At 39.1% G+C, this 110,092-nt stretch overlaps 5 protein-coding genes across 13 annotated transcripts; 2 read left to right on the forward strand and 3 right to left on the reverse strand.

The window, feature by feature from the left end:
* The first annotated feature begins 2,857 nt into the window (after positions 1-2,857).
* Positions 2,858-22,544, forward strand: adgrg1 (adhesion G protein-coupled receptor G1). Of its 4 annotated transcripts, none has more exons than XM_041975523.1 (16): positions 2,858-3,242; positions 4,814-4,953; positions 10,744-10,816; positions 13,322-13,587; positions 14,146-14,332; positions 14,495-14,534; positions 14,753-14,840; positions 15,781-15,903; positions 16,125-16,241; positions 17,597-17,639; positions 17,733-17,839; positions 18,010-18,125; positions 18,213-18,475; positions 18,564-18,663; positions 18,843-19,117; positions 20,682-22,544. In XM_041975523.1, the coding sequence occupies exons 2-16, from the start codon at positions 4,882-4,884 to the stop codon at positions 20,807-20,809; spliced, it is 1,998 nt and encodes a 665-aa protein (XP_041831457.1). In that variant the 5' UTR covers positions 2,858-3,242; positions 4,814-4,881; the 3' UTR covers positions 20,810-22,544. The 4 variants fall into 4 exon arrangements, with proteins under 4 accessions (XP_041831457.1, XP_041831597.1, XP_041831677.1 ...); XM_041975663.1 differs by lacking the exon at positions 4,814-4,953 and adding an exon at positions 7,467-7,545; XM_041975743.1 differs by lacking the exon at positions 4,814-4,953.
* Positions 22,545-27,562: 5,018 nt separating this feature from the next.
* slc7a6 (solute carrier family 7 member 6) lies at positions 27,563-36,339 on the forward strand. 2 transcript variants are annotated; one of them, XM_041976688.1, is made up of 10 exons: positions 27,563-27,772; positions 30,085-30,667; positions 30,750-30,875; positions 31,726-31,870; positions 31,961-32,084; positions 32,182-32,285; positions 32,415-32,511; positions 33,560-33,709; positions 35,252-35,435; positions 35,525-36,339. In XM_041976688.1, the coding sequence occupies exons 2-10, from the start codon at positions 30,151-30,153 to the stop codon at positions 35,590-35,592; spliced, it is 1,515 nt and encodes a 504-aa protein (XP_041832622.1). In that variant the 5' UTR covers positions 27,563-27,772; positions 30,085-30,150; the 3' UTR covers positions 35,593-36,339. The 2 variants fall into 2 exon arrangements, with proteins under 2 accessions (XP_041832622.1, XP_041832689.1); XM_041976755.1 differs by lacking the exon at positions 27,563-27,772 and adding an exon at positions 27,824-27,911.
* Positions 36,340-38,005: 1,666 nt separating this feature from the next.
* Positions 38,006-45,362, reverse strand: slc7a6os (solute carrier family 7 member 6 opposite strand). Its single transcript, XM_041977516.1, has 5 exons — positions 45,063-45,362; positions 44,319-44,648; positions 41,443-41,649; positions 40,920-41,052; positions 38,006-38,828 (listed from the first exon to the last, which is right to left on the reverse strand). Exons 1-5 carry the CDS (start codon positions 45,249-45,251, stop codon positions 38,692-38,694), a joined length of 996 nt encoding a protein of 331 aa, XP_041833450.1. The 5' UTR covers positions 45,252-45,362; the 3' UTR covers positions 38,006-38,691.
* Positions 45,363-49,830: 4,468 nt separating this feature from the next.
* On the reverse strand, positions 49,831-71,673 carry LOC121633730 (adhesion G-protein coupled receptor G1-like). 5 transcript variants are annotated; one of them, XM_041976050.1, is made up of 13 exons: positions 71,389-71,663; positions 70,780-70,834; positions 70,289-70,373; positions 69,806-69,934; positions 68,860-69,012; positions 68,715-68,769; positions 68,544-68,635; positions 68,158-68,276; positions 66,342-66,622; positions 65,864-65,966; positions 65,437-65,765; positions 52,018-52,163; positions 49,831-50,704 (listed from the first exon to the last, which is right to left on the reverse strand). In XM_041976050.1, exons 1-12 carry the CDS (start codon positions 71,447-71,449, stop codon positions 52,048-52,050), a joined length of 1,578 nt encoding a protein of 525 aa, XP_041831984.1. In that variant the 5' UTR covers positions 71,450-71,663; the 3' UTR covers positions 49,831-50,704; positions 52,018-52,047. The 5 variants fall into 5 exon arrangements, with proteins under 5 accessions (XP_041831984.1, XP_041832144.1, XP_041832065.1 ...); XM_041976210.1 differs by lacking the exons at positions 49,831-50,704; positions 65,437-65,765; positions 65,864-65,966; ... (6 more) ...; positions 70,289-70,373; positions 70,780-70,834 and adding exons at positions 52,257-52,582; positions 52,681-52,783; positions 53,159-53,439; ... (5 more) ...; positions 59,360-59,444; positions 60,943-60,997 and having other exon boundaries at positions 51,895-52,163; positions 71,389-71,673; XM_041976131.1 differs by lacking the exons at positions 49,831-50,704; positions 65,437-65,765; positions 65,864-65,966; ... (7 more) ...; positions 70,780-70,834; positions 71,389-71,663 and adding exons at positions 52,257-52,582; positions 52,681-52,783; positions 53,159-53,439; ... (6 more) ...; positions 60,943-60,997; positions 61,252-61,362 and having other exon boundaries at positions 51,896-52,163.
* Positions 71,674-79,701: 8,028 nt separating this feature from the next.
* On the reverse strand, positions 79,702-92,324 carry LOC121634524 (adhesion G-protein coupled receptor G6). Its single transcript, XM_041977256.1, has 9 exons — positions 92,225-92,324; positions 91,963-92,082; positions 91,753-91,792; positions 89,392-89,486; positions 89,009-89,124; positions 87,965-88,233; positions 80,825-80,930; positions 80,028-80,356; positions 79,702-79,922 (listed from the first exon to the last, which is right to left on the reverse strand). The coding sequence occupies exons 1-9, from the start codon at positions 92,306-92,308 to the stop codon at positions 79,810-79,812; spliced, it is 1,272 nt and encodes a 423-aa protein (XP_041833190.1). The 5' UTR covers positions 92,309-92,324; the 3' UTR covers positions 79,702-79,809.
* Positions 92,325-110,092: the final 17,768 nt, after the last annotated feature.

Raw genomic sequence — 110,092 nt, forward strand, 5'->3', positions numbered from 1 at the left:
TTCAAATGATTTTCTACAAGCTAACTGGTGCCTTGGGAATGTTTCATTTTCAGGAGGGGTGTGTTTCCCACAACACTGTGTCTTATTTGCACAGTTCCAAATGAGTTTGTTCCAAAATAGCAAAGAGCTCAAGGATATTTGCTTTGGGAAATCGTATTTTGTGGGAGCTCATATCACAAAGTGTTGTGTTTTATATCCTGTAACACCAACATTCAGGAGTCATGTGGTAGACTTAAAGTCTTCCAGTACAGATTAGCACAGATTCTCTTGACCATATTTGGAGTTTTTTAACCTACTTGATCAGGGACCAGTATGAGTGAAGCTAAAAGATGACAAGCATGACCAAACACCTTTGCTTGTTCATGCCCATTACCTAATAGTTAATCTATTAAAGGAAGGCGCTCAGACACCCACAGAGGCTGTTATGGTCTTGCATGGAGATGTATGATAAGATAAACTTGTGTGAGCTTCAGTCTTTTTGCCGACTTCTACTTGCTTATCTGTGTTTCTTCTCTCACTATTCTTTGTCTTTTGCCAACATCCGTTTCTTACTATTTATCCTCCCAGTTCTCACAAAAAATGTTTAATGAAAAGTTAATTGTCACTCTTTTTATTGTTTGTAATCGACAAACTTGTTTCAGTGTGTGTGTTTCCAAGCACACCTGCCACCGCAGAGATAATGGGCCCTTTATTAGCTTTCACAACTCAACATACACGTCCTCCACCACACAAACACACACTAACCCGTCAGAAAGACGGTTAAACAAGAGAGGGGGAGGCCAGGTGCAGGAAAACCCTCTTCCTCTTTTCTTGTTGTTCTCTTTCATATTTCACATTTTTATGGAGTAAAAATGTGCTTTAAATTGTTAAAAATGGTTAAAAAAGTAATAACAGAAATTGTATTTACTGGGCATGATACATGCATCAAACATCACCCACTTTACATTCTGTACATCAAGCAGCCCACAGAGTATAATCATAAAAAACACAGTAAAGTGCACATAATTTTGCACAAGTAAATTATTTTTTGTTTGTTTGTTTATTTCTTTTTATTTTATTTTGTTTTGTTTTGTTTTTATTCAAGAGGTCAGAAATACAGTTTGATGCCTTGGGGCATCCTGTAACCAGTCAGCTGTAAAATTTGCTAAAAGACTGTAAAGCCAGAACCAGTTCAGCTTTTTTTTCTTTTCTTTTTCAGCTAAATCTGCTCAATAAAAAGATTTTGCAATTAAAGGTCATTACAAGTTCATGCACTAAAAATATGCTAAATGTTGGAAAGGAAGAGTTTGCTGATTATTTTCTTCAAGCAAGGAAGGAAGCGATAATCTAATGTCAAGTTAATTTAAAGTCTCTTTTATAGATGATCAGTCTAAATATCAAACTGAAGACTGGATTTACTCCCTTGCCTCATGTGGCAGCTACATCTATGTTGTGTGGAATCAAACTTGTGTATTTCGTTTGTAATTTATGTTGTGAAGGATCAAAGTCTCTGTAAGATCAAGCTGTGATCTGTGGTGACAACTGAAACTTGCAAACGTGAGACTTGTGAGTTGCACTGGAGGAGTTGTTTTAACGCTGTCTGGCAGCACTGCTGTAACTGCATAAGTGCATTATTAGTGTCAAGTCACTAATAAGGGTTTTGGCTGAGTTGGTTGATATCTATTAATATACCCAGACAGAGTGAAAGGTCTCTCAAAGTGCTAAGCACCTAGGGGCTGTTCAAAGGATTTCTCAATTTGATCTGACAATGGAACTCTATCATATGGATCGACACACACACACACACACACACACACACACACACACACACACAAACCCTAACCACAAGCATTTTCAATCCAGTTACAGGGATTAGAAGATGTGGTAGCAAACCAAATTTAATACAGGACTATTGCTCAATAACAATGATATAAAGTGGTTAAATCATCATTATCATTATCATGCGTGAAGCTTTAAAAAGTAAAATGACTCTCACTTCCCCCCTCCTCAGCTCCCCTTTCTGCTCCTAGATCCAACCACGCTCCCATCCAGCTTCCTTTTTTACACCTGGCTGCACTGACAGCATGAAGAGACAAAGATCAATGAAACCGGAAAGGATTCTGCTTCAAAATAAGAGCGCACATTTGCTGCCCACAAACTGAAATGGAAACGTAACTTTTTAGTAAGCAAAAATGACAGTTTTTGCTCAGGTCTGCTCAGAAATTATACAGAAAGAAGAAGAAATCCATGTGACCAATTACATGCAAGGATAGACTAGGATAATACCATTAAATAAAAGACGGAAAGGGGGAGTGAAGACATTAGCAAAAACTGAAAAAGAAGCATATAAATGATATTAGAGACTGTTTTCATTTGTTTATTTAATGTTTAAATAGCTTAAATAGCACTGTGCATTTTTATAACAAAAACAATAACAAAAAATAAGAATAAGGCTTTTATACAAACACCGAAAAAATAGCTTACGCACACACAAAATATTCATAACTGCTAAATTAGGATAAAATAGAAGTTTTGATGAAAAATGAGAAAATGTTGTGAGTCTTAAAAAGTCAGCTATTTTTACGTGGGCCAAGCCAGAAATGCTGAATCTTTGAATCGAGCCAAACCTTCCCTCACCTTAGTGAACAGCTTCCCTTCAATCGCCATGCAACATAAAGTGTATTACTGGGATAAAGAGGCTAAATAAGACCATTTTCATAGCTTGTGAATAGATTAGTAGTAAAGTTCTGAACAAACACCATAAATTGAGTTTATTTCCTAACATCTCAGCAGCGGATAGTGTTGTATTGTGAAATGTTGGAGGAAACAGGTCTGTTTTAAAGTGTCTTGACGTTTTTGGCACCGCTGCGTACTGTTTCTCCAGCTCGTGACCGCAGTGGTCCGCGCGACGTGGTGGGTGCTTGCTAACAGCGGTTTAAGACTTTGGACTCTCTAGTCCAAAATATTTTAAATTTCCTCATCGTTTGGACATGGGATAGCCAATTAAAAATAATAGAAATATATTTTTCTTTCCTCTGGTCAACCCGAGTTGCTTTTACGTGACTAATTTAATTTAAGTTTCTGTTCCAAGGTGTCGCCGCGGTTTCTCAAGCAGGGGCGTGTTTCCAGTATTCCTTTCTGGGAACATTTGGTGTGAAACTGTAAGTGGAAGTTTAAACCGCAGACTTTGAGCATCCGAAAATTGCGCAGACATCAGGTGAAGCGCAAAGACCCGGAGCGCAAAGACAGAAGAACTACTCAAGGTGAGTCAACGAACCGTAGAAATGAGCACCAATTCTATATTATTATCAAGCTAGACTGTTCAAAAAGGCTTTATTTATATGTGTTTTGAGAGTGTGATGCTTTTAATCTGCTCAGTTGCTGAAATTGTGATATGTGTGGAATAAATATTAGACAACTTTTTAATTCAGTTTCCTTAACGATCTCGAGGGACTGGTCACTGCAACACTGAGGCGCAAATGAAAGGCAGGAACTTGACTTTTTTAAATATGTTCTCTGTACAGCTGTAATATGTGGTTTCTTTGCTCTGCCTGGGTGCAGAATCAAAAGACTTCACTCACAGAAAAAAAAACAAAACAAAAAAAAGTGTGAAAAAGTGAGCCTGCACTGGCATCGCCCCAGTTTAAACGAGTGGCACATGAGAAAAAGACACTTGAAACTGAAACTCAATAAATGGGAAACCCGTTAATGTACTTCTAAAAGCCCCATCTTTTGAAATGCAAATATTGCAGCGCAGGACTGACTTATCGCAGAAAACCCTTCTCTTTTGTGCTGTCTTCATTTCGTTTAATAACGAGGAACAGAAAGCCCTTGATGGCAAACTAAACCTTGTGACCTACAACCTAAGGACACACTTGGGGGGGTTAAACCTGATAATGTGTTTTGTGCACGTGTCAGTGTGTCTGTGCTGTTTTATTGATTCATTTGTAACCTCGAAGGACAAATCTGCAGCATTCCACCTGCTCCTCCAATTTCCTCAGCAGAGACATCAAGATACACATAGAGGAGTGCATGATCGTGCGCGCTGCATCACTATGGTGCTGCTGCAAAGAATGCAACACAAATGTAACCCACAGGGAGCATTCCACGCCAGCCATTTTACCTCAAGCTTTCCACTGTTTCCATTTATGTGCAGAAGACTTTCATTCCCATTCCTGCTGCGTGTTATCATCGCTGCGTGTTGGGACATGAAAACAATAATTGTGAGAACTTTCAGTTTGTTGGGGGAAGTCTCATTTTTAGAAACTTTCTCAGCAGCTTCTCATCCAGGTCAGGTGTGTCAGGTTCACACACTCAAGTCCTGATATTGTGATTTAATCAATTACTTTAATCAACAAGAGGACAGCAGTCGCATCGTGTTGTCTGCTTTATGTATTCTGACAAAGGAAAACCCCTAAACCTCTCCTCAGTACTGTAGCTCTGTACAGTCTTCTAGCTCTGGCTCAGCCAGAATCCATAACCCAGACAGACTGAAGGCAGCCAGTGTGAGAAAGTGTGAGAAGGGAGTATTTCTTGTCAGTTTCCACCTATGTGACTTTGTTGTATTTTATTGCTCATCATTCTGCGGGTTTGATTAAATCCACTGACTGAAAATGCTGATATTTTCAACCAAAACAAAGAGGTTAAAATTGACAATAAGAATTTACAAATCGAGCTTGAACCTGCAAATCACCTTCAGTTTTGGCCACATCGTGCAGAGGAGTGACGGCTGTTAATGTGTGCGTATATTTTAGTTCGTGTTTGTGTGCTTTTCAAACAGCCCCTGAATCAGCCGGTGATCTCTGACCCTTATTCATGCTCGCTGTCACTGCAGCTCCAAAGCTCGACAACAAAGAGCGTCTTTTGTTCCTCGGATTACTCTTCCCGGCACATTCTTGCTGCATGCGGAGGAGTGGTTGGAAACGTGGCCTGAAAACTGCTGCAAGGCAAAGATCTAATCACAATCCGCCCACTGTAAGTCTTGTTAATGTCAAGTTAATCAATACATCTTTGGAGTTAAGTCGGAGAGTCAGTAAAGTGTGATGTGTGAGGTACGGTTACTTGCCAGAGAAACTTTAAACCTTAAAAAGAGACTGACATGAAAAGTGGTGACAGGTTGCTGAGAGGAGCAGGAAGTGGTAATTTAAAGGTACTGTATTTAAAATGAACTTACTATATTTTACCCTCAGTGTCTTTAAACAAACTGAGTGAGCTTTCTGATCATTGTTAACAACTAAGATAATTTAGAAAATGTTTTTGAAAAAGGACATACGTTAAGTAAGTTTTTAGACACTGCTTTGTGTCGAAGAGCGTCTCCATGACACCTGTCTTCTATCCGACTCCCTGCAGGGCCAAAGCTGCAGGTTCAACTGACTGCACAGCTGTAACCCATGCAGGTGAATTTGTAACCACAGCAAGATTTACAGAAAGTTGTTTTTCTGTGGGATGATGCCGCTGTAACTACTAAACTTGCACAACCATCCCACGACTAACTAGTCATGCACTGTTTGTCGTTGAAAAGTGGCTCAAATGCCAAAACATCCGGTTAATTTGCATGACAACTGATGTGACTTTTCTTAGACGTATATGTTGTATTGTTTTCTAAATGATCATTTTGATTTAAATGAGTTCCAGTTGTTTGGTGCATGCTTGTTCCCTCAGCTGAGCAAAATGAAGCAGTTTGCTAATGTCCAGCTGTTGCCTCAAAACTAAAATCAAAGAAAATATGGTTCGTATTATGTGGTCTTCCATGTTGAAGATGAAACAAAAAGAAGCAGAAACCGGAGTTTGATTTTATTTCTGGTAGATGTAAATATGTCACATTTGCCTTCCTGCCCAATTAGAACGAGAATACTTTAATTCTGAGTAAATAATTAAGAATTAGAAAACATCATGTAACCGTGACTGACGTGTTTGGGAAAGTTGTGACAGTTATTCTTTAAAACTCCAAACAAATTTATATTTATTATATAAATATATATATTTTTATTCCCCCATGTTTTTTTCTTTCTTCTTCATGTAAAACTACATGTTGGAGCTCAACAATTATAATCCCAGTCAACATCCAGACATTATTTCTCAGTCTAAAATGATGTAAAATGAATGTATCAATAGATATAGCACAATAAAAGCCGATAACAGAAAGAGAAAAAGCTGTGGAGGGATTTTATTAAAGTAACGTTGCCACCCTTAGAGATAAAGATAGAAGTGATTGACTTCTGCAAACTTTTCAATATCTCCAGCGTTGCTAAGAGGACTTATCTGTCACCCACTCTGTCTGTCACCAGGACTCACTTTCTGTCTTTTGCATTATTTTACCTTCCATCGCACCATGCTTAGATGACTGACGATAACAGTGAGTCAGACATTCCTGTGATGACTCAAGAGGGGAAAATTTACAAAAAAAAAACACAAAGCATCAGCCCATGATAAGAGGGGTTTGGGGTGTCCGTCCCATTTGCCTGTGGGTAGAGGACAGATACGCATGAATTCACACAAACACATAGAAGGCCTCTAATGCCTTGATGTGTGACGGTGAGCGAGCAATGAGCTAAAGATGAAGTTTCTGGATGAACATATTTGGACCCGAGAAATCTTTGAGTTTACAGTGAGTGAACATTGTTAGGGCTGAGTGCCTCACACACACATCCACTTCATGCCAGTCTTTATTCAATGCCGTTTGTTCTCACAAGAGCAGGGAAGTGAAAGAAAAGGGGAAATTCTTTTGCTGAATTGATGCCGGGTTGCAGGGAGGGGACAACAAAGTGTGCAGGAGTAGAAAAAGGGTTCGTTTACATGTCTTGCTAATTCAGTAAGTCAAAACGCTGTGGTGTGGAAAATACACACATCGTACTGTTATCAAAGCTTTTACACACAGGCCAGCCATTATTGTAAATGCATGCATGCATGTACAGAAAGGGGTTTTGTGTCATCCTTTTGGCCTATCCTGTGAATGTTTCTGTGAACCTAAATGTTCCACTGTGTTCACACTTGTCTGTGGGTGTATAGTGTCTGCAGGTGGAAGTCAGCCTTGCAGATACTGTGTCAGTCTAAGAAGTGTTGTGAGCATTGAACAACAGCTGGCGTACAGCAACAGTGATGCATCGTGAGAATTCATCTCCACTGAGTTTCATGTCATCTCATCACTAAAAACACACTGGTCTGGTCCAAACTCTGACAACTTTCACAATGTTTTAATTTTGTCATGAAACTTAATTTTATTAGTGACTTTTTTGGTTAAAGGATCATATTATACATCAGTTTTTTATCATTGCAAATTTTCTTTGGAGGAGATGAAGTTGAGACAGTTGAAATAAATTTATTATTCTTTTATGGTAGCTCAGATCACTATGTAGCTAGATTATTTCTGCTTCCGTTTCTAGTCATAACTTGCGATTCATTCTATCAATTAAATGTCATTTATGTTTCCAGAGAAGAAAATATTTTTAAAAAAGGTCTACTTATATACCTGTATTGTCTTTGCACAGATTCCTCTGAGCCTGGTTTGTTTGTGGGGAAATTTTGGCCGAAGTAGAACCACAGATGGTTTCTGCACAACCAATTGTTGTAGGTAGTTTTATTTTATTACTACTACCACCACAGGGCTGCTCGACTGCACGCTGATGATTTATATGAATTATACCGGGCTTGAGACAGTTCGGGGCTGTTGCATGTTTGTAATGACTCAAAGGAAAACACTGTCCTGCCTGATAAGTTGTAAGATATATTTTCATGATGATCATGAGGTCGCGATCATGGGCCTTTCTTGCTAGGTAGTATACATAGATGTCGCTGTGGCATCATATAGAAAACAGAAGCATATAACATGGAAAGTAAAGCAGCTTATTACTCTGAACAACTACTGTGCTTCACCTGAAAGACGTGTTTTTGTATTTTTGTGACTGGTTTCTCGGTAATGAACCAGATAAAGTCTCGCTGTAGCTCCTTTTACCCATAAACATTGGATGTCTCTTGAATGATGAAAAGGGGAAATGACAAAACCACAAAGTATATATTGCACAGTCTAGAGGTTGCTGTTTCACTAATTTGGTGCATTTAACCGAAGTGAGAAGTAGCCTGGGAAGTTATGTTCAGTCCCATTCAGTGTAAGACCGAATGATGTGGTGTAGTTTACTGGAGTTCATCCTCCAAAGTAATACAATCAGCCATGCACCTGCGAGTTTGTCCACTTCTTTGGTTCACATGTACACAGACTTTTGTCAAAGTGAAACAAAATATGAATGTTGAGCAACAGTTTAAGTTATTCTGCTTCATACTTACTAGGGATGCACCAAATATCGGCATTAATATGCACTTATGACCAAGTTGATATTGTGTGATGAAATCGTGATCCTGTATTTAAATAAAATGACTAAAAAAAAAAAAAAAAAAAAATTATATGCACTGCACTAGCACTACATGACAGCACCTGGGTCCAACTGGACTCAAAAGCGGTCTGACTATCACTTAATTATGACGTCCCATCTTGTTTGAATTCATGCTTGTGTTGTTCTTCCTCTCAAATGTAAGTCGCTTTGGATAAAAGCGTCTGCTAAATGACTGTAGAATAGAATAGAATAGAATAGAATAATATCGGTATCGACTGATGTTAGTCATTTTTTGACATATCTGTATCGGTCCGATAAGCCAAACTGGGCCGATATTTATTTTTGCATAATTGCTGATTGTGTGTGTGTGTCGGAAGGTTTGGCCATGCAGCCATGTTTGGTCAGGTGACAGCGATGCAGCACTACATTGTGGGATGTAACTGAAGCAAGAAGCAATTTCAGCTGTGTGGTAATTTTTCACAGTGTAAAAAGAAGGTACTCGAAAAGCGGTATGCAATGTCTGCAAAGTCGAAGTAATGCGAGGAGGATGCCATGTCAACTCATTCAGTACCACGAATTTGATATGTCATCCAAAAAATTGCCATCCAGAACCTCACAAACAATGGTGGGAAGCTAACACCCCTAATGTTTGCCTTATTTTCTCTTTGTACAGAATTTGGTAATCTTAAACCTTTTAAAACAAAATATAGATATATCGACATCGGTAAATATCGGCTATCGGCCATAACAACAATATTAATATCGGATATGGGTATTGGCCAAAATTTTCATATCGGTCCATCCCTAATACTTACTACAGAAAGTAAAGACTGAAAACGGGTTAAGACTTCAAACCAGCTCTTATAAGACCTGGAGACTCCTTTACATAGTTAAATTTCCAAATGTTCAGGTTCCCATTGCACATAAATACAAATAAATAGTATTTGTAGTCATGTATTAGGGTTAGTTAGTTCAGCACTGGGTTCAATGTAAAAGGCTTGAATAAGAACAATAAATCAAATAGATCTGCTTTGTTTGACAGGTGCTAGAGCACCGTTTGGGATAACGAACGCCATAAAGCAGGAGTGTCCAGTCAGTTCTCCAGGGCCACGGTCCTGCAGGTTTTAGATGAACACATGTTTCCTGCTGCAGTGTCTCAGATTAATGGGTCAATGTGCTTGGGCAGCACCTAATAACAAGCTGTTTAGGAGAGACATTTAATTTGAATTAGGTATGCTGGAACAGAGATACATCTAAAACCTGCAGGACTGTGGCTCTCGAGGACTAGAACTGGACACCCCTCCCTTAAAGGTACATAAAAAGACATGTACACAGTGTTTAAGTAGTTACCTGTAATGCAGGCCTGAGGCATTTATCTCAGGAAGAATTCATAGTTGTATCATTCACAGAAATTTGTTTAATATATACAAACATACAGTTTGGGTAGTTTTCCTTGTCTACATCTTGCTTTTTTTTCTCTCTTTTCTGTCTCTGTCTTTTTACATTGTCTGTGGTTCAGCCAGTTCCTGCCTGTCTTCTGATGCTGAGGATAACTCTAACCGTTCTGCTTCCTCTGAGACACACACCAGCTCTTACAGTCACATATATTTTACAGTAACACCACACACACTTTTATTTTCAAAGCCTAAAGGTGTAAAGGTGGGTGAGTTACTGAGCTGGTACTGTCACATGGGCAGCATGGGAAACCTTTCACGTCTATGTTGGGAAATCTGTCTGGGTTGACGTCACGACTTAAAACTGAAGGTTGCAAATAAATGTCTGTGCATATGTGTGGTTAATGTAGCCGTCTGTTTTATAAGACACGTGATTATAAAATGACTCAAACTGGTACTTTTTTAAAAAGTGAAGTTGTGGTTTTTCTTTTGTTTTTTTTTTTTGTTTTTTTGAGTTTTGCTTTTAATTCTGCTAATTCCACATTTGACTGAAATCATCTGCATGGGCTGTGTTGGTGTGAGAAAAATCAGCTTGTTGGGCAGAGTGAGCTGTTGCTGGATGTGTGTGCTTGGCAGTTTAAGGGGAAGGCTGTTTCCATTGATAAGAACACATAAGGGTCCTTGTGTGTATTTTGAGTCTGAACTCATTTGTATTCAGTGATAAGAGTACACAGATAACAAACCAGGCGACTGGATAAGAATAGTATCATTAAAAAAATGTTGTATTATGTCAGACCTGTGCTGACTTTTTGTTTTATTCAGGATATGTGTCTGCACATAGAGACAGGCTGATAGATAGACTGGGCTTTTGTTTAAATTGAACCTTTTAGAGTTGTTAGCTGGATGCAAATGAACACTGGACTGTTTCATTTAGTCCTTTTTTTCTTTGAGGAGTGGCTTATCTCCTTGCAAATGCAGAGATAAATGATAGACCTGTTCCTCTTTTGCAGCTACATTTCATTTTCTGTGTGTCTCTGTTGCAGTTGTTACTAATGGAGGCTAAAGCGACAGACCCTCTGAAGACTGCGCTCTTCATCATCATCCTCCTCTCCACAGGTAGGATTTTCTGTCCACATTTCTAATACCCAGTGTTTTGATTTAATTAGTAATATTTTCTTTAGGAATGTTTACTTTTTCATTTGTTGCCGTTCTCATGTTGTCAGGTTAGGTCAGGTTTTTAAAGTCACTGCAGGCAGAGCCACAGAGAACAGATCAGTCTGTTTGGGACTGGACTGAACTGTACAAACAAAACAAGGTTAGGAAAAATCAAAAGAACACATATCCACCCACCCCCATCAGGTGTGTGGTGTAGGCTAACAACATGTTGCTAACATTAGCTACATTTACATGTACAAATATTTCATCTATCCAACTGAAATCAATCTCACTGGAGAATCCAGCAGACATGTTTATATGGACACTAGTTAGTGATTCGATCAGATGTATTTACATGATTTACAGATTTAATATGATCCTAACGCTTTTGACATGCGCAGTACCTACTGGTTTGGAAGAAGTGTTTTCTTTTTTATTTTTAACCTTTAGATTGTTGAAATGGTCAATAATCCCAAAGTCTTTCAGTTTCTAATAAAACGTGTCCACCACAGTCCCGTTCTGGTTTGCTGCCGTCATCAAGTCTTCCCTGAAACCTGTTACGCCACGTTACCCTCATGTGCTTACCTCACAATCAGTCTGTACATGCTTATTTTTTCCTGCTGATCCGATCGTAAAAAGGTTTAAACATCCCTCTTGATCAGATTTAAAATTCTTTCCAATCTAGGCCGATCTGATCAGCTGGCACGTTCACATGATGCATTTTTATTCTGACTGGACGTTTGATCGAATTACAAGGGCTCCATGTAAACCTTGCAAAAGCTGTCACTTTTCCATTGAGTCCCCAGTTTTTTAGTTGCACATTTGTGAACTTCTCAGCAGTATGCCACGCTGTCATGACTTTGGTCTGGAGGACAGTCCTGTGGATTGTCCAGCTGAGTGCGTAATGACATGTGACTGTTGCAACACTGTTGTAAGCTCTGTTTGTGGCTTTTTAATATTCTGACTCAGTGTTTAGCTCATCTGCATCATCATCAGACAGTTTCTGTAATCTTGTGTTATTTTTTTTCTTGATGGGACTGTAAACTCAGGCTTAGCTAATCCCATCAAACTTCACAAACCTTCACTTAACAGAACTAATGAGAAGCATGGCTGGAGTTAGCTTCTTTAAAATGAGTTCCACTCTTTGCTCTTCACAGCTAACGTTAAACTTTGTCTCAGACGAAGCCGCCATGGCTGCTGATTTGTAGATGGGCCTTCTGTTGGATGCTTCGCTCTCAAATGACAAATGCGATAAATGTTCATAATAACTGTAGACTTATGGTATTCTAGATTTACTAGAGCTCATGTTTGTTTATTGAAAGGGTTTCACAGAGTTTTTTTGCCAGTTGTCTTCGTCTTTGGATGTTTCCTATACTTCACTGAATCTCATAGTACTGCACACCTGGACCTCACCCAACAACAGTGAAGTGGCTTTCAGTTGTTTTTTCTTAACTGTTGATAAACAGCTTGGTAAAATGACACAAGTGCTTCATGGTGGTGTAGTGGTTAGTACCATTACCTCACAGCGAGGAGGTTCCTTGGTCCAACCTTTGCTGGTGTGTTTATATCTGTGTATTGGCATGTTTTTTTCTACTCCAGCGTCTTCTCACAACAGTCCAAAAAGGTCAAGATAATCAGTGTGAGTGGTTGTGTGTCTCTGTGTTGACCTGTGATGGATCGGCAACTGGACCCTGTAGTGGAAGAAGTGGCTATAAACAACAGATGGACAGAAATTGATGCCACCTTGTGGTGGAAGTAATGCATTACTACCAGGTTCTGGTTAGAACAAGACGGTCGCATATCGAGACTGTAGTTGCATAAACTATTAGATTCATTAAATGACAATTTGAAAGTCATTACCCATCTATAACTCAAAGATTAATCTGCATACCTTATTTTATTACTGACTTGTACTTGTCATTTAAACGTTTAAATCAGAACAAAGTATTGCATAAAGCCACATTCTGAAATAAGATGCAGGCATCCTTGTTGCACATGCTAATCATTATGACAACTAAATGTTTAGACATGAATCCAACTTTATAAGAAACATTTACTTTTTTAACTTCTGTGTTAATAGCTATTCACTTATCCCAACTGTGTCCTCATGGAAACAAACAAACAAAAAACAACTTCATAAAAAAAAAAAAAAAAACATCACAGTTAGATGTAGCAGAGCAGCCACGACTGCCTCTTATACAGCCACCAATAAAATATAAGAGGATTTCTCTCTGCTCCCACTGGGAATGAATTTTTACCACCGATGTGTCGGGTGTCATCGACCATTAAACTATCAATGAGGCTTGAGCACGCCCACGTTCAGATTTAATGTGCACCTCTGTTGATCTGTGGAAGAATTAACTCACTTTATGGGAGATTTTTTCATATCCATCACAGATATAAAGTTAATTTTAAACACTGTTTAATAAATCTGATTGATCTTTTTTTTTTGTTTGTTTGTTTTAGTTTCAGGTGAAAACGACTTGTACTTGAACTTCTGTGGCACCTGGCGTCACGGTCAGAACCCCCTGAGCCTGAACATCAGCCTCTCCACCGGCTGTAGCGGGATCATCGTTTCAGCCAATCGGAGCTCGCTATCCATCAGCGGGAAGATCACAGCCCGGTGCTCGAGGTCTGACGTGATTCCTCTCAACAGCTTTGGACTTAATGCAGAGCTGGACAGCGACTTCTGTCTGTACTGGGAGCCGCTGCTGGACCAGTTAAAGCTGGAGGTAAATCCAGATGTCAGGTCATTTATCTAAATGTTAAAATAATCCAAGTTTTTGCCATTTGTCACATGAGGTCGCGCTCAGTATAATTAAAGTTAAAGGGAACACTAGTGTGTTCATCTTTCTTTTCAAATTTGGCTGAATGTGAGAAGGTGTGAAAACTAAACCACTAGTAGTTTTTCAAGGTAACTGATAAGCATCAGATCTAACAATGAAGCAGCAATGTGTTATGGGGCGGCATGGCTCAGCAAGGTAGCACAGTCGCCTTGTAACCTGAGGGTTGCCGGTTCGATCCTTGGCCAAGTCGAGTTCATGTCGAGGTGTCCTTGGGCAAGACACCGAACCCCTAATTGCTCCTGATGGGTCGTGTTTGAGCGTCTTGCATGGCAGCTTCCGCCATCAGTGCGTGAATGTGTGTGTGAATGTGATGCATGATGTAAAGCGCTTTGTGTATCATTCTATGTAAAGCGCTATATAAATACATTTACCCTTCTAAAATGCATGTGTGTGCTTTATTGTTGGAGAACAAACAAGCAGTGTTTTTTAAATGCTTTTGTTCAGGTAGGGGGTAAGAACCTCACTCTGTGCTGGCCAGCGAGCCCGAAGGATTCCTGCTGCACTGATCTGAGTAACGGCCCCAACGCAGATGAAGCAAAGTACGGCATCGTCAACGGAAAGATAAAAAACGACACGGTCACAGATAAAACTCTGACAGCCTACAACTTCACAGGCCAGTCTACCGACTACGGTAAGGAAGTTTCCTGTACAACACCTGTAGATAAAATATAGTGGATTTTCTCTGTTGGTTATAGTTTCCTCTCATTCAGTCTAAGCCAACCTTAACATTTAAATAAGATACACATGGGGCTTCGATTTAATTTTAACAGTCTTCACTCTTTTTTTTCTGCAGATAAATTGTGTAAACAGGCAAACAAGAAGTACTTCATCAGGTAATTCTTACTCCCTTGCTCTCAAACGCCTCGAGCCACTTACTGCTGTAAAAACATCTGGATGTGTTTTCAACATCCTTCCTCATCGTGATTGTTAAGGAGAGCAATGTGAAATCTAGTTCTCACCCTCTGATCACAAACAGGAAGCTAAGCTTTTTTGTTGTTGTTTGTTGTTGTTTCTTCTACTGATTATCATGGTTGTTTATGTCTGTGTGCAGCAATGAAGCGAGTGTGATGAGCCCTCCCTGCTCTCACAGATTGGAGTTTGGATTGAAGGACGTAACAAGCAAAAACATCACATCATCAGTAAGAAAACAACACAAACCACTTTTAAATTTGATTTCATTTTATTTATTTTGCTTTATCCTTTTTATTTATATAATTGATTTATTTTATATTTCATTTATTTAGCATTTAAAAGAGCCATATTTCCCATCGTTACAGTTTTAACTCTTAATAAACCACATAGTCTGTGATCATTGCAACTGATCAGTATGAAAACATTGTGTAAAGTATTTAAAAAGCTAATGAACAGAAAGGATGATATATAAGACACACAAACTAGACAGGAAGAACAGGATGGGTCTCACAAGTTTGAGTTACAGTGAGTGATCTCATCAGCCACATCTCTGAACAAGCCAAAATTGAACTCATTGTGTTCTTATCTTTTTTTTTTGGTTTGAGCTGCATTTCTCATGAAAATCCTCCTTGCACTCATTCTGAAACAAATAATAGTTTCTCCTTACGGCCTTCATTACGGTTTAGCTTCTTCATTTGTTAAAATGCGCATCCCTTTTTATGCGGGCACTTCCTTAGTAGCAGGTTTCAAACGAGCCTCTAAGTATTCATTCACGCAGAGGTCTGGTGATTTAGCTGGGAAAATAAATGAGAGGTAACCACATGAAAAAGAAAAAGAAGCTGCATTTTACTCACAAGTAGAGGATAGATATAGTAAGTTTATCCTTCTTTTTTTAAATACTAAATTACCTTAAAATAAAACCGCCCTGCAATCTGCAAACTTATGTATTCATTACAGCTGCGTACAAGGTGGAGCTGGGATGCAGCCTGACAAACACAGCTGCAGGGCGGTACCAGTTTGGTCTCAAAGTCTATAAAAGCACGTTTTATATTGTGATAATTAAAACCTCATTTGGCAGATTTAAGCCTCGTTGTTGATGTATTAACTTTAAACCATGGTGTGCCACCTCTAACTGGGCCTTTCTGTGGGATATGCTCCACATTCCAGGCCACTCCAGGTTCATCCTCAGAGCCTGCGGCCACCGTCCGCCTTCCTACTGCTTTGAAAGAAGCTCTGCCAAATACAAGCAAAGTGGTCATCACCTTCTTCAAGGAGAACTCGCTGTTCCAGGTGAGCCATGTTTGCTCCTTGTCAGCACAAGCAAAGGATATGAGATGTTTGGTGACCTCATGACTCCTACCTTGTTTTCTAAGTGCTGAGTTGAGAACATTAAACTTTTTGTACACACAGGAACGCCTCACGTCTGAGGTACTTTTGTTCCTTAGTGTGTAAACACACAGACTGTATTTCACGAGGCAAAGATAAAACATGAGTGTGTGTGTGTGTTTCAGGATGGTTACAAGAAGGCCAAACCTATTAATGATGTGGTGGAAATTACGGTAGAGAATGAAGTCATCGCAAATCTATCAGAGCCAATAAGGATCATCTTTAATCACGATGACATGCCTGTGAGTTTGTTTACTTTTTCTTGTCTTTAATCAAATCAATAAAACGTGAAAATGGGCTTGTTGAATATGGTGAAATTTAAACAAGCATTCACTGTGAATTTAGTTCATTTGGTTCATTAGTTTATGCAAAAAAAAAAACTTCTTTTATTGTAATGTGCACTTAATAAAATGAGCTTAATATTAGGGGAAAACAATAAGATTCAGATCATTAAGAAAATTGCACCTGGTCTGTTTTGGACAATGAGAGAAATATCTTAAAAGAAGTAGTGAAACACGCATTTCAAATCTTAAGTTTAAAAAAAAACTAGCCTGTCGATGCTGCTTTCTGTTTCGTTTCTTTCTAAACGAAGAAGAACTAAAGAAGATTCTTCTGAGTTCAACAAGCGTTTTTTTCCCCTTAAAATTAAGATAATTATTTATTCCTTTCACATATTGGAGGTAAGGTACATGTGAACAGCTCCTGAGGCAGACTGATGGAAGTGTTTCCTGCAGAATGGAGGCAAAGTGGGAAAAGTGTCTTTCTAGGACAGATTGACCAGAATGAAGCGGGAGTCAAACCAGTAACCTTCCAGTAACTGGACAACCCGCTGTATCGCCTGAGCCACTGCCCCCTCTTACTTTACCGTGTCCAATGCTGCACCAATAATTCTGGAATTCAGACAAATCATTACTTGTTTCTCACTTGTCTAAGGTCTAAAAAGTGTAATTATCTTTCTGAACTAACAGATTTTTTTCCTTTGATTATAATCTGAACCCTCTCATGTGGTTTTACTTTATATTAAGAAAGCTCATTTTTGCACAGAATGTGAACTGGTACTGGGAGTTTTTTTTATCAAGGTTTTACAGCTAAAAACAGCTGCAATATGATTTTAATATTTTAGGATTTAGTAACAAGGTAAAAAAATAGTAGACATATACTCCTAACAAATCATAATAATAATAATTTCCTGGGATAACACAAAAGGACTTCTTGGCTGGATATACGATTGTAAGACTTTTTCACTGCAGCTGGTTTGGAAAAACAAGATGGTCGTGTTCAGTTCTGCGATGTCTGCTTGTGTACCTCAGTGAGTCTGAGAACACACAGAAACCACCTAAAGGTTTCCTTTCCAACCTCTTGTCTTAGTAAACCTGCTCTGGTTCAGACAGCCTGCTGCCTGTTCTCTGCAGTGCAAACAGCAGCACATAAAACCACCTTTTACGCTGATTCGGTGGCGTCTCTTGCATTGTGGTCACAGACAGCAACCTAGATCTTCCATTTAGGTTCCAGTTTGCAGATACAGCAATTTTGGTCACAACTAAATCAGAATATGTAAAGTTTTGCTAAAGTGAATAAATTCTTCTCTCCATTTCAGATAAAACGGTCAAGGAAATGTGTTTCGTGGGACACTGCGAAAGGTCGGACATCTTCTGAAGAAATATCAACTCTTTTCTGTATGACTGATTTTATTTACAGTACAGCGTGTTAATAAACTTTTTTTCTCTGTGCAGATTCGTTGCTTGTGAATTGGTTAGTGGACGGATGTGAGACACATAAGAGAGGAGCGAAACAGACCGAGTGTCAATGCAACCATCTGACATACTTCACTGTGCTGGTGGTGAGGCTCACAGCAGACACACAGCTGCATTTCAACGCAAGAAGAAAAACAACAGAGAGAACGCAGAAATTTACATATAGTCAAACCAAGAAAACACATGAAATGCGTAGTAATGGGGAAACAGACAGACAGACGCTGTTGCTCTGCTCATTGCACCTCGTCTTCTGTAGGAACTGAAGGCTCAACCAGTGCGCCACCTGCTGGCTCTCACTGCCATTACATCTTTAGGCTGCGCTGTATCCTTCATCAGCTGCATCGCTCTCATTGTGCTACTCTGCAGGAAGAGGTGAGTCATCTATTTAAAGGTTTTATTTACTCCTAAAAAAACAAAAAAAATAGAAGTAAGCTAATTTTTACTCTATTTGACTCTCAGGAGACGATCGAAGGACCAGTCCAGCCACATCCACATGGGCTTAGCCGTGTCCCTGGCCTTCCTCAGTCTGCTCTTTTTCTTTACCGGGGTTCTGGCCAACGTGGGAGGGGAGAGTGTTTGCACCTGGATCGGACCGATCCTCCACTACACCCTCCTCAGCACCTTCACCTGGATGGGCATAGAGGTGTTTCACACCTTCTGGTTGGTCTACATGGTCTTCAACCTCTCACCAAAGCCCTACGTATGGAACCTCATTGGCTTCAGTGAGTGTGTGGAGCGATATTTCTGAAAGTGTTCCTTGTAGTACATGAAAATGATCAACACGTATGACCCTTGAATATTTTCCTCCAGTTCTCCCTGTTATCCCTGTCATCATCCTGGTGGCAGTGGGGGACATTTATGGACTAAGGATGGTGGTACCGAGTGATGACGTCAACAATCCTTATATGATGTAAGCTTTACTTTCTCAGATGCTTCTATGGAGAAACATGGACTAATATTTGGGAGACTTACTAAGTAGAAGCAACTACTACTAATAAATACTCTGATAGTAGTTCAGAAACATTTTCAGACAACGCTGACGTCATTTAAACATTATTTTGGACCTTTGATTGTTTTTGTTTTCTACAGGTGCTGGATGAAAGAAAATGACAAAGCCTTGCTAGCTCACTATTTCACTAACATGACAGCCCTGGCAGTCCTGGTGTTGTCAGGGACTGTGATGCTCTTCCTCGTCTACCTGAAGATCCGCATTAAGGATGATTGGAAGAAGCATCATGTGGCTTTTCTCAGCATCTGGGGCCTCAGCTGCCTCTTTGGGACAACCTGGGGTCTGGCCTTACTGAACGTGGAAATGCTGTCGGACCTCATTCAGTTCCTCTTCTGCATCTTTAACTCCTTCCAAGGTTTGTTGGTGGTGTACAGTTATTCTGGACTCACAAGCAGCAGCACACTTGTTTTTTAACTCACCCTTTCATATGATTATTGATAGTTTAGAAAGATAGCTCCCTATTTCAATTGGATGACTTGTGTCAGTTTAATGGTTCAGCATAAATCTGATGTATTCCCAGTGTTTAAAACAATTTTCAAAGGCTTCATAAAACTGGATTATAATAATGTAAAAGATAACTTAATATAAAAAACAAATAGTGAGTAGGACTTTCTTGTTTATAGCCTTCCTTTTAATAAATCATTGTCCTGTCACATCCTGACAGCTCAAACAAACAGAATTAGGTCAGATATTGTTTATTTGTAAGGGACATTGAAGGTTAATGGACATAAAGTGCAGATAAACCACCATATATGTGTGCCCCCGCTGCCCCCCAGCTGCTCCTCGGATGCCAAAAAAGCCATCTGCTCTCAAATCATCAAATCAGACTTTATTTATGTAGCACCTTTCATACATAAAAATAGCAACTCAAGGTGCTTTACAGAGTAAAATCCCCCAGAACCCCAACCCAAGAGCAGCAAGCCCACCCTCCACCCCTTCCCACCAAACACACACACAACACAGAGGGTAAAAGCAAGTTAAAAGGACCCAGGAAAGTAAAAGTATTGTAGAGATGGGTAAAATGCAGAGCCTAATTTAGAATGAATAAAATATATATTTATAAATTAATATCCTAATATACACATAAATCACACACATCCAAATCTGCTTCATGTGTACATCATACAGGTGTTTCCATTTTCCACGGCGGATGCTGCTAACGAAATATTAGTGTATGACCTTTAAAAGCACTTTAACCTGGACAGGTGAACTTAATTTGACTTTCTCTAAACCTTTGAATGTGCATGTACAACTTTTCAAAGTTTCAATGCTAATCTCAGACCATGCAGTTCTCTGACAAGATGATGAACCACAACAAAAAACAAAAGAGGTGCCTGGACCATGACTCCTCCACTAAACATCCTGGCTCAGTGACAACTTGTACTGAAGCAGGCTTCTTCATTGTGCTGTTCACATTTTTACCACAAGACCAAACCCTGAATTCTTCGAGATAAAGGAATTACCATGACATACGTTTTTATACTTTATTCAGCCACAACAATAAAACCACTGACAGACATGAATAAACCGGTTCACCTTGTTATTGCGCAATGTTCTACTGAGAAAACCTGCATTCTCACTGTCATGTAGATGTTACTTTGACGCTTGTCACCTATCTAAACATTTTGCCAACCAGTCAGATCCCCTCTATGGCAAACCCAGACCTACGAGACCCTGATAATGAGTCTGAGGTGTTTGTTTTTTCAAACTCTGCAAATCTGGTGGCATCTCTTGGAAGCAAGCACTCCACCCCCATAGCTGCCAAGCCTGATGTCTCCAGAACCCCAACTCAGTCTTAGTTGACTGGTCATCATGTTGTGGCTGAGCAGTGTATTTGAGAACTGTTTTTATGTGTCACTGAATTGGTGAAAAGAGATGAGATGCAGAATAATTTATCTCGGTTCTTGTTTGCTCCTCAGGCTTCTTCCTGATGCTGAGGTTCTGCATGCTGGACTGGATGCGGAAGCAGGCCGATGGCTCTGTTCTGGGCAGCACCAGCTCTGGATCTACAAGGCAACACATGCTGCAGTGCCAGGAGAAGAGTTAACTGGACTAAATAAATACAGCAGCAAATCAAAGCTGCAGCCGTCAGCCTTTTATATGTAAAGACACAGAATACCATCAGACCACATTGTTGTAAAAGAGAACACAGACCAACACTGAGTGACTGTTGGTTCAGACTGAATCCAGCAGTCAGGTGTGATGGATGTGTGCCCCAGCTAAAGGCAGGGAGGAATCTGGCCCTGGAGCCTGCACATCTTAATCACCTCTAACATGAAACACCACAGTGGTTTGGTCAGCACAAGCACACAGAGCGAGTTTCCCAAAAAACCCAGTCTAAGGCCACTTCCTGCTCCACGGGCTTCGAGTGGCTTCAGTGTTAGTGCTGAGAAATGACGGTGGAATGAGGGTCTATGGGTTGTAGCTGTTATGTAAAAAATGACGATATGTTATTTAAACTACTGCATGGTTCATTCCTTCACATGCATTTTGTTTTAGATCAGATGAGTTGAGGAAATGCAGGTAATTTAGTTATGCTGGAAGTCTGTTAGTGAATCAGAGGCCAGGTGCATAAACTGTGACTACGCAACAAAAAATGAAGAATACGTACATGTGTTCTTGGATTTAAGCCTGATGTGAATAGGTGATAGAGATTGAACAGAAGTCAAAACAGACAACTTTACAGAGCTTATGTCTCAGTGTGATGAGGCGTAATTTGAAAAAATCCTGGTTTTTCTTAACTGTTACTTTTTGTCAAATTATTTTATATGTAAATTAATAATTAGAATGTGACGATTCGTGGCCATCTTTAGTTAGAATCTGGTTTGTCCATGTTTGTTGATATTTGTAAAAGAAAACCAGACAGCTTTAGAAAATCGATTTAAACGTGTAGACTCTGGTACACATTCCTACCTTCATGCAAACATCGTGATGAAACAACAGTTTTATGCATCTGCCCCTTTATGTGGTAGAAGTGAAAAGAATCCGTTTATTCTTCTTGTCTAGGCCAGTAGTATTGAAACACCACAATCACTCAGGAAGTCATGATGCAGTCCTGGAGCCTGCATTTGCACAATACCTAGACTGGTTCTAGTTTAAAAGGGACAGAGTTTATCTGGGATTTGAATCCCAGTTTGGGGATAAAGTTGAGCTTTTAATCCCAGACAGTTGAACGTAGAAATCTCTATACCTGCAGGTCAATGTGCTGTGATTTTTATTATATTCTGTATAAAGAAAAGCATTTATTATTATTATTATTATTATTATTGAAAAGCTCTTTGTACCGTAGATAAGCTTTTTTATTTGAAATGTTTGACTTTTTGTTGTTTTCTATGGCGCTTTCCTTTTTTTGTAGCTGATTTTTAAATGATTTGAAGTAGCACTTTAGCTGTCCAGTGAGTTCAGAGTTGTTCTTATTGTCTGAATATGCTTAGATTTTTTTATACTCTGTGCATTGTGAACTGAAAACTGAATGTTTTGTGACGCCATGTATTTCCTTAGCATGTACTCAGGTTTTAATCTTTAATAAACCTAAATGCATTTGGGTAAGTTGTAGTTTAAAATACATTTGTTTGACAGAATGAGGTCCCATATCAAAGACATTGCAAATCCTTCATTTTTGTAAGTAAATTTAACTCAAGATGGACCCAGAATTGAGTTTTTAGATACTTAAATGTTTGCACTTTTTTAAAGAAAAGAAAACTGAACAAAAGTATGTCACACAAATGATGTATATTTGACTTTTTGTGTTAAAAGGAAAATAAAAAGTGATTAAAAAGCCAGTAGTGTTGATCTAAGTGTGTGTGCAGCACTGCACAGTAAGCACATTTATAGCTTACTGTTTTCCTGCTCAGTTATCCCTCCCTTGTGTCTTTGGGCTTCCTCTCCAGAGGTTTTATGATTGTTCTCTTTGGTGCTTGTTGGCCTCTGAAAACATGCTGCAACGTGACATGTAATATGATCCTCAATCTGTACATCACTTCTGTTTTGGAAGAAGTGGACTGATTAGTCAGAAGTGATTTTTATCTACAGTGCCAGCCAGGTCAAAGCTTCAAAACAACCAGAGAAATACAGAAAAAAAACTCATGGAGATTACGTATCTCTGCCAAAAGCAGCTGCATATACATTAAAATGAAGCTGCTGCAACATATTAAACAGGTTGGTAGTAGTGATTAAACATTTCCTTCCGAACGTAAAGTAAGATGAAAACAATTGTTTAAAATGAGCATTTCATATAAACAAAGATAATAATAAAACATACTTAACATGTGGTGCTTTAGATGAGTTTGAATGTCTAAGAAGGTACCATTGTTTAACTTCCAGTAGATGACATGACCACTTTATAGACTGAGTTGGATTAAGAGAAGCCACAATCCTCAGATTTGCTTTGGTTCATATGATTTGGTTTCTTATATTATTGGAAGTTTTGTTTACATCTTTTTGCACTGCTAGAACAGAGTATTAACTCTGACATGATAGCCTTGATGGTCCTTGTGTGAAAATGAACTTGAGATCTGCTCTTTGAGATATAGTGACATCTAGTGGTAGAAATTTCAAACCGCGACCAGTTGAATTATCTTTATTGATAATAACGTGTAATCACTGTTTCTAGATGTTTGGTCAGATAAATAAAAATTCATATAGCAAAAAATTATTTTATCTAATAGCTGAACATTCTGACTGTATAAAACAAAATAAAGTTAAATGGAATGATAACCAAAGCACTTTACATCATACATCACATTCAGCCATTCACACACACACACACTGACGGCAGAAGCTGCCATACAAGGCGTTCAACCACGACCCATCAGGAGCAATTCGGGGTTCGGTGTTTTGGTCAGGAACACTTCGATATGAACTCAAAAGGCTGAGGATCGAACCGGCAACCCTCAGGTTACAGGACGTCCACTCTACCCGCTGAGCCACGCTGCCCCACGTCCCACCACTAACCATTTACTATTTACCATACCATAAATAAAATAAATAAAGCTGTAAAACCAGTTGTACTTTGCAACTTCAGCTCTTCGAGGTAAAGATTTCACTGTTCTTCGTCAGTCTGGTTCCAACTTTATCATAAAGCCGTGGATAGATCAGCTTTGTAGGATGAAGCCTTGTCATGGACCATTTTCAGTTTCCATCATAAATCTTTAATCAGGCTGCTGAATGTTTGAGTTGATGTGAATTTCCTGAAGAAACGTTTCATCCTGATAAGATGATCTCATTATCACTAAACCTTTTTCTACTGATGGTACTCTCATGCATTTACTGTAGAGATGACGACTATCTCATCATCTGGTCCTTAACATCAACACCATATTATCAGTGATTGTGGATTTTTTAAAGTCTTCTTTGTTTGTTTTATTAGGCCGTCTACTTACGTTGCTCAACTTTTCTCTTATCTGTGACTGCTCCTCTTTAGCCCACCGTATCTTTGTTTAGGTGTGAATGATGGTTTACATTCAGCTTTTCTGTATTTATACCTCATTTCTTTTAGCTGGATGTTCATAGTTCAGTCACAACTTTATCTCCTGCTTCTGTCCATTTGTTTTTTATCACTAGATTAACTTGCCTTTTTCTCTTTTTAGGCATATTACTTTAATTTTTCTGTCCTGACACCATAAAGTATTCCTTTTGTTTGCCTGTATGTTTCCTTTTACACCCCTCCCATTTAGTGCTCCATATTTTAGACTTAGTCGATGAGTAATAGTCTTGTTTAGCCAGTCTGAGCTGAATTATCTTCTTTAAAAAGTTTCACAATCCTTCCACTGTTTCCACTGACAGCCCTGTAGTTTGGGGTCATGTTATCAGCCAAGTGCAGCAGCTTAAGCTCTGCAAACACTCTCTTTTTACTATGGAGTCAGTTACGTATCTAAACCTTTCAAGGGATTTAATTGAGAACAAATTAAAAAGAGATTCTGCATATTTTTCCATGTCATTGAATAATTCCAAATTTTTCCTTTTCCTGATTAAAAAAGGCCTTAAATTAGTGAGCCGGTAACTAGAGCTGCAACTAACAGCTCTGCTTGGAGTTGTTCATACCAGTCATCTCTGTCTTCCTCCACAGCCTCATTTGTTGCTGTGTAGTCTTATAAGATGCAGAACTTAGAGCTGAGGTGCACTCAGATCACTTCTTTACTTTTCATTCCAGTAAGGTTTTGGCTTTCTTCTTAGAGATAATAATGGTTACTCCATGAGTGTTCTCATAGCCTGTGTAGAGGATGACAGACCCATATTGTGGAACTTGGTGTCAAATGAATGTCACTAGGATGTCCAGGTGGTATCGTTTCATTTCACTGAGGACTTGCACTGTCGTGGAGGTCTTATATGTGGTTGGGACATTCCATGCTCCAAGTTGGATCTTGGTCTTTGGCCCAAGCTTTCCCTCCATCGCACCCTTGACTTCCGTACAGCTTTTGAGGTATCTAAGCATAGCATGACACAAGAACATGCATTCCATGCAAATGCTATGCTTAGATACCTCACTTTCATCAGGGGTGATCATACTGCCACTAAAAGAGTGGCTGGGTTTTACAAAGCCAAACATTTAAGCTGCTAAATCAAATAGTTTGGTGTCTTTTCTTAACCTACTCTGAAGCCATATGGTGACGTGCCAGAGGGGCCGGGAGGGTTAACTGTAGCAAAACTAATAGATTCTTATTTTCCCATGATTCCATACCACTGAAAACATAGTTATGAATGTAACATTGCATTTCCCTCAACAATGTGCTCTAAATGTTACACACTGGACTGAACTCTCAAATCATTATTTAAGTTTATAACATATGTGTTGGTCATGTTGTTTATTTCACTAAAGAAATGTTTGAATTTTGCTTTTAGACTGTCCTGAAGTGGGAGGACCACCTTCCACCACATGACTCTCTTTATGTATTGCATTCTTTGCAGCTCATTGCTGTGTTTGTGTTGCAGAACTTCACAATCCTCGACTCTAACATGGTAATGTCACATACTGCTCAGGGTCATCCTCCATCCCATGCTTCTAACAGGACTGCTCTAATTATATTTCTGCTCTTCACACACTCACAGTTTCAAGTGTATTATGTTAGAGAGAAAATGATAATAGACAAGCAAATCAGCCATGATATGTTAATAAAAATCATTCCTTTAAATGAAGTTTTAGGGAAATCTTAGCAGGGAGCATCTTTTGTATAGTCATTAAAACATGTAAAACATTCCTGAAATAATTTCTATAAACTGCTGTTAATTGTCTCCTTGTTTTACAAACTCATCCATCCATCCTGCTCATTTCATGCAGGGTCATGAGGTGCTGGGGTCTATCCCAACGTCATACATCCCAGATAGGTTGTCAGTCCATCACAGGGCCAATAGAGAGACAAACAATCCCTCATACTGTTATACAAACTATATTAAATCTTAAATTCTGTGTAAAGTATGAATTAGAAAAGAGTACAATGATATCTAAATAAACCCATTTTTTAACTTCATGGACAGAACAATGTTCCCATTCCTGCTTGCTGTATGTCTGTCACTGAGCTGACCCATTTTTTTTTGTTGTTTTTTATATAATAATGTGCTAAATGTTTCCAGAAGGTGAAAGGTTTGGACTCCTGACAGGCCAGCCAGACTCTTACCACAGACCCTTACTATTGATTCATGCAGAATGTGCTGTGACGTTGTCTTGCTGCAATAAACAATGAGGTTGTCAGGATGGAAGCATATGTTGCTTCAAACACAGTTTATGTCATCCAGATAATTCTTTTCGGCCTGGAAGATTTTGGGTCCAAAATTTACAAAAATAATTTCAATTCTTAATTAATCTGGCCTACCAGCTTAATCTCACTAGAGGCAGCAGGGTTTTTAAATCGTGTTTATTTTATTCTATTTAATGACATTTCTCTCTTTAAAATACCCAACATATTTTGTATTGGTGACAGGCAACAGTACCAGTACCAGTGTCTTTATCTGCAGCCAAGTCTTTGCAATTTATGCAGATTGTCACCTTGAAGGCATTATATGATACTTTAAAGTTTCAGTCTGCTTTTTTGCGAAGGGAAAATAAATTTTACCTCAACATACAATCTCTCACCATCACAGAGCTGGGTTTTTGGATTTAGTGCTCATAACAGTCTGCATTCTCCTTTTGTCTTAGTCTGAAGCACACAGAGTCCATTTCATTAAAAAAACAAAACAAACAAACAAACAAAAAAAAAAACAGTCTTTAATACATGCATTTCCTCTGATGGTCCATCCCAGATATCAGTGCCTGGAGGAATCAGCACGAGGTAACATAAGCCTTCGTTATTATTATTATTATGTTTTTATAGTAAAGCTTTCTAAATGCCACACCATATTTTGGTTCATGTGTTTATATCAGCAATGATGATTGATGGTTTGTAGACATTGTGCCCTCTGAGTGATCACTGATTTTGTCCCTCCCACTCTGAAGTTCCTCCAGTTTTATTTCTGAAACTAGAGCTCTTTTTTAGAAACTTTTTTTTATAGTAATCTGCTGCCAATCCAACTTAATCGGTTGTGAGATGTTGCACTAGGTGTAAGATTGTGTTTTTCATGCCATACTTAAAGATAATTCTTTTAACAATATTGTTTCTTTTTTTTACTGCCTTTTTTCATATTATTCTTATTATTATCTCGTATGTGTTGGCTTTCCACTATTAAAATCTACCGTTTGGTTTTTGTTATTTGCTTAGGTACACCCTGTTCTTATTCAGCAGCATATACACAACCCCGTTTTTGTGATGAGGCTGCAGTCCAGTTTCACATTACTTACGATGTGGCTGTAAAATCTTCATGATTTGACTGCAGTGGTGCTTTTCTCCTCACATACTGAGTTAACGTATAGTATGCATTCATAGTCATAGGATGCGCCTGCGGTATATAAGCGTCACATCGCCTCTGAGCAGCAGCTGCAGCAGCAGCCTGTTGTTTACGGTCTGCTGCTGCGGATGTAATTGTCAGCGGACGCGGTGCTGGCTGCCTGTCAAAGCGCAACGGGAGGTAACCAACGCAGGTAAGTCTGCAAAACACACGACCTGACACTGTCCTCTCAGCTGACACCGTCTTTGTTAAATGTTTGCTTGGTCGTAAACAGGACTACCAGAATTTGGAAAGATAAGGGGGAAAAAATAAGGAAACCGGACAAAAGAAAGGCAAGTTAACGACACTACAGCCGAAACAGGAAGAAAGGAGTTCCAAAATCTTAACGAGAACCAAATTTATCGACACCGTTTCAAATTCGTTTTTAGCTTTGTTGTTTTATCGAGTTGGTGTGAGTGTGTTTTTGTGAGTCTGCTCTGTAAGGTTAAACACACTTATGCGCTAGGCAAAGTTAAAGATAGGCTAACCTAGCCAAACAAACCGTTAGCCTGGAGCGGTGATGTTGTTTTTAACAGCCCCGGTTCGCTCGTAAACGAGCTCGTGACAGGCGGATTCATATTATCCATATGTTGATTTACACTGAACAAATAAACTTGACATGAAATGTTTGTATGTTTTTATTATTATTAATTTAATCAAAGGGAAAAAGGTTATTCTGTATTAAAGATATTACGTTTCAGTGTGATTTTGAAAGCCTGAAACGGAAGTGTAGTTTTCATGATAGAAGTAGTTGATGGAAGTTAGTTAAGATGTAGACGCCGGCTGCCGCGTTTGTTTTATATTTATTATTATCATAAATTTGTGTAGCGGATATAAGTCAGCGCTCATAAGCAGAATTAATCTTGCTGTGTGTGTATATTTATAACAACAACAATAATAAAGACCTAACAAAGTTATAACTGCAACAGTACTCAAGTAAGCAGTAGTTGGGTCAGTGATGGGCCATAAAGTTTAGCTTGGAGCATTTATATTATGGACTTTTGCCAGTTTTCATGATTATAAGATGCTGTAAATAGCTTAATCCATAACATGTAAACACACTTTACTGGCATCTTAACTGTTTTTAATTCACTGGTAGTTTTGCTCCTTTTTTATGACGTTTTATAAAAATAATATACTTTAGCTCAGCTTAAGTACAAGATATAAAGAAAGAAAAACAAAAAAGCAGTCTGTTTTTGTTCTTTGTTACACGTTTTCTGCCTGTTTACCTGCCTGTAGCTCCTCCTACACTCAGCCCGTCTCCAGTTACAGTCTCAGTTGAAAACAGGCACCACATGGCAAGCAGCTACAGATTATAAAGATCTTTTCTGTCAGACATCTGTACTGTACATGTTTGGATATGCACAGCTGAGAAAAGCAGGCGTTACAAAGAGATAAAGGCTGAACAGCAGCGAAACCAACAGCTACTGTTAGTTTTAATTGGTTACTTCTTTTGTTTAACTCCAAAGAACAAAGTTGTCAGTATTTCTAAATGGTTTAGTTTTGTTTGAACAATAGTCACCCCTCTTTGTGAAGAGGAGAAATTGTAAACAAACTGTCCGTGAACAACAGTTTCCGCCTTACAGTTGACTTTTTTTCTCAACAAGTCAGCGTCATCAATTTCCTGTTTGTATTTTAAGTTATTTTTGGTATTATTTCCTTTTTTTATTCAGGAAAAAAAAAGCTGTAAGGCAGTGGATTTAAGGTCAGAGGTTAGACTCAAAGCTTCAGTCACATTTTAATTATAAGGCTATAAAATCTGATTGAGCACGATGTTGTTGACCAAACATCACATGTATGTGAGGTCCTCAGGATTGTTAACTGAGATGCCTGATGCATTTCACAAGCTCAGAAGTTCACACACACATAGAAAGACTCACACCGTCTTCATGTTTAGCATTAAGCTTAAATGAGGCGCAAACTGTGAATCATATCAGCAGCTTACTTCTAGTTCATGCTTGGCACTCAAGTGTGTCAGTGTTTTAGGATTGGAGTTAAAAAAGAGAATAAATCATTGACAGGAGTTTTATTAATATATTTTGTATATTAAAGAGCCAAGAATAAATCTTTACACCTAATGTTGTTTATATGAAATTGTATGTTTGCGTTTGTATATTAATAACCATAAGTAGTTGCTTTTTAAAAACTGGCCAAATGTTTTGAGCCGTTAAGAACCTGAGCTGCAGTGTGGTTGTTTGGCTCATTGCTTTGTGTTCTCACTACATGACCATGACTTTGTGCTGGAGGAACAGACGTCCAGTAATTGAACTGAGGCGAGCACCTCGCATGCATATTGAGCCATGGTTATGTTACTGGCCTGTAAATTGTACATTCCACACCTACATTATAGGACTACCCTTCTTCTTAACTTGCTCTAACCTCTTTTATACACTTCTTCCCTCTTAGCCTTGCTTTGGAGGTAGTAGATGGTTAAAGTTATTGTCACTGTACTTCTAAATCCACTAGGTTGTCCCAGAGGTTGCCAGATAGGAACAAGGGGCCATAGCGTCCACTCTCGCTCTGCAGTTCCTGATGTCTCAGCCCTTAAACGACAGCACCATGGCCGATCGGGAAGGATCTGAGAAGTTGAACGGCAGCAACAGCCACTCTTCAGGTCCCCAGGAGCCTCCCAAAGAAGGCATGCAGCTTAAAAAGGAGATCTCGCTGCTCAACGGAGTCAGCCTGATCGTAGGGAATATGATTGGCTCCGGCATCTTCGTCTCCCCAAAGGGTGTACTCATCTACAGCACCTCTTACGGGCTGTCTCTCGTCATCTGGGCCATCGGGGGCCTGTTCTCTGTGTTTGGGGCCCTCTGCTATGCTGAGCTTGGTACCACAATAACTAAATCAGGGGCTTCATATGCATACATTTTGGAGTCATTTGGTGGTTTCATTGCATTTATTCGTCTGTGGACATCTTTATTGATCATTGAACCCACGAGCCAGGCAGTCATTGCCATTACGTTTGCAAACTATCTGGTGCAGCCGCTCTTTCCAACATGTGAACCACCATACACAGCAGCCAGGCTCATCGCTGCAGCGTGTATATGTAAGCACTTTTAAGCCACTTAATATCCTGCTGTTGTTTGCCAGGTGTGTGTGGAACATCTACAAAGCTCTCCTCTTTCCAGGTTTACTGACATTTATCAACTCTGCCTATGTAAAATGGGGCACCCGCGTGCAGGACATTTTCACCTATGCCAAAGTGGCGGCCCTCATCGTCATCATCGCCACTGGCATCGTCAAGTTGTGCCAGGGTGAGTGGAGTCACTAAAGTTCTCAAATGAAGTCAACCAGTTTAACCTCCCTCTTGACTTGGACCAGTTGTTCCCCTTCTCTTGTATTTGCATTTTTTATCTTCACACCAGACTTAAGCTACTGGTAATGTATGGAGCTAAGATAGGGAGATAAGTTCTGTAACTTGTATCTCCATTTTTAAAACTGTAAAAACAAGTACATTGTTGTTCATACTGTATGGAGTAATTCTGCAAGTCAGATAATGCAAGTCAGTTTTACAAGTACAAAACATTTACACGCCTATTTAAGAACCAATCATGGAGCGAGGAGGGCTAAGATTCTCTGTGTCCACAACCAAACTTTGTCATGTAAAAGCTCCCTAAAGGTCCATTTATGCTCTACACTAAAGACAGATACAGAGCCTTTAGGCCGTCTTCTGCATCCTTTACATGTGCAATTTTGTCCATTTTCAGAGAGCTTACAGATGCGTAACCCGACATGGCAAACTGCTGTACTACTGTAGGGGCAGTGTAGTGCAGTATAACTGATGTGCAACCATTGAAAGGATCAAAAAACAAACAAAAAAAAAAGGGACAAATTATTTGTAATCAGATTTTCTGATTTGTATTTTCAGACTAGTAATATTAACTTATTAAATACTTGTATATTATGAGTTTCAGGATCTGTCTGTACTTGTTACAAAACTGAAAAGCAAGTTACTCAACTTTTGTCCTATTTCTAGCTCCATAATAATGGAATAAATTGCTGCCGGCTTTTGTGAACTGCCAGCAACACACAGCAAAATAAATTGCCTTCAACGTGTTCAAGCTGCACCAACTCTTTAACCGTTAACTGTTGTTTACTTCTCAGGCTACACAAACAACTTTGAGTCATCATTCGAAGGCTCATCCACAGATCCTGGTGACATCGCACTGGCGCTGTACTCCGCGCTCTTCTCTTACTCCGGCTGGGACACCCTGAACTTTGTAACAGAAGAGATCAAAAACCCAGAGAGGTGATCTTTAAGTTTTTTAAAAAGCAATGGCAGTGGCAAATCAAAAAGCTTAAATCAACCTTGTAATGATGACATGTCCTGCTGTTCCAGGAACCTACCCCTGGCCATCGCCATCTCTATGCCCATCGTCACCATCATCTACATCCTCACCAATGTGGCCTACTATGCTGTGCTGGATGTCAGTGCTATACTGGCCAGCGATGCTGTGGCAGTGGTAAATGAACAAACTGCTTATGAAAACTGAGGCAGATGGCATAGAGAGAGTCTGGATTAGTTGACAGTGCAGGTGCACTGCTCTGTGTTTTGTTTAGACTTTTGCAGATAACACACTGGGTGTTATGAGCTGGACTATCCCCATTGCAGTGGCTTTATCCTGCTATGGAGGCCTCAATGCTTCCATTATAGCTGCATCCAGGTAGGACATGCACACATCCCTGTTCAAACATCAAAATCATTCACTGTTCATTATCTGCTTCTTGTAGTATTGAATAGTATAACTGTGGGTGCCCTTGTGTCAATTTTAATCTAAGTTTGTTGTACGCAGGTTGTTCTTTGTGGGCTCACGTGAGGGTCACCTTCCAGATGCTCTGTCCATGATCCACATACAGAGATTCACTCCGATCCCTGCTCTGATTTTCAATGTATGAAATCAATAACAAACATATAATACTGACGGAAGTATAGCAGTTTATTTAAACTGGGGAAATTTATATGTTTTTAACATGTATAGAAACACTACTATTTTCTCACTTTTGCGCCCCCTAATGAGGGCCAACCCAGCATGTTGTCATCCTGTCTCTTCTCTGAGCGCTCTACAGTCAGTAAAAGTCTGTCTAATGTTGACTCTTGTTTTCTCTCTTGCTATGTCACTTCCTCTCTGTATTTCCCTCTCTTTCTCTGATGATGTCCTCTTGCATCTTTTTGCTGAACCAGCTTTGGTGCGCGTTCCAAACAACTAGTGTGATGATATCTAGTTGCTAGCGTGTGACATGGTGCCGTGAAGCAAAGCACAGCTGTAACATGATGTTCCAGGACAGGGAAAAAAAGCTGTGAACTGCAGTTTTCATGTGCTTAAATACCAATTTTAAAGATGCACGAAGTTGGCACCAGCGAAAGTTGCATCACGTGAAGTAGGCAATTTCATTCCTAATGGATAAAAAGCAGTGACCCTTCAGGGCCACCATAGATTTTAGCAAAGAAATGCAAGAAGACATTATGGGAAGAAGAGAGGAAAGAGAGAAAGGGACAGAGCCTAATAGAAGTCTTTTACTGGTTGGAGAGAGGTCACATTAAGACAGGATGCAGAAAGTTATGTAGTGTTGCTTTAAAAGTCCAGTGTGTAGGATGTAGTAACATCTAGTGGCACAAATGGAAAATTACAACAACCTGAACTCCCATCCTACTCCCAAAATACAATAACTAAACAACACAAAAGCCCGAGTTGGGGTTTGTCTCCCCCAGATTACTGGGTACCTTTTCCTTATTACCATTATAATCACTCTTATTTTCATCTGAATCTTAACAAATGGAAATATAGTTATAAATATTAGTGCATTTTACTAGTAAATCAACCTAAATGTTACAGACTGGAGCATTAAGAGGTTAAAATAACCTTCTGATTGTAGTTATGACTGTATTTAATATTCTCCTAAGTCTCTGTTGCTACCCTCTTTGTCCTCCTCTGCTCAGTGTGTCATGTCACTGATATACCTGACAGTGGAGGATGTTTTCCAGCTTATCAACTACTACAGCTTTAGCTACTGGTTCTTCATGGGTCTGTCCATCGCTGGCCAGATCTACCTCCGTTGGAAGCAGCCTGACAGACCTCGACCTCTCAAGGTAACACCAGATAAACACACTGTTGTCATTTATGTTCTCTTGGCTGTTAGGCAGAGGTTAAATCAGGTTGCAGAGCAGCCAGAGCTGACGTGCTCCTCCTAAACGTAGCCAGCTTTATTGGTTTTCTGCACAGCAACCAGCTACGCTGCAGCACTGACTCAGTTTCCACAGAGAAAATCAATCATGAACAAACAGTCGTGCTCAGGATGAACCAACACCATCAGAGTTGATCCAATACTTTCATTATCAGCAACACTCCTTTTGTTTAGAGAGTCAGTGAAAACCACCATGTCTGAAATACTCTTGTCTACATCTTCAATATGCAGATCAGAATGTCCAGCATGGTTAACATTGACTGCAACATTGTGCAGCTATTTGTTTTCATTACAAAAATTTAATAAAGCCACATATCTGCTCCATTTTCAATGAAACGTATAAATATACAAATAAGTCCTGTCTTATCTCTCCATGGCTGGCTTTCAGTAAATCTGTGTTTCATGTTGCAGGTTTAAGTTTGGACTTCAGTTTCACTTTAAATGGAGGTTTTTTTTCCCATTCTGTGGAACTAAGCTGGTTTTTGCTTTGACTGCTCAGTGAAAAGTCTTTTAATAAGGGAGGAAGATATTTACTCACAAATTTCTGTTGCATCAAATGTTGAGTTAACATGTCCTGCCACATTAATGGAGATGGTATTTGTGTATCAGGAGGTACTAAAACACAGAAAAGGTTTTGCTTGCTTGGATTAATGATTTTCTTTTTTGGTAACTTTTATTACATTTAAGCATCACAACTTATTGTTGTATGCGGTGTATCTAATCTTCACCTCAAAGTGTGAGTGTACATAGCAGAGACAGTTAGCATTCAATCCTAACATGTAGCATACAAAATGACAGGAAGAAACCTAGCTAAAAGACTTATTTGAAATGAATTTACATTTTCTACTGCGTTCCAGCTGAATTTACTGACACAGTAACACACATCTTAATGCTGACACCTCTAGTTATCTCACGTCTTTGCTTTCCTTTAAGACCAAGATTAAACCACAGGACCTTGCGTAGTTGTGAAGATAAATTTATTTTGGGTACGTCCCTTTTGGGCAGGAGGCAGACAAAATAAACCGCATGAAGAAGAGGTTAAATCTGTGGTTTCTGGCCAAGCTGATGGATTGTAGAAACTTCAATATAAAAAGATAAATGACTAAACTTAGGTATTAAAAACAAAAAATGGGCAGGGAGACCATTATTGTGTACTAATGTTTACATTGCAGTTTTATGTATAAGTGGAGTAAATGTCATTTCTTCTGCACTTGTTCTTGTAGCAGATCAATTATTTCTGAATAATTATTGTAAATATGCTTTATGAAGGTCTACTTCATGGTGTGTGTGTCCAAAAAAACATATGCCCAAGAGTAGTACCGCGATACAGCATGTATTCTCATTTAGTTATATTAAAATTTAAATTAAAGTATAAAACTTTCTAATGATACTTATTTTAGGAGTATTCTTGTGTTTTGAGCTCACTTCTTCGTGTTCCTCTCTGCAGCTGACGCTGTTTTACCCGGTGGTCTTCTGCCTGTGTACCGTTTTCCTGGTGGCGGTTCCTCTCTACAGCGACACGATCAACTCTCTGATTGGCATTGCCATTGCACTGTCGGGTGTGCCTGTCTACTTCCTAGGAGTCCATCTACCAGAGTCCAAACGTCCACCCATTATCACCAAGTTTCTGCGTGAGTTTACCACTCATCTCTGAAGCAACAGGTCCACGGACCACAGTGTTTAGTAACATGGGCTCTGCTAACATGTTGTCTCTCTGCAGGTTCACTGACTTACTTCACCCAGTACACCTGCTTCTGTGTACTGACAGAGATGGACAAAAGCCAGTAGTGCCCGCTATGCTTCATACAGAGGATCCTGCAGGGAAAGAAGCATTTACAGCACTTCTATTGTCTGTCGTGGTAAAACTGTCAGACTTCACTTAGTTGTTTACAACAATGAAGATGCTGCCACACAAACACAAGCTCACAGATATATACCAAGATTACGAGGAGACGATGTTGTACTGTATATTTCATCACACTATATATTGACTTCGTATTATAACGATGCACCGCTGTAGCTTCACCAGTAACTAAACATACTTGATGCCTTTTAAAAAGTATGTGCCTGAGATTTTACTGGTGCTGTGTACATGACCTTGAGAATTATGCAAGTATTGTACAGACTTAACTCAAGTCACGTGTTCAAACAATTCCTCATCAGGAAATTGTCGGACATATTTGTGTAATGATGTTAAAAAGGGATGAAAGTATCTGCTGCTATTTGAAAATGTCTCATCCAAATGTTTTTTCCTTCCTGTATGTTGGCGCCATCTAGTTCAGCCGTTTTGGTGAGTTTTAGTATATTAACTTTTTGGCTTTATATGATAGAACTTCACATTTTTGCATTTGTATTTAATGACTTTTTGAATGTTATAGTACTGTTTCATTAAATTGTAGAACATTTGCACACTAAAGTAAACTATGCTTCAAACACCTCAGATCTTATTTCATCTATTTAGCTTCAAATTTGCCTTTTCAGGAGTTGCCTCTTGTGTGATTCACAGTTGCATTTAGCTGCAAATTCATATCTACAAAAAGGTCAAGTTGATCCCCTGCATCTGCATTTACCTGCATCACACCTGAACCCAAACATCTCCTGTGAGGCTGAGTTTCTGTACCTCACATTGCATCTTGAATTATACGGCACGATCAACATGCAGCTTAAACCTACCGAAGAATAATTCAGAAAAGTTTTAATGAATTAAACTTGAAAGAAAAAAACTTTTTTAAATGGAGATCCCCCAACCCAAAATAAATCTGACTGGGTTTTGAGTTAATGACGGTATTTTACTGTCTCAATTTTTACCACTTATTTTTCATGATTTATCAATCAATCAACCTTTATTTCTATAGCACCTTCTCATACTGCAGGGTACCCAAAGTGCTGTACAGATAAAATGACAACAAATAAAACATCAAATCACAATAAAACAAGCAGTTTAAAACAGTAAAACAGACAGATAAAAATATAATTAAATTACAAGACCTAGCCTAATGATCCCGCTCTCTATGGTTAAAAGCCAAAGTAAAGAGAGAAGTTTTCAAAAGACATTTAAAATTATTCAAATCTTTGGCAGACCTCACAGAGAGAGGAAATCCATTCCAAAGTTTTGGAGCCACCACAGAGAAAGCTCTGTCTCCCCGAGTGACTAACCGAGTCCTCGGGACAACTAACCTGAATTGATTTTCCGACCTCAGTGCCCTACCAGGACGGTGGTGGTGAAGCAACTCGGACAAATAAAGAGGTGCTAGACCATGTAAACATTTAAAAGAAATTCTAAAAGCAACAGGCAGCCAGTGAAGGGATCGCAGCACTGGCGTAATGTGCTCCCGCCATCTAGTACCCGTTAGTAAGCGGGCAGCTGAGTTCTGAATCAGCTGGAGACGGTGCAGAAGAGATTGATCAATCCCAGAATAAAGGGAGTTGCAGTAGTCCAGTCTAGAGAAAACGAAAGCCTGAATAACCCTTTCTAGGGCATCACGGGGAAGGTAAGGCTTAATTCTGCTGATAAGCCTCAGCTGATAAAAGCTAGACTGGACTACTGCACAAACCTGCCTGTCAAATTTGAGGTTAAGATCAAATAAAACACCAAGGTTTTTAATAAAAGAATGAATAAGTCCAGGGTACCAATAATGCTGCTGCATCCTGCCAGCAGGTCAGATTTACCAAAAATAATGACCTCTGTTTTTGCTGTTTATACACAGGAAATTTTTCTCCATCCAAATTTTTAAGTCCTGCAAACTGTTGAAGATTTTTAACACAATGATCTTCTGCAGATTTTAAAGATAAATAGATCTGAATGTCATCGGCATAACAGTGAAAAGAGACTCTATATTTTTTTACTTTAAATTTACTGAAATTTACTAAATCTGTTCATTTTCTTTATAAATTTTTTAAATGTAAAACTACAAAAAACTTCACAATGGAGATCAGTTTCACTGAATAAATATTTTTAGGTTTAATTTTTTGCTCTCGACTTTAATTCATGCAGATGATACATCAGCTTAATACAAGCAAAGTGGAAAGTACGTTTAAAATCTAGAGCTAAGATCTAATGATGAGAACATCTTGTAGCAGCGGGTTTCTGTTATCTTGTTAATCTAGAAAATTACATTTTTCTTTTATAAAAATGATCTTATCACATCAGACCATACGTTAGAAAATTGTCTACAAAACAAAAAAAGGTAGACTCATCGCGCAGGAGAAAACCAACTTTTATTGAAAGCTTTCTTTTTATTTTTTTTTACACATCTACATATTTACAAAAACGTAATTCAACAAGCATCCAACCAGTCTGAACTTGGGGAATTTCTGAACCAAACACGCATCCACGACAGAAAACTCTGCAGCACGCTTACACAAATGCAGAAAAACGAATGCAGTTATACATACGCACTACCATGCACGAGATGCACACACCCTAAACTGCAAGCACACACGGCCTTAAGACACCTCACTAACAAAAAATGGAAACAGCACAAAGCATACGAGGCAAATCTCACTAATGTGCGACGACTCTAACACACATCCACTTTGAACAAACACCCACACACAAATTCACTCCACGGTTAAAAAAAAACATCTGGATCCTTCTGGAAACAACACCAACTCCTTCACCATCTGTGCAGTAAGACATGACTTCTAGAATTTAACCGCCTGAACCATCTTCTGTCCACAAGCTTTGTGACTGACATGTTAACACTTTGGCACGTAACTTGATGATTAGAAAATTTGACGAGTGCTACACGAGTTGCTTCGCTGTGAGGTGGGATTTAATTTTGGCAGATACTTTTCTCTGCTCTGAACGACACAGACGATCTCAGAGTATGGTGTCATTTGTGATGAAGGAACTGGAAAGATCCTCAAAGTGCAAAAAGGGACCAATCAGTCGGAATCATATTTGTTGCCGTCGTCGCCGGCTTCATCGTCATCTTCACCACTGCAGCCCAGCTCGTGCAACACTTCCCTCTGGTAGCGCTGCCAGCTCCTCCTGCTGTACGAGTGCTCTTCCTCCCAGTAACCTGGACACATGGAACATTAAATGATCCCAGTTACATTGTGACCTGAAAAAGAACTACATTCAAATACTCTCAAATACATGAAAAGCTGCAATCTGACAAGACATTTTGAGAAATCTGCTGATTAATAAAGATGTAAAAGCTTTGAAGTTGCAGAGCTTAGCTTGTGTGAATCTTTAACAGTCATTTACAAAATGAACAAAAATGATCATAAATGACACATCCGGTGCAAATCTTTGGATACTGAAGAAGCCAAGACCACCACAGTGGCTACGCTCCACGGCAGGGTCCCGAAAATGGACGGAAAGGTGGAGGAAGGACCATCTTCCAGCAGATGCCATGTGTTTTACAACCTTTAATTTAACAGCTAGATTAGTTTAGCCCAGCAGAAATATCAGTGAGATAAGCCAAATCTAAACTTAAGAGTTATGGAGTTTTTAAAATGATCTATTTTCACTGATAATGTCCATACAATTAGTAGCGTTTGGTCAATCCCAGGGAACCTGGCAGAGCCAGCTAGTAACATGCAGCCTTGTGAAGGCTGGAGCAGGAGGCTTGGAGGAAGAGGTCTAGACCAGTGAACTGATGTCCAGCCTGAGAAAGCCTGTGTGTTGCTGAATGTGTGCATTTCTGACAAAGAAAACAAGTTCTGCCACCTTTCATCCATGTGAAATGCTGGACTCATTTTAATGTGTATTTAAATGTGTACCATAAAAATATAAATAAAGTAAAAAAAAATACCAGAATGTCCTTAAACTGCCTACAGATTAATCTGGTAGAATCATGTAAAAATGTAAAATATTACTACTTCTCTTCCAAATGAAATGCTGACATTAAAAATTAAATAGTTTTAAACTGTTAAGACAGAGATTAAAATATGTTTTAATGGAGGTCACTGAGGGCAGTTCAAGGTCGGTCAAACGATTAAAATTTTTAATCAAATTAATCACAGCTCTCATATGAATTAATCACGATTAATCACCATTCCTATGCCTGAAAATTGCCTGTTTTTACTGTATTGTATCAACAGAACGAGCCAATGCCACAAATATTTACTGTTAACTGACCTTCTCTTGAGTAAACGTCATATGTCCAATGGTCAGTAAATGCAGCATGTAATGTAATTATACATACTGTTCTAAAACCTATCTACCATATTCTAGATCACAATTCTAATAATAATAATACATTTTATTTGTGGGCGCCTTTCTTGACACTCAAGGTCACCTTACAGGATAAAACACAAGAATAAAACAAATCAATAAATACACTCAAATTAAAGGATGCATAAAACAATAATAAAAACAGTGTGAAATATTACAGTGAGTATGCCATCAAAACTTTTTTATTACTTATAAAAAAACAGCAGATATGGTAATTGAAGTTAAACAGCCAACATTGATGAAAAAACTGATGATCTGGATAAAACCAGGTTCTCCTTGTTATGATAAACTGGTGCCGTAGGAATGGGTGGTGGGTGGACGATGTTGTCTGTTGTTAGTTTTTGTTTGTTATATATGTAAAAATGAAAAAAATTTCATAGAAACAGGTTTTTCCTTTTATTAGTGAAGTGTGAATGTTTGTGCAGCAGTGATGAAAGTCCTACAGCAGCATCACCCAAAGTAACACCTGCTGATAAATTATCATTGGCAAGTTTTGAAAGTGAAATTTGCTCAGTCTTCCTAAAATATCGTTAATGTTAGGAAACTGCAGGTCATAACGAAGCCTGAGGAGTTAAAATTCAACTTTTAGGAGCATGTTTCCAAGCTGTTTTTGTTTACTTCTGCATAGTCAAGCCCTCCCACCCTGGTTGAGGTTATACAGGCCGTTTCGCCCGTGTTCAAACCTGAACCAGTTTATCGCAATGTGATGAAGAAGGATCCAGATGGAGAGAGATGACCGATGCAGTCGCGTTGCATTTAGGTTTTTATACGTTACTCACTGAGATGTTTTTTTTTTTTTTTTTTTAGTACAAGAGACACTTGCATGAAAAACAAAGTGACATGTGGTGGCATGCAGAAGCCAGGTCATAAATTGTCTTACGGTCCTTGTCTTGTGAAGTTACGCAGCTCAACATGAAAAACACCTGCATACCTCCATAGCGCTCCTCTCTGTCACCGTCTGCGTCACTGTCCTCATCAGGGTAGTCATTCCTCCAGTTGCTTTCTTCATTCTCATCATCCTCGTCGTCATACACCTCTTCTTCATGAACCACAAGATCAGGAACCTAAGGCACAGAACATCGTATTTATCTAAAAGTCTTATGTTGGTTAAAGTCCTCAGTGTTTGATTATTTAAAATATAAAGACATGCTGTATATAAAGCTTTGAGCTCTAAAATTAATTAATATAAAGGTGGATTTTTATGTGTTGATTGAGTTGTTTTTGACTTAAAGTTAAGTCATTGATTACCTGAAGACTTCTAATGGTATTAACTAATCTAAAATACTTCATGGATAAACAGGTGCTTAAAAATTACTGCAGCAAACATAACCCAGACAGCTGGTAGGTAAAGACCTAGCTTGTTCGTGCTAATTTCAACTGGGTCACCCATATCTTCATTCACTCACTCCGATGTCAGCACTCATTCATCTGTCCGTCCATCCATCTACACACACCAGTTCTCCCTCATCAGTGTAGGGCCTGACAGACAGGATGTCCTGGATCCAGCCTGGTGTGACCGTTTCCTGGTAGTAAAGATCATAGACGTAATCGTCGTCCTGCTCCCGGTGCTCCTCCCCCAGCCCGTCTCCAGTTATGCTCAGACGCTCCCGCAGCATCTTGGTGTTGTTGCACAGAATCACCTCGGAGTCTGAGGACCACATCTTCAGAAAACAAAAAGCAAAGCTCATAAACAACATTTACAGAGTAGTAGAACAAGAACAAGTGAGGGTGAAGACTTTTTTTCCACTTTGACCCACAGCTGAGGACACGTGAAACAGCCGTGTTTGGAAAAGTCCACGTGATCTACTGCTTTGTGTCCTGCCATCATGTGTGTTTAACCTACTGAAGCAGATACAACAGCATCTTCAGACCAGAAACAATGTGTGTTTGTTTCGTTCAAAGCTGATTATTTGTGAATTTTGTATGATGTCATTGTTGTGAAGACACATGACCATGTTGATGCACATAAAGGCAAAGAGTGGAGAGAAAGAAATGCATCTAGGAAGCTGAGCTTGCTTTTGCTTTAAAAAACAGGTATTACCCAGAGTGATGGGGGCTAATCTGATCCAATATCAATAAAATGACATCATTCACTGACAAGCGTCACCTCCTGGGCCTCTCTTCATCTCTACCACAGCAGACATTTGCCTGCAGCTGACGTTGTGAGACCGCCCAGTGTTTGCATCTGGGAGACTAATTTTGACCAGAACAGAGAGAGACAGTGGACAGAATATGGAGTGATTTCTAAATCTGGGGGCTGCTAATTAAAGTTGATGTAACAGCTGACTCGATCACAGTCTGTTCAGCGAATCAGAGCACAGACAAGAACAGCTGTTAAGATGACAACATGAATGTAAAGAGTGATAGAGGATCCTTTTGTCTCTGATGGTTTAATCACAGACATGAGCTCCTCAGAAAGAAAGAAAAGAAAGAAAGGCAGATAAATCCTGATGGAACTTTTACAAGCCTGAGAAAAGTCTAGCAGAAACACTCATCATGTGTAATGTCAGTATAAATACAGGAGACAATGTGCATGGAATTTAGCGCGTGACTAAACAATTAAAAAATTAGTCGATCCATCTACAGTCAGCTGTGGATCCCCCAGCTGGTAATAATAAACCTATAAAGATGGAAGCCAGCCATCAAGAAAACCCCAAAAAAGGAGAAAAACAAACATATGCAGCACACTAAGAGACCTTCCCAAACCATTTAAGTAGCTGATAAATGGCTGCACTGCTTCAGTGATATGTTGCATGTTTCATGTATGTGTAGTGTTTTAGCACCATCCGTGGACTGTGTGGAGACATCAGACAGTCAGGGCAATTTTTCCTGACTTTCTCTTTTGCTCTGTTTTGGTCACATGGTCGGTCTCGGGTGAGACGCCGTTTTGGATCGATGTCTGGCATAGTAAGAGCGTTCAGTGCTGAACTGTGTCATCTGCCTTGAAGACGCTTTATTTGTGAGTAAACCTGCCACGTTTCACGTGATGCATATTTTGTCTTTATTTAGTATGTGGTGTGATTTAAAGTAGCTCTGCTTTCACAAGCAACACAGTTATCTGCTTCATGATGTTGAGCAAGTGTTTGTGTATTTAATCTCCACTTTTTGAACATAAAAAGTTGCAATAGCTTGAGGTGGAATGTCCACCTACATTTGTTTTGTCTTTCATTTTTGTGTTTTTTTTAATTTACTAATTTGTTTGTAAGAAAGCCAACTGATGGTGAAGAGAAACAAGTAAAAGCTCTGAACTTTCATCCGTGCTGCAGTGATCTTTTAAACCTGGAGTGCCTAGTACACACGTTTAGCTTTCTGTCACTCCGTGGACAGAATTATACAGATTCACTAAACACAATGAACAATACAATTTGCAAACTTTGTCATCATTTGGCAAACAATTTGTGTGTTTAATCACTTAAACAGGCATCACCCCAGTGACTAGAAAAACACTGAAATGGGTCAACGTGGCTTGGTCAAAGTGTGAAACAGGAAAGCATGGTCTCATCTGTGGCCATGACTTCAAATGAAAAATATTCAAAACGAAACAAAGAGATCACAGCAACCGTTTCATATTTCATAGCATAGCATTCATTATTTTTAGTATGCTTTAAAATTGCCAGCATAAACAAACTCTTTATTGTCATCAAGACTGATCATTATAGAAAATAATGGTCCAGCCCTGTAAAAATATGCAGGAAAGTTTCAGTATTAACAGATGAAAACATTAGATATCAGACCAGAACCAGGTCATGAAGGACAGAGAGGGATAAATGCATCTCTAGAAACAAAGTGCAATACCAAAATATAACTTTGCTGCAATACTTCAAAATGTTTCCAACACACAGGCCAGGGTTTTAAAATCCTCATGAGCCTCAGTTTAACCAGATTATTGACAGTATATTTAAAGGCCAATGTTATTCTAATGCAACACAAGGAACAACATGTTATTAAATTGCTTTAATGTTTAAACACGGATGTGATACTGACCTATCCTCTTCCCTTACACACAGCCATTCAACTTCAACTTCATTTTCATGCTAGGAAAACCTGTTTGACTTGCAAATGTTAGAAACGACAGCCTATTGTAATGTAATGTCACAGGTTATGGATGTTCAATAAATCTGCTTTGATATATTAAAAAATTAAACAGAAAAGGATTAGTTTTGGACCATATAAAAGTAAAACCCAGTTCTTCTCATTAAACTATGCAGCGTTACAAATGCATCCTGCCAAACTTAATCAAATCAAAACTAAATTAACCTTTAATTCCTACTTTAAATTCAAATCATGGTTATCATAACAACTCCAACCACAACAATAACGGTGAACTCACCTTGCCAAGAGGTTTATCCTGGTCCTCTGCTTCCTCGTGGATGACATCCACCACCTGGATGTTTCCAAGACCCCCACATTTGTCTGGCTTTTTCTCGGTTTCCTCTCTAACATCGGCAGCATCTGTCTGAGGGGTTTGCTGCTCAGTTTGACTCGACAGACTGGCACGGTGGCTCGACAGTATTCTGTAGCGTTCTTCCCTCCGGGTGCTCCACTTTGTGCTCCGCAGATCCCCAATTATCCGCTGTGAACTGGTAGCAGAAGGGCGAAGCGCATGCGCTGTGCGAGGACGTGCCAAAGCCTGTCGAACCTGCGTCTGTACAGGAGCGTCCTGGAGTTGACCAAAAAAGAGAGAATTCATTCATTTTTAAAAACGAAAATCTGAAATATGTCATTCCTGAATCCCAGATGTTAGAGAAAATTAAAACACACGCCACATGTTTGTTGTTAGATGACTCCACAGGTTACTGCAATTAGGAGCCATAATAGCGCAAGCTAGCATGAGTGCTAAATAGCTTAGCATAACCTAGCATTACTAGGCTAAGCTAATAACAGAGCGCAGGGCTTTGTTTTCTAAAGAAAACACCACTTTGTAAAATAGCGTAAAACTGCTACCATACACCGTACACAACATCGTTGCGTGTAACTGGGCTTCTGTTTTCCCAAAGCTACCCTTAATATGTTCAGCGTTCACTGCGTTGACATTACCGTTGGCTAGCTGTGGTCAAAGCAGCGGCCCTCTCACCTGTGTTGCTACGGTCGCCACGAGTTTGAAGACAGAGTTTTCCACTTCAGCTTCGTTGGGCTCCGGTACCGTTTCGCCTGAGCTCTGGGACGATTCGGGCCTGATGCGTTTACACGCTAACAACAAGGCGTCAGCGGGATCGGTCCCCCGTTTCCTTTTAACTCGCAGAATCGTGGTGTTGGGATCCATGACGTTCTTCTGTCCGCTCCTTTCTGTCTTGTCTGGTTCGTCTGGCAGTTAAAGAGGAGGAAAATGCGAGAGCTGTCACTCCGCCTTAAATTCCGGGTACAACAACTATGTCGATTTTTTTCTTCTTCAGGGGTTTACAGCAGTACGCATCCTTTAAGCTGCATTACTGCCTCCTACTGGCTACGGAAGTGTACTTAATTTAGTTGGTAGTGAAAAAAAAAAAAAAATATTAAAGAAATTTTCCGTTCAGTTTTTAAAATGAATGATATAATTAAAAAACAATTCTTTAAGTTTTTTTAAATGAAAGGGTACTAGTCAAGTTTATGAGCATGTTTATTATAAATGTTTAATAACTTTCATTTTTACTATAGGGATCAAAATATTTAAATTTTAATAGATGATGAATTGTGAAAAAAGTGAAATAGTTGATACAATAATTAAAGTCTATTGTATAAAAACATTTGACAAAATATGTGTCACCCCCATGCTCTAATCAAGCATGTTGATACAAGAAGGTAAGAAATAAAATGTACAGCATATGTTTCAAGGAATGTGAAAAAAAAAATTAAAAAAGAAATATTTTTTTGTGTTTGTCCACGTTCCTTTTTTTTTAAAAAAAAGAATTGCATATATATTTAAAGAAAAAATAAATACACACACAAACATCACAAGCATTGCATGTCTCCAGAAATAATCAATTTTATGTGAATAAAATTAAACTGTATTTAACAAATTAAATAAATGGCATAAATGCTTCTTACATCATTTCTGTCTATAAGCCAAACCCAGTCTTTCCACACAGATCATTAATGGTGGAAAACGGCTCTAGTGGGTCTCATTTCACTGTGGAAATAATAACAGTTCAATCAGATGGTTTAGCATGTTTTCCTATTGGAAAGCAAAAGAGATGATACCACAAAGAAATATTAATAAGAGAAGAATGAATTAAAATGAATCCCTCTCACAATGTCATATTTTCTAATTCTTCAAGATTTATCAGATATAAACAAATACATTTAATGGCAACTGGAAAACCACACAGACGTACTGTCAAGTGCTTTGCTCATTTAGATGATACAGTCTCAGCCCCAAACACTGTCATGTAACTTTGAAGTGCATATTCATCCACTTCCAGGTCATAGTAACATACAACTTTATGTTAAACAGAACAAAAGAAATTAAATAAAGAAATTAATTACTAGACAGAAAAGCAGGAGTCGGGTTGAGTAAGAAAAAAAAGTTTGCTGAAAGTTTCTTCTCTGATTATACATTTTAGTATCCATGCAAATGTAACCACAATGCAGCTGGAAAATGTTAACTATTAGTGAATTGTTTGGGAAATACTCAGAACAAATAATATACAGCTTACATTTACTGAGTCAATTTTGTATATTTTTAAGCAAAATGTGTCAGAATTAATGCATCTGATTAAGCTAACCAATCGTTTTAGCTGTATCCTTTAATCCTGTTTTTTTCTCCCCGTCTTTATTAAAGATGACTATTGCCATTTAGGTTAGTTTATCACCTCAACTATCAGCACATGAGGAGTCACACTTCAATATCGCCACAAGATGACACCAAGGAGTCAACTTTGGTTCAGCAAGAACGGGGACGTCAGGTTCTTTTTTTTTTAACTGTGGAGCAGTGTACTTGTATGGTGGTTAATACAACCCAATGGCATTTCTTTAGATGTTTTTATTATACTTTTTACTATCTTGATGGCTCCTCATAATAACAATGAGTCATTCAGAAGACAAACTGAGATTTTTACTTAATAGTGTTTTGAAATAGCTGCCTGGAACATTCTTTTTAGCTGTGTTATTTTGGTTTATTTTTTTCATTTTAATAGCTTTATGTGTAATATTTTGGTGATCGGGTTAATTAGAATGAGAGCTTTGTCCTGTGTGTGGATGATTAAAGTGAGTTTTGACACAGTCTGCCTCTAATGATCTGGTGGAAAGTTCATTCAAGTTTAACAAATAGTCAAAAATAGTGCACAGAGTGCATATCTGAAAGGTCAAAATGTTCTGGTCACACACAGACATCAGACTGTGACGCATGATTGTGGTCATGCTTTTTCGTTCGTATTGGTCTACCCTTCGTGTTAACAGCTATCAGATATTTTGCTTTACCCCATCCCATGACGTCAAATGCTGAAATGAAACCAGAGTCTCTGGCTGCTGTGACTGTTAGCGGAAGTGTTTTTAATCATGGGACAACAAAACATTCCAGCTTTCGCTTCTCTTCTAATTTGACGAAGCATTCTGCCTGAGAGGCATCCTGCTCTGCCCTTCAGGCACAGACGGTACAAGTAGTAGAGCTGGTGTTTTTCATGTATCCGCACTTTTACTTCACTACAGTAAATGTCTTTACTGCATTACATGTTACAGAAACATTGTTGGTTTTATTGTTTGTCCTATTTTAAATTATTTTGCAGAAAATTGCATTGGATTGAATGAGCCATCCCAAATTTCTGCTATAAGCAAGTGGTTTTGTGCCTCACATGCACACCCATGGAAGGTGTGCATGTGAGGCACCCAATGAGTCTGTTCACTTGTAACAGAAATTCATAGTAATTTAACAACACCTGCACATTTAAAGTTCGGTTTGCCAGGACTATTTTTCTCGGCGGAAGCCATGACAGGACAATAAAACCATTTAAATTAAATACTGTGTGAAGTTTCTCTTAATGTTTTGGTAAGTAATGCTATAATAAGCTAAATAATGTAGTTTGATGGTCAATATTGAAAAATAAAACCTGTTTTGTTCTGAAGGGATTAATCTGATGGAGACTTTAAACCAGCCAAAGCAGGCAGGTGATGTCAGACTCTCCTCCGCCTCCAGCATCATCACTAACCGGTAGAAAAACACCCAAAATGAATTCTGGAGTCTGTCTTTGTCACTTTAGTGGCATTTAACTCTGCAGGTCACCCCTAAAAAAACTTAATTCTGATTCACAGACTAAAAAGTTCACGTGTGAACTGTGTCAGAGCATAAGATAGAGACAATAACCTTTCAAATTTTATTTCAAATTTTATATTAAATATACATACAGTCAATATACTTAAATATATTGTATTATCACTTAGCCAATACTTAATACTTAAGTATTTTTACTTAATACTTTAGAGTTTTACTTTTTTTTTACTTAATACTTTACAGTTATTTCAATAGTTTACACTCAGTTTTGATAACAAGGCATTTTTTTGTTCTTAACAGCTCAGACAGTCAACCATAGAACCAAACCTAACGCGCCCAGTTTGTTGGCAAAATTAAACATATCAGCTAAAACCATAAACAAATTGATAAAAATCTTATTGTTCCATATCAATGATCGTACACTGTTTCAATCTATTACATACTACCAGGAGAAAATCTAAACACATTTGTAAAAACCCTTTTTTTAGGAAACAGAATGACAGATTATGTTCAGACTTCTTTTTTTTGTGAGAACTTAGGTGACAAATATTTAAACCCCATATATGTTAATGTTTATTTTGAGATGTGCAGGCAAAGTACACAAATACTGTAAACTTACTGAGCACTACACAACACTAATGCTGCAGGTGGAAAATATATTTTTTTTCCCTTATATGCATACCTATATATTTACACGCATACCTACCGGATTGCTGTGTTTTCAATAAAGCACACGTGTGTCTGCAGACCTGGTGGATGTGGTTATCTAATTTGTTTATTAGTGTGATCATTAGCAAGCCACTTCTATGTGATGAGAAGGAAGTAGCCTCACAATCCTCATCTGTGTCTAAGGGAAGAAAATGTGTGTATTTTGCAAATCACCGTAAGTAATGTTTTTATAAAAGTATGAAGCTTAGTCTCTGTTTGTTGTACAACTCTAGGGAGGTGTTTTGTTTCTTGCATGTAAAGATTTGTTAACTGAAATTTTTATTTTAGTGTGTAAACAATTTTTTAAAACTATAAGTATATATTAAAAAGAATGTACCTACTTACTTTTACCCAAATAAAAATGTTAATGTGGTGGTTTTAATTTTAGTAAAGTACATTTTTATCTGTTTATACTTTTATTTAAATATAACGTTTCTATTTCCTCCACCACTGTGTGCAAGCTTTGGTGTGAGACACCAGGATGTGGTTAAGAGCTCAATACTCATGAGCATGATAAAGCAGCCAAATGTTTCATGAAGAGAGTTTTTGAATATCAGTGTCACCAGTAAAATCTTCATTATGTTCACACAGAAACATAAGTTTCTAGCAATTCTGTAGCCAACAAAATCCCAATCAGACAAACGTTCACCAGTTTCACTGTGATCTCATGTTCCTTTTTTTTCATACTGCCATGACCTGCACAGTTGTGTAATGATTAGCACGACTGCCTCAACAAAAGACTCACAGTTAAACTCGTAGTTAACTGAGTTTGCATTTCGTACCTGTGCCAGTGTGGATTTTCCAGCTACTCGGTTTCCTCTTTTAGGCCATAAATATGGACATAACTTAACTGATCATACAAATGAGTGTAGGAATACAAAGGTGTTTGTTTCATTTGTCCCCATTTATCTAGGGGTTCAAGGATGGAACACAAAGTGAGTTGGACACTGGATAAAATAAAAGATCACAATTTATTTGCTCAAAACAAAAAACAAAAAGGGTTCTCAAAACAAATAAATACTTATTCCAATACAGACTATGAAAAAACTCTCTTCAAAACCCAAAAACAACAAACAGAACTAAAACTGTCCCTTAAAGGATTGACAATCACTATATTTGATTACAAGACAAAATAGAACTGAAAATGTCCCAAAAACGGGCTACATGCACATAGGCGGAATACAAAACAAACTCAAACCAAAACTGATACCACACAAGACTCAAATCACTCCCAGGCTGGCAAACTGTGTCCCACTGGCCACAGTCGATGCAGGGTTATAGGAGCTCTCTCTCCGATTGGTCAGCCACTCCGGAACTGGGGCGCGTATAGACCAATCCTGGTGTAGGGAGGGCAGATCCCAGAGGAGATCCCACTGCCAATCTTCATGATTACTGGTGATTACTAGTCAATCAGTCATTGCGGGTGGAAAGCCTGCGGCCGTAACACTAACCAAACGGAGACTGTGGTGGTTGACAAACTGCAGAAGAAGGCAGCAGTGATAGATGTAGCGTTCACGAATGATGGCAGCATCACGAAGAGGAAACACAAGAAGCTGGAGAAATACCAAGGGCCAAAGCAGGGAGTTGAAAGGATGCGGGGTAAAGGTGACACTGGTGCCGGTGGTGTTAAGAGCACTCGAATCCATCACCTTCAAACAAGACACAACCTCCAATAGATCCTCAGAACACCATCAGGAAGTCAGTAAGAAGAAGAAGAGCGTAGTCCTAGAAACAGCTGTTATACTGTAAATATCCTTCAAGCCCCATTCCTAGAGCGGTGGTCCCCAACCTGGATTGCCTGACCCCACAAGGGGATCGTACAGAGCCTGTGTAATTGTTAGAATTAAGACCATGTTAGACCATGTCCACACAGACACGAGTTGTGTTGCATCTGCTTATATATGTATACATACAACGTTTTATTCAGATCGAACTGGCATTTTGAGAATATGAAAACACCAAAGCCTGAAACCAGGTCAAAAAGTAAATAAATGGGGGTTATTAAAGTCTGCTATGCAACAATATGTATATGTATATAAGACATATATCCTGATGTAAATAAATAAATAAAGCATCTCCAAGCGTGGGGTGGGTGGGGGTTCCGTGGATTTTTAGAGTACTGAGGAAAATAGGTTTGGAACTACTGGCCTACATGACTTGAACTTCAAAGAGTAGCATATGGGCATATATTGAGGCACTTATGTCTACGCTTACATCGAAACAGCTTGTAGCTCAGTGCTCCAGCTTACACAGCTAGCGACATACAAAGAAAGATGGAAAAAAAACTATATTTTGTTGAATTTTGCCTTTAGAAAAGTACATTATAAAAGTGCTGAACTGTTAAAAGTTACATTTAACATGGTATAAAAATGTAGATTTTCATGATAAAACACAGGGTCTGACTGAAGCCAAAGCATGTGTACATTTTAGACCCACTGAGCGTCTTCATTTTTCAGTATGCTGGTAAACTTCACCTTACCCACCCAACTAAACCTTTAGTGCAGTATTAAAACTTCCAGTGTCACACAATGACTTTGTGAAACTATTTTAACGCAGTTTTAACCAGTAAATTGTCAATGAGTTTTGCCTGATGTTCCACAACAATCATTATAATATACATATAAAAATTGGCATGAAAAAGGAAGCAGCAAAATGTTAGCAAACTTGATAATTGTTAGATTATTATCTGCAGGTATGTTTGATGACTATTGTAATTTTTCATATCATCATCATCCTATTTTTCTTTTGGTATCATGTAGTACTGTGGTAGTTTATACTGTTTTTTTTGTGATATGTTCTGGGCAGCATAGACAACTGTTATTTCCACATTTTAATCCTGTCCTTTTCTCCCTTTTTTTTTTTTTCTTCCTCTATCTCCCTGTCAGGTTCGGCACTGACATATAAAGACTAAAGAAAATAAGATTACAATAAAAATAATAAAAAATATCAAGGGCAGCCATGTATATAACATGTCTCCCTTGGTAGAGCAAATCTGTCAAGCAAAATATGGCACACAGACCACCGTTCTGTATGTTAGGATGCTGGACAGGACAGGGTAAAAAAAAAAAAAAAAAAAAAGATAATTGTTAGATTATATTCAACTATTATATTTTACTCTAAACTGAAGGTTATTCACTACCTAATATAGGTAATGGATTTCCTGCAAATATCACTTTTTAAAACTGGAAGTCATCATTTTCTGAGAGGAAGGGTCTCTGGTGGATGAGTTGCTGTCAGATCGAGACTTGAAGGACAACGCCACCGACCACAGGAACATAATAAATCCTGTGAAGTGAAAACATACACTGTGATTATCTGTGAAAAAAACTTCATAGTCCAATAAAAACCACTAATACGGCACCTCAGTAACATACTGACCCTGCAGGGAGTTGAGTATTGTGAACAGGTAAATCCCGGGTAAGGGAACGTTCAGGTACGTGCTGCTGGCAACTCCCCACGGTAACCCCAGCACCAAGCTGAGGCCCAGCACTGTGGCACAGTCCTTCCACAGCCGGGGCCCTTTCTCTTTCTGCATCTTCTTCCAGTCACTGCTGCTTTCATAGCCTCCTCTACCAGCTCTGGAGGAGAGCTCAAACACCACCAGCCCCAGCATGCAGGAATTATACAGTATTACAAGGCAGAGGAAGGCCATGGTGATGTAGCCGACTAAAAGCCTCTGTGGGAAGTCGCTGCTCATCCAGCATCTGCTCAATATTAAAAGAAAACACAACAAAAAGACTGAGATCATGTTGGATTTTCATCAGTTTGTGATGACATGTCTAAAATGATCATTTTTTCGTACATTTTTGATGTTGAAGTACGATTGATAGAATCCTTAAACTCCAGAGTGTATTTGCCATAAACCCCTGAAATCCCACACACCACTGCAACCACTGTAGGAAGACCTGACAAAACACAAGTCCAAGACAAAGTTCGTGAACACTGTTTTAGATTTTAAACCTGCAGTTCTTTGTTCTTTTCCCCCCTTTTTAATCTCAAAACAAGTGACACAGTGAAGGACACACCTTCAGGTGTTCAGCCCTTCATTTTGGTTCCTGATTTTATCATATCTGCCCCACTTCGCTGTCCCTGCTGCATCATAACAATGCATTTATCAGAATGTGTTATCTGGCACACTGTGGTCAAAAACCTCAAGTTCCTCAAATATATTCAGCAGCGCATGCAGACCAAACAGCAGTCATGTCTTTTATACACAAATGCTCTCAGTAATGCAGTTGCTTGACTGATTCTGACAGAAAAACGGGCCCAACCAAACTCACCCCATCCCACCATGCTGAGTTTCAGCAGGTATCTGTGGACGTAGATGTTAAAGACTCGAACAAGGAGAAGGTAAAGGTGGAATCCCTCCAGAGCTATCCAGGTGAAGGTGGCAAGCAGAGACCAGTGTAAAACGAGACCCAGACCTCGGCAGACCCAGCTGTCCTCCTTTTCACCAAGCATCAAAACCCAGAGACTGCTGAGCAGGAAGCCCAGGTGGAGGCAGAGCAACGCCCCTGTTAGCTGCATATGCATGCCAATGGCCTTCTCAGGACGCCGTCGGCTAAGGAAGAAATGACAATTAAAATAATTTTCTGATGAATGCACATATTGGCTTGTTTTTGACTTGGATGCTGCAGGTTTGTTCTCAATACTTCCCTTTGGTTTGGTTTGCTTTCACACTGTTCTAACTCAAGTAGGCCAAATCACCCAGAAAACGTCACACAGTTACAACAAGTGCTCATGAGGGAGCAATATTCCTGGAAACGATCACTGACCAAGAAGAAACACGAAATTTCCTAATTCTTCATGTCCTCTACACAACACAGTAAGGACACAACAAGTGTGTTCAGTGAGAGGCTTCTTCAGGTCCAGTGCAACACAGAAAGGTTCAAGAGGTCTTTCCTGTGGCAGCTTTTGAATAAAAACATGAATGAATAATTTTTGACTAATAATTAAATTTAGACTACTACACAATAATTTTTCTGAGGGCATTTCATCGTGTACTTTAGGAATTGTGTTCGATTCAGGAAACTGTTTCCATAGAGGCCATGTCAGGTTTAAAGTGACAGCTTGAGGGATCTTAAAATTATAAATGATGAAACCACATTTGCCACATGGTCTGACTTTGATGACAAATAAAAAGTACAACAAAAATACACATCAGCATCTGCATATTTCTTAAATTTAGTAAACAGAGAAACCAACCCTCTTTTATCATTTTGGATTAAGAAAAACACTCTTAAAAAAAAGAAAAGTAAAAAACTTACTGCAGACCAATGTAGATGAATAAGCTGATGAATGCGAAGAGCACGGACAGAGCTGACCCGACGTAGGTGATATAACTAAGATTAACAGCATTTTTCTCATCCACTGAAATGGCAGGGTTCTGGAAAATAAAAAGAAAAGATGTAGCGTAGCTGAAATGCATATTCAGTTATCTGATGTAAGGCTCTTTAGCAATCATGAAGGCAGTTTGGACAGAAATTCAACTTTTCATTTTTATCCTTTTTTTCTTTGTATCTACATGTGTGTACAATGTACATGGGCGGCTGTAGCTCAGGAGGAAGAGCAATCGTCTTTCGACCGGAAGGTAGGCCGATCGATTCCAGGCTTCCACTGACTACACTGACTACAAGCCGACACTTAACCCCACGTTCCCTCCCGATGTGCCTATCGGGGTGTGAGTGTGTGTGAATGGGTGAATGTGGTAAGTAGTGTAAAGCGCTTTGAGTGGTCAAACTGACTAGAAAAGCGCTATGTAAGTACAAGTCCATTTACCATTACCATTATAATGTAGCTATGAAACTGATAGGTTTGCCAAATTCATATAAATGTGAAAAAAACGCTCCTTCCAGCAGCTATAGCCTGTCAACGACATTTTAAAGTGTAAAAAAGACAGCGATATATAAGAAACAGTTATTTTTAATAAAAGAAATTGTGATTATTTATAAAGTACTGAGTTAAGTTTGAAATTAAAATTTTCAAAAGTGTTTATTCTTTTATTATGGACCATGTATAACTAATTGTTCCCCGCCCTCCCGTTTTTTTTTTTTTTTTATTTATTAAAAGATATTATTTACCACAAGCACAGCGAAAAAGCTCAGGTGAGAACAGCTGCAAATCACTTCATCATCACTTTTATTGGTGTTACAGCCATTTGTGCTCCAGTGACCTAAGAGCATTAATAAGGTGTAAATTTAAATTTATGTTGTCTTTTAGGAGCTCAAACACTATTTGCATATATTAGCTACCTGTTCCATCTTCAGCCCCTGACTCCTGCCAAAACACACAGTCTCCATTTTCCACCTGGAACATTTGTCAGATTAAAGAAATCAAGAAGAGGAAAACAACATTTTCCTAATGGAATGTGCAAATAGCTTTTTATTTAATGATTTTACCATTTTCTCATATTTGAAGAATAACTTGATAGGTTGAGCAAGGTTTACGACTGAACTGTTTCCTGCCTTCACAACCAGGACCAGCTCCCCTAAAATCCTGCCACGTCTGTGGACCCATCCAAGTCTGGCATCCTGAGGGCTGCTCTGCTGCAGAGACAGGAAAACATGACAGGATATGATAGGAGAATCCTATAAGATGTAACCCAGCTTTCAAATCTGAAGTTAAACTTTATTTATAAAGCACTTTTCAAACAATAGCAGCACAATATGATTTACATATTAAAAAACATTTTGAATGTAGAAGGAAACAGACCAACCTTCACACACTTGTCATGATACAGCTGATGTTATACTGCTTTGCATTGCTGCCTGACACACCACACACCAGTGCTATGACACCTCACTGAACACCTCTGTGGGCCTACGTGGGTCTTAAGCTGGGGATCACCAGTAACTGACGTTTTGCTCCTTTAACTCCAGTACATCTCCTGATGACGGAGTGATGGCAGGGATCTCCCACTGCCAACCCCTGCCAAAGCCCTAGGTGTTGTTCGGCCCCTACCCCTTATGCTTCCTCCTTAGCCACAGTCAGAAGCTGCCTTTCTCTGCCTCCTCAGCCAGCTCTTTCATGGCTTTCCAATGCCCTACCTCCTTGCATCCCATGTCGTGGAGTAGGCGAGCAGTTTAAGAACCAACAAAGCCTCTGCACCACTACGCCACAGGGTATGTAACAGCTTTCCAGCAAGCCTCCCTGCACTCTGCCCCGAGGTCTGCATACTTGGATGGCTTCTGCTCATTAGCAGTCTCCAGCTCTCCTTCCCATGGGTCAGTGAGTTCAACCAGAAGGACTGTTTTGACTGTTGACTGGCCGGACTGATGTTTCCACAATCTCTCTGTGGAATTGGAGCCGATTCCCCAGGTCAACCCTCATGGTCCACTCACTACCCCGGTGGGAGGAGTCTTACTGTATCTCTCTGGTGGGATGGCTTGACATTCTCTCCAGGCCTTGCAAACTGGATGGCATCTCTGCTTGGAGCAGAAGGTCTGCTGTTTGCCACCTGTCTGCATGACTGCCAGCTTTTCAGCACTAGGTTGTGTCACCATCTGCAGTGGCCTTGAGCTAATGCTGTTCTGCAGCCTGACAGGATGTGCTGGAGGCTTGCATTGATGGTGTTGCAAAGGAGACCGGTCTCTTCAGAGCCTCGCTTGAGGGAAATTCCAAAGATCAGACCATGACATGGGCCTGCTTGTGAAACCTTCCCATGATGTCCATTGTCCTTGCTGGCCCTGGGACACCGCTTTGATTGTAAGGTGTTCCTGTTCAGCTCTTGCCACCTCTGCCACCACCATGACTCTTCGATCGTCTTTGAAAGCTTTGAGCAAGTACAAGGGAGACTTGCCTCTCCGAAGGCCTGCTCGACCCTCCTGGACTCTGCCAACCTCAAAGAGCTTCAGTACAATACTTGTACAGCTTGTATGGTATCCCATTAGGGTCTGGGGCTGAGGCTGCTCTTGCCCTACAGACCACGCCTGCTACCTCGCTGAGTATGGGGAGGGCAACATTGAACAGGAAGGCTGGGGAGCTGGGCGAGGCACATAGCCAGGGGATCCCAGTGGAGTCAGCCTCACTGTACTGCTTCCTTATGTCATCTTAAAGCTTGAGTCTCGTATTCTCCTGCTTCCCACATCTCTTGTCCTCTAGCACCTATCTTGCATGGTTGGAAGGATTTTTGAAGAAACTGCATCGCCTTCTGTGTTGGCGAATACGCTCTGCCCTCCGCAAGCTGGCGAGATTCTTCTTCACCTGATCCCACAGTGGCTTCACGCCTTCCTTCTCCTTTTTGCTTGCCTTCCTCCACTGCTTTCTTAGATGATGCTGCCTCTTCACCAACTGCTCAATCTCTCTCCCTCCTGGCCTTCTGCATTGGGCCAAATCTTAGCTTCTTGGCTATTCCTCCAAATTTATACTCATCGTACAGGATATCTCCAATGCAGTCCAGCTTGGTTTCCATGTGACGCGAGTGCTTCATGATAAGACTGAGGTCCTTGTCCAGCTCCTGCCAGAGTGCAACCTCATTTGCCTTGAGCCATTTGACCAGCTGTCTCTTTTCTGGTTCAGTCCTCTCTTTCCTCTGGCTTCACTCCTGGTTGTTGGGGTAGCATTGTATTCTGTGTGTGTCTTCGTCAGTGCCACTCTCAGGGGCTTTGGAATCCACAGATGGGTCTCCTCTGTCCTCCACCTGCCTTCCCCCAGCAACACTGGATCCTTCAGCACTGCAGTTTGTGACCTGGCTTTGTGTTCCTAGTGTCTGACCTGCAGTTGCAGTGCAGTGTTTCTGATGGTTCCCCTCTATGCACCGCTTCCTTCCCTAGTGGATCCGCAAGCCTCTGAAGGTGGTCACTTTCTGCCGAGCAGTCCATCTGTCTTAGCCCTTCTTCCACCCTGCCTCTCAGAGGGCCATGTTTTCCTTTATTTTTATTCATAATCAGTTTTAGGGTGTCGCTTTTACAGGACTAGTGGGTAAGGTAACCAGCCTTCCACTCCTGGTATATACTTTCCTGCAGTCATCCAGTCTCTCTTGGATGTCTTTCAGTCTTCCCTGGATGCCAACTGCCCTTTCACAGTAGTCACTGGATGCTTGCGGATTGAACATGTCATGGTACAGGTGATGTTATCCTGTAACATTACATAACAGCTTTCCTGCCAGCCTCCCTGCACTCTGCTGCCACGTCTGCATGCTGGGATTGCTTCCGTTCGTTAGGAGCCTCCAGCTCCCCTTCCCATTGGACAGCGAGTTCGACCAGAAGGACTGTTTTGCAAACCTCTGACCACATGGCCAAGTCTGGCCAGAGTGATGTTTCCACAATCTCCCTGGGGAATTGGAGCTGTTTCCCCAGGTTGACCATCATGGTCCACTCACTGCCCAGTGAGAGGAGTCTTAGTCTCTCTGGCGGGAGGGCTTGACATTCTCTCCAGCCATTGCAAACTGGACTAAACTCAAATATAGAACATCAAAGTTCATTAACATACAACTGTTCATAAACTCCTTGTTTCACACAAATTATCATCACACTCACCCACACAGTGAACATATACGATCCTCACCCCTCCCCCACCCCTCTTTGCACAAGTTAAAACTCATAGTTTCATTCAGAAACTATGAGTTTCTGTATGAAACTAAAGAGAAGGGAAAGCAAAACACAGCGAAAAGAGAGCAGGTAAGCAACTGATTGAAAGAGAAAAAGATGACGTTGAATACATGACCTCCGTCTTGGTGGAGGTAAAAAACCTAAAAAACAGTTTTAAAAAATATACATAAAAGAATAAGTACATATATAGGTAAATAACTAAATAAGCCAAAACAAAACACAATAAATAAATGAAAAAAAACAGCTATAAGCAAAGTCATGAAGATATGTCTTGATCTTTTTAAAATTATGATGAAGAAAGTTACAGCAATTTCAATTCCAGTTTCGACCTTTTCTCAATTTTCACAACACACAACAGAGGAAACACTGTATGTAAAGCTATGTAAAGTATGAGGGAAAGTACTTCCTTTTGCAGGGCAAACCAGCTTACGGTGGAAGCCAGGTACTTAGTCAAGAAGATGAACTTTATCTTTCTGTTGTGACTTCAGAGGTACTAACCTTAAAATAAGTGCTGTTAATTGTAGTGACCACCACCTGGACCTTCTTATGCAGAGCTCCTCTGCTTTTGCGAAGAGCCAATGATGGGATGCGAACTCTGTGATTCTTTGTTGGGTTTACTTCAACCTAAAAACCATTAGCACAAGCACAAACATGAATATGAAGTATCAGAGTGCTCATTTCATACAATGAATGACTCATAATGTTTTATAGAACTTTGCTAATGATGGTTTTAATAATAAAAAGATAAAATAAAATAGTGAAAACTGCAAAGTCTCTGTAAACTGTACTGATTTGTGTCCTGGAAAGACTTCTCTTTAGTTTGTTATGTTGTTGATTAACTTCAAGTCAGTCATTTTGTCAACAAAGTCATTTGATTTCAAATAAATATGCAGTCTTTTTTCACAGATAGCTGATAGCAAAATACAGCCTTACCTCTTGTGATGAGTTCATCCACTGTCGAAAGAAGCCTGGTAGACGACCTTTCATATAACAGGTAGTAATTTTGTTGTCATAACACCTGCCAACAAATCTTCAACATTTACCAGCAATCCAAACATAGAGCTACAACTATTACTGCTGCCCAGTTAAAATAAACATTTAGCTAATTCAGGCAACAGTGCATTAAGTTAATGACTGCTGCACATACACATTTATGATTCAAGAATGTCTAACACCTATTTTTAGTGTACAGGCTCTTGGTAAATTCATTGAGGAGATTAATGACTGGATGTGTCTAAACTGTCTTCAGTTAGACAAAAACAAAACTGAGGTGATTGTCTTTGAAGCCATAGACAAACGATTAAAGATCACCACAGAGCTTCAGTGTATACACCTAAAAACCACCAACCAGGCCAGAAATCTGGGTGTATTGATGGACTCAGACCTTAGCTTTGAGAAACACATTAATGGAATTACAAAGTCATCCTACTATCACCTTAAGGATATATCAAGGGTAAAAGATCTGATGTCTCAGCAGGACCTGGAAAAACTAGTCCAGCTTTCATCTTTAGTCGGCTTGATTATTGTAACAGTGTTTTTACAGATTCTACCTAAAAAATCAATTAGACACCTGCAGCTTATTCAGAACTCAGCTGCTTGAGTCCTCACCAAGACCATGAAAGTGGACCACATCAGTCCAGCTCTGAGGTCTTTACATTGGCTGCCTGTTCATCAGAGAATAGACTTTAAAGTTCTGCTGCTGGTCTATAAAGCTCTGAATGGTTTAGGACCAAAATACATCTGTGACCTCTTGACCCATTATGAACCTGCCAGAACCCTCAGGTCATCTGGATCCAGTTTCTTATCAGTTCCCAGAGTCAGAACCAGACACGGAGAAGCTGCATTCAGCTTTTATGCTCCACATGTCTGGAACAAACTCCCAGAAAGCCTCAGATCAGCTGAAACACTCAGTTTATTTAGATCCAGATTAAAGACCCACCTGTTCTCTGCTGCATTTCACTAGTTTTTATTTAGAAGTCAAAATCTACATCTGGTTCTTTTAAGCTGGAATCATGTTTTAATATTGTCTTTCCCCACACTGAAATTTTATTTCTTGCACTTGATCCCATCTTCCCTCTGTTTTAATTTGATTAATTGCATGTCTTTTAATCTTTGGTTTTTAATGCACTTGTATTGCTTTCTGCACCCTGCTGTAATGTTTTCTGTTAAGCACTTTGAATTGTCTTGTACATGAAATGTGCAATACAAATAAATTTGCTTTGCCTTGCCTTGCCTTGCCTTGCCTTGCCTTGCCTTGCTTTGCCTTGCTTTGCCTTGCCTAGTCAATGTTTCGTCAGACTGTGGTATGTTGGTTCCTGAAAGGCTTGTAATCAGGAAATAACCACAACTTCCAAAACAACAAGCTGAACAAGCTGCCATTAGTGTGTTATCATAACTATATATTCAAAAAGCTGTCAAAGCTTTCGTCACCTGTACCTGTGACCATGTCCTTTTATTAATATTTAACAAAGATGAATACAGTTTGTGGACAGTTTAGTATCTCCTGTATGAGTTACCTGGTCCAAGTTGTAGGATCTTGTTGACACTCAGTGATGACATCTCTACACTGGACTGCAAATTTAAACACACACAGAGAACAAATAAGGAATAACAGTTCTAAACAAAACCAGAGACAGAAATTAAAGGTGGTGTGTCTGACTCCAGAGAAACATGAGAACTGTTCAATCACCACAGCAGAAATAAACAATGTGTCTAAGTTAAAACCACTGAGCCCTGAATGATCTATTTTATCTCATAGCGTTTTTTTAACTGAGTCTCACAAACACACACACACCCTTTAACACAGCACATAAGGTATAACTCACCAGCAGCTTGGGATATAGAAATGCAGCCGAGTGTAAGCAGCATAAAAGTAATCCACATCATGGCTGCTCATTCCCTGAAACTCAGAGTAGTTGTTAGTTTCATGTACAACATCACTCTGCTTGGCTGAGATGAGCTGGGAGTTTCACATCTTCTTTGATCACATGCTGGCCGAGCAGTGGTTGCAAGGTCAGACCAGGAAGTCAGTTATTATAATGTATGTTTCCAAGAGCAGAGCAATGACAACGTTTCTTCTGTTGGCTTGGGATTTATTCTGAATTTGCAATGCAAAGGGTAAAACACCGTATTTTAGACTTTTAGATTAGTAACCCATCAGCTTAATGAAACCATTTCAGATCTCCTTTTTATTTAAGAATGATCGAAGTAAAGTGATAAATTATGTGATGAATTTGGGCTGGGCTTTTTTTCTAATTACTTTAGTTATCTGCTGTTTATTTTTGTTTCTTCATATCACAAGGCCAAATGATCTTAAAAATGAGGATGAGACATGTTGAAATTAGCAGTTTGCTTTCTGTTGTGGCTGCTGGCGTCTTCGTGTTCTCAGTCAGAACACCATGTCTAACAGATTGAGGAGTTCAAGGAGCACAGTAAGAAGAGCCACTATGGTGAGGTTATTGAGTTACCTTGTGTCTCAATTGCCTCATTGTATGAAGGACATACATAATTGGAGGGACTGGAGGAAACCAACTTGAGGAGCACTTTTGGCAAGGGATTGGGAGGAGAGTTAATCTCAACGAAATAGAAAAAAGTCAACAACAAGACAGTGAACCAATGAGTCACGCATTCTGAGAGAAAAGTAGTCCCTTGGCCAATTATCTGCATTACAGTAAGTTAGGTGCAACCTCCTCTCCAGGGAACAACACCTGGCATTACAGGTAATCTAATAGTACATTTCTTCTGAATGGCAGGACTTCAAAAGTCCCGTGTCCACCAACGGGTCCGGGTCGGTACGAGACGGATCAGTATGCGTTTTATTGTGTTTCCCTGGGCAAAAACTGGGAAGATGCAACAATATCCGACCCATCCTACATTTCTGGGATCATCTCAGTGTGAGACTAGGTTGTGACTAAAACCTCTAAACACTTGTCTTTAGATGTGAGCACGTGTGAACTGATAGTTTTCCAAGAGTCTTTTTCAAATCTTTTCAAAGTCTCCTGATGCAAGGCTAGCATAACATGTCTTTCAACTCTCTCAGAATTCTCCTTTGTTCAGGTATTATCACCTCTTTAGGTCCTTCTCTACATCTTCCTCTAGCTCCTTCCTCTTTGAGCTCCTCCTCTCATTCTAATGCTTTTTTTTATATCCTTCCATTTTTGTTGAACTCACCTGCTGGCTTTTTTATAGCCCTTATACCTACCGGATTGCTGTGTTGTCAATAAAGCACATGTGTGTCTGAAGACCTGGTGGATGTGGTTATCTAATTTGTTCATTAGTGTGATCATTAGCAAGCCACTTCTCTGTGATGAGAAGGAAGTAGCCTCACAATCCTCATCTGTGTCTAAGGGAAGAAAATGTGTGTATTTTGCAAATCACCATAAGTAATGTTTTTATAAAAGTATGAAGCTTAGTCTCTGTTTGTTGTACAACTCTAGGGAGGTGTTTTGTTTCTTGAATGTAAAGATTTGTTAACTGGAAAGGACATTAACCTTTTTACTAGATAAGTAAAAAGGTTAATGTGGTACTTTTAATTTTATTAAAGTACATTTTATCTGTTCATTTATACTTTTACTTGAATACAGTGTTTCTATTTCCTCCACCACTGTGTGTAAGCTTTGGTGTGAGACACCAGGATGTGGTTAAGAGCTCAATACTCATGAGCATGATAAAGCAGCCAAATGTTTCATGAAGAGAGTTTTTGAATATCAGTGTCACCAGTAAAATTTTCATTATGTTCACACAGAAACATAAGTTTCTAGCAATTCTGTAGCCAACAAAATCCTGATCAGACAAACGTTCACCAGTTTCACTGTGATCTCATGTTCCTTTTTTTTCATACTGCCATGACCTGCACAGTTGTGTAATGATTAGCACGACTGCCTCAACAAAAGACTCACAGTTAAACTCGTAGTTAACTGAGTTTGCATTTCGTACCTGTGCCAGTGTGGATTTTCCAGCTACTCGGTTTCCTCTTTTAGGCCATAAATATGGACATAACTTAACTGATCATACAAATGAGTGTAGGAATACAAAGGTGTTTGTTTCATTTGTCCCCATTTATCTAGGGGTTCAAGGATGGAACACAAAGTGAGTTGGACACTGGATAAAATAAAAGATCACAATTTATTTGCTCAAAACAAAAGACAAAAAGGGTTCTCAAAACAAATAAATACTTATTCCAATACTGACTATGAAAAAGCTCTCTCAAAACCCAAAAACAACAAACAGAACTAAAACTGTCCCTTAAAGGGTTGACAATCACTATATTTGATTACAAGACAAAATAGAACTGAAAATGTCCCAAAAACGGGCTAAGCGCACATAGGCGGAATACAAAACAAAATCAAACCAAAACTGATACCACACAAGACTCAAATCACTCCCAGGCTGGTAAACTGTGTCCCACTGGCCACAGTCGATGCAGGGTTATAGGAGCTCTCTCTCCGATTGGTCAGCCACTCCAGAACTGGGGCGAGTATAGACCAATCCTGGTGTAGGGAGGGCAGATCCCAGAGGAGATCCCACTGCCAATCTTCATGATTACTGGCTGCAGTCTTCTAGTCAATCAGTCATACCGGCTAATGTCTAGCCTGGTAACCTTGATGTTTCCTTCACCATTTTATTAATGAAATGTCACAGTGCAGATGACTTGTCCCGTTTAAATAATACTAAAAAGTAAGGTTATTTGTTACAGTTTTTCTCAGTTGCTTTGGTGAATTTGTGGTGGAAGGTGTACGATCAGTGTCCACATACTAAAACAGCTTTGCTACCAGCCGTGAACACAGGATGCAATTAGATCACAGCAGAGATGAGGAGAGCCTACTCGCTGCAATGCAAGGGATGGTATCTGATGGGATGTCGATAAAAATCTGTGACCAGACAGACGGGAACATCTTGATGCACAGGAGTGATTTAGTATGTTCAAATACATACAGTAGCATGTATGTACTGTTGCAGTAGTATATTGTTTACAGTTGTGCACAACTACTGTACGTTTGTTGTATATAAGTGACTGAAGTGTATGTTTATTTCACAATGCTGTGAACAAATTAATGCAAAATGGAAAACAGCATATGAAGTGAAAATGTGAAACAAATGTATTATGTGTCATGTAATCAGTTACTTTACTAACTACAGAAACATGTAACTTTAACAAGTTTCAAATGGCTGTACATCTAGTGTGTAGTGCTGTCTTAGGCAGTGTCTCAGAGATTTGACTTTTTTGTATTCAAAAACACTCACAGACTTATAAACTCAAAATTAAAACATGACTAAGGTGTTTGAGTACCTTGTTCGTACTCAATGGTGACAGGAATTTTCAATTTGATGGCTCCGACAGTTTCATTGACATAAAAACTTGCTTTTAAGGAATAAAATATCTATTTTTAGCAAGTGACACACTTTTGCAGGTTCTAACACGGTTCTGCAGTTTGTACTAATTGCTTTGAGAAACACACAAACTACTGTGCAAATGTTAATTCTGATTTGTGAAACGAACCAAAGTGACTGAAAAAATCTGTAATACAAACAATAAATACTTCATACTTAGATTGCATGTTTATATATATATATATATATATATATATATATATATATATATATATATATGTGTGTGTGTGTGTATGTATTCCCAAATTTCCCTGAGGACTCTCCAAAGGGATTAATAAAGTATTAATAAAGTAAAAGGAAGCAGCAAAATGTTAGCAAACTTGATAATTGTTAGATTATATTCAACTGCATATTTAACTCTAAACTGAAGGTTATTCACTACCTAATATAGGCAATAGATTCCCTACAAATATCAGTTATTAAAACTGGTAGTCATCATTTTCTGAGAGGAAGGGTCTCTGGTGGATGAGTTGCTGTCAGATCGAGACTTGAAGGACAACGCCACCGACCACAGGAACAAAAAAAATCCTGTGAAGTGAAAACATACACTGTGATTTTCTGTGACAAAACTTCATAGTCCAATAAAAACCACTAATACGTCACCTCACTAACATACTGACCCTGCAGGGAGTTGAGTATTGTGAACAGGTAAATCCCGGGTAAGGGAACGTTCAGGTACGTGCTGCTGGCAACTCCCCACGGCAACCCCAGCACCCAGCTGAGGCCCAGCACTGTGGCACAGTCCTTCCACAGCCGGGGCCCTTTCTCTTTCTGCATCTTCTTCCAGTCACTGCTGCTTTCATAGCCTCCTCTACCAGCTCTGATCCTCCAGAGCTTAAACACCACCAGCCCCAGCATGCAGGAATTATACAGTATTACAAGGCAGAGGAAGGCCATGGTGATGTAGCCGACTAAAAGCCTCTGTGGGAAGTCGCTGCTCATCCAGCATCTGCTCAATATTAAAAGAAAACACATCAAAAAAACTGAGATCATGTTGGATTTTCATTAGTTTGTCATGACATGTCTAAAATGATCATTTTTTCTTACATTTTTGATGTTGAAGTACGATTGATAGAATCCTTAAACTCCAGAGTGTATTTGCCATAAACCCCTGAAATCCCACACACCACTGCAACCACTGTAGGAAGACCTGACAAAACACAAGTCCAAGACAAAGTTCGTGAACACTGTTTTAGATTTTAAACCTGTAGTTCTTTGTTTTTTTCCCCCCTTTTTAATCTCAAAACAAGTGACACAGTGAAGGACACACCTTCCGGTGTTCAGCCCTGCATTTTGGTTCCTGATTTTATCATATCTGCCCCACTTCGCTGTCCCTGCTGCATCATAACAACGCATTTATCAGAATGTGTTATCTGGCACACTGTGGTCAAAAACCTCAAGTTCCTCAAATATATTCAGCAGCGCATGCAGACCAAACAGCAGTCATGTCTTTTATACACAAATGCTCTCAGTAATGCAGTTGCTTGACTGATTCTGACAGAAAAACGGGCCCAACCAAACTCACCCCATCCCACCATGCTGAGTTTCAGCAGGTATCTGTGGACGTAGATGTTAAAGACTCGAACAAGGAGAAGGTAAAGGTGGAATCCCTCCAGAGCTATCCAGGTGAAGGTGGCCAGCAGAGACCAGTGTAAAAAGAGACCCAGACCTCGGCAGACCCAGCTGTCCTCCTTTTCACCAAGCATCAAAACCCAGAGACTGCTGAGCAGGAAGCCCAGGTGGAGGCAGAGCAACGCCCCTGTTAGCTGCATATGCATGCCAATGGCCTTCTCAGGACGCCGTCGGCTAAGGAAGAAATGACAATTAAAATAATAATTTTCTGATGAATGCACATTTTGGTTTGTTTTTAACTTGAATGCTGTGAGTTTGAGCTCAATGGGCTGTAAGTTCTCCCATCAACGCTTTCATACTGAGCCAGTGAAGCTCAAAGGAATACCTCGTTGTTTAGTCTCTTTTTTCTTTAAATGGGGTTGCATTAAGTATTTACAAGTAGCCAGTGACTGCAGTCAGCTTACTTTCACTTTTGACAAATGGAGGAATTCTGATATGAGTGCTAAACTAAGTGCTAATCATAAGAGAGAGGACTTGGGCTTTTCACACCAGTAATGTCCGGGGGACTCGGTTTGAAGGAGTGGGGAAATTAGAGAAATTTTACATTCTTCTTGTTGTTTGGTTTGCTTTTACACTGCACTAACTCAAGTGGACCAAGTCACCTGGACAAAGTCATACAGTTAAAACAAGCGCTCATGAGGGAGTAATATTCCTGGAAACAACCACTGACCAAGAAAAAATAAGAAAATCCGACTCATCGACTGACCAGGATTGGAAACGGCTTGTTAACCGCAACTAATCCGCACCAGGCTACAAACCGTAGAAACAATCCAGGGTTTGTTTAAATCAGACCAAACAGTGTGAATATGCTAACTTAGTCAATGCGTTTGACATCTAAATGGACTCAATACACCTTCCTGCCATTGTGCATGGAATGATGCTCAGTTCAGAAAATAGTGACAGATAAGGTGCCTGATGCAGCAGTGCTCCAGTAGCTATAAGTTCTATAAAAATGGACTATAAAAATCTTTCAAAAGTCTCAGAGATAATAACTTTAGCAAAGTGTAGTTTCTAACAGTGGCTTAGAAGATAAAGGATCTGGTTTTAAGTGTGCTGTGTAAAGAAAGCTCCTTCTGGCCTGCCTGCAAGTGCATGTTCACAGATGTTTAGATGTATTTAATTTCAACTAAATAAACAAGATTGTAATCTAGGTCAACCAGTGATCTTCTTTTCATTAAGCAGCGTATGTGACGAGAAGCCTTTACAAAGCCATCACTGCCGACAGTATTGATTTTGCAGATAGTGGTTAGACATACTTATTGCAAAAGTTATTTTCAAACTAACACAAACGCAAACAAACCAAAGGGGTTTTCTTCAGCCTATGATAGAATTACTGAGCAATGCATGCTGTATTTCTAGTGAACAAACCGACCACCCCCGGTCTAACACCCTACAACTTTCCTCACACCTCCATGCTGCACCCTGCAGCTCAGTCATAGATCTTAACATTTCCCTCCACATCAGAACTCAATAAGACACACATAAAAACAATCAACATAACAACATAAATGAATAATTTTGGACTAATAATTATAGATTTAAATTTAAAACAAGCAAACATACAAACAAAAAATACAACAAGAATACACATCAGTATCTGCATATTTATTAACTTTAGTAAGCAAAGATACAAAACTCCCCCTTATTTAAAATCTCATAATTTTGGATCAAGAAAAACACTTTCAAAATAAGAAAAGTAAAAAACTTACTGCAGACCAATGTAGATGAATAAGCTGATGAATGCGAAGAGCACGGACAGAGCTGACCCGACGTAGGTGATATAACTAAGATTAACAGCATTTTTCTCATCCACCGATAAGGCCGGGTTCTGTAAGATAAAAATGATGTAGTTTAGCTGAAATGCATATTCAGATATCTGATGCAAGGCTCTTTAGCAATCATGAAGACAGTTTGGACAAAAACTCAATTTTTAATTGAAGAAATTGTGATTATTCAAGTATTGAGTTGCTTTTCGCAATAAAATTTTCCAAAAGTGTTTATTCCTTTAATATGAACCATTTATAACTAAGTGCACCCCCCCCCCCCCCCCCCCCCTTTTTTTTTAAATCTTTATTTAGTAAAAGATATTATTTACCACAAGCACAGCGAAAAAGCTCAGGTGAGAACAGCTGCAAATAAATTCTTCATCAGTTTTATTGGTGGTACAGCCATTTGTGCTCCAGTGACCTAAGAGCATAAATAAGGTGTAAATTTAAATTTATGTTGTCTTTTAGGAGCTCAAACACTATTTGCATATATTATCTACCTGTTCCATCTTCAGCCCCTGACTCCTGCCAAAACACACAGTCTCCATTTTCCACCTGGAACATTTGTCAGATTAAAAAAATCAAAAAGAGGAAAACAACATTTTCCTAATGGAATGTGCAAATAGCTTTTTAAAATGATTTTACCATTTTCTCATGTTTGAAGAATAACTTTACAGGTTGAGAAAGGTTTGCGACTGGACTGTTTCCTGCCTTCACAACCAGGACCAGCTCCCCTAAAATCTTGCGGACCGGCTGGTGGGGTTGTTCCATCCGTCTTCTACCCCGAGGGATGCTCTGCTGCAGTAACAGGAAAACATTGTGTTAATAGTGCGGAGGATCCCTTAAGATGTAACCCAGCTTTCAAAACTGATCAAATCAAACTTTATTTATAAAGCATTTTTGAAACAATAGCAGCACAGTATGCTTTACATAATAAAAACCATTTTGAAGGTAAAAGAAAACACACAAACCTTCACACACTCAAGAATAAAACATCAAAGTTCAATAACATACACCTGTTCATACATTCCTTGTTTCACACACATCATCACACTCACACCCACACAGTGCACATGTACAACCCCCACCCGTCCCCCACCCCTCTTTGCAAAAGTAAAAGCTTGTAGTTTCACACAGAATAGAGAAAGAAAAGCAGGTAAGCAAGATGATGCTGAATACATGACTACTGCCTTGATGGAGGTAATAAACCTAAAAACAATTAGATAAAAATAAACATAAAAGAATAATTACATGAATTAGTAAATTTATTAAGCAAGTAAACTACTAATATATAAAATAAATACATAGATAAAATAGACTAAATAAAACAAAACAAAATAAATAAATGAAAAAAAACCAACTATACGCAAAACCAAAAATATAGGTCTTGACCTTTTTAAAATCATGATGAAAAAATTGCAGCATCAATTACAGTTTCAACATTTCCTCAGTTTTCACAACAGAGGAAACACTGTATGTAAAGCTATGTAAAGTATGAGGGAAAGTACTTCCTTCTGCAGGGCAAACCAGCTTACGGTGGAAGTCAAGAAGATGAACTTTATCTTTCTGTTGTGACTTCAGAGGTACTAACCTTAAAATAAGTGCTGTTAATTGTAGTGACCACCACCAGGACCTCCTCCTTGTGCAGATCTCCTCTGCTTTCGCGAAGAGCCGAAGACGGGATGCAAACTCTGTGATTCTTTGTTGGGTTTACTTCAACCTAAAAACCATTAGCACAAGCACAAACATGAATATGAGGTATCAGAGTGCTCATTTCATACAATGAATGACTCATAATGTTTTATAGAACTTTGCTAATGATGGTTTTAATAATAAAAAGATCAAATAAAATAGTGAAAACTGCAAAGTCTCTGTAAACTGTACTGATTTGTGTCCTGGGAAGACTTCTCATGATTTACTTAAGGTGTTGATTAACTTTGAGTGCTCAAATCCTCAGAAATGAACATATAGAGAATTTGTATTTGTGTGTACATATTTAATCAAATAAGTAATTTGATTTCAAATAAATATGCAACCTTATTTCCCAGATAGCTAATAGCAAATACAGCCTCACCTCTTGTGAAGAATTCATCTGCTGTCGAAAGACACCTTGATTACGGCCTCTCTGATCACAGGTAGTAATTCTGTCCTCATAACACCTGTCAACAAATGTTCAACATTTACCAGCAATCCAAACATAGAGCTACAACTATTAACTGCTGCTTTATAACAGTTAAAAAAAAATTGCTAATTCAAGCAACAGTGCATTAAGTTAATGACTACTGCACATACACATTTATGATTGAAGACATTTTACACTCTTTTTAGTCAATAATGTTTCGTCAGACTGTGGTATGTTGGTTCCTGAAAGGCTTGTAATCTGGAAATAACCACAACTTCCAAAACAACAAGCTGAACAAGCTGCCGTTAGTGTGTTATCATAACTATATATTCAAAAAGCTGTCAAAGCTTTCGTCACCTGTACCTGTGACCATGTCCTTTTATTAATATTTAACAAAGACGATCACAGTGTGTGGACAGTTTAGTATCTCCTGTATGAGTTACCCGGTCCAAGTTGCAGGATCTTGTTGACACTCAGGGATGACATTTCTACAGTCGTCTGCAAAATTTAAATACACATAGAGATAGAGATAGGATTAATTGTTTTAACCTGTTAAGGCCCGACCCATGAAAAAAATGGCAAGAAAAGTCAAATTTTTTAAATTAATTGGCCCTTTAACAAAATGTAACAAAAAAATTTTTTGTAAGGTATCTACCATTTATTAACATGTCATATATTAAACATATTATAATATGGTTTTCTGCTTCTAGTTCTCTATTAGGAGAGATGAGCATCCGATTGTGTGCAACAGGATTTCGAGCAAAATTTATACCATAAATTGAAGCAAAATGTCTCAGAAACTGTATGTGACAAATATGTCACGTTGGGCTCTTATGGATTAAACAAAACCAGAGACAGAAATTAAAGGTGGTGTGTCTGACTCCAGAGAAACATGAGAACTGTTCAATCACCACAGCAGAAATAAACAATGCGTCTAAGTTAAAACCACTGAGCCCTGAATGATCTATTTTATCTCATAGCTTTTTTTAACTGGGTCTTACAAATACACATGCACACACACCCTTTAACACAGCACATAAGGTATAACTCACCAGCAGCTTGGGATGTAGAAATGCAGCCGAGTGTAAGGAACATAAAAGTAATCCACATCATGGCTGCTCATTCCCTGAAACTCAGAGTAGTTGTTACAGTTTTATGTACAACATCACTCTGCTTGGCTGAGATGAGCTGGGAGTTTCACATCTTCTTTGATCACATGCTGGCAGAGCAGTGGTTGCAAGGTCAGACCAGGAAGTGAGTCATAATATGTATGTTTCCAAGAGCAGAGCAATGACAACGTTTCTTCTGTTGGCTTGGGATTTATTCTGAATTTGCAATGCAAAGGGTAAAACACTGTATTTTAGACTTTTAGATTAGTAACCCATCAACCTCATGACGCCATTTCAGATCTCTTATTTATTTCAAAATGATCAAAGTAAAGTGATAAATTTCATGGTGAATTTTTGTTTTCATGTAAAAACACCATTACAGTCTTTTTCTGTGACTAAACCTCCCACATTAGAAGAAAGAGGAAGTTTCAAAAACTTGATGTTTTTCTATTCGCAAAAAAAAAAGAAACGGCCGTGTCATAATCATCAAGAAGTACTGACACACATCTGCAGAGGAAGCAAACCTTAGATGTGACACACACAAAATACCAAAGTTAGCAGCATGCATGCGAACAGGAAAAAACAATGTCATGTTCGTTTGATCAGAAACTTTCTGTGAATTTCCAGACAATTATATATTTACCTTGAATACAATCACTCTAAAACCAAATAATATATGTATACTTGCGTGAGGATGATATATATTTTCACAACACATCTGTATCAGGGCCGTATCAGAGGAAGAACTAACAGGAAAGTAGGTCCAGTCAGATCTGATTCTTGAAGACATGTTGTACCTCATATCTCTCTTCCTCTGTTCCTTGGATGACAGCTACAGAAAGATAAAGAAAAGCTTAATAAACAGACATGTATAATTAAAATTGACTGAGGTTACGATTTAGTTGAAGAGCTGAACAAGTATTGAATATAAAGTTTATATTCAATTTATATTATAAACCCAGGCAGATGATTTGATTGGCCATCATTCACTCTGTTTCCTGAAAAGTTAAACTATTTCCACTGAAAAATAAAGCAAACACTTTTGGCAACATGAACAAATGATCTGCCAGCCAGGACGTACAATCCAAGCCTGAGCAGGAAACAGCTCTCCAATGCAGAGATGGAAGAAATTTAATTAAAGTAGCAAGCAAGAGTTTTATGTTTGTTTGGCGATGTCAAACTGGGCTGGTTTCTAATTATTTTACTTATCTGCTGTTTATTTTAGTTTCTTCACACTACAAGGCCAAATGCTCTTGAATAACGAGGATGAGACATGTTGAAATTAGCAGTTTGCTTTCTGTTGTGGCTGCTGGTGTCTTGTGTGCTCTCAGTCAGAACAACCTGTCTAACAGATTGAGGAGTTCAAGGAGCACAGTCTCGTAGGAAGAGCCACTATGGTGAGGTTATTGAGTTACCTTGTGTCTCAATTGCCTCATTGTATGAAGGACATACATAATTGGAGGGACTGGAGGAAACCAACTTGAGGAGCACTTTTGGCAAGGGATTGGCAAGAGTGTTAATCTTAAGGAAAAAGAAAAAAGTCAACAATAAGACAGTGAACCACTAAGTCATGCATTCTGCGAGAAAAGTAGCCCCTTGGCCAATTATCTGCATTACAGTAAGTTAGGGTGCAACCTCCTCTCTTGGGAACAACACCTGGCATGACAGGTAATAATAGTAATTTCTAATAGTATATTTCTCCTGAATGGCAGATACATTGTTCTCTGCAAGAGTTTTCAAAAGCCCCGTTTCCACCAAAGGGTCCAGGTCAGTATGGGTCAGTATGTGTTTTCTTGAGTTTCCCCAGGCAAAAACTGGGAAGGGTGCAACAAAAGGCTCTTTCCGACTGTAGGAACCTTTAGTAGTTCCTATAACCTTTTCAGGAACCAGGCCGTTTTTTCGCGCATTCCGAAATATAGGAACTAGGGACCAAAGCCCTCTGTTCCTATAACCATTTTAGCTCCTGCTCCGAGGCAGGGTCTAAACGGGGTTCTATAGGAACCCTCATGACGTAGGTGTTTCGTGACTGGTAGCTACGCCCCATGCCAGATTTCCGCATTTTGTGTCCCCGCCACATTTAAAAAACACGGTTGCACATACGGACAAAAACAACAACAAAGCAAGTGATAAATGGACAGACGAGGAGGTCGAAGCTCTTCTGACCGTCTACGCCACAGAGGATTTTCAGAGAGGTTTTGAAGGTTCGCAGCGAAATATAAAAATATTCCTGACGATCAGCTCTCATTCAGAGAACGCGGGATAACGCGAAGCAGCGCACGTAGAAAACTCACACAAGACTACAAATAAATTAAGGACCATGACAACTGGAGTGGGACAAACCGAAAAAACAGTAAATTGGACAGCTTGTACCACCGACATGTCTGCTCGGGCAACGCCGCAGCAAATGACTCCTGCGTGCGGCAGGGAAAGCCAGTGTGATATGCAGCATATACACACATGTAAATAGTTATTTTTGCTCTGCTGTATTCACTATAAAAAAATAAATGACTTTGTAAAGAGTCTGAAGTTTTCAGTTTGTGTCTGTTAGATGTGCTTTGGCCACATCTATAAAATATTAGCTAATAAAAATATTGAGTAGTTATTAACTTATCACAGCTATGAAATATTAAATAATCCATCTTTGGTCGCTACATTTTAAGTCTTATCCCTGGGTGTAAATTACATTAGTTTATCAACTTTATAATATGCTCCATATCACAGAACGAAGTTTATCATGTTTAACCAAGATCTGGCATCAAATACTTGTGGACACAAATTACACACCTGTAAACATTTCACCACCCTTTTTATATTTTTACCTTCATATACGCTAAATCTGTGTGACTATGTCCTCATAATTCTAAACCATAATTCAGTCACAACCAACCCTTCAGTGACGGATTACTCCTCCACCTTTCTACTGATGATTCCATAAAACACACAAAGCTTAATAGCAGATGATGAGATCTTTATTTTGCACATAACACACACACACACAAAAAAAAAATAAATAAAAAAAAATGAAAAAAAATGAAATGGTGCATTTTCTATGGAACATTTTCTCTTTAAATGTTTACATCATGTATACATGTATGTTCTGTCTGTTGAACTCCCAGAACATGATGCTTATTATGAAGAGGTGTGTAGTGATTAGCTGGAAGGCAGGAGGTAAAGCATCCAGCATGTTCTCCATCTCATTAAGTATCTGCAGCAGGTGGTTGTGTCCATCCTCTCCAGTGCAGCTTCAGGCGGCCACAGATGTATTGAAATGTCTCCCTGGACATACAGAAATTCTCTTTCCACTGCTCATCGGTAAAATTGAGAACAACCTTTTCCCACTAGTTATCAGCTTTGCTCCGGACCAGCTGGACGGTGAGGAGCTCAATGAACTGCAGCAACTTCTGAAACAGAACACGAGTTACAATAAACCCGCCGTCTGAAATATTTACTTATTGTAATCTGCTCAACACAGACAGACAGTAGAAAACCATCTGAAATGTTTACTTATAAGACACGTATACAATCGGCGCATGTTTAATAAATTAAACTTACACGTCCTCTCCTTTGTCTGCGGCGTATCTCCTGCCGCTGGATTCTTCATCTTCTGACTTTCAGGAGCCTTCCAGCCTCGACGTGAGACGCCTGGTTGTATCGTCCATCAGTAACATCTCCATCAAGCAGAGCATGAACACCACGATCTCTTCGTTCTCCATATTAGCTTGCAGTGTTGTTTTGTTTTTAGCGGGTTTTGTTTAGTTGTTATGTGGAGCTAAAGTCTCACGCCACTGTCGCAGACGTATGCGTCACATCGGTCCCTCTACCGCCCCCAACTCATGTGCGAATGCGACATAAAACAGTTCCCCTGGAGAAGGGCCGTTCTAAGAACTAGGACAGTTATTAGAACTGCGTTCTTAGAACTTCTCTGTCAGAATGCGCCTCATGTAAGAACAGCATCTATCACTATACAGCTAATATGCCACCTATCGGGTAAGGGTACGGTTGAAACCCAACAGGGATCAGGGATTACCAAACCAAACCCCACCAAACCATCCCATCCCAAGTCCACAGTCTGGTCCCCCTGGGGGATGCAAGTAACTTAGCTGTTGATGGTTTACATGGAACACTGCTGATGCTGAACACTGCTTGTCGTCTATTTGAACAAGATGCTTGAGCCAGATAGTCTGGGGTTTTAGCACATTGGGCCCGTTGTTCTAAAAATTTAATCCAGATAAAAACTATCCGGATTTGGAAATCCCATTTTTCAGGATGGCGGATCATGTAATCCAGCTTCCTTTCAGCCCGGTTGTTCAAAGCAACACTGGAGTGGATCACCCTGATCCAGAATCCCGTTTTTCAGGATCAGGGTCACCAAATTTGGATTTTTAGCATGTAAATCAATGTGGGCTTCTGGCTATGTGAAGAACATCAGGTAGAAGAGACGTATGGGGTCACTTTAAATGATTTTTATTGTGAAACAATACACAAAAACCATAAACATCCACTTCTATTTAGAATTGTATGACACCTCATTGGAGCCACAACGCATATAAAACAAGTACATTACCAACTACATTGTGAATAGTGTGAAAATGTCTTAAAGAAAAAAGGCTCAATGTTCACTTGTTAACAAAATAAAGACTGTTCAGGTTGCGTTGTTTTAACTACTTGCAAGTGGAACCACAGGGAGCATGTAACATAACACTTGCATGTATTGTCCTGCATAACATCGTGACCAGGGTAATGTCCTTCACTGTGACAATGTTGATGACACACCTGATCCCCGTGTGGAGGTACCAGCCCAACCTCTGGCATTCTGTCAGAATGAGGGACGGACAGAACGTGTAGTGAGGGATGCAGTCGTTATTTCTGACAGGTTCTTTTCTGATTATGCAGAGATGACTGACAGGAAGATTGATTATTGTATGTGTGATGATATAGAATTTGTTTGGGGGTTTATTTCCATGGTCACAAGATGATGTTATGTTTTATTCTTGCTTTTCTATGCTGAAAGGCTTAATAGGTATCCTATGCCTATTTTAACCACTTTATCACTTGAATGGTTAAGTCAGGTGCAAAATACAAATATAAGCATAAGCACTGAAAAAAAGTTCTATTATTTGATCAGCTGTTAGGTTGTACCGCATGTTCTTCCTGAAATCCCCCTTGTAATCATATGCTCTGTTGTTATTTTTTGGATCAAAGTTATCTGGATCCTACTCAAAAGTTTTGAACAACCCAAACTGAAGGTTTTATCCAGATAACAGCCAGGATTGAATTACGTGATCCAATCCGGATTTCCCTTTTAAACAACTGATTTTCAAGATTTGATTCCATCCAATAACTAAAATCTGATCAGATTACGTTTGAACAACCGGGCCATGTTCTGCCCTTTCTTTTTTTTAAATTTGATTTTATTTTTTTATTTTTTAACTTTCTAATTTTAATTTTTTTTCAGCCATTTCTGCTGACCAATTCCTGACTCTTTGGATGCAAAAAAAAAAAAAAAAAAAAAAAAGTTTCAAGAGGGTCTGATAAATCAACAGGAATCAGCCATCTGTGGCGTATGAGACAAATTTAACACACAGTGTGCTCTTTCATAGTCTTGCAGTAGGACAAATGTTATGATGTCATATCAAAGTTGATTCAAAACAGAGATGACGAACAGGAAACTGGTTAACAAGTCCTTTACCTGTCAGGATTTTCTGCTTGTGCTTCTATTTTGTTATGTTTTTTTTTCTTGTGACTCAGAACTCCTACTGGGCATGATGGTGGTGCTAATGGAAGATTCTACTCAGCCTGCCTACATAAGAGCCAGTCTGCAGTCCACTCATTGCCAGATTGTGGCCTTACCTAGCGGTACAATACCGGTTATTCAGAGATATTTTGAGTTTTGTATTCAGTCGATGTCTCATAACATTTCCGTTTTTCTTGTTACCCTACCTTTACAGGAGAATTCTGTTTCCCAGTCTGGAAGACACACCACAAGCTGTTGTTTGGCCCGCTGCTTCAGTTTTTTGTTACTCCCCCAAGGACTCTGGATTCTCCAAATAAAGCTTTGTTGTTGCTTTACTGAATCTGCTGTTGGCTCCTTCCTGCTTCCAGCCTTTCATCCTGCAAACATCACCTCAACTGCAAACTTCTTGCAAGACTGAAAAGACGTGAAAAGGAAACAGATGCACATATGAGCTTTACTTAAAACTTTTCACAAAGCCTGTATTTACTTAGAACCCAAAGCCATAGCTACTGATTTAGCATACACCCCGCTATGCCATGCAACAACCTAACCAAACCAAGTGGTGCTCCATGGAGCACGAACATTACCTGCATGTAATTATGACCTTGATCCGCATGTGTAGATGAGGGTCCATATAGAAGCTGTTTACCATTTCTGGAGAAATCGTAGCTGTATTATCTGTAGGGGTCCCCACCAGTCTGAACATGGGTGGTATATTCATAAAGGTGATCGGGCGACAGATCACCAAAGGGAAAAATAGCGGGAAAATGAGGGAGGGACATTTTTTCTTTTGCATTCTTACACAATATTAGGGTAGTTTGTAACTCTGACTCTTTAATCTGCCTCTATATGTCCTTGTTCAATCAGTGTAATGTCATGCTCCATGACGTACCACCCATTTTGGGCAATTTAAGTCCATTTGAAAATTGCCCAGCTTACTCTCTTATGGGCTTGACACACGGGAGGCGATGTCGCTCCTTCTCCATTCATTTTCTATGGAATCTGCGTATTGCAGCAAAAATCACTGTCCTCCTCCAGCCAAGCGACAGGCGACATTCGTGCATGTGAAATGTTGCGCTCGTTCATGTAGATGTGCACACGGGGCTTGCAATGTGACACAAGAAAATAGAAAAATGTTCAATTTTTGTCGCTGTCGCCTGGCACTACAACCAACCAGCGAGGGGCTTGATGGACTGATCAATGAGAGCAGGCTAGACAGCGCAGTGTGCAAACACACACTGGAAGAATAGATCATTTTAGCAAAAGGCAGCCGTGTGGCGCCAGAGTGAATTAGTCCAAACGTAGGTTCTGGATTGATCTGGATCAGCCTTGAGGTCCATCAAATGATGATATTCACGATGCTGTTTCCTATTTTGTAAACTCGGATGAAGGTTGTCTTTCTTTTATACAGTAAACAGCAAGATTTCTGACAAAATTTTCTTACTCTCCATCTGTCAAACTTTGTCACGTCATGGACTGGTTTGAAAATGTCAAAATCCCCACCAATATCATAACCAATCAGATTTCTTGGAGAAAAGCGATCTTAGAGTGCGATGCACAGCACAAGTTTTATCCATATTTCATAATGCCGTTGCAATAAAGACAGCCAGCAATGGACAACATACAACCGTGTGATTTTCTTTGAAGGGATAAAAAAAGATGGGTATTGAAAGAAGTGCCGTAAACTACTGGTATCATATTGACAGGAAAAATTGTAGTATTGGCCATCCCTACTACTCTTGTCCTACAGTCCCCAGACATTTTGTGCTGATGATAATCTTTCAAGTTCAGAAACACAGCACCAACAGAGATGATCAGGTCAGCAGATCCTCACGGCTTTCTCATTTTTGTTGTTTGGGTTTCCTGTGATACCTACAGCAGGTCTGCAGAACTGAGCTGAGCCAAACCACTTAATCCATTTCCATACTCTCAAAACCACATTTGATGTTTTTATTTTAACTTGTATTCCAGGAAAACCAGGAAAATTAACATTTTTTTAAGAATTAAGATAATATATGTAATTAGCAGCAGGTATTACACAAGATAGAACACATGTTTTACAGACAACAGTATATAGAAATTAACTAGATGTATGAATGCACTATAAAGGATACATTATAGGAACATAAACAACATGTTTCAAAACCAAAGACATAAAATATCAGAATTATTTCTTACACAGTTGCATTTCAGGTCGAGCAAGAACAATTATTAGGAATTATAACATAAATTAAATGATTATCTACAAATATTTCTTGAGTTTTTACATGATGTTGCTAACTTTCTATTCAGTATTGCTTCATATAATTTGAAAAATACATTTTAAAATATATGTATCAGGATAGTACAGCTTTTGTACATTAATTAAATTTTATTTATGTAAAGTAAAAAAAAAATGTAGCTTTTGTCTGAATAAGTCAAAGTTGACTTTTTTACATTTAAACAAGAGATTCATTTATTTACAGACATTACAGAAATAAAGACAAGTAAAAGGTTGTATTAAAAGTTTAACGTTATTGAAATTAGCAATCTACCACACTCAAAATGTTACGCGGGAGAGGTATTGTTAATCTTCTTATATAGATGAGAATTACAGAGGATCCATCTGGAGGAGTGGGGGAAAAGGAGATCTAATCTGATTTGTTTGTGGAAGTCTTCGTAAATGCTGAAGTCAATTTTTCCTCCCGTTCCCTTTTCTTCTGCTTTTTGACTGAGAGACAGATCCACAGGAAGATGAAGAAACCTTGGCGAAAAGATACACGTGATTAGATTAGAAAAAAAGTCAGCAGCATTAAGACCCTCAGTCATACAACCAAACAAGTAGATTCAACCACAACTGATAGGGTACCTTGTAAGCTGTTGAGGATGCAGAAAAGGTAGAGGATGGGATAGTTGACATATCCGGATCCCAGGAAGGCCAGGCCCCAGGTGGTCCCCATTAGACAGGTAAGACCCAACAAAGTCAAGCCACTCTTGCATGATGCACTGAATCTCTCTGAGCCTCCCCAAGACTTTCCTTTAGTCTTAGATTTAAAGTTCAAGTCATTCTTTAACACTTGTTTCATCTTACAGATGTTAGATGCCACTGCCATCAATATGCCCGAGTTGAAGACGAATATGAGCGTAAAATAAACTAGGTTCACTGAGTAGAAGAAGATGTCATCTGTGATCCAACAGCTGCAAGACAAGCAGTGGGATGCTAGAGTTATTAATATACAAAGAGATGTCATTTCCATATATTTTTTTATCTGTATTTTTAATAGTCTGCTATTGCTGTGCAGGATTTGGTTTGATTTTTGCACACAACTTTCCCAAAAGGTCCAGGAGATTACATCAACACAACAGCACTGAAACTCTGAAATTGACATTAAAAAAGGAAAGTCTGGGTCTTGCTGTTACATCTGCTGTAAAAGCCTTCGGGACCTCTCCTTCCTCATTAGTGCATAAACTGAAAAATATGAAGCAACATATATCTGAATTTCTAATTGCTTCTCCTGAGGATGGACCTTTTTAAGATTAAAGCTCAGAGCAAACAAACAGTCCCTCTGTTTGACAGATCAGATCTAAAAATTGCCTTGGATTATTATTAAGATGAAAAAACAAACAAACAAACAAACAAACAAACAAAAAAAAAAACAAACTTACATTTTGTTGGTTTGGTCAGTATCATCCATTTTCACCTCCATCTTGCCATAAAACTGTTTGAAGTTCTTCAATCCTAAAGTTGTCGCTACAATTACACCAGGAATCCCTGGGAATCACATGGATAAACACACACAGACATGGGTTGACAGCATTTTAATGTATTCATGTGCAATGTTTTATTGAAGAGACCAGATATACTACATATAAAAATACACACAATATGGGATTTAAATAATTTTAGATATTCTTTTAATATTTTAATGCTGTAATTCAGTTGAAAGCAACATAAATAAATTCAAAACTCTTGCTGGAATCCTCAGCCTTAACAAAATAATGTCCCTGTCACTATCCTACAGGTACTTTTCTGTGAAAGTATGTTATGTGATGGAGTATCAAATGAAAACAAGGCCCCAAAGCCACAAATGGATAATACACACATCATTGTGTAAATCATGGAACAGTCTCCTGTAGATGATTAATTTTCTTCATTTGTTATTATAACTTTGCCATAATTTACCTTAGAAACAAAGATATGATGCAGTTTTTACTTATCTTTATGCACAGGTTTCTTGAATTATTTGACTCTTTAAAAGGGTAATGCACCCAAAAATGTGTTTTTTGAGCTGTAAACAACACAGTGTTACTTAATTGTGATAAAAACTACTTATACTGTTGATAAAATTTTATGCCTTGCAGGCATAGAAAATCACACCCACCAACACATATCAAGGGATTTGAACTTATCTGGTGTAGATTTGCTAGTTTCAGACTTCTGTTCTTTCACAGAGTTTCTAATTAAAAATTCCTGCAATGGGACGGATTTGTGCTTTTAAGGTTTGTAAAAGTAAAACCGGACTTTATTCTTTACCTGCTGATCCTCATCTGGCAACAGACAGCAGCTCAAATCATAGCAGCAGCAACTTACAGCAGTACTTCCAGCATTTGCCACAACCTGCGCATGCGCAGAAGCCTCCCAAAAAGTCCAAAGTGCAATCAAAACAAGGCGAAGAAGTGTCTCAACAAGCGGGAGTAAGTAACATGACAGGTGTGGAGTACAACATGCAGGAACTCTCGGCCCTTATACGTACTATAATGAGAGAGGAGTTGAACGTGGTGGTGGATAAGATGAATGATCTTACAAAAGAAATATCTGTGTGTGCACAAAGGCTTGAGGAAGTTGACGAAACAATGTCGAACCTGGATTCACGCGTGATAAAGTTTGAGACTGTGTGTGATAGGCTAATTAAGCCCAAAAAGGAGCTTAAACATAAAACCGAGTGACTTGAAATGCATAGTCACAAATAGAAAGTGCAGGTATTTGGCCTGAAGAATGATATTGAAAAGGGAAATCCAACCAGTTACATGTCTGCCCTGTTTAAGGAGTTATTTCAAGATAAACTGCTGTGTGAGCCACAGGTGGAGATGGCCCGTAGGATTGGATCGGTGGGAACAGGTGCTGATCGAGCTATGATCGTACATCTCTGCAAGTTTACGAGAGAGGAGATCCTAAAAATTGCCAACAAGGAAGGTGCACTACAAGTACGAGGGATGAGGCTAAGGATTTTCCGGATCCCACGACACATATGGCCAAAAAACGTGCAGCATTTCGAGAAATAAAGAGGAATCTGAAGGACGCAGGGGTGAGGCATGGTATAATTCATCCAGGGACGCTGACTAAAAAATTTACAGAGTGCAGTGCGGCAAAAGTGTATGTTAAAGACTATAACTGAATCTGATTTGAATATAAGTAATTAGACAAGATAAAGTATAAGTACATGCGATAACTGATAAACTAGACTGCAATATTGGGTTTAAAACAACCTTTATATAAATCAGTTTTGTTGCAGGCAAGGTAAAAGCCTGTCTCAGTAAATTTCTGTTTTTGGATTTAGGACCACATTGCAAACACTTCATTTAGGAGATTAATCATTTGCCATGAGCAGGCATAGCTCCATTGATGTGTTTTGCTTTCTATTTCATTACAGTGATGAATATATTTTTGGGTATGGGTGTGTATGTGATATGTGATGGTGTGTATCTTATATTTGTATTGATGACAGCTTAAGATAATATTAAAGGCAAAAGTATTATAATGGCTCACCAAGTGGCAGATGGTGAAAAATATTTTTAAGCAGACAAAGGGGGGTTTAAAATAGCTCATTTGAATATTTGTAGTTTAAGGAATAAACTAACTGACATTTCAGAATTATTACGGAAGTATCATTTACAGATATCAGCTATATCAGAAACACACTTAGATTCAACTATTAATAGTCCTGTATTGAATATAGATGGCTATAATTTTTATAGGCAGGATGGAAACTTGCATGGAGGGGGAGTAGCTTGTTATGTTCAAAACAATATTCCATTTAAAGTTAGAAGAGATTGTGCCATAGAAGGAGTGGAAGTAATATGGATACAGTTACAAATACCTTATGTAAGGCTTGTTCTTGCTGGATGCTGTTACAGACCACCACATGCTATTATAATGTACTTGGTGCAGCTATGTGAAATGTTGGATAAGGCATGTGGAATAGTAAATGAGATTTATTTCTTAGGAGATTTTAATATAGATTGGAAGTCTACTGATTGATACGGTTCAGGACCACCTTATTCATGTGTAGCTGAGGAGATTCCAGAGGGGAAAAGTCTTTCCCCTCAAAGACCGCTCTGTGGTGTAGGTGCTTTGTGAATCTCGCTTTGCATCTTGCCAGTGAGCTGAGCTGCTGTCTGTCAATCATTTCTGCCGCTGTATCCCGACTCTCCCCTCCCTGATCACCCCAACCCTTGAAATTTCCGGTATTTTTCAAATTTGGCAGTGGGTGGAGTTACCAAAAAGTACGGGGTGTAGTTACACTTTAAGATAAAATAAACACTATAAAATTGCATATATGTAGAGCTTATCTTCAAGTGATATGTCAGAATTGTTTGAAGATGGGGACTCAAGTCTGGTACTCGTCCTCAAGTCGCATCTCATTTGCAGTGACTTGGGACTCGACTTGGACTCGCACTCAAGACACTTGAGACAGGAATCAGACTCATGATTTGAGAGTTGTGAAAAAACTTTTTTTATTTTTTTTTTTATTTTTTTAATTTAGATTTATTTTTTTTTTTTTAATTCTCACCAGTTTGCCTACCGAGGTAACAGATCTACAGAAGATGCTGTGGTCGCAGCCCTCCTTGTCCCATCTGGAGCAGGCGTAGCTATGTCCAGATGCTCTTTGTTGATTATAGCTTCACATTCAGCACCATTTTCCCTACAAACTGTTAGAGAAACTTGAGAACTTGGGGTTTTCACACTGCACGTGAATTAAAAATTTTCTCTCAGATCGCAGCCAGAGGGTCAGAATGGGCCAACATACATTCCCACTGGGCTGTATACTGAGCCCCCTGCTCTACACTCTTTATAATCATGACTGCACCTCCACCCACCACAGCAACAACATTGTAAAGTATGCAGATGACTGATCTCTGGGGGGGGTGAGTTGACCTAAGAACAATCTGCTCCGTAACACCACAAAGGCATATCTTTATTTCCATCAGAGGAGACTGTGTAGAGAGGGTATCTGACTTCAAGTTACTGGGAGTCCAGATAGAGGAGGGCCTGACCTGGAGCACGAACACCTCTGGACTGCTGAAAAAGGCCCAGTAGAGACTCTATTTCCTTAAGGCTCAGCTATATTCGTACTGTGTCTGCATCATGTCTGCACTGTTTGTACTGATTCCATCAGGACAGCAGTACAGGAACATTAAAACCACCACAAAAAGACTCAAGCTGGATTTATACTCTGCATAAGGTCGGTTACGGTGTAGCTGACACTGGTGAATGCGCTCTCACACTTGAGCATACGGGGTACGTTTTGGTGTTTTGTTACAGTTTCTCTTACTAATCTGAAAGTGGCAGCAGGGTTGGTATCGGCTGGTAAACTCAACAGGTCGGAGTTATTTTGATGGTTCACTTCAGTTCTGGTAGGTATTACTGTTTTAAAACAACAATAGCATCCAACATGGTGCAGTGTCTTTGTGAGCTTGTGAAAGCAAACGAAGAAATAATTTGATCAGCCTCTCATCAACTTGATCCATTGGGTGTTGTTTTTAAAAATGGCAGTTAACACACAAATTCAGCGAAAAGATCCAGAATTCCAGAAACGCATAATAATTAACTGACCGATCCCAAGGGAGTACTTCTGTGTAGCCGTCTGAGTAGCAGGGGTACATGTCAGGTCTAGAAGAGGTGCGCATTGAGCCTTCGCGAACCTATACGGTGCCGGTCACTCTGTAACTGACCTTACACAGACATCATGCGAGTATGAATCCAGCTTCAGAGACAGCTTCTTCCCCAAAGCTGTGAAAGCAATAGCTTGTAATTCAACACTTGCCCCCCACCCCCTACTCCTATAGTACTTGTACACATGCACCTAATCCTCCACAGCCACACACATTGACGATTCACACCTTCTCAGACACACAAAGAGATCCATCCCTGCACTAGGATGCATTTTACTCACCCTGTTAATATTATTGTCTGCTGTGAATTCATTTTTTGTAAATATAGAGATGTTCTTATATCTGTTATATTTTATATCTTTAATTTTTACTTATGTGTGCTAAGCCGAAACTCCTCAAATTTTTGTTATGTTTGCATAATGACAATAAAGATCTTGAATTTTGATTTTGTTTTCAATGTTCAGCAGATGGATAATTTCTTAAGCCTGGTACACACATAACAATTTTTTTAATCTTGTGAAATTTTTTTATCTGGTCGAGACCTCACACATGAAGATAAAAAAATCAGTTATGATCGCACCGAGCTTTTGAAACGTAGAAGAAGAACCATAGCAACAACCGGCAAAAAACGAAGAAGAAGAAACATTGTAACAATCGAAAAACACAACACACAGCATGGAAGGGGATATATAGGACGAGGGAATGATGGTGGTCTTGGGACTGTTGTTAACAGAAAAAGCCAGAACTGAAAAATATAACAGACTGGAGACAGTGTGAACATGGACTTTTACTTCCTTGCTCCCCAGCCAGCTCGCTCTCGATTGGCTACATTCCTCACCACATCACCACCCATGCAGTCAGAATGTACGTGATGTCAGCGTTCCTCAGAAATCGGCATTGAAATATTAAACATGTTCCCTGTTCCACATTGTCAGCTATGACCCGTTTCGGAGCAGATTATTGGGACAAATCGGCTCATAACACACCACAGACCAAATAAAATGGACAGGGAAATCTCATAATGATCGGGCGTTTGCCATCCGAGGTCGGGAGGAGGCAAAATTGGGACAAATACAGTCCTAATATCCTTATGTGTGTGCCAGGCTTTAGTCAGCTTCCACAGTGTCTCAAAGAAATTGCGCCATGTATGCCGCCATTGTTGTTCTAAAACAGGAAATTAAGGTACTTGCTGGAACTGAAGCGAACCTCTGCCCTGTGGATTTACCAGACAATACCAGTCCTACTGTTAACTGCAGATCCAGACAAGAAACTGCAAGATGACGCTTTTAACCTGTATATAGTATATATATTGAGTATATATGCAGATTTCTTTTGCGTCAGCTACATTAGTCCCAACCTAATGCAGACGCCGTGCAAGTACAACTCTAGCTTTAGATGCTAAGGAAGAAAAACATCACTCAGAGACTCCTGCTTTCCTACTGGTGCTGCATGGAGAGTATCCTGACCAACTGCATCAGAGTTCAAACCAAGCAGCAACCTCTTGTGGTAAAATGTGAAGCCTATGCGGTAGTGCAAAAAATTGCAGTTCCCCCCTCATCCGCTAGGGGCTAGCTCCAAAATAGAGCAAATCCCCATGGCAGCTTTTGAACTGTTACCGTCATGCTCTTCTCTCTGTCCGATCTTCTGTGTACTGTCATTTCCCCAGACGTAACATCACACGCACACGCGTCCACACCGCATGTGCAATCAATCAAAACAATGGCAGTGCCGTTGAACACAGCTGTTGCTACAGCGCCTGTAAGAACGACCAATATAAGAGCAACAAACTGCAACGTCTGGACACTGGATCCACCTTAAAATACACCTGAGGTTAGTTACTGTAATATGAAGCTAATGTTAACATCTATGTTGGCAGGGAGTTTAGAGCCACACAATTTAAACATTAGCTTGTGGCTACCATTTTACTAAAATCTCCATCAGATTGGCTCCACCGAATATGTTCAGAAGAAGAACGAAACATCTATTGAACAGTTTTCATAAATTGTGACTTTCCATTATGAGGCATGTTCAATACTTCTGACCAAAAATTTTCATGTGAGTCTGAAAAGCAGATAACTCCTGAGTTGACCGTGTAGATTGTGATGTGGAACGGAATGTAGCCAATCAGAGAGCGAGCTGACTTGGGAGCAAGGAAGGATATAAAGTCCATGTTCACGCCGTCTCCAGTCTGTTATTTTTTCATTTCTGGCTTTTTCTGTTAACACACACCACGCTGGATGTTGTGTTTTCCAGTTGTTGCCATGGTTCTTCTTCGTTTTTCCAGTTGTTGCTATGTTTCTTCTTCTTTGTTATTGTTAGATCACGTTTGATCATGCAAGATTTTATGGCTCGAAGGACTAGATTCTAGATTGGTTGCAGAACAAAATCGTAATGTGTGCTGTTCAGTGCTTAGATTATTTGAGCACACCACACACATATGATCAAAGCTGTTAAATGCCTGATTTTTTAGCTTTATGTGTGGGGTTTCTAACAGATAAGCAGATAAATCTCTTCAGATTTAGAAAATCCTTTTCTGTGTACCAGCCTTTAGTGTGTGGTTTGCACACCACAGCCACTATAAGATCAGAAGAGATAAAACCTTAAGATAAAGAACAGCTGTTACTAAATGCTGTTAGATAAAGGGTGAGCATGGATTTCCGTCAGATATTATAATGCAGTCCTCTAAGCAGACCAAATGTCAGATTACACTAAAAGTGACTTGAGACTCGACTTGGACTTGTTAAAAAGGACTTGTGAGGCAAAACCCACACTCAAGTGCGCATAAACATTTTTTGTATAAAGTATTTTGATTTTAACCATTTTCATTCACATTTTCTTATTTATATTGTCTAAATGTGAATCAAAACAACAGTGTTGATAAACCACACCAACATGTCGCAATGCAGAACTCACCCCATCCAGCAAGAGACAGTTTGAGCAGGTAATGTCTGTAGTAGGTGTTATACACCTTTATCAGCAGCAGATAGAGGTGAAGTGCTTCTACGCCCATCCAGGTGAAACAGCTGAGCAGGGAGTAATGCATGAGCGCTGCAATAAACTCACACACCCAGTCTAGCTCCACTGTTGCCCCCCACTCAGACAACATGAAGACTGTATTGAGCAGAAACAAGGATCCGCTCAGAGATACATGAATAGATATGGAAAAGTCCATTTTGTGGTTTCTAGTGGGAAAAAAAAGAAAATACAGAAAAGTCATATTATAGATTAGAATGACACAACACTTCTATGTAACTACACTATTGTGAACTATAGCAATGATCATAGAAACACACAGAGGCAAAGACTAGAAAAATGTAATGGGTGGGTTTAATACTTATTTGTATTTATTAATTTCAAATCGGCTTTGCAAAGCCATAGGAAATTTAAATGTGCATCACTAGCTGCGTTTCCATTACAGTTTTTCACTAAATAAAAGAGCTATTTCTAAAACTTCAACAAAGTGCAACTGCAGTTTGCAGGCGTATCCATTGAATGGTGTTTAGAGCATTAGCCGTAATTCTTGTAAAATTTCGTCCAGCGAGACTCCACTTTGATGAAGATGATGATTTCTTTGTAAAACTCTGCATTTTGCTGTTGTTTGCTATCAAGGATGACGGTTATATTTTTCTCTTTAATTATTTGTAAAAAGTCTTCTGTCTCCTCTGTCCATACATACTGCGCCATCTTAACTTGAAATAAACTGGTCACGTGACCTCCTGGTGACATGTAAATGCAAAAAAAGTGTTTCCATTACACTTCTATATCGACATATCTGAAAAATCACCTCAAGAGAGCATAAAAATTTAGCGATATTTGAGAAGATTTTCAAAAAGGTGGTGTTTCCACTGCCAGTTTTTTTTCATTGCAATATTTAGGTTTTGCGCAATTCTAGGGGTAATGGAAATGCAGCTATTGGAAAAATGTACATGTGTGTCCTCTTTAAGCTTGTATACGTACCGGCTAAATACATACATCACAAGGGACAAAGCTGTGAAGAATGCTGACAGGCCACAACCTATGTAACTAATATAAGAAAGTATTTTCCAGTGGACTTCTGAAATTGGTTTTCTAATCTGTAAAAAACAAAAAGAAAGAAAAAAAAGAAACAACAAATGGTAGTAAATTATGTGCAATTTGCAATTTACTTCTAGTAATATTTAGATACAAGTCAGAGGTTAATGCCAACAGCAAAACAAGATAATTAAAAATTCCTTTGTTTTTCTCTTTTTAATATTTTTTTATATATAAGTTAATAAATAAAAATTTGCTAAATTAAAAGTCAATCATTGGTTAAAACTGTCATGGAAAGGAACCTGATCCAATTAGGTGTGTGTTGTTACCAGTAGTACAGCAAAGGCTGTTGTATGGGAGCAGCAGCATGTAACATTGTTTTCATCATTCTGGGTCTCACATCCGTCTGTTTTCCAGACAAAATCTGAAACCAAAAAGAGCAGCAGTAAACTACATTAGCTACTCACACAAAGCAAAATGCTGCTGGCTGTCCGCAGTGAACAACATAAACATAGGTCCTTAAAGGGGCAAAAGCACCGTCAAAGATGTTATGACAATGTTAAGATGTGAACATAAGCTACAAACTTGATAGCTCACACAAAAACATGTTACAGCTGATTTACTAACTGGGTGCACCGAGGATTGTGTCTGTTAAAAGGAAAAATAATGTGTTCAATGCATTTAGTTTGTTTAAACTTGATGAATATGCAATATGGACATCTCAGCAAGAGAGTGCAAAATATTGGGAGGAGTAGATGCAACCGTGCAGTGTGATTTACCATACATGAAACTGATTGCACTAGCTAATTTTGCACCTATATTTAGCATGTCTGAAAGGCAGGTAGTAACTGGCACAACTTTATGCACAAATGGTTATTGTAGCAAGGAGGAGGATTTAGATACCTCAAAGGCACTCACTCATTCATTCATTCATTCTCTGTACCACTTTGTCCATTACAGGCTGCAGGGAAGCTGGAGCCCAACCCAGCATTTTAACAGGTGAGAGGCAGGGTACACCCTGGACAGGTCACAAGTCCATCGCAGGCCCAACACAGAAAGAGACAACAACCATTCATGCTCACACTCACTCCTAGGAAGAATTTAGAGTGACCAATTAACCTAACACACCTTTTCTTATGGTGTAAATATTTCTGGAATGCCAGAGACAAAGACTGTTGAACCATATGGCTGTGTTGAATGCTATGTTACGCACAATAGACTATTGCTTCTGTGCTCTGGGTCTGCTGGCAGTGAGAGCCCTCACCACTGCCTGTACCCCATGTTCCATCCCTCTCTTAAGGGCATTAATGCCCATCATCAACTGCACCTCACGCTTAATAAAAGGTCCCACAGGAAGGACGGTTATTTCATAAACGTTTTAATTTGTCAATAAAAACATACACCCAAATTTCCCTGAGGGCTCTCTGAAGGGATAAATAAAGTATTTCTATTCTATTTTATTCTATTCTATTTCTATACCTCACTCTGCAATCAGCTCTAATGCATTATACCCAGTATTCCAGTAATCTGCCCTTCACAGTAAGTGAGCTGCACCAGTTGCTAAATACTGGTCAGAAGCATCTCCTGTGCTGGCCCCCACCTGTCTTATTTCCGAGGTTTTATTATCGGCAATTTGTTTTATATGTTGTAGTTTTGCCAACTACATTTACTGTTTAGCAAATACTCTTCCATACTGAAGTCATTCTGGAGACGTTTAGATTTCTTTGCTGGAGCTCAGAATTAATTTTATTTGCCTCGTCCACTAATATCTGCATCTCCATTGGGCCGAATTTCATTTTGCATTTGCGACCTTCCTGCTCTGCTTCTAAACTCCATGGAAACACCGCAACGCACACTAAATCCTCATTTGAATACTGCTGTTTGCATCTGTTATCAATTGCGGAACATCTTAGTAGATCACCCACAAATCATAAACAACACGTGCAATTTATTTATGTGTGCGTGCAGTTTTGTGCTCTTTCTCAGGAATTTTAGTAAATCAGGGCTTTAGCCTTTGACGAACTTCTACATCAGTTAGGCGATGTCGCACGACAGGGGCGCTGAAGAGGTCAAAATGCATTCAACTCTCATGCAGCATTTCCTGTTCATTTTCAGTTACCATGAAAAACTCTTGAAATGGTGAGGATAGTAGATAACAATCACATATGAGCAAATTCAACAATATTCCACATTTTTCAATTCATTCCAATTTTTTGCTATTTCTCTCTGTCTTTCTTCGTCATATCTGTTTCAGTCTGAATTTCACACCGGCTCACAATAAGGTGTAAAACTGTGGATCAGAGCCAATCAGAGGCTGACCCACCCCATCTCTGCCTTTAATTGGCTTTTTGTGATGTGTCACTCTTTCCTGAGCTCTGGTAAGAAGGGAATGAACACTGACAATGCAGAAGAAAGTCTAACCCCTGGACCTGAGAACTTTTAGATGCTCTGGAACAAACAAGAAAAGAATTTAGTTGCACTCTAGCTGCAGATTGGTCATAGTCTAGAGCCCTGGTCTCTCTGATGACACTAGTTCGGTTCTGGGGATGTTCTGGGGATTTCTGGCATTTCAAGTTTAAACAATATTGTTGAGTTTATTCTCATTCTCTTATTTTTCTTCATGTGGCCACAAGTCTTCATCATACTGGCTTATTATGCAGTACAAAGGTGACTGTTTTATATACACCTACCTTCTTCATCAAGATAGTGACACATTAAATGTGAGCCATTCTGTAAAAACACAAAAAAGCAGAGCTACATGAAGATTAAAAATGGCACACTACTCATTCAAATAAGCTCTCTTAATAAATGCTTACAGTAGTGCAGACTGCTTTCCTTTGAATATTAAAGGAATAAAAAGTGACCTAAAAGACTAAAACATGAACAGAAAATAGACTTACATCAATATTTGTTGGTGTACTTCTGAAAATCATCTTGATTGGTTGTGTGAGATTTTGCAGGTGTTGTTCACCCAACAGCTCTATCCTTACAACCATTGATGTGATATTCTCTTGGGCAAGCTAACAACAGGACAGTTAGATGCAGTGATGCAGGGAAATGCTGGGCAATGTTACATATTTGTTAAAAAATGTTGTAAAATTATGAGGACATGAGGGTGTTAGGACTGAACAGAATATAACATTTATAAGATATAGAATATACCTGAAAATGGCTTTGCTCCCTGTAGAAGACCAAACCAATAGTCCTATTCTCCTCTGGGATTGATTGCAAGGCATTCACAGGCATCCAAATTTCAGGGACAGATGAGTCATTCTTAGGTTGCAGATAACCATGGATAAGAGAAACACTGTCATTTACAACAACAACACAGACATCAAAGAGCCCCTGACATGTTCTCTTTTTATTATCTGCAGTGCTAAAAACAATCTTTCAACATTAAATATTACCCAAAGATATGAAAAGAAAAAAAAGAGAAGGAACTCTCTATTTCTCTAGTTGACCTTTCCTTTTAAACCCCTTCCCTCAACACCACCTGGCCACAGTCACGCCATAGTCAAATTTTCCAGGCAGTGTGTCTAGGTTAAGGTTGACCAACAAGTAAGTGAATGGAGAAGCTGTTGTTACGACCCTCTTATTGGTCTAGGGTGTTCGGGTCGTTAACAAAACAAAGCCGGACAAAACTTAAATAGTTAACAAAACTTTGTTATCAAACCCAGGTTCCGACTAATCAAATAACAACAAAAGGTGTCCTAAATTCTGTTATTAAGAAAAGGAAATCCAATAAACAAAAGGTGTCCTAAGTTCGGTTATATAATAACAATTATTATTTACAATTATCTGAAAGGAAACTTAACCAAAATACTATACACAATTCTACTTGATTAATTCTAATGTAAAGCTTTCTCTTAAATACCTATAAAAACAATCTAGTCCAACTATACAAATCACAACACAAAATGACTACTCACAAAAGGTGAGAGCGTCTCTGCTCAATACCAAACACAAAAGGGCACAATCGTGCACACAACAAAACGGGAAATTCTAATGCTCACAACCACTCGGGTATTCTAACACACCAACCAAACCAGCATCTGCTCTCGATCCCAGACTGACGAGCTGTGGGCCCTGATGGAACACACAGCTGCCTCGATCGCAGCAGCTTTCTCCCTTTTGGGGCCCTGAAGCTGTCCTCATTGGTTGCCGAGGAGGAAGTGGGGGAAGAGTGTCGTCACACAGCTAGGCACAGGGTAGATGAAGCGGGTGGCGGCCAACCACCGTGGAGATGCAGAAGGGGGTGGGAGGTCTCCCCTGGAGCTGTCGCCAATCGCCGTGGAGCAACTAGGCAGTAACATTTACGTACCTAGGACCACAGGCTGCAGACCTGGGGTCATAACGTTGGGTGTGTCCCAAATCGCGCACTTCTATACTTCGGACACTACATTTAAGTGCTTAGTGCGCTGACACAGAAATTTCAATAAAAACTCAGTGCACTGAAAGTACCCGGATGCTGCCCTAAACTCTGCCAAAAATCTAGTGCGAAACGATGGACACTACATGCACTAAACGGACGCCATCTTGCTGACGTAGCGGAAGGGGAGGGACTTTCAACCAGTTTTTTCAGAGCTGGCAGCCACCGACTCAGCGGTACCGAAGCAGACGGAGGCTATTTTCTACTGTTGTAAGTATGAGGTTATTTGATCATAATTCTAATATAAACTGCAGCATGCTTTTTATCTCTTCTATCTCTGATGACAGTTATGGATCTGATCATTTGTTGGAGGCTGCAGTAAAGTTAGCCACGTAAATTTTAGCAGTTTTATAACCGATTTCACGGATCTAGATGGGTTATAAGTGTTAAAATGATTAATGCTATAGGTTCCGTATGTTTATTCATGATTGTTGAACCTCCAGATAAAGCACTGCGGGGTCTCTGGCGTAAACGAAATGGTCCTTAATCTGAAAACTGATTAGGAAACACCGCTGGTTAGAGAACCGGCCCGTTTCGTTGGTACCGCTGACGAAGCCGTAGCTGATTGTACATCACTTTAGATAAGCGTCTGCAAAGTAGCCATAAAGTACATATATATAATAATGTTTGCTTTTATATAAACTGCCATTCTGTGTTCACCGTAGGTCACTTTGGCATCAAACTACCGAGCCAGCAGTGGCACTGAGGCATTTACCACCTGCGGGCTAGGACGCTGCTGTGGAGAAGAGGAGGCGGCAAGAGAGAAATGTTTTAATAAAAAGTTTAAATAAAATGTTTTCTGCATCCCTGTTTTAGCGTCTTCATTACTGCATTTCATATTTTAAATGATGGTTTCTAGTATAATCGGTTTCCTGTTGCAGACGTGAACGGTATCAGTGTAAACACCAATGAAAACAGATGTATAATGTAAAATACTTTAATTCAGTTAAGATATCTTTGCTTATTTAAAAGCTGTTTATTAGTGTTTTAAATTGCACTTTATACTAACAAGTATTGGGGAGACATGCAAAGACACATGAACGTGTGCTGATGGTTTCTATTGTTATCAACTGAGATAGATTAATACAGTGGAGGCCACGGTTCTTCGTTTCACTAATGAGGCCTTTTAAAAGGCATTTAATAGCATAAAAGTATGATGACATGCAAACACGTATGTTAAAGTGATTTTGGATTTTGGAAGGAAAAAAAAGTATATTAACGCGGTGCTGGTAAGCTGGTACGTCACTACCGGAAAGTGCAAAACGTTAGTGCTCAATTTGGATCAGGACTTACCCATGATAGTGTGCACTACAGAAGGTAGTGCTTAGTGCGCACTACACACTACCTTCCAGTGCACTCATGTAAGTGCGCGGTTTGAGACACACTCACTGTTACGACTGAGCCTAATGAGAAGGATGTGCGTGTGTGAATATGATCAAGCCAGGTTCACTTTAATTCACTTTAAACCAGGACTCTATTTTAGAAACAAATTTTGTTTCTGTCTCATTGTGAGGAAGCAACTAGTGGCCACAACCTTTCTGCCACTCCTTGATTATGGATATGTGGGCTTCAAACAAATGCCTTCAGTAATTAAACTCTGTATACCACTGTGCATTAAGATTTATAACTGGTTGTAACTTTTGAACTCATCACTCTGATCTGTACGACAAAGTTGGTCAGCCATCTCTAAATATCCAAATGGAAAAAGCACAGGCTGATCTTGGTGTATATAACTATTATTGGTCTGGCCCCTTCATACTTGGGTATATATTTACATAAACAGAGCAAATCCCCATAGATTCCCATGTTAAAACAACCAATTTCACAACAGAAATAAACATGTTTAAAGCCTGGTACAAAAAGCATTTTAGGATTAATATATTAAATAATAGTTTACCTTCATAACAACTGTGAAGGTAGTGAATTTTTTTAAACTCATCCGTTTGGATGTTATTTAATCTTGAAATTCAGCATTATAAGAGGCTTGTCCTTTTGATTGACAGGTATCTAATATCCCTGGCAAGAAGGGAGAGTGCAGCACAACTGCTGTTTTTAGCCGGCTAACTGTGCGCCTTAGCTTTAGCTGGTTAGCTACCGTTAGCTCGGTTAGCGCTTAGCTACAGGCAGCTCAGAGTTTGATGGGTGTCAATCATCGACCCCCACCTTCACAGTCCCCCTCTCAGGTTGACCTCTTTGCACAGTTTTGTATTTTCTGGCACTGACAACACGCATGATGCTGCCAAGATGGCGATGGTGGGAATGCCCAATGAGCTTCAATTCAGCTCTTCAGAAACCTACGGGTGACATCTCGGAGGCTCCGTCCATCTTTTATATACAGTAGAGTCTATGGTTTTAATTTAACCAAAAGCAATCTTGGCTAGGTACAAAAACAAACAACAACAACAAAGAAACAAACAAAAACGAAACAAACAAAAGATAAATAAATAAGTAAATAAATAAATAAACAAATAAATAAATAAACATTAGAACATTTACAACAATGCAACCGTACCCCTGTCTGGATTAAGAATTCTGCTGCTGCAGTGCTGAGAGAACTGGTATTTCTTTTGGTAACATTCAAAATCAGATCTGGTAAGTTGTAGCTCTTCAAACCATTAACTTCCACCTCGGATGTACTTATAATCTTATGGATTAACTGTTTTTGTGCTCTGCATGGAAAAAAAAAAAAAAGGTTTAATATTATATAGAAATGACAAATCATACATAAATATAGCCACCCCAAGACTTTAACTTACTTTATAAAGGTCTTCTTAACTTCCGAATTTGTACTGACGAGCTCAGAACACGAGTGCCTAACGGGGTATATTTGCATAAGTTCCTCCTGGCTCATGTTACTTTTCAGATGGTCAAATAGTGGCTGGATGGATGAAATGATGCAAAAGTATAGGAAGCAAACGGTGCCTGAGAAGTGAGATGGCAATTAGATGAAAACAGGTAACTGCATAAAAAAACAGAAGACAGAATATTTGTAGGCATTCCAGTGACCAAATTTTAAAGACTGGGTGACTCTAAGAGCCATAATTAGTAGGGAAAGCAAATATTTATTTTTTTTTATAATTCATTTGAATAATGACTTGCAACATATGAGAAATGTAAATTAGTGCATCACTGCAAACAAGCAGAGTTGATACATGTGTGTCTAATCTACTGTTGACACAGGTGCAGCTCTTTTAAGTTTGACAAATATACAAAAAAGGTTTTTTACATCTCTAGCCCTAACCCTAAATTCCTAGATGGATTCAGACAACCACAGCCTTTTTGCAGTTCTTCTAACTATTGGAGGCTGATTGTGATTCATAAAACAATGTATAGTGTGTTTTAACTTCTATGTCAGATTAGGGACTTTCTCAACATGAGAAAAACTATGTTTTTAAATATGGTCTCTTGTAAAAAAGACATTCGGTCTGAATGGGATCATTTGCATAAATAAATAAAATGTTTCACTCGTTCTTTAGTTCGTTAGAGGAACTGGTTTGCCGTACCGTGTAACACTGGAACCTACCATCATGGGAAAAACCAAAGGAGAAAACAAACAGTAACAGTATTTTAAGCATTAATTGGATTAATTGTGCCTATATACAAAGTGTGAAATCAAATCTTGGTGGTCCTATCTGCAATGCTAATGCTACTGGAGAAAAACCCCTAAAGGTGTTGTAATTCTTAGAGCTTCCCGCCCGACACAACACCCACAGGTGTAACTATTGTCAAACTTACCCTTGTCTAAGGAGTCCTACATTCAGCATGTTGCACTCTTTACAACATATTTACTGGATTATTATCAAAAGTCTGTTCAGTGTTTGCTGATTAATGTATCTTGGATTAAAAGGGAATCATTTGCCACATCTCTTGGCTCTGCTCCCAACTTTAAATCAACAGAGATGACTTGTTTATCTTTTTCAGAGATGTAAATATTTTATTTTTGGGGGGTTTTGGACTTAGGCATGCCTGTAGTAGCAGGAGGTATTCGATTTTCACCAGCATATTCACAATGGAAATGCAGCAACATTATTCCTCATTTTCAGCATGAAAGTGAACCAAAATTCCAAGAGCAAGTTTTTATCCATACTATTGCAATACATTAATAATCTAGCCCATGAGTGTTATAAATTTAAGCAAATACAGTTTTTAAAAAGACAGTACAAGGATTAAAGAATATACTTACTGTCCTCTATGGTAAACTTATAGCAGTCAGTAAAGTTCTCTACAGATGTTTCTGGACATCCATATGATCCATTGAACCACGACACATTTGTGGTGTGTAGGCATTGGAAGAAGCAGTTAGTTTCATTTGCATTGCATTCCGCATTATTCATCTTGTCAGTGATGATCGCATATTCCCAAGTAATGTTAAGGGTATGGTTTGAAATGCTGATACATAATGAATCTAGGAGGAAAATTGGAAACACAACTCTCTTTAACAAAGATATTCACATGAACACTAACCATCATATGTAGAGTATAAATTGCCTTTTCACATTATTCTTTTAAAATTATTTACTGGTTGTTCATTTGGACGGAAAATTCCAATATTCTGTCTCTCTTCTCTTGTCATTATAACCAAACAAAAGTGACATTAATACCTTTCTGAGCCAGGGATTTGTGCAGGAGCAGTAACAGCAGGACAGGAACCATGCTTCTTCCTCTGAATGTATGGAATAAATAGAAAATAGGAATAAACGTAACATTTTTCTGTAAACAGTGCATTTATATGAACGTGTTTTGTAAACATGTTTCATATGAGAGATAATGAAAACACAAAATTAATTTTAGTTAGGTATAACTTGAAAGCAAAAATCATGAACACCTGATACACCTTCAATTCGTTGCTACAAACAAAAACATACTTACACTGACATTCAGAAGACGGAGCAAATCTTTCCTCTACAGTAAATAGCTTCCACCCGACACCTGCAAGGTGTTTTGGTTGTGTGAGCTCTCAACAGAGAGTAAGTAAAACCAAGTTCTGCTTCTGGTCTGTAGCAGGTAATTTATTAATGCAAATATAATTTATACGGGCAATATCACACCCTGAAAGCGTGTCATTCTGAATGGAGCTATTGTAAGATGTGGCGTCATTCTGCAGAAATTCAGGTCTGTAAACAGAAACATGATAATATGATGATGATGATACCAGTGAGGATTGTAAAATTTTCTGCAGTTTATCTGGACATAGGTAAATAAATAATTTGGTTCCCACCAGCTCATAAATGTAAGTAAATACTACTTCAGATGGATTTCAGGAAAACATGACTCATAGTGACATTATTTATATAAGAAAAATTAAATACAAAAGTTGATGTTGATCAGCAGAACCTTTTCACAGTTTGCTGGTCATGTAGCTTTCTATTCCTTTATGGAGTCAGTTATTCCTCAGTTGGATAGATTATTCACAACCAGGGCCAGAGTGGAACCAGTTTTCAGCTCGGGAGTTTTATATTTAAGACCAGCCAGCCTCTTTTTGATGTGGAGTAAACTGCATAAATTAACATCTGTTCACTACTTACAATCCTGTAGTTTTTACTGTGAAAATAAGACATTAGAAGCTTAATTTCCTGCATTAATGCACCAAATTCCAAAAACATCAACTAAAGAAATTAGTTTCCATGCTTCTCCTTTATGAAAGGGCCGTGACTTTCAGCAGAAGCTAAACACACAGAGCAGCAGAGAGACGGTTAACATTCACACACCCCAAGAGACTAAAATAAAGACCAAGATTTATCTTAAAATCGAAGTAACTTGTGTTTCACACAAACGCCTCCCTCTCTCTCAGGTCCTCTTCACTCTGTCCTCTTTTCTCTCTTCTACTTCCTGTCTCCTCCTCCTTACTGTTTCTTTTGCCACAGGGCAACACATATATTTGTAGTAGTTTTCTACACCTTCCTGAGTTTCTCTTTATGTCTGAGTTAATTTTAGATTTTACCCGCTGAAATGTTTTTCATCAAGTACACAAATAAAAAAAATTTATTTATTCAGTAATACACATAGTGAGGCTGTAATTCTGCTGTTTTCTATGATGTTAAACGGACTCTATAGATGCCTCTGAAATAACTAAACACATCTCTCTGTGGTCAGTAGCTACACTGGGTGGACTGGAACCAGTCAGTTTGGTTTGTTTTAAACAACACAGGGACGTACACCTCAGTGTTACGCTTAGGACCCCTTGGAGAAGGATTAACAAGCTTTATTGAACACAGAATAACAGGAGGAATAGTCAGACGGCAGAGTGGACATCCTTCTGGAGACACGGAGCCAGGAAGGGGAAGAGGGGAAGTCCAAGCATGAGCAAACGAGGTCCGACCAGGACTGAGAGTGACGCTGGAGAATATAAGTACTGGAGAGTTAATAGGCTACTGGTGTAGGCAATCAGTAATCCAGGGAATGATTGCTGATTTGCATGGCCTGGAGTGGGGCTGTCCATGACGGAGCCTGATGCGATTATGACACAGCATTTATTCATCCCTACATTTACAGTTATTCAGTTTAACTATCAGTCAAACAAATTAGACTGATTGATGTTATTCTCCATCATATCTATGAGATATTCAGTTTCCTTTTTCTTTAAAAGCTCACTGTGGCTGTTTTATTCGCAGCTCTGAATAGTTTAATGACACCTGCTCTAAGTAATGATCTACTCTGCAGGTAATCTTACGTGACTGAATCTAGGCCTGTTGAATTGAGATGAGGTGATCTTGTATTACTCCAAACTGAATGCATGTAGTTATTTATTGTAGTTTTATTTATTTAATAACCATATTTATTACTGCACATTTGAACAAAACAAAGTCTTAGTTTTAAGGTTGCTGGGAACTTTGTTGTTTAAACATCACCACAAAAACTTAAATCTAGCAGCAGGCAGGCATTAATCACTTCCCCAACAACCAGTGACAGTGTAACAAATATCCACCTGCTCCACATTTTCTCACTATTATAGTACCTGGATAGTACCTGCATATAATTCCCACACAGCAAGAGGTTTCTGAGGGGAACCTGTTCTCCCCCTGTATGTGGGTGAAGTCTCTCCTGGCCTCCATGAAACTAGAGTAGGGTCATAGGTTTTGTGACCTGTATTTCTATATTTGTAACTTGTATCCATGTTTTGAAAGATACACATATGTATTAATTCTGCAGGTCAATAAAATACAAGTTAAAAAGTACAAGTACCTTTGTCTTCATTTGACTACTGTGGCTACTCCACAACCAGTCACAGAGAGGGAGGGCAGAGTTTCTCTGTGTCTACAACCAAACTTCATTTTGTATGGAAAAGCACAGTTGAAAGCTGTCTGACCAGCACCACCGATAGCTCCCTGAAGATGAGTTGTTTATGGATAAACAAAGGTTTTTATCTGGAGTTGAAGACACATGTTTCTACCAGCTAATTACACTAAGGATTCTTAAACATGTCCTAATTTATTGCCTTTAGCATGTGGTATGTGAAATACTCCTGTTTCATGTTTATTAATGATGGTATGCACAGTTAGAAATGAGAAGTGTTTTTCACTATGCTGTTTATAGAAGGGATGATAAATGACACAACATTTTTATAATCAAAAGTTGCACATTTGAGGTGGTAATCGGTCACGATGTCAAGCTATTACCGATCATGACAACAGGTGTTTATTTGTTTATTTACCCTAAACAATGTCCACTAGATTTTCCAAATGTCCAAACATGCTGGAGTAAACGGAGGACTGTATACTTATGTAGTTTTTGCCACATTCAGATGTAACCATAGGGCGGAAAAAACTTCTTTAACGCAAATAGAAGTTTGGATACATCCAGAAAAAAAAAAAAAAAAAAAGTACAGTAAGTTAATTTTACTCCAATAAATTAAATCATTTCAAAAGTAAAGGAAACTGCTTATATTCCACTTAGTTCACTAATGACACACTAACCATTGCTGATAGAATCATCTTGTGAAACGTGATGATGACTGGGACAGAACATACTTTTTTTTTAGTTATATGGTTATTATTGGACTATATACCCACTTTTAATGTTTTAAAATTGTGATACTATTGACAAAAATCAAGTCTACAGAGGGCAAAAGAATAGTAGCTTTATAGGAATGGGAATATATTTTGGCCAAATGAAAAAAGGTTCTTGGCCTTACAATATATCCACATTTTATAAGACCTTGTGAGGTTTTTATTATATACACCATAGAACATCTGTCACCTGGGGCCGTCCGCTGACCTCTGGCGCTTACAGTCACACCATATTCAAAGAAACTTGGATCAATTTTTTCCATCAAGAAGCTCAGACCGAGGTTATGCAAGTTTGTGTTACATCTACACAAGGCAGATTTAGAATGTGCAATTATCAGCAAAGCTATTTGAGGTCAAAAGTGGGCCCAGCAGCTAAGTTGAATTGACCACTTCACACATTTAAATAGATTCACAATATCAGAAATTATTTATTGTCACTGCATTAAGTTTTTAAAGTGTTATAAATCAAGGTATGACAAACAGATTTTTGGTAGATGTAAAGTAGATGATAAACTCCCACAATATCATCCCTCCAACTGAAGCATTCCTAAGAGTCGACACTGATCGTCCCTTGGTGTCTCACTTTGTTGTGAAATAGTGTGATCAGCTCCAACCTTCAGACACAGAAACACAACTGGATGTCAGACACATGTGTAGCACATTCAAAGGAGTGGTAAGTAAAAAAATCCAGTAAGAATAGAAATGATGGTACTGCAACTCCTACATGCCTTGCTGCTTATAGGGGTTATTTCATATTGGTCAGGAAACATTGGTATGCTGTCAGTTGTCCAGGGATGATCTATTCTAGAAGAGATTTTCAAATACTCTTGATTGAAGTGGGCTGGTTAAGTTTACAAACCCAGTCCAGTTGACAAAGTTAGAAAATCTCTATTACAATCAACTTATGAAACAATTTTTGTGCAGTATGAATAATACATCTGCCTGGTGTCCACCAAGTGCCTGGTGTAAATTATATTCTGCATTTGCACCTATAAAATGCACCAGTGCTGAGCAGATTTATTGATAAAGCTCTGAATGTTATTTCATTGTTACTAACGGCAATGACAATACATTCTTGAATCCTTCAGTCCTTGAATGCAACAATATATCCTCACATTTTTCAGTTGATTCATGCATTGATAACATAAGGTAATCAAAACAAATTTCAGCACTTCTTGATGAACGGCCTGTGGCCCACCAGTTAGGAACCACATGCATAATTACCATATTACAATGGTAAAAATGAAGGGCTTAGTGTCAGTCTTGTTTTGTGTGGTTTTTTTTTTTTTTTTTTTTTTGGATGCCTCTGATTTTTTTTTGGTTTCACACCGACACACACATCTTTGTACACACTTATGACCTTTGTGGTTGGAATGGAAGGGATGGACATTTACGGATACTTCACGTTTCATCTGGCCCATTTTTAGAAAAAAACTCACTGTGACTACCTAGTTTTGGAGTAACTACAGTTGTACTTCAGTACTCTTTTATTATTACTAAAAATGTATGTAATGGTCTTACTGGAGCTGTTGAGTTGAGACAGGGGCATGCCCAGGTTCACACACTGGCCTGTTCATCTAAAAAGATTGGGAATATTGGCAGATCCGAAATGGGATCTGTTAGGCTTTTTGTTTTTGTAGGCTCTCAGTTGTCCAGGTAGTATTGAATTGTCAACTGGACTGGGTTGATTCAGTAGAATACAAGTGAAACGTCCTCTACTCAATCAACCCAGTCCAGTTGGCTCACTGACCTCTGGTCCGGCTGGGGTGTCCCCCACGGGGCATGGTGGGTGGGTTATGTGTGACGTGACTGTGTGATAGTGAGTGCTTGTGGGTACGGCACAGGGGAGGGTGTGAGTGTGGAGTTATATGGGGTGGAGATTGGAGTAGTTGGAGGGTGGGGGAGGGGAGTCGATGGCGCCCTGGTTCCCGGGGTGTGTGGCTGGAACATTGGGGTGTGTGCTGGTCTACGCCGGGTGGTTGTCTGGGGGGGCTGGTCCTCCTAGGCATGGTGCGGGCCCTCTGCCATTGGGGGGTGGGCGGGCTACCTCAGGGCTCCTGGGGCTCTGGGCCCTTCGCTTGGGCTGCCCTGGGTGGCCAGTCCCTGGCAGGGCCGGCAGCTGCCGTTCTTGGTCCATTGGGACCTGTGCCCCAAGACCGCGGGGGGGCTCTTGCTGGGGCTCTCCTCTGCCGCCCTTCGGGTGGGGCTGGAGTCGTCTTTGGGGTGGGGTAGCTTGGCTTAGTGCTCCGGGGCTGCCAATAAGGGCCCGGGTCTCTGGGCTGTCCTGGTCTGCCTCTGACCTCCGTAGAGGCGTGGCCACATTTGCACAATCTCACTCACCGCTCTTCATCACTGATCACTCCTTATTCCTCATCCTCTGCATGCTGACACAGTCACTGAGTTGTCCAGTGGGTTTATACACTAAGAGATCATTCTTCTTCTTTTTCCTGTGAGTTAGTATCTGGTTGCTGTTGTACTACTTTCATGATTTGTCTTTTTGATTTGATTATTTAAAAAATGACTAGCAGCTCTGTTTTTTTTTTTTTTTTTGTAAAAGTTGTAGGAATATTTTGGTGTGTTTATGTACAGGTCTGTGATCTTTTTGTTTCCTTTCTTCTTTCCCTTTTGCTTCTTTTTGCTATTTTCCATCTTTTTCTGTCCCATCCGGTCAGGTCCAGCAAGATTACAGAGATTCTGTGATTCAAAGTAAATAAATAAATAAATGAATCAGATTATCAAGAGGTGCCTTATACACATAGGCCTCCCCTTAGCAGAGCAAATTTGTTCAGCACGATACAGCAACTAGATTATTATTTTGCTTGCTATGATGCTCGACAGGACAGGTAAAAAAAAGAAAAAAAAAAGCCTAGTCAGTGCTGCATCATTATGTCATGTCACAGATCTAATGTCAAAGATCATTCCCTCTGTTGCATATGAGTAACACAATAAGACGTTGGTGTTTTGAGTTTCTACCGCGGTATCGTCCGCCATGGGCAGGACGATGGACTCAACCGAGACGGATTTCAGGGCGGCTGTTCTTTGGTTCACTGGCCGGTCATCAAGAACACAATTCAGTATCTTGAAATGTGGGTTTGGGCTTTGGTGAACTACTGGCTTGGCATGGGCAGTGTAGAAGTTTCTTTTCAACGTGGAAGGTCATTGCATCTTATAGACCTATCCTATAAATAATAAAACCAGATTTAACACAGTACTTTGCTACTTTTAGCTAATACTTTGCAATATTATTAACAGACTCGGACGGTTGTAAAATCATAATTGCCTTAAAATAATGTTATTAGTAACGAGCCGTCCTTCTTCACACCTGATCCTCTTGTCAAGTTCCAGTTAGAAACACCCTCGCTCGTTAGACTGAACTGGAAAATAAGTGAAACAGGACTGTTCTTCTGCAGTGGATCATCTCATATACATTACAGGGTTCCCATGGGGTTTTACAAGTCTTAAATTTGCAAATATGCATTTAATACCTTAAACAGTCTTTAAATTAGACAGTTTTATCATTTATTTTTATATGGTAGTGAAGCAATTTTCTCCCGTTTCAACCCGACCATTATATTGAAATTAGGAACCAATTATTGCTGACTTTGCAGGGAGAAATGATTGGGGAACATTTAGCCCAACACACACGAAGCCTTCATTTTCGCGTGAAAAAAAGCTAGCTGGCTGTCACTTGAGAATTTAGTGGATTTGGTGAGTAATTGGGAAAGCGCAAATGTAATATTACGTGGCTGGACTGGTTGACACCGGTGGAGAACCCATTCGAAGCTCAGTGCAAGATCATCATCACACTGGAAAAGTTGAGGATCAAGGCTTCGGACTCACATGAGCAATCAGCTAAGCATATCGCTGCCTTAAAAGCAAAACGGCAAACTCCCTCTGTGTTTATGTCTGGGCCGTCAGGCATATATACCTCACAGAAACCAGTGTGACAAGGCAGTGTGACAAGTTCAGCAGCAACATTGACTAAATTCGCCCTCTGCAAGATGTTTGACTGTACCCCAACTCTGAGCGCCGAAGTGCTATGGACATTAAACACTGTTACCTAACACACGTCGTACAAGACCAATGAATATAACCCAGTTTGGCGTAGCAGTTCATATTAACACTGAATTAATCTCTCGAGTTAGCAAGGGACACTTCGTCCTGATGTTTGACAAGAGTTTGAACCTGACCATGAAAACCAAGCAATTGGATGTCCACGTTCATTTCTGGGCGGGGGGCAGGTTAATTCAAGGTCCCTGGGGTACGGTGTACATTTTAGGACATCCTCGTATTCAGAGTCAGGTGTCAGGAAAAAGTCAGATGTCAGTGTCAGAAAAAGGAAAAAACTGACCATCTTTGCAAAATTTGTGTCATGACAATTTATGATATAATCATAATATTTCACTAACACAACAGAGTCCTCACTAAATGATAATGAAATACACTATTAGAAATGTTTATTTTTAAATTAATCCTTAAATACTTACTCTTACAAATTTCTCTGGTCTTGAATTCTTTATTTTCTTTGACAATGTGTTAAAAAACATTTGTTTTATATTGGTGTTGTGTTCTTTGGTACCATTATCAGGTTCATTACTTAAAACATGTTGGGCTCATCACATCAGAGGGAAATATGGGTTCTGTATTTTGTTTCAAAATGACAAATGAAACAGATGCAAGCAACTTTATTTGATATATTTCGTTTTGGGGGTATTTTGGTAAATTTTTCATTTAAGCAATTAAGCTTTTTTTTAAATGAGTGTTTGTTTTTCTGTTTTTTTTTATTTTGTTTAACTCATCCTTTATTTTGTTTATATTTTATATTTTCATATTACAAACACAAATGTATGAGCATCACAATTATCATTTCTCTATTGTATTGTAGAAAAAAATCTGTATGCATGTGGGTGTTTGTATGAGTGTGTGTAAGTGTATGATAGAAAAAAAAAAAAAAAAAAAATCTGGTGCTGATTTTAATCGTTGATAGACCTCTGCCTCTGTTGACTAATACAGCAAAAAAGACAGCCACTGTCATTTTGTAGTTTTTGCTCTATAAACCTACACTGTAACCAAGTATAAAAAAGAACTGCACTGCCCAGAAGCACTGCACTGCTTTCCGGCCACTGCTTCCCTGCCGGAATTAAAATAAGAAAAGGAATCGAGTTAGCAAACTATATAAGCATGGAACTGTCACCCCCCACACCAAAAAAAAAAAAAAAAAAAAAAAAGTTATAACGTGATCAGTTTATTGAAAAAAACATAAAACGTATCACGCTATATCGTGATAAGTTTATTGTAAAAACGTGAAACGTATCACATTGTAACGTGATAAGTTTATTGTAAAAACATGAAACGTTATAATGTGACACGTTTTATTTGTAGGCAATATTGTGCTTATGAAAAATAGACCCCAAGGACAGCATATACAGGGAAAAAAGCAGTGGACCCAAAATGGACCCCTGTGGGACCCCATAACTGAGAGAGGCAGCAGCTGAGGCAAACTCCTCTAAGTGAACACAAAGGACTGGTCCGACAAGTCCGACAAGTAACGGAAACAGCGCAGAACAGTTCCTCTAATGGCGACATACTGCTCCAAGCGAGTCAGGAGGATTTGATTATCCACCGTGTCAAAGGCTGCGGTCAGGTCTAAGAGAATCAAAACCTCAGGACTTCCAGAGTCAGTAACTAAAAACAGGTAATTAAAAACAATTAAAAGTGCAGTTTCAGTACTGTGGAGAGACTTAAAACCAGACTGAAATTTTTCTAAAACTTTACTAAAATCTAAGTGAGCCTGTAATTGTATGCAGACTAATTCAGAAACCGGCCTGTAGTTAGTCAGAACTAAGGGATGGAGCTAAAATTACTTTTAATTAGCACGGGGTAAAAGCTAACGAGGGGGCAAAAAGAAGATTTCAAGTGTAAAACCACATCCAAGAGTTCAGAGTGTGACACCTGCTCAAACTGCTCTAAAACAGAGGAGCAGGATCTAACCCAGAGAGAGGGAATAAAGACCTTATAGCAGCCTATCCTGGGGATTGTGGCTGTTGCTTGCCACCAGGTTTGAAATGTAGCGCGTTTTAGCAGATTTTACAGCAGACTGATAATTGGAGAGACAATCTTTCAATAAACCCAAAGAGACCTGGAGTCTATCCCTTTTCCAACGTCTCCCTGCATGCCTGCACAAGCGTCTGAGAGCGCGGATGGAATCATCCAACCACGGTTCGGATGCGGGCTTAGAGCGCCTAATCATACAATAGAGTCCAAAATATCAGCAAAATCATGAAAATTAATAGTACAGCAATCAATCAGACTAGGGAGGACCGAATCATGTACAGCAGCAGAAAAGCGTGACTCAGTCAGAGAATTTGACAGCCGCGGGTGTCGCACTGGGGTGCACGGTTTAAATGGAGAAGGCGGCAGTGATATGGAGAATAACACAGGCAGATGGTCTGAGATACGTGTATTGCATATTTCTGTGACATTTTCATTTAATTCATGAGAGAGCACAAGATATGTATGTCCGTTCTCGTGAGTAGGGCCAGAGACATGTTGTATTAGATTAAAAGAGTCAGTAGCTTGCAGAAAGTCTCTAACCAAAGGTTTAGATTCACAGCAAACATGGATATTAAAATCCCCGATAATTAACGCTCATAATTGAGAGCAATTCCAGCCACAAAGTCTAAAAAGTCTTTGATAAAGTCCTTATTAATTTTTGGAGGATGGTAGAGCAAAGCACATAAAACAGGACTGCTAAGCTCGATTACAAGAAGCTGTAGTTCAGCTATAGCGTAGGGGCTTGATGAAGATCTCCAACAGCAGAAGCTAGACCTCCACACAGAAGCCAGCCCACCACCTTTACCAGTGGACTAGGCAGAGCTGGAGAAACAGCAGTGGGGTGAAAGAAGTTCAGAAAAAGCAACGGACTCACCATCATGAAGCCAAGTTTCTGTTATAAACATAAAATCCAGCTTCTGGGATTCAAAGAAGTCTTTGAGCAGGAAAGATTTGTTTGCCAGTGATCTGGCATTATCAAGTGCCAGATGCAGAACAAGGTCCTGCTTTACCCATAAATCCACATAATCCAGAGGACGAAGGTCGGAGAAATCCACTTCGCGCCTACGAACTTGGTGGCGACGAGGAAGAGGCGCCGCCATAGGAAAGGGCTGGCCCCAAGCAGGTAGAAAAAAATCCAGGAAACCACCACTGATGGAGCACAAGCGGGCCCTGAACCACGCCCCCTCTGCGTTCCAGCACAAATTAAGTTCTACAAGACATTAATACAGAACACGTCACATGGGTACTCAATACAAATTAAAACACTAAATAAATGCAGAAAACAGTGTAAAGGGCAAAGCTTTAGGCTATACATCATGTCGGCTAATGTGTTAAATTTACCTAAATTTGTCTTAGTTTACTATGTACTCAAGTAAACTGAGTAGCCTAATTAAAAAAAAAAATCCCATAATTTTCTTTCCTGCTTACGGTAATCTAACATTGTGTCCACACAGCTTTTGTTACATGTTACATGAAGGAGCTGATGAATAAAGGTTTGCCATCAGAAACAGAATGTTTGTAGTGTTGGCAGGTAATATTTTCTGTAGTGTTAGCTTACTTTCTATTAGGAAGGATTACATTTCCTTACTGCCATTTACTGGCGGAAAGTAGCACAACTACGCTAATCTGAACTGAATTCAGGTGAATTGACTCCAGTACACACATCCGAACAATGAGAAGAAAAATTACCATTTGAGGGGAAACTAATAATAGAAATTAATAAAACTAAATTATTTAACCACAGAAATTAACAGTGACAGGAAGATTTTATTTGTTTAAGCTGTGTGGGTTCTCATGATGAGTATACGATCCTTGGACCACCAATCTTTTCATCTATTTTTATTCTCAATGAATAAAACAGCTTTTAAAGAAAGTAACTAAAGGACTCCAAATACTACAAGTACTGCATTACCTGTTCATATTATGGGGATTTTTGCACAACTTGTCTGTAGCAAGTAGACAGAAACCAAAGAATAACAGTAATAAAATGCTTTTAATCAGAATAAATGAAGTCTTTATTGTTATTTCTTTGAATATAACAAGATCGGGATGCCTCCTAAATAATAATAATAATAATAATAAATCTTTATTTGTATAGCACTTTTAAAAACAAGGTTTACAAAGTGCTGAACAGCACACAGCAAAGTAAGGTAATAATATCAAAAATAAAAAGATACATGCAAGGGTACATTTTGAAAATAAATAAAGTTCACTATTGTTCAAAAGTTTGGGGTCACTTCCCTATTGAATCCCATAGCAAAGTAACCCTAAACTTTTGAACAGTAGTGTAAATAAAAATGTTATAAAAAAGCCAGTCGATAAAAGTGTGTTTTAAGAAGTGACTTAAAAGATGATACTGATGGTGCCAGCCTTATCTCCTCAGGCAGGTCGTACCAGAGTCGAGGGGCTCGGACCGAAAAAGCTGGGTCACCTCTGGTCTTTAGTTTCGACCTTGGCACAGCTAAATATCAGTAATGTAGCCAGGTGCCAGACCTAAACGAGCTTTAAAAGTAATCAGTAAAACCTTAAAATCAATTCTGA

This window comes from Melanotaenia boesemani, chromosome 1 (assembly GCF_017639745.1).
Source record: "Melanotaenia boesemani isolate fMelBoe1 chromosome 1, fMelBoe1.pri, whole genome shotgun sequence".
In the NCBI taxonomy this organism is placed as follows: Eukaryota; Metazoa; Chordata; class Actinopteri; order Atheriniformes; family Melanotaeniidae; genus Melanotaenia; species Melanotaenia boesemani.

Bases quoted from the DNA above. Each gene is read 5' to 3' on its own strand.
- adgrg1 (XM_041975523.1), top strand. From the start codon at position 4,882: ATGCGGAGGAGTGGTTGGAAACGTGGCCTGAAAACTGCTGCAAGGCAA. The intron at 14,535-14,752 runs GTAATTCTTACT...GTCTGTGTGCAG, and splicing joins AACAAGAAGTACTTCATCAG to CAATGAAGCGAGTGTGATGA. The intron at 14,841-15,780 runs GTAAGAAAACAA...TCCACATTCCAG, and splicing joins GCAAAAACATCACATCATCA to GCCACTCCAGGTTCATCCTC.
- slc7a6 (XM_041976688.1), top strand. From the start codon at position 30,151: ATGTCTCAGCCCTTAAACGACAGCACCATGGCCGATCGGGAAGGATCT. The intron at 32,286-32,414 runs GTAGGACATGCA...TGTTGTACGCAG, and splicing joins TCCATTATAGCTGCATCCAG to GTTGTTCTTTGTGGGCTCAC. The intron at 35,436-35,524 runs GTGAGTTTACCA...GTCTCTCTGCAG, and splicing joins CATTATCACCAAGTTTCTGC to GTTCACTGACTTACTTCACC.
- slc7a6os (XM_041977516.1), bottom strand. From the start codon at position 45,251: ATGGATCCCAACACCACGATTCTGCGAGTTAAAAGGAAACGGGGGACC. The intron at 41,650-44,318 runs GTGAGTTCACCG...TGTTTTCTGAAG, and splicing joins AGGATAAACCTCTTGGCAAG to ATGTGGTCCTCAGACTCCGA. The intron at 38,829-40,919 runs GTATGCAGGTGT...CCATGTGTCCAG, and splicing joins CAGAGAGGAGCGCTATGGAG to GTTACTGGGAGGAAGAGCAC.
- LOC121633730 (XM_041976050.1), bottom strand. From the start codon at position 71,449: ATGATGTGGATTACTTTTATGTTCCTTACACTCGGCTGCATTTCTACA. The intron at 70,835-71,388 runs GTGAGTTATACC...TAAATTTTGCAG, and splicing joins TTCTACATCCCAAGCTGCTG to ACGACTGTAGAAATGTCATC. The intron at 65,967-66,341 runs GTGAGTTTGGTT...GTGTTTTGTCAG, and splicing joins ACTCAGCATGGTGGGATGGG to GTCTTCCTACAGTGGTTGCA.
- LOC121634524 (XM_041977256.1), bottom strand. From the start codon at position 92,308: ATGCCTGTGAATGCCTTGCAATCAATCCCAGAGGAGAATAGGACTATT. The intron at 92,083-92,224 runs GTATATTCTATA...TCCTGTTGTTAG, and splicing joins GGGAGCAAAGCCATTTTCAG to CTTGCCCAAGAGAATATCAC. The intron at 89,487-91,752 runs GTAGGTGTATAT...TTTTGGTTTCAG, and splicing joins TCACTATCTTGATGAAGAAG to ATTTTGTCTGGAAAACAGAC.